At 30.9% G+C, this 144,179-nt stretch overlaps 2 protein-coding genes across 4 annotated transcripts; both read left to right on the top strand.

The window, feature by feature from the left end:
• Window positions 1-3,895: 3,895 nt before the first annotated feature.
• On the top strand, window positions 3,896-32,994 carry LOC118194179 (uncharacterized). 3 transcript variants are annotated; one of them, XM_035365386.2, is made up of 12 exons: window positions 3,896-4,065; window positions 4,167-4,371; window positions 8,053-8,121; window positions 10,288-10,364; window positions 10,447-10,497; window positions 16,831-16,898; window positions 16,989-17,108; window positions 19,772-19,852; window positions 20,465-20,603; window positions 26,028-26,110; window positions 26,213-26,306; window positions 31,938-32,994. In XM_035365386.2, exons 1-12 carry the CDS (start codon window positions 4,030-4,032, stop codon window positions 32,142-32,144), a joined length of 1,230 nt encoding a protein of 409 aa, XP_035221277.1. In that variant the 5' UTR covers window positions 3,896-4,029; the 3' UTR covers window positions 32,145-32,994. The 3 variants fall into 3 exon arrangements, with proteins under 3 accessions (XP_035221277.1, XP_035221276.1, XP_035221278.1); XM_035365385.2 differs by having other exon boundaries at window positions 4,164-4,371; XM_035365387.2 differs by lacking the exon at window positions 20,465-20,603 and having other exon boundaries at window positions 4,164-4,371; window positions 26,051-26,110.
• Window positions 32,995-58,613: 25,619 nt separating this feature from the next.
• Window positions 58,614-140,593, top strand: Glg1 (Golgi apparatus protein 1). The gene is made up of 23 exons (XM_035365384.2): window positions 58,614-58,945; window positions 72,662-72,700; window positions 81,731-81,817; window positions 86,819-87,034; window positions 91,165-91,410; window positions 91,565-91,745; window positions 94,881-95,107; window positions 96,760-96,881; window positions 97,775-97,876; window positions 101,063-101,225; window positions 101,376-101,513; window positions 105,224-105,373; window positions 106,485-106,604; window positions 113,247-113,335; window positions 113,712-113,826; window positions 118,054-118,146; window positions 118,317-118,484; window positions 118,689-118,889; window positions 124,014-124,154; window positions 127,096-127,188; window positions 127,264-127,384; window positions 128,733-128,845; window positions 131,286-140,593. The coding sequence occupies exons 1-23, from the start codon at window positions 58,655-58,657 to the stop codon at window positions 131,451-131,453; spliced, it is 3,384 nt and encodes a 1,127-aa protein (XP_035221275.1). The 5' UTR covers window positions 58,614-58,654; the 3' UTR covers window positions 131,454-140,593.
• Window positions 140,594-144,179: the final 3,586 nt, after the last annotated feature.

Below are 144,179 nucleotides of genomic sequence, written 5' to 3'. Positions count from 1 at the left end.
TGTTTTTATCTAATTTCTCAGTTATCACATAAACAAAAAGAACATCAGACAGATCAGAAACTTCTAGCTTAAGAGTTCTCGAAGAATGTACATATTCATTCACTACATCAACACAATGTAAAATAGCTTGAGCTGAATCAGAAACATCTGGCAAATTAAACATTTTATGGATTAATGCATTAGCTAATTCTCTTTTATTACAATAATGTTCCGGTAAAAGTTGCAATGCTATATCATAATTAGCATCAGATATTGGAATAGACTCAATAATAGACAGAGCCCTTTTTTTTTTTACAAGAAGCCTTTAAATATTGAAACTTCTGACATTTCGAAATATTTGGATTGCTATCTACACTTGCCTTAAAAATGTCATAGAAACTAATCCACTCTTCTATATTTTTCCCTGCAAAGGAAGAAAGTTCTAATTTTGGTAATCAAATGTCAGACAAATTTTTGCTACACAACTTGTTTCGATAACAGAATCACTGGAAAGTTTTTATAACTTTTTATTTATAGTTATCCATAATCCATCTAAAGTTTCTTGTACTGTTTGTTGTTCCGTAATGATTGTATCACAATCTTTTCAGGACACAACAAAAATATTTCCTCAAAGATAGAACAAAGTTCACTGTTAAACATTGTTATATTGCTTTTTAGAACCTTTTTTTTAGTTAAAACTGGTTTCAAATCAGCCATTATGAATAAAAATAAATATTATACTAACAACTTTTAGCAAAAGAAGAAGGAAAAATTGGAACGTACTCATCCCAATGCTGAGGCTTCTACACTACACCATGCCACACTCATAATCCACAAAACTGAAACTGATTTCACCACACATGTCACACGCATAATCCACTAATCGAAAGTGATTTCACTTGCTAATTTGAATAAATCACATCATATCCAAAGCTCCCTAATTCAATTCACTGGTTGCACTGACCAGAAAATGCATAAAGAATAAGTTCAAAAAAAAAACAAAGCAGACTGCATTATCACTTATTTATTTTACATAACACTTTGAAATAGGAGAAATATGCCGTCCACGTGATGACACAACATACATCACTCAAAGCACTGTAGCAGCTAAAAAAAAAAAAAGGGGGGGGGAACACATAAATCACATTTTTGAAAGTATGTTACCATAGCAACCAGTTGAATCATCAGGCAGTAGCGCCATCTATTGTTGCAAAGACACACTAGAATTCATTTGAGTAAATTGACAGCTAAATATAAAGTGTGTATCTAAATGATGTATGTAAAACATGTCCATGGTATACGCATGCGTGAGTTGGCTACCATAAATACAGCAATATTACCAAATGTTGAAGCTGGGGGTATGGATAATCAGACAGTACCCAATTTCCTTTTGTATAGAATTTAGTAATCAGAAAGAGGATAAAAAAATTAAACTATCATCACAGATTTTTAATTTGCATACTATTTTATTTTCAGCTTAGACACATTGCCATTTTTTAAATATCTCTGTTAAAATAAACTATTTTAATGGTTTAACCAAGTTTGAATAGTTTTTTTCACATAGCACATTGACCCACAACATTATCTTTTGTTTTATTTACCTAATTTTATTTTTTCAATAACTTGTGCATTTGAATCTTTACATATCAATGGTTTATTGGATACTCAATGATCTTGAAGACATGTTATAAATGTTCTTGAAATCAAAGTCTTTCACTGACGGCAGTATATGTTATAACCAATCTATTGTATCAGGCTGCACAGACAAAAATAAAAACTTGGGATATGTTCGAAAATTACTGAATCATATTGTCTGTAAGATAAACTATAAATAATACTGTCTGTAAGATAAGCTATAAATAATACTGTCTGTAAGATAAACTATAATACTGTCTGCAAGATAAATTATTTATATTACACTGTTTGTAACATAAACTGTACAAATGAGCCCATAGGAAAAATTATACTACTCATCTCAGACATGATAAATGTCAAATTTAAGAAATTAAAAAACATTTTCATAAAAAGATATCCTTCACTGTTAAAGCCTTCATAATAGAACACTTTAGTGGCATTTGAAATTTTCATGCTATATGCTTTATCATGCTTATTCATGTAAAAATGCTTTATCAACAATTAAGTTTATTAAATTTGATGATAGTATAGCATTTTGGCCAATTTAACAATAAAGCATCAAAAGAAAAAAATTCTTATTGGAGATATGTTTTTTAACTGATATAGTACTTTATGTTCATACTAAAACTATACTACATAGCTGTACTTCCAACTAAGATGCTTTTGAGAATCGCAAATGAATGTATTTGATGGTCACATTTGAACTGGTGAATGGTATTCTTACAGAATAATACATTAACATATAATAATTATCACAACTGATGCTTATTATACTCTTAGAAACACTGATCCTAATTACATCATTATTTCTATTGCAGGTGGTCATTTCACTACACTTACATACCTATTCTGATTTATCGTAAAGAAATTTTTTTAAAAACTAGTTGCCATTACTTAAACTGAAAACATATTTTCTTTTCAAAAGGATTTGAGGATTTGTTACACTTTAAACAGTTCTTTGAGGATAAATCAATATTCTTATTTTGAAAATAAAATTCATAAGTTGCATTTTCAATACTGTTCTTGTTTTATACAATCAATTTAATTTAATAACCTATATATATTTGATATAAGACATATTATATAGTACTGCATACATATATATATGTAGTTCAATGCACAAATTCTGCAGTAAAATTGAGACTAAATATAATTAAGCATATAACTGTTCTTAGGTTTTACATGTTAAGGAAAAATTAAGTTTTTCAGCTCATATTAACATTTTTGCAAAAATGCTTATGCACTATAGCATATCCAAACTGATATGGTATGACAACAATAAAACACTCCCATAACTGTATTTCTTATTCAACTTTAATAAAATGACAATCTAGGTATCTGAAATTACAATTACGTTTGTTCTTAACAACTCGTGAAAACCAGCAATTTTACTTTCTTTTTCTCAGGACTTTCATTAACTTCTATTTATGAATAGAATTAAACTATGACTTTTGTGATGATTTAAATATAATTAAAAAAATAATAATAATAAAATGCCTAATGTTACAAAACAGCAAAAAAAAATTTTTTTCAGATTAGTGTTTAACTAAAACATCCCTTCTGCTTTACATGTAAAAAATTTATGCATTTCTGCAACTGCTTAGTTGTACTACCAGGAAAAAGTTCCAATAATAAGAGGTCACAAGAATAACAGCTTTCTTTCAATGTCTACTTGCAATACGCCCCAAAATCTTCAAAAATGAAGTTCTAATATATATTTTATATAATTAAGATCAAACTAAATTGTGTGTACACGTTTTTCGCTTACTGATCTACGTGTAGGTATTACATTAGGATAAATTACGAACATATTTTACTTGAAACATCAAACGTACATAATATGGAGGTCTGCATTATAAAATTAAAGTTAACATACCGATACTTCGATGATGTTAACGCCTTTTCTGAAATTCTATACTTGTCATACAGATCTCATATACTTTAATAAAAACATCTTTTACCACGCTGACTGCAGATCAGTAAAAGGTCATGAATGTTTTCAACTGTTTTGCAGTTTCACTTGTTAGTCAGCTGCATCAGTATGCGAAAATCAATACAGTCCTTTTAAATAACATAGTGTTCGGTGCTAGACTACTTCTTCATGTAATCAATGAAGTATCACATTTTTAAAAGGAAAAGAAATCAAAATTATCATATATATATAAAAAAATAAGTTTAACATGATACCACAGATTATCCAAAAATTATTATGCTTGTAGCTACGATTTTTAAGTGATTTAAAGTTATATTCCCTAGCGGATATTTTAAGAACAAACGCCTATCGACCATTGAACAGCATATCAAAACTAGGTATAGTCTCCAACAAGCATCCACGTTTCGTAATAAAAACAAAACATATCCGAAGCAGATGTGCCGGCAAAATATTTGAAAAGAAAGAAGAGTGTTATTAATGCCATGCATCGACGGCATATAGGAAAGAGTGATCGTTCGGTGCGTGAATTCATTCCATACTCTTTATCTAAATAATTTATGATATCTAAATAAATTTTATGTTTATTTATTTGTTTCTTATTCATCATGTACTTTAGCAGCAGAAAACAAATGAATCTAATGATGAGAACGAAAAAGAAGAAATTGTCCATGAACGTGATTGCCGATGTGAAAGACTGTCTCTTTACGGACGTTTATGTGAGCGTCTTTCCTTTATGAAATATGTGATTTTGGTACTGATAATACCACCAATTCTGAATTTAGCTGCTTTAAAAAGAGAAAGTTTCGTACTTCTTCCCAAGCAAGGTATATTTCTATATAACAGTTTTATTTACAATTTTAAATTATTTCTAATCCTATTTTTGAGCTAATCGTATTTCAATATGACATTCAAAATGTGCACTCCAAGATATAAATAGAATGTTTTGGTTGGAATTTCAAACATGTCTTATAATGTGTTCTGAAAATCATATCCATTTTATATAGGCTGACAAATATTTAATTGGAAAAGTTAACTTTAGCTCTTAGTCCATTTAATTACATTTCTTGAAGAACGTCTGCATAAAAGAGATTGACTTTCATTTTCTTGTGAAAAAGCTTAAGAAATGCTGGATCATTTGGCTAAAGTGCAGAATCGCTCACTTATTTGATTGGTGTTTGTTTGGCGCTTTTTACAAGAGTAAGAAGATTTGGATTTTTGTGAATTTTTTTTGACTTTTTAAGTGAAAATAGATCAATGTGTACATGGATAAAGTCAAGGGAGTGCGCAATGCCATTTTTGTGCCATTCTGGGATGTTTTTTTAAGTGAAAATAGGTTGATGTGTACATGGATACCGAGTATGTGCGATTCTTAAAAACGTGCCAAGCAGTGGGCGATTCTGCACTTTCCCCGATCATTTTATATGGAAGGTCATGGTTTATTTTAATTAATGCAGTATGTGTAAGGCAATGTTTTAAATTAAATTTGGGATCTGATGTTAAATGTGCTAAGATTTTTTTTTTTTTTTTAAAGGAAGAGTTCTACTTATTAAATTAGAAGCATTGGGAATCAAAAGTGGGATAAGTGTAGAAGTAAAGCATGCAGTTAAATACAATGAAACCTGGATTCACATTTTTTTCCCCCACAGAAATTCATGTCAAATGAATTAATTTGTTCATGGATGATTGCTTATTTGAACTTTATTACAGTACTTTGTATGCAAGTTCATAACCAAAATGATGGAAATCATTAAACAAATTAAAAAAAAAAAAAAAAAAAAAGATATCCTCAGTATTAAACAGGTAAAACACTTAATTTAATTTTACTATATCTGTGCAAAAGAGAGTATATGAGAAGATTGTATAGGTAGAAAATGATGAGGAAGATGTTATTTCTTGGATGTGAAATTCTCTTCTACAAAATCATCAGATAAAAGTGCTTATGCTGTAGTTTTCTGCTGCCTTATCAGGCTGATATAGTTATATGAAAACATTCTTATCCTATTTTGCATAAGTTTTGCAGATCATTGCACAGGCTCTGCAGAACTTGTGTCATTTTTCTTATTCTTTTTATGAAGATTATTGTCTTTATTTCTTCTGGAGTTCATTTTTGTGGTCTTCAACTAACTACTCCACATCTTGTAGCCCATGATTCCTGTAAGACTCAGTATCGTTATAGGTAACCAACTAAAAAAGTATTGAAGACCTAAGTCACCTACAACCCAATCTGGGTAGCCCAGTCTTATAGACCTACAACCCATTCTGGCTATAATTTCTTCCAGGCTGAAATTGTAGTTCTATAAGTTACGCGGCCAAGATTTGTGAATGAGAGTTAAGCCATGGAAAATATTAAAATGGTGTTTTCAGAAGCTAGTGAGTGTTAATTACATGGCTTAAGTTACCTTAAAACACCTTTAAATATGCTTCTGATTAGAGTTATAAGTTTTACTGAGAAACAAGTTTATTTTTGAAGTACTTTCTATAAGTATAATGAACCAGTATTCATGAACAATAAAATAAAATTTCTGTATAAATTTTATTTCAGTATCAATAAATATAGAAATTCATAATGTAACCCATAATGAAACCCTAAAAATTTATTTCACAGATATATAAATTATTTTTGGTTGATCTTTACATTATGGTATCTTGGCGATTTTTTAGCTTGGCGAAAATTTGGCAACCAACTCTTCTACAGCAACCCTCTATTATTTTTTTCCCGCCGCAAAGACATGTTTCTTTTCTTTTTATCTACTGAACACTTCTTCCAACAATCTACTAGCCGAATTACACTTATGCTAGAAATTTTATCTAACAAAACTGCTTAATCATGACAAATATTCACTGCAAAATTGGGAAAAAGTGCACAATACCATACTCCTTACGCGTTTTTCAAAATAACACATACACATAAACCATGTACACGTCGACTTATTTTTACTTAAAAAAACATCCCAGAATTGCACAAAAATGGCATTGCGCACACTGTTCACTATATCCATGTACACTGCTTTTTTCTCATAAATTAGAAAAATTTCACGAAAATACATGACAATTTTTTGAATCTTTAAACCCGGTAAAAAGAACATATATAAAATTACCAGATCGCGAAAAAGTATATACCCTTTCCAAATATGAACATTTCCACGTATAAAATAAATAAAATATCCAAAAACTTTTACCTCTCAATTATCTATTATATTATAAACATCACCAATGAATTCATATCGCAAACATTACAAATACTTATTTAAATTATGTCAAATATTTAAATTATTTCCATGCACGTTTACTTCAACTAAAACGTATACCAAATTCCTACAAACATAAAATTCACAAAATAACTATCATTTAATTAAAATATCACTAAACCATGTACACGTCGACTTATTTTTACTTAAAAAAACATCCCAGAATTGCACAAAAATGGCATTGCGCACACTCTTCACTATATCCATGTACACTGCTTTTTTCTCATAAATTAGAAAAATTTCACGAAAATGCATAACAATTTTCTGAATCTTAAAACCCGGTAAAAAGAACATATGTGAAATTACCTGATCGCGAAAAAGTATATACCCTTTCCAAATATGAACATTTCCCCGTATAAAATAAATAAAATATCCAAAAACTTTTACCTCTACATTATCTATTATATTACAAACGTCACTAACTAATTCATGCCGCAAACATTACAAATGGTTACAAATACTTGGTGTCAAATATTTAAATTATTTCCATGCACGTTAACACAAATTACTTTACTTCCACCTTACATTTAGAACAATGCATAAAAATAATATCCTCAAATAATTAAAAATACTAACTTACCTAATCTTCTTCAGAATCTTGATTACGTGTCTGATAAACTTTTCTTATTTCTGTTTCAGGATCTTTAAAATCATACTTATAGTTCACAGCAAGGTACCAGATAAAATAAATAACTTAATAAAACATCTTTACTTCTATCTCGCACAACCTTAAAGAAACACTTATTACTACCCCTTTCAATCCCACTAAATACCCATTTCGAATTCACTTTAGTTAGAGCCATGGGATCCAAAAATTAACGAACACTGTTTCACACAACACAGAATAAAGCCAAATACAAAATTTCCAGATTTTTTCCCGATTTCCCCCCTTTTCCGATTAAAGAACCGTAATTCGTCCATTAATATCACATGACATATCCCATGATCTCTCATTTCCCTCACACAAAATAATGCATAATCGGAACTGAGTACTGCTCACATTATTACCAAAGTCCCAGGTAGTAACCTTTATCGCCTCCAAAATGTCGCCAAACTACCAGTTACCATATTCTAAAGATCAGCCTTATTTTTTAATGTATTTTCAAGCATGGTTTGTAGTGCAAGTTTTTAGGTAGTTTTATTTCTAGACAATTTTGGCTAAAAGTAGTAAATCTACTGGCTCTTTAATGTATAAATTATTGTCATAAATATTTTAAAGTTCCAATTTTGTTTTATTTACTTATTTATTTTCTTTAGGAGAACAAATTGATATGGGGTGGGGTCAGAAGATGTTTGTCAGCTGCTTAGGGGAAGGCCTTCCAGTAGGTAGGTTTCATGCTGTGAAACAAGTTATTATTTAGAAAACAATTTGTTTCATTTTTTTTATTCTTCCTTGTTACTTATTTGTGAGAATTGATGTGGATTATAAAATCATTTATTCTAATTTTAGCATAAAAACAACAAAAATGTATTATTATTTACACACAAGAAATTTTTAAATATAATGGGACTGGATGTTTTCAAGCTGATTTTTGCCTATCCAAAATGAAGTGATTTTTTTAAATCAGAATTTTAATTAAGAATTATGCATATGTTTGTATTTGCAATTTTTTCTAAATTTTCTGCATCTTTCGCTGCCATATTTCTTGTAAAGAAGAATAACATTTTCTGTTTATTGTATTCTATAAACATCAAGAATTCTGAGTAATGGATAAAGGCAGAAAATGAACTTTATGATCACGTTATTGGCAGGCAGAGTGAAGTTTGTAAAATGCACCAAATATGGATATAGTTGATATATATCACTATCATTCTGTATAATATATATCAGGGATGATCAAACTTTATATCAGTAAGATGTTGGAATTCGGGAAAGCTTGAAAGCTGGAACTAGATTTTCCGAAAGCCACAAGTCAATATTTACATTATTTTATAAGTAGTGAAACAGTTGTCACATAGAAAGAAACTTTTGATTCTGAAAATCATTCAATGTCAGTTTGACTTACTTTCTTTTGAACATTGAGTAGTTTTAGTTTATTGTGTTTCATACATATTTTTTATTTATATAATCAGTAAGACGCCACTCGCCACAGGCTATGCTGTGGCCACCCCTGATGTACATGTAAAGATGACTATGTCAAACCCACATAAGCCTTCCTTTGAGATAAAATCCTACAGTTATGAATGCTGAAAGAAAAAGACGTGCGTGGGGAGGTCTTTTTCTTTCAGCATTCATATGGAATAAAGATTTTAAGGAAAGAAATCGATGAAAATAAAAGCATTGAACAATAATGAACATTAAGGATTATGAGTAGTGATAAATATGGAAGGTGAACTATTGGATCACATTATTGACAGTTGCATTGCAGTTTGTAATATGTACCAGTTACAGATATAGCTGATATTCATTCCTAGCGTTCTGTATGGTATGTGTGTAAAAATGACTGTGTCAAAGCCCACACAAAAAAGCTGTCAGATAAAACTGTACAATAATGAATTTTCATATGAAAAGACTGCATAGGGTTTTCCCCACGTGGGGAAAAGGTGTTAAAGAAGGAAGTTCATGAGGATTAAAGCATACATGAAAAATCTTCCTTGCGAAAAAAATGCACAAGAAATTCATATATAATTACCAATTCTCCCAGGTTTGTGTCTCATCACCTTTTCTTCCTGTAAATCACCAAATCTCCTGATTTTTAATTTTTAGCCTTTAATAAAGTGTTTTATTTATTTATTATTGTTGTTGTGTGCATGTGTGTATAACATATTTTTAAATTACTTTCAGTACATAGGTAAAGTGCTGAAAGTAATTTAGAAATAAAAATTCAAATGCTGAATCTATTAAGCTGTTACAGAAATCTATTAAAGCCAGAACTAAGCAATATATTACTGAAAATGTATTAAAACATTTTAAATTAGCAAACTGGTTATCCATGAAGTTTTTCACATCTAGAAAAATTTTCATTTTGCTAAGCTATACAAATTCCAATCTGATGATTTTCCAGCCTTCAAACACTGTTGTAATATTTTGTTGTTTAACAAATAACTATATGTATTATTGGAGTGGCAATGCCATATTTGTATCATGTAACCATTGCTCAGCAATGTAAGAAATTGTTTAAAATTGTTAATTCTGAAAGTTTTACCAGCAGGTGTATGAAAAATTTGTAACTAAAAGAGTGTATTAAAATTATCTATCTCCGTAAACTAAAAATAAAATTTATGTTTAACTAAGAGGATCATCTGTTATTTTGTTAAATACTGCAAAATGCGTTACAGTACTTTTTCCTGCATCTTTCTTTAAAAGATGATATCATTCGTGATTTTTCCAAACTTTTGGTCTTCATTTCTTGCATTTATATGGTTGTTGCTAATTACAAAAAATAGGTTTGTTTAATTATAATTTTTCAGTTTCATTATTTGGTCCAAATTTATGATTTTGGTGCACTGTAGATAATTAAATTAATTTTCATTTTTTTTTTTTTTTTTTAGTTATTCTTGATGCACCAACTGGAGGGACATCTGATGTGTGGTATTTAGTTCAGGAAAAGCTATCCAGAGTATCAAAGGTATGTATAAATCTTAATTTTTATAATATTTTGTGAAATATAAGTTTAATTATAAATGATTTATTATTGTTGTTGTTTATAGGTTTGTGTTTATGACCGTGCTGGACTTGGATTCAGTGATTTACCATTTGTGGTATGCTAGATTGTTTTCATTATTAAGTATTCTTTTTGGTATATTTTTTTTAACAAGGCACCAATTAGTAACAAACATAAGCATTAGAGTTAAATCTAATTAGATAATGGCAGCCCTACAATACATAAAATTCCATGCTAAAAATAACTGTTTTAAGTTAATGTTATACAGAGTGATCAGTTTCCACCTATAAAAACATCAGAGAATTGTACAGATTCAGCATTGCACACATTAAGAATTGTATGTATATCTATGTATTATCAATATGCAGTGCTGTTCATGATGTGATATAAATAGGCTACTATATTTGCTGCTCTGGTACGCATTTAGTGATCGGCATCTCATTAATAAAAAAGTAGCTAACCTCTAATGGTGTCCTAAACATGATGCAATAAAACATAATTATAACAAAAAATATATAATCTCAATGAACTGCATTTTAAATCAAACAAGGAAATAACATAAGAATGGAAATACATGTTATGTAATCTACGCAATACAAAAAGGAAATATCGACTTACCTTATTTAGAAATTTCTGCTTCTTCGTTATGTGAGACACACAGAATTCCTTAACAGCATCCAAAAATTACTTAAAATTATATAAACTAAAATCTCTTTACTGCTGTTCCCACATAAATTTACAAAAGTAAAAATGAAAAAATATTTTCCGTACTGCTGGACTGTCAAGGCATTTCTTTCGAAAATCCCTTTAAATTACACCCCACATACCTTCCACGGTGTTGATATGAGCTCCAGTTTCCAAATCCTTATATCTCAGTGTAATTTACCAAGAGGTGAACAAAGCCATTTAGATCTTCAATTACACACCAGTCAATCAATGTTTTCTTTCCCAATCTTTCTAAAGTGTACAGAAACTTCAGTTTAATCATACCACCAGGAGGCATTTTACGGTAATTTTACGGTAATAAGCAACATACTTCCTAACTGACATCCAATGCAGAAATAAGCCCTTACAAATATTTTCAGATCAGTCAAATTCTCTGCAATCACGTCATAATAGGGTTTCCATAACATTCAACTACTGAGGTTACCATAAATGAAACAACAACTTGGCAATAATCCAAGGGGCACCCTAAAATATAGACTAACCAAAAATTTATCTATGAAAATTAGATAAAGAGAACTTCAATTTGGAATAGGAAAAGTGTAGCTACTGTGTCTCTGATTATCATTTGAAATGAGTTTTATTCAAAATCAATACCAAACTAACATTATATTTTTGCTTAATATTAAGTTTTACATTTCTGTGTTTTCCTCCATTAATGTTTGAAGTGGAGAAAAATTTGTATAGTACTTAATATATTCCTTTTTTCTCTGGCCATTTAAATTTCTTTATTGAAACATTCTGTAACTGTATAAATACTGCTGGTTTTAGATAAGAGCCATACAGAGAAATGATGGATTATATTAAATAAATAAATAACCATAAAGTAGATCAATTGGAACATGAATAATGGTCTGATACACAAATAAAATAAACAACATACTTCCTAACCAAAATCCAACACATAAATAAGCTCTTATAAATATTGTTGCGTTTTTCTTTTCTGACACCAGTTATTTTCTTCCTTCACGTTCATATGGGGTTCGTAGATTTGGAGTGAATAACGACGACATTGTATCGAAACACATGTTTTATTTACCAATGTTAATTAGATAGCCCAAAGTCACTCTTACAATCGTTGAACTGCTATAAACACGCTGACACGTTCAGCAACACAGCCTTCACACTGTCAGGCAATAACGGTAGAGACAGCTTCACTACAAAGCACCTGAGTACAGCTCCCAACTCTGCATGGTTGTTCTCGGAACTCCACTTACTCTCGAGACTCTCCACATGATGCACTCGACAATACACAAGAGTATAGCTCTCGACTCATCACAGTTGCCAAATGTGGCAACCCCGCCTTCCTTTGCCATTTTATGGCAACCTTAAAACTGCTTTGCGAGGAAGCTATCTTACCATGCTTGTACATTTCGTAACACTGCCCCCTCCCAAGGACTGCACATCCTGGGCAGTACAACCCTTGATCGGAAGCCAAATTCGATACAATCCAAACGGTTTAAAAACATACAGGTAACATAACTAAAGAAACGAACATTTGCATTACATACAAACTTTACATAGAAACTAGATAAGAAAACTCATGCGCAAGAATTATGGGTACCCCTAAAAATTAGAAGCAAATATTTACACTATGTACAAGTTATATACACAAATTAAACACATAACAGTTTTAAATTATACAAATTAAAGTTAAAAATGAATTTCAGTCTCAGTCTTTTCATTAAAATATACCCGCTTCAAATACCTTTCCACTGCAGTTCTCAGATATATTTATGTTTTGCATATCACAGTCTGAAGATTTAGTCCTTTCAGACTTTTCATCCACAGGGAGATGTGAAACAGTTTGTTCACCACTCTGCAGTTCATTCGTAGCATGCATACAGTTCACGTAGGTATTTTTAACAGATGCTACATGCTTATTTTCCTTCATTTCCTGGGAACCAGCTCCAAATTTTGCATCCGAGTTATGAACGGAACCCAATTCTTCGCAAACACAAGTATCCAGGTTTAGAATCAAGTCCTTGTCTGCACAATCAGCACACATAGTTTGTGTTCAGCACAGAAGCACACAAGATGCACACATAGTTTGTGAGGTGGGCGAATTTTCTTGCAATACTAGAGCACACTGCTTCAGCTGTATATCAGCTTCTTCAATCTCAGTATCACATGAACTTTCAGATGGTTCAACACTTGCTGATTGCGTTTTCATAACTTCACTATCAGTTTCGCATTTTCACTTTCTTTCACTTCCACTTCAGGCATTTGAGAATCAAAAGCTTCTTTCCTGTCTTTTATTTCTTCATGTTTTCATTCTTTTCTTTTAATCTCATTATATGTTTCATCCATTATTTCTTGATCTTTCTCAGGCAATTCATTAGCTACTTCTTTCATTTCTTCATCCTTTGTTTCTTCAACTGCCACTTTTCTCATTTTCTTATCATCTTTTATGAATCCAATATCTTCTGCAAACTGCACTTTCATCTGTTGGAGTTGCTCTTGCACCTTATCTTGGCCAACATTTGTTTCTTCTTGTCGGTTTTTTTTTTTTTTTTTTTTCTCTTCCAGTCTGGCTTTGATCTCAGCTGTCATCTCTTTATATCCAGCTTTTATCTCATCATATCCAACTTCCATCTTTTCTTGGAATTCAGCAAGCAAGCTTGCTGCAACACAGCCTTCACACTGTCAGGCAATAACGGTGGAGACAGCTTCACTGCAAAGCACCCGAGTACAGCTCCCAACTCTGCTTTGTCGTTCTCAGAACTCCACGTACTCTCGAGACTCTCCATGCGATGCACTCGACGATACACAAGAGTATAGCTCTCAACTCAGCACAGTCTAAGACAAAACTCGATGATGCACTAAAAGACTCTCTCAATGCACTCGACGACCAACTTGCCGCTAGACTTCGAGGCACTTGCTCAATGACTGACTATCAGCTCCTTAAATGAGGCACAGACACTCGCCCTCTCGATGAGGCACACACACTCAATACTAACTGACTGCGGACCAGCAGGGTTTATATAGCTTTCGACTTGTGTTCGAGAACATTCTGGGCTAAACCGGTAAGAATTCGTTCCAGAAGGTTCTCCATCTGTCCATGGTGTATCACCAAATGGGCGATTTCATGCCAAATACGACAACCCTAAAACTGCTTTGCAGGAAAGCTATCTTACCACGCCTGTACTTTTCGTAACAATATTATCCCATCAGTCAAATTCACCGCAATCATGTTATAATAGGGTTTCTATAACATTCAACTACTCTGGTTACCACAAATGAAACAACTTGGCGATATTCTAAGAGATACCCTAAAACACAGACTAATCAAAGTAGCCTCTTTCTTACCAAACAGATGAATAATAAAACCTTACTTACGCATTAACGCCACCGCAGCAGCAGATTTTAAGGGCCGACAATCTACACCTAAAATTTTTGTGACAAATCATAAAATAAAACACTTTATTTAAAATCAAAATAGTCAATCGGATTTTGGTGGAAAATGGGCCGATATAGAGTTTAACATAAATTCAAAACAGTCTCTATTTTCTTTGACCTGATGCTGTCGCCATATGAACTCTACTAAATAAGATTCTAAATGATGTCTCGCTGTCTCCCTATGTCTCTTGTTCCTCCATTTAGCACTCTTTTAGCCCCACATTCTCTCAACTGTTTGTGTGTGAACTCCTGTATCAGAATCAATATAATTGTATCTATGATTAACTTTAGCATCTAGGAATCCTTCTTTTGCTATTCTAGTTGTTTGGTAACCTTTCCAACTGTCAGAATAAATTGTGCTACCATCTGCAATGTTTTCAATAATTTTATTTAGAAGGGTAGAGCCAGTTCTAATAGGAACAGTGACAACAAACAAATCTTTTGTTTCTCTACATATACCACCAAACACCCACTGTTCAGGTAATACTCGACCACAATTATTTTTACGCTTGGTAAACAAACTTTCATCAATTTCCACAATGCGATCTGGCCCACCTACCTTCTTGTTTGGTTTATTCTCCATATCCAAGACACATAATTCGCGCATGTAATTGTTCCAATCTATAACAGTTTTATCCGATAAATCAAGTTGCTTTTCACAAAATGTCAACTCCTCGCACAAGCAGTATATGAATCTCAAAGCTGAACAAAATGGAACTCTGCTTCCTTCAAACCAGTTGTCTTTTCTAAGTCCCACTTGGTGATCACACTGTCTTAAATTCAAATGTACGTTTACCAAAATAAAGTTTCATATCGTGCAAATTGGTACATTTTTGTTTTTTTTGGTAAAATATTTCGCTTCTGAAAAAATAAAATTGCATCTTCTTCTGCTCCTGAAAAAATAAAATTGCATCTTTTTCTGCACCTGAAAAAATAAAATTGCATCTTTTTTTGCTCCCAAAAAAATAAAATTGCATCTTCTTCTGTGTTTGGCGAATCCCAAAGACGCATTTTCGTAGCACTAAAAAATGGGCGTCAAAAAACAGCAAACAACAAGGCAAAAAGGAATCCAAAAGACAACTGTGGGTGAACAACAGGATTGCTCTTTATTGGCGCATCAGCACAACTTCTGCTACGGTTACGTTAATACATAAGTACCAATAAAACTATATACTGTTATTAATTTCAAAGTATAATTGCCTATCTGTTATAGTTAATATGCTTTTTTGTTATGAGCAGTATATTAATCAATGAATGAGAGAAAAATTGTTTTGGTTAAAGAATTTAGAAAATATATCAAAGTGAAACTGTGATAAAATTAAGTATTATTATTATTAGTTAGAGATCACAGAGCACTAATTATCTAAATCTGTCAAAATCTACCCAGCTCTGATTAGCAGACAGATTATATAAGCCAAATTTGTACTGTTCAGTTTTGAATGCTTTTTTGACATTTGCCTTCTCTTACTGTATTGAAATGTGTATTTTTTTTTTTTTTTTTTTTTTAAATCTTGAAGGTATTCTTTTATATTGAGATTGATACATCACAAATTATTTTTAGGCTTTAAAGCTGTATTGGGTTAGTCTTCCTGCTTTATAATTATTAATGCATAAAAATTTCAAAATGAGGGCAGATCATTATCATAGTGGTAGTTTTCATTTTTTATGTGTACCTTGAACAGAAAAGGATTTTTTCAAATCATATCAAATCTGATATTTCTCTATATACATAATCCAGTGACTGGATTCTCTCCCCTCCTTTTTTTGAGACCAGTCTATTGATAGTAACCTAACTTATATATATTTTAGCTATCTCTTCTCAGAAAACATTGTGCAGGGATTATACTGATATTAAATCCAATTGAAGAAAGAGAAGGATAAGCATAAAAAGTCAAACTTTAAGCAGAACTTAAATATCTACCCTGGAGTTCATATTGGCAGTTAGATTCTACTTTCCAGGATTATTTGCCTCATTACTTTTATTTGTATTATAATTTAAATTTCAGTTCACTCTACAGTCCTGATATTCATTATGGAATTTTCATAATTATTAATTTCTTCCTAAATTGTTCTGATTTCTAGTTTGACCTTGAAATCAGAATGTTCATGTCATTGGCAGTTTGTCTAATTAAAATTTGATAGTCAAAATTTACTGTATTTATATTTTAGGTACTTACAGCATATCTGTGATCAATATGTTATTTTTGAGAGGTATTACGTATATATTAAAAATTTGTCTCTCTTTCATCTTCCCCATTTTTGTACTTTTAATGGAAAAAATTGATATTATTTCATGTTTTGTGTGTAGAATGATATGAACCAGAAATCAAAAGTTGAAAACAGGAAATTTGTTTCACAGGTTGCAACTTTAGAACAGTAAGTTTTCCCCTTTTTATAGTGCATAATCTCTGTTTATATAGCTTTAAAATTTATTTGCACTTTTTATTTAACACTAAGTATTTACAGGATGACATGCGACCTTCATCATCTTGTAACAAATGCAAAGCCATTGCCACGTCCTTTCATTATGGTTGGTGCTGAAACTGGGGGTCTAATTACCAGACATTATGCCATGACATATCCTGAGTATGTAATTCAATAAGCAGATTTTTTGTGTTAGCTTTTTTTTAAATTTTTATTTATTTATTTATTTATTTGGTCTGTGATAAAGGCAAACCTCTCTTAATGAGATAACTGAGCCTTCACTTAGGATGGTACAAGTGAAATAACATTAAAAAAATATTCAATGAATAATGAAATAATTATAATTCATCCCTCAATTAGTATTCATCTACGAAGGAACAATATAAGCTATGTTATCTATAAAATGAACAAAGTGTATTAAATTTTTATTTATTTTTAAGTTAGTGAAGGTAGTTTGAATATTGCTCAACTTACACATCTAATCATGCATATGCAGTAATTTTAAGTCATTTTATGATGATTCTGGCAGGTTAAAATTTCATTCCATATGAGGATCAACATCAAATAAAATTTCCTGAGCATGCTGTGCTTGAGATCCAGTTCAAGATCTTTTGCACTTAGTTTCTTATTCTGCACTATAGTTTTAAGTTTGAAAACAGATTGAAAAATTTATATGAAAATTATTTTTTGATGTAGCAGAAATAGACCTTGTGTATTGAGCATTGTTTCACTGAAATTAGTTTAAAAAAATCTTATTATTTTAAAATTTAATTTGACTTTTAATAGATGTTGAAAATTAACAATGTTTAGCACTACACTAAAACATCTTGAGTACATATATATATTATGAATTTAATTTGTCTTTTATCTCATTTTTGATTTAGAGAAAAGTTTCTCCAGTATCCAAGTGATTGATATTTTAAGATAGAACATGGATACGAGCCTGTTTCCTTTAGAATGTTCTCTATAAAAGTATCATTCACATTATGCAGATAGTCCCTGTGTGCCATATTCCAATAATCAACTAATTGATTTAAAGAAGTGTCTATTAATATATGTAATATTTGAATTATAGTCTCATGTGTACCTGTAGAATTTATGTTGTATGTAATCTGTAAGCCTACCTACTATTTTTCTTTTAAACTAATCATGATGTATGACCAGCTTTTCAGGAAGCATGTCGATATGCAATCTTATTTTGCTTATAGCCTTTGTAACTTCAGCTTGCTGGATTTTAGGCAATACCCTTGAAAAATGTACTCTCTCTCTTTTTTTTTCTTTTTTTTTTTCCCTGTTTGTTTATTACTCTTTTATGTTCTAATCTCAAGAAAGTAGTTTATTTGCTGTAATAAAAAGAATCACCGAAGAAGAAGAAATTTATAACTTTTATATCTCTACTTGTATTATACTTTTACTTTATAACTTGTATGTTCAGGTTATCTGAATTTTTTCTCAAAGTTACATGTTGAAATATTTTTGAATGAGAAATTTTATCTGCTAGTGTACTAATCACCCTGTACTAAAATATTTATATAGAGAGATTCAAGCAAAACTTGTTCATTATTTAATTTGATTAATAATTAAATTTGCTAATACTATTTTGAATTATCTTTCTTCTAAATAGAACATTAAGCTTCTGAGCAACATGACTACATTTAAAATTTATTGTGACTTAGTACCACACTTGAAATTTATTGTGACTTGGTACATGTTACCTTATTTAAAATAGTTTTATTACTTTTTTTAATAATTGAACTATCATCCTAATGAACAGAAAATTAGGAAAACAAAGAAGAAAATTATGATGCATAATTATATAAATCTGATTAGTAAATTATTTTACATATAAAATATAGCTTTTTGTGAGCAGATCCAAAATTTCATACCACTCAAAAGTTAATAATTATTTTACATAATGCAAACTTTTTTTTAAAGCCCATTGAGGCCAAAATATTTAAGCTTCATAATAAATAAAAATATTCTTTTTTTAATAAAAACAACCAGCCTAGTATTTTTTAATTTCTTATCAGCTCTTATGTTATAAGGTATTTCTCCCGTCTTCCTAGCATGCCTTCGTGGTGTAGTGGTCAGCACACTGAGCCGGTATTTCAGAAGTCCATGGTTCAATTCCTGGCGAAGGTGATTGCTAATTTTTCATCTTGCCTGCTTCTCAGAAAATCCTAATTTCTCTACAATGTATAAAATGATTAAATTAGTAATCCAAAATGTTTTATGCTTTTAAATTTTATTTTTGGTCTTTTGGCACTTTTTCATTAAAACCGTACAATTTGGTACTTTTTGAAGAAATTTAATGTCTTAGTGCCAACTTGATCTGGCCCTTTTCTTTGCAATAATTGTCTTTACAATCATTGCTCAGGTGTGTTTCCTAATTAATATTATCACCTTTTTATGCATTTGTTTTTATATTTCAATTTCAGCTTTTATTTATTTATTTATTTATTTTTTTGATAAAGCATGAAATTATTTAATTTTGTAGAATTAAATTTCAGAGGAAATTTAAAAAAAAATAAAAAAAGTTTAGTAAAAAGGGGAGAAAAAAAGTTTAGTAAAAAGGGGAGAAAAACTTAAACTAGAAAATAAAATTAAAAGTTCTTGAAGGAAAACACGTCTAGTATTAAACCAAAGGCTTGAATAAAGAAATAAATCAAAATGCACCAATACGGTGCTGGAATGGTAACAGTTTTTTCCCTTCAATTTATATAAACAGTAAATGAAAATTATTCCAAAGCAGTCTGCTAAAAATATTGCAATATTTCTGTATTTTCTTATGAACTGATATATTTAAGACTGATGTTGCTTTTCAGGGATGTAAGTGACATAGTTTTGGTTAATCCCTTGGTAGAAGATTTATTTTGGCGTCAAAAAGAAGACTGGAATAATTATTGGTAAGTAAGAAACAGAATATGTATGTGAAAACAAAATACATTTCAAAATATGCATTTAAATTTAAGTATTTCATACATTCAATTTTTAAATACTTAATTTTTGAAGCTGCTTTTTGAATACTAAATATGTTGTTCAGATTTTAAAAATTCTGTTGAATTTGAAGCTTGTAAATTGTTTTTGATACAATTAATTTAATTTAAAGGCCACCCAGTCGGTATGGTGGTCAGGGAAGCTGACTGTGATGCCGAAGGGCCTGGGTTCGAATCCTGGAAAAGGCATGGTTGTAACTGTCTGTCCCTTCATAGGAAAGGTGATGGTGGTCCACCTATTAGATGCCTCCATAATAAAGAGACCACCACATCCGGCCTTGTATAAATTAATGGACTAGGTTACATTTGTAATTGTTCACAATCTGCCATTGGAAGAAAAAAATTATTTAAAGTGTATTTTTTCTGCAGTTTTGCTTTATTTATATTCAAAAGGAGTAAATAAATCCATCTAATAGGATACATTTTAAATATAAAGTATTTCATTATTGAAATATGTTATTTTTCTAATATATATTAAAACTTTCACGAGTAAAACACAAAATTTTTGTGATCTTATTCTAGGAATCTGAATTTACTACCAATGTTGCAGTCTTTGCAATTATCAGCTTATGCAGGTATTTCTCGAATAGCTGCTCTTACGGGTTATTTAAAATCAGACATTGCAGGTCATTCCATTCCAAAGGATGTGGAACTTAGACAGGTAGCCATGCAAAATTTATATAAGTATTTTTTAAAATGCAAATGATGTTCTTATGCCAGAATTGTTTTCCTAATTCAACCATGCATCAATTCAGTTTGTTCATAATGAGGCAAATAGCCCAGGTAAAATAATAACCTTTATGTAATGAATTATCCTCAGTCAGAAAGTGTTACTTGAAAAATTACCATTACATTCAGCTTTATGTAAATTATTTGTTAACTGTAACAAATATTTGATAATATGCATGTTAGTTACGTGAATAATGTATACAATTATTGTTATTGGAAAAAATCATAAATGTCATAGATAACACTTCTGGGTTACTGAAGCCTCTGCCTTCTGCATCATTTCTCAAAATTATACAAAATTCCAGAATTGCCTTTTATATCAGTTCCAAAATTTTGGGGAAAGTATACAATCAAAATAAATGTTAGCAAGATTTCGCAGTTATGTGTGAAAATGTACTTGAGTAATTTTGTTGTCATTCATCAGACAGTTCTGCTTGTGAGACAAGAATAAAAAGAAAGCAAACTTGCTTTGTTAAGATTTAATTCTCTTACTTCCTTACCTTAGCTCGAATTTGATTCTGTGTAACATGTAAGAAAAATTTTAAAAAAATCAATTATAGCTTGATGAATTATATTGGAATAAATTACTGATTCAAGACATTTTACATTAATCTTTTTCAGCATTTTTTTTTTTTTTTTTAAGTATTTAAAACTGAAATTTTATGGAAAGCAACCAAAGTATTTCTCATGTATTTGTAATTTATCAATCAACCTTTCATTTCTGGCAAGGATATTGCCTTGCTTGTTATTGTACCATAAATTTTCAAAATCCTGGAGGGAGCTGTGAATCACTATATATACTGTCTGTAAGTAGCTCTATTTTTACTGTTCTATCTTAAGTTGCTAACATGGAAAATAGATTTTTACTTATTTATAGAACATACCAGATATTTTCAAGATTTTGATTCATCCCATTTACAATGGTCATTATCTTAATAGGACCTTTTCCAGTTGCTGGTAATGACCGTTTTCTGCAGTGATGCTATGGGGGAAGCTCAAATTTTTCAGGTCTATAAAGTAGCATCCCATTGTCAATAAACCAGTCATCAGAATTTGTTTCAGTAGAAAATATTGCCTCATCTACAGCTAGGAGTGTTATATTTGCAACAGCATTATTCTTATCTCCTTTGTTTGGTACTGCATATAGACTAGGTTTTGGTGGTTTTCTATCAGCTATCCATTTCTCACATGTTCTGACCAATGTCCTCTCTGGTGACAATAATTACACTTGCTGTTTTCCTTATTAGGGGCTGATTTCTGCTTCGATTTCAAGTTTGCTATCAATGTTTCTTGATTTAAAGTTTCTACAAAATTTGGATCTTTTTTTTAAATTTTCTTTCATGGGTATATAGTTGTGTGGTAGCTCACGCCTCTACCACACAACTGCATATTCAAGTTGGCCCTCAAGGCACATAATAAACAGTTGTGTAGTTAATTCTTCTAGAGGTCTGCTTTCATCACTAAGAAGTAGCCAACTCGATTTGAAAGTATAACTGGTAGGAAGATTACTCAGTATTTTACAAATTAACAGCATTTCTGGGAGTCTGTTCTCTTCCTTATTTTCAAGTCCACTGTTCAGTTTGTTCCATAAATTTTTCAATTTTGATAAATGAGCTGTCATATTATCATTTGACCGACTGAATTTGAATAACTGTAAACATATGTTGTAAAGTTGGTTATAAGATAAATATTCAAATATTTTGTGAAGTTCAAGTCATATTTCCCTTGTGCTGGCAAATCTCATTACCTTTTGTAAAGTATCCTCAGTCATGGAATTTGTAAGAACCATCATAGCCCAATTATTGGCTTTATCGAAAACCCTCGCGTCATTTCTGTATCTGTTTCAAATCTCTTCAACAACAGCTTGATAAGGCTGCACTGGCCTTTTTCAGTTTTTCTTCCATGACTTCTGAAGTGTACTTGTGATAACCTAATATGAACTTAATTCGATGTTCCAAAATAGGCCAATCAATTTTTCTGCATGATGGCATACCTAATATCTTTGCAGCTTCCATTTTTGGGAAATATCTGCTGACTTACATGAGCTTTAAGAACTGCTGTGTTAGGTTTATGAACTGTCCCATTAGACTTACTAACTGCCATTAACTTTTATCTCCATTTTGCTTCTAAATTTTTCTGCACAGTAAGAGCATCCTGGTTCTTTAACCTGTTAGAGTTTAACGTTACGAAAGGAAACAAAAGTAAAAATGTCATCTGTATTAGCATATATATATTAAGCACACAGAAAGAACATGATAAAAATATATATGGTAAAAGGAACTATAGCTACAATAACTGAAACTATTGCCAAGAAAAAAAGTATAAAAACTGCACTGCCATACAAGTTGCAAAAATATAATGAAAAATATAGTCACAAATATAAAAGTTATTTGCAATAGTACATACACGCTGTCTTTTATGTACTCCCACAGATAAAAATGCCAAGGGTTAAGATCTGATGACCTAGATGATTATGAGCAGGAACATGTTGTCTACCTTTTCCAATCCATCATCATGGAATTAGGTCATTCAGATACTGCTGTATCTTGTGGTGGAAGTGAGTTGGAATACTGTCTTGTATGAAGATTAAAAATCATCCTGATGTTCTTGAATGTATGAAAATAACCAGATTTGGGGCATGTCCAGATATGCAGTTCTAATCACAGTTTCCTACATTAAGTAGCAGGCCATAAATTTTGTTGACAGTAAGGCACAAAATATATTCAGCTTTTGAGTTTCTCTTTCATGTTTGATGACTATGCCACCATTTTCAGTTCCCTAAATTCTGACATTGTAGCAATTCACTTTACCAGATATATGAAAGTTGATTCATCAGGAAAAAGTTAGAAAAAAATGTCATTTTCCAAATCTTAAAATTCTAATTTTTTTTCCATGATTGCCAGGATGCAATGCCTGGAGTAATTGCAAGTTAAATGGCTTCAGATGCAGATAATGTTTAAGCACATGCTATACTGTTGGTTGTCGAATTCCAAGTTCTCTGCTTGTGGATTTCTTAGGAGTATGTTCAAAAGCAGTTTGGATATGCTCCTCATTTTCATCTGACTTGCAAGGACAACCAGTACTTTTCTCTTTGCATGTGCAATCATCTTCTACAAGTTTCTTTTATCAGTTGTAATTCTGTTTATGGTGAGGCAGCATTTTGTTGAACTTATGACAAAATGCATGCTGCATTACAACAATGGATTCACTCTTTCCATAGAAGAATTTTTCCTGGGGTGTCGCCATTTTTTCAAAAACAAACCATAGAGCTGCCATAGACACTGAATATAACTAACAAACTATAGTGCCACTGTAAGCTTAGAATGGAATTAAACCACAGTGCCCTTGTAGACACTTAATGAAACTAATAGTTGAGGTTTAAAACTTTGAACTTTCCTTTAGCCACTTATTATTAGCCACTCATTAGAAATATGTTGTTGCTCATTAGAAATAAATATTTTAAGTGTGCTCTTCCTTTTGAATAACCCTGTTTTTTAAGAGTAGGTAACTGTGGAAGTAAAACCAATTTCATTTTGTAAAATGCAATCCTCAAGTTAAAATTCCTAAGATGGTAGATTATAGTTTTCAAGGTGTGTCATTGTCTCATATTTTGTTAAAAATCTTAGGTAAGTAGGTATTGAAATGCAAATAACTTTTACATAGACTATTCAGAAAGTAACTTTCATTTTAGAATTAAAAAAAAAAAAAATGAAAGTAAACATTTTTATTACTCAAATTTGAAAAACACACTATTCAGCTATTTTTCTATATAATCTCCATATAAATTAAGACACTTATAATAACAATACATGAGCTTGTTAATTCCATCATCACAAAATGTTGGTGTCTGAGACTTCAACCATACATGAATGCCTGCATGCAATTCCTCATTATCGTTGAAACGCTGTATTCCAAACCAGGTCTTCATGTGAAAAAACAAGTGGGAATCACTAGGAGCAAGGTCTGAACTGTACGATGGATGACCAAATAACTCCCATCCAAGAGCCATCGAGTTAGAACGGCTCTGTGGGGGCATGCAATATCATGAATGGAAAAACCTTGGAACTCAACTTTCCTCGCCGCTTGTTTTGTATCGCTCTTTGTAATTTCTTTACTGTTTCACAATATTTCTCACTATTTATTGTTTTACCATGTTCAAGGTAATTCATCAGAAGCACACCTTCTCTTGTCTCAGAAAACAGTTGCCGTGTTCTTTCTTAATGACAATGTTTAGAAACACTTCCTTGATTTTCTGGGAGAACTTTTGTGACCCACTCCATAGATTGTTTTATTTCACAAGTCACGAACTTTATTTAAGTCTCTTCTCCTGCTATGATACGATCGAGAAGTGATTCACCATGTTCGTGGTACGCCTTGAGAAATGTCAAAACTGCTGCCATGCGCTGCTTGTGGTCATCTGACAAGAGTTCCGTTACCCATCTGGCACAAAACTTGTAGTCACAACACCAAACAACAAAGTTCATGAAATTTGAGGAAACTCTAGTGAGAACTCCAAAATTGTAAAGTAGTGGTTTTCGCAAATCTTTTTCTTGATTTTCTCTACCAGTTCAGCATTAACAATGCTCAGCCAGCCACTTCACACTTCCTCGTGAACATTAGTGCGGCCATTTTTAAACATGATGCATCATTTTCTCACTCCGACTTCACTCATTATGTCATTTCCATACACCCTACAAAGTTCCCAATAAATTTCAGCTTTTTTGCGACCAAACATCTAATCACTGATCACACTTCACAACTGGCAGAATTTTCTATTCACGCACACATTTTAAACATTCACAGTGAACGAAGTAGAGATGATACTTACCATGAACGATTACAGCCGAATGCATAAAGCTTCAGTAGATGCTGCAACATCAGGATGGGGATGCTAGCGCCATGTCTCGCCATGTAACGGAGAAATATAAGTTACTTTCTGAATAGCCCTCATATCTAACAGAAAAATGCAAAATAAAGCAAGAGTTTAAAATAATCAAATAAATAGAATTTTTCACCCCCTCAAATAAATGATGGCAAAATAAGTTCAGTTCATGTAATCAGCATATTTTTTAAACATTTTGTAAAAGGGGCATAATAAAGTGAGTGATATTGTAATCAAGGTGACAACTTGAAGAGGTGTATTTTCATTCTCTTACCATATTAAGTTTTTACTAAAAATAATGCAAATTGAATGTTCAATGCTTTTTTCTTTTTGGAAGGGAGAGGATGTGTTATCCTTGCTATTTTATCCTTTTATTTTGATGTTGTTACACCTGTTTCTTGTATTATAAAATATTATATCCATACATTTGTAATTTTATGTTAAGTTTTTTGAATATATACATTTACTTTATAGATTTATCATTTATGTAATCCTAGTCACATGAGTGCAGTTTTTCAAGAGCATCTTAATCTCAACACCAGCTTTTCTCAAATGAAGTAAATATTGTAGTTTTACTTTATTGTATAAATTGTTTTATTTTTAATCATTCATTAAAATTCATGGAGATGACAGAATGTTCAGACAAATTTTATTTTTAGTGAAGTGTGGCAAACAAAGCCTTTTCCTAAGAATATATCTGTGACTGTGGTAAACAGCGAAAAGTTTGAGAAATTTCCTCCTTTTCTTCAAAAGGTAAGAGTATAAGTTTATTGTTATATATTATTATTGAGTATGGTGTATTATTAATCCACATTTTAATATTTAAGCAGAATGAAGATATATAATTTTTTTTTTTATATTTACTCTTTCAAAATGAAAAGGAATTTTCGTTTACTCTTGTCTCAAATTATCAAATTTTTCAGAATTTTCTAATATAATAAAAATTTTTTATTAGTGTAAATATTGCTATTTACTTAACAATCATGTGTACTTCGGTAATGATTACTGAAAGTTCTCCATTTTTAAAGATTGTGTGAATTTTCTAAAAAAAATTTAAGATGATGATACTTATCATCAAACCTGAGTACTAAACTTAAAGTACAGGCATGTATTGCATTTTGTTGTCATTATGGTGCTCAATTTCATGATTATAAATTTAGAAATGTGCCTTCACTTTATATTAAGATTTGTATGAAAACTTATGATCTGTATGCATTTTAAATTACTTATTTAATCACATTTAATCCTTTGAGCTATTTCTTATTATTGTATAGCAAACTTCCTAGTTGTATGCTTAGCCCTTTCTAACTCTGGTGTTCAGCATATATAATATTTGCTGAATAGTAAATACTTAGTAAGAGACCATGAATAGTTGTAAGATGGCAAGAATAAGAGGTTAATTAGTTGTAAAAAGTTGAATGTAAAGAAGTAAGTTGTAAGAGGCCAAGAATTTTAAATGTTTCCAAAAGTATATTGTTTTTGCTGTTGTTAGGAAAAAGAAAAAAAAAACCATTTTGCTGTTTTTTACTTTACCCTGTAATTATTGTCTTCTGAGTGTATGTGCCAATTTGGGGATCTACAAAATCATTTTTACGATTAACTTTCAAGTGCTAATCCAACTTTTCTAACTCTTCTTCAGTATGATTTCCAAGAAATTCAGTATTTAGTGTTTCGGTTTTCTTCCCTACTGTATGGAAATGAGTTCTTTACCAAAGAATATATAAATCTGAAAACTGTTAAAAAAGGAAGAAAGAAAATAGAAGAAAAAAAAAAAAGTGTACCAAGAAGATTTATTATCTCTCTTCATCAATAATTTTTTTTTAATTTTATTTATTATTTTTTACAATATACCTACACATGACCTTCTTATTTATATTCTTATAGAATGTTAAACGTTTTATTAATGTTTTGATAAATTTGAAAATTTAGCGACTTTTTAATTATCGCCAATATGATAGCAATTAAGGCATAAACAGCCTCTTATGTCACATCTGGTTATTAAATAAGCATTTTTAAATGTTCTAATCTTTTACTGCAATATAATATATTAATTTAAGAATTATTTTTCAGTTTTTCATGTTTTGGGACATAAGCTTACTTGCATTAATGTATCTTGTTATTGAATTGTGTATTTTGTTCCTTGCTAGCCTTAACATGCTATTCTAAAGTTCTCTCTTTTCTTTCTTTCTTTCTTTCTTTTTTTTTTTTTTTTATTAAAAAAAAAAAAAAAACAGAATCAAGTCTTATTGCCTATCACTGAGCTCAAATGTTGCTGTCATTTATTTCTGAGTTTAAGGGATTAGTAATAATACTCATTGGTTTAAAGCTATTACAAAAACATAAGACATTAATTTGTAAAGGTTTTTGTATATAATTGTTGTAAGCCTTTCTTGAATTACTAAAGTATAACTGCATGCAGTATTAGAAACTTAAATATTGAGTTGGCAAAAAAGTAATTTCAGTTTGCACAAATTCATTTCCCTACATTGTGTTTATTTTGTTAATCCTTTTTTTTTATGTGTGTGTGTGTTTACAGAAACAAATTATGCATATTTTTGTTCACAGCTGTTAGTTTATGGCCAATTTTAACATGGGGCACAAAAATAAACTTTTTTGATATATTTTACTTTCCCTCCCCCCATAAAGACAAAAAAGTGACTGTGGCTGACAAAGAAATATGTGAAGTTTATGGTGTTGATTGCTTAATGGAACACATGTGTCAGAATTGTTTAAAAAAAATTTCATTCTTGAGGTTTTTAACTTGAAAAAGAACAATATTTTGAGCCTCCTGAAATTGATGATGCCAAATTATGTAATTGAATTGAATCATCATATAACTGTGTGAGAGATTGCAAAAAGGTTACATGTATGACACACAAGAACTGAAATCACATAACATGTCTTGGACTTCGTAAGAAGCTTGATATTTGGGTTCTGCATGATTTGAAAGAAATTTACTTAACGCAACGAATCAGTATTTGTGATATGCATTTCAAATGTAATTCAGTTGGCCCTTTTTTTAAATGAATTATCACTAATGACAAAAAATGAATCATCTACAATAACATCGGTCAAAAAAGGCCATGATCCAAGCACGATGAATCAGTACAAATCATATCAAAAGCTAAATTGGAAAAAGATCATGCTGTCACTTTGGTGGAATTACAAAAGTGTTGTGTATTTTGAGCTGCTTCCAAGCAACCAAACAATCAACTCAGATGTTAGAGAAAGCAATCAAAGAGAAAAAATTGCAAGGGAATTGTGTTCCACCCTGACAGTGTGAGGTCTCGCACATCTTTAACAACAAGTACAAAATTATTGAAGCTTGGTTGATAAGTGATGTCCCTTCCGATATATAATCTCAACCTTGCATCATCGAAGTATCATTTATATCAATGGTAAAAATTTCAGTGGTAAAAATGAATGGTAAAAATTTCAGTTATAACGATGACCTTAACCCTTTTGCGCCTAATGGGACACATACGTCCCAAACAAATTTTTAAAAATGCTTTTGGGATAGAAACGCTTCTCTGTCTAATGGGAGACTTTCCCACCAGTCCTGCCAATTTTTTTGAAGGTATTTTCATTTACAGAACATAGATGGCACTACCGTACGTAATGCAATTCCCACGTTTTGAAGTGTTGTAGTAGCTCATTCCATACTCTACGAACGTAAATAGTTTAGTTTTGGAAAATACTGCCTATTTTCGATTAAATTTTGATTTATCCATAAATCTAAGGCCAGATAAGTTACTCATGAAGCGGATTACCTCTAATAAACTGGTAAGTGGCAAAGTTTTACTTCCATTTTTATTATCGGGACATATGTGTCCCTCTTGTCTTGGATAGTAGGAACACATTGTCCCAACAGTCCAATGTGATCATTTCTCTAGATATTATATTTTTTGGTTACTTTTGAAATAGTTGTTTATTATTTTTAATTTAAGCACAAATTAATTCAATCTAAAATGACTTGACGCCGGGGACTTACTAATGAAAAAATCAAAAAAATTTTAGAAGAGTCAGATGACAAAGATATTGATTTGGATGATAAAATAGATGATCCCAATTTTCAAGATCCAACGCACAATTTGCAGTACTCATCTGATTCAGACGAGTGTGAAATGGATATCTATCATGATACCATTCCCCAAAATATAAAGAACAGCAATGCTTTGAGTGATACTGATACGGCATCACTTTCATCAGTTGATGAGATACCATCAGCTAATGCTTCAGGCTGCAAACCAATCTTATGGTTTCATGTTGATTCAACTTTCCAATCTCGAATGACAATTCCAGCAGAGTCATCGCCTAGTTTGTTATTCAACTTAAATCGTTCAGCAACCGAATTGGATGTATTTCTCAAAATATTTCCAAAAAGTCTTATGATTTGGATCTCTCAGTGCACAAACCAATGACTCGAATAGTTAGGACAAACAATTCACCCTACAGACCCCTCTGAAATTATGCTTGTCCTTGGATGCATGCTTGTCATGTCTTACAAGAGGGTGCCGAAATTCTCTCATTATTGGTCATTCTTTGGGAAACGTATCAATAAAAAATGCTATTTCAGGAGACAGATGTAAAACGTTGCTGTCGAAACTATATTTTGCTGAAACAGAAAAGCCAGAAAATACAAGTAAAACATATTATATTGACAAGGTTGTTTCATGCTGAAACAAACCTTCAAACAGTGCTGAAGCGAAAGCTCATATCAATCTATTGATGAATCAATGGCGAAATTCAAGGGACATTCATCCCTCAAACAATATATGCTGATGAAACCTGTGAAAAGAGGGATAAAAATTTGCCAGCGATGTGATTCAAAAACAGGATATGTATATGACATGAACATTTATTCCGGAAAAGAAACGGGTGAAGTTCAAGGCCACTCGGGGAACATGTAATATTAAAGCTAACGGAGACAATCCGAGGTAAAGACGTGATGCTTGCGTTTGACCGATTTTTTACAAGCGTGCACCTGAGGGAAACCCTGAAATTTCCTGCTGTTGGTATGTGCATAAATTCACGCAAAGATGTTCCTAATTTTGCAACAAAACTAAGCAAAAGGAATGAGGCTGAATTTCTCGTAACTAAAAATGGAACATTGTGTGAGAGATGGCTTGATTCAGAGGAAGTGATGATGCTAAGTAATTGCCACAAAGCTAAATACGCAAATGTAAATCGCACCATAAAAGATGGAAGCAAAGAAGAATTTGAGTGCCCTGTGGCAATCCAATTCTACAACAAAATCATGGGAAGTGCCTTGCAGATCAAATGGCAAATGTCTATGAATTAGATCGAAAATCTTGCAAGTAGTGGAAAAAAATATTTTTTCGCCTATTGATGAGTGCAGTGGTCAACTCATGGATTGCGTTCTGCGAACTCAAACATTGAAAAACCCCACTTCTTGATTTCATTGTACCTCTTGCAGAAGCCTTGATGGTGTCTGGAAAGCTCAACGCACAGCATCAACGCCATAGAGGAACTGGACACCCATCCAAAACATCATGAAGCTTACTCAATGTTGGTGACCATCTGCCAGTGACAACAAAAATACGACGGCGGTGCCGTAAATGTGCACCACAAAAGAAGGAATCATGCACTAAAATAATGTACACGATGTGTAATGTCTCATTGTGCATTGATTGTTTCAAATCATACCATTCATAATTAAATTTTTATGACTAGAAAATCATTGGTTTTCTTTACAAAATTACTCATTGAAGACTACTGGGACACATATGTCCAAGTGGTCAGGACTGATGGGACATATATGTCCTGGTCTTAAATCAGTGTTCAAAATTTTTCTAAAAATATAACATCTTAGTTTTTAGCATTCTAGTGTGCCCTACTCATAGTTTATGTTATCAAAATTGTTCTGTTGTTTAAAAAAAAAAATATTGCAAAAGGGCTAAATCGTATTTGTTTGAATTTTTGTTGATAAAGACCTTCTTGCTGATAAAATTCTGTGAGCACTGAATCGAGGAGCAAAATGTTATCAAACAGAATGGAATATATTTGGCTCATAAAAGTTTGTGTGTAGAAAAAATTTGAGTCACTGAAAAAAAACAAAATTACTTTCTTCCAACCCACTACGTAATAAAATTTGATGTTTGTAAATTTTAAAATTTGTATATTTTAATTTTGTCAGAGGAAAATTAATACATGGCACATGGCAGTTTGTTAATCAAAACATTACATTTTGGATATTTCTCTGAATTGCAACTATAATGCTATTAGTGTTATGTGATTTGTCGCATTTTATATTCCATTTTGAATTTTTTTCCCAGAAATTTGATTGTTTTCTTTTCTTATGTGTTTGATGATTTTATACAGTATGATTTCTTGAGAAATATTTCTAATATATTATTTTTCTAGGCATGGCAGCAGTCTCAACTTTATTTACGTCAAAGCCTCCATCCAACAAGTAAACATTATGTATTCGATGGTTCCACTGAAGAACTCCTTAATCATCCTGAAATTGTTGTCAGTAGAATACAACAACTTATTTACAGATGGCGAGTTAATTTTAACATTTTTCCCACCGTTCATACTTTCCGAGAGCAAGAATCATTATCAGCCTAATTTATTTCATATAAATAGTGTGTGATTATTTTTTCCCATAATAATAATAAATTCAATTTTTCCATATACAATGAAACTTTATTATATCATCATTATTTAGTAAAACTATGAAATTTAAATTTTGATAAAATATTTGTGATATTTAGTCTTAATATTTTTTCATCCTTTCCTGCATTATGATTTTGCAGAAATATGATGGCTACTATGTAATAACTACAATTTGTAACAGCTAATATGAATTATAAATTCCAGTAATATACCCCTGCTTTCAACAGTCTTCGAAACTATATATAATACTTATTACAAATTCAGTTATAATGTATAGCTCCCATTAATAAATATAAGCTATTTGTAATGTGTATGCACCACTTTGAACATTTTCATTTTTATTCTGAGAAACCCTAATAAATAAAAATTTTCCACAATAAAGTTTTGCAATTTATCAAGCTATGGAAGTGCTATTGAAATTGAAGAATGTTGAACTTCTATAGCAGTGTAGGCCAAATCTCGTGTCAGTAAGAGCCGCACGTTTGAATTCAGGAATGTTCGAGGGTCACATCTAGATTTTCTAAAAGCACAAGTTTATATTTACATCATTATAGAAGTAGTGAAGGAGGATTCAAACAGAAAGAATGGAAAAAGAGTCTAAACTAATTAATTACTTCCTCTTGGACACTAAATAGTTTTAGTTTACCATATTTCATACATGTATTTTATATGCATAATGAGTGGCACAAATTGCCTATGAGAAGCGTATCAGGCTCGCAAGCCGCAGTTTGGCCACCCCTGCTCTATGGAGTAAATAGATATTTATATATGATTTAAAAAGAATAAAATTATTTTTAATCAACTTGTAAATGATTTAACAAATTTTCTCTTTCATAATGAATCAGTGAAATAAGAGTTTTAAATCATCAATGGTAATATTTATTTTTTAAAAGTATCTTGAAATTCACACTGTGGGAATTTTTTTTTTTTTTTTTTTTTTTTTTTTTTTTTTTTTTTTTTTATGTAAAAATTTAAAAGAAGTAGGATTACATTAGTCTTTCAGTTGATATTCTAATTTCATTAGAATTCATTAGATCAATTAATTAGACCATTTTAATTTTATGAAAGGGAACTTAATTGTGAATAAAAATTTATTTAAATTTTTCCTTTGACATATGAAATTTAATTCAAAAAATAATTCATTATGATGTTTAATGCAGCAACCAACTTATGTATCTTCAAGGGCTAGTTAAAATTCTGTCTTTGGACAGTGGATCTCGTAGTATATAATGTTTAGCAAATATTTAGAAATTTATCATGGAGTAATAAATGCTGATTGTTAATATTCTTATGGTATTAGTTTCAAATAATCTTTGTTTGAAAGTAGTTCTAAAGTGATCTGAAATGGAAAAATGTGTGCAAAATGATAAATTTTGTTATCTTGTAGAGGACTGCAGTGAAGGATCTCATGGTTTACATGTGATCATTTTTATGGTCATTATTATGCTAAGTAAACCAGACTGCCTAATTTGTTGTTATGTATAAGTATATCAAATTTTCTGCACAGTTTATCATGAAAGTTTTTTTTTTTTTTTTTTTTTTTTTTTTTGTGTGTGTGTGTGTGTGTGTAATATGTAAGTAAATATAGTTTGTATGGTTTTGAAATAGGAATAATTCCATGTCATATAATATTCCATTGGGGAGAGGAGGGAAAACAAATTCTTTTCTGAAAGAAGTTTTAGCCAGTTAACAAAATGTAAAATAATTGTAAATTAATATTAAATGGTTATTTTTTGACTATATGAGGGCAGTTTGCAAAAAAAATTGCATACCAAAGAAAATTTTATCAACTATATGAACTATGACTGATCAAATTGCATATATACCCCCCCCCCCCGAAAAAAAAGTATTTGGCCAATCATTATAAAGAATTTTGCCGATGGGTTTTTTGCATCATTTTTAATGAAAGTTTCAATTTTTAATGTCTGAAATTGAAAGTATTAACTAAATTTTGGTTTGTAGATGGATGAATTTATTTTGTATTTATTGTATGAAATACATAACATCAGGAAAGTTAATCATTGGCTTTTTTGGAAGAAATTATTTGTTATGTCAAATATTGTATTCTCCAAAATTCATATAATATTTAAAGAAGATTTTGAAATTTTGATTTTTTTGCCGAAGGGGATGTTAACAATTTCTTGATCAATAATTTTACATTATTTGTTTGGAGAATGATTTTGAAATGTGTATAAATGTATAATAAAAGGTAAGATTAGCTTCAAAATTGTTGAAATAATTTTATAATTACATGATAAATAGGATTGCTAGTATATATAAACATAATAAATGAGGTTAACATTTATCATAAAAAAATCGCTTGTGTGGTCTTAAATTGATATTTTCCCTTTTTGTATTCTAAATCTAGTGCTTTTTTTATTTTTTAGGAATTTTTTTTTAAATGGATTTCTTGGATTGTTATAAATTTAAATATCTGTCAAAAAGTTATGTGGCATCCCTTTTTAGAATTATATTCCAAATAATTGTTAAAAAAAATTGCTGTATATTAGCATCCTTGCATTGATAAAAATAGAACTTAATAGGTGAATTTGAAGCATCTGTAATGAAACCCTCAATTTTAACCATGAATTTTTATAGCCTTTTCACATATCACATACCATCATCATCCAGCTATCAGCTATTTGAATGGTGAGTATATCTATGTTATAGGTTTGTTTAACTGAGTGTTTTTTATATTCTTAAGATATACTTCAAAGAAGTCTAAAAGTTTTAGGTACATCTGCTGATTCTGAATGCATGTTTTTTCTGCTGCTTGCTCTAAATGAAAACTGAATTATTAATGATAATTTCAGTCTAACTAAAGTTTAATTATCAATCTAAATTTGAATAATTTTAACACTATATATTAAAATAGCAACTAATTAAAAAAATAATTTAAACAGGGTTCGTACGGTCCTTAAGAGTACTTAAAAGTCCTTAAGTTTTTTGGAATTGATTTTTGGTCCTTAGTTTCGTCCAAAATCGGCAGAAGGTCTTTAATTTTAATCATGTGAAATTTCTGTCTGTTTTTACTACATTTTGAGTGTGAATTAGCATTTTGGAGGTATATTTTTGGCAATTCACTGATAAATATGGTTACCTTTTGAAGGGGTTATAATTTGTTCCTATTTCTAATATAAATGGTGGGATACTCGAGTTTCTGAGCAAGAAGTGAAACATAAGAATTTCGAAATTATTTCACTTTTTCTAATGAGAAGCTCTTAAACAACTTTTCGCTTTTGGAGATGTGAATTCTTTTATTGAACGGCTGTAAATTTGGTGACTTATCAACATTTTCGCGGTTTTTTAAGACCAGTTTCTATAGTGAATTTTTAATTCTAAGATCTGAGAATTTTTTGAGGATTTTTTTAAAACATTGTAACATTGATAAATTTCATTTAAATAATGGTAATATATTGAAATTATATTTAAAAAATAACATTAAAATATAACATTTTTATTTTTCTGAAAAATCTGAAAATAAACAAGGTATAATGCTATAAAGCACAATTTACGAAACAGTTCTTAGCAAAACTAAAATAGCTATTTTAATTAAAAATATCTTCTTTTTAATTTATTCATGATAAGAGTTTCCACATGTAATTGTCTCAGAATATTCAGAATTCTCAGAATATGCATCAGTTTTCTCTATAAAATTAATTTTACACTTTTTCCTCTGATTCTTCCCCCCCCTCCAAAAAATATTTCTGGCTGTTTGCTGTTACAAAATAGGTAGGGGTAATTTTTCTTTTGGACTTTAAACATTACATATTGAAGAAGGATGTAACTTGGAAAGTTTAAAAGGATTTGAAGGCAAGATTTATAGACCCACGATTCTAGAAGATTCTAGAAAAATGTGACAAAATGAAAAATGTCTCTATGGCATTAACACATAATGGATGTATTTTACAGAAAGTTTGCAATAAATTTCTTCTTTTTGGAGAACATCTGGAAGAACAATGAAAACATAATATTTGAATGTTTTACTTCTGATACTAGAATCTTTTTCTTAACAGGTTTATCTTCCCTCTATTTTCTCTACTTTTCACTAGACACAAGCATGGAAAATATTAAAGATGCTTCTAATCTTATTACATTGGCAGGCATTATAGAAAGGAATTTTTTTATTAATAAAGAAATTGAAAACTGGCAATTTAAAAGATTCATCTAATATGTCTTAATGCATTATACACAGGTCTGATGCTAGGCATTTTCCCACCTGGTGCAATCACGCGGAATATTAAACTTATCTCTGTAGATCCTAAATTTTGCTGACTGCTGCCTTTCTAAATTCTGCTTTCAGTGCCTACTCTAAATTCTAAAAGTTTTGCCATTTCTCGATTTTGTTGCTCGGTGTGTCACTAAATTCTAAAAATTTTGCCACACCAGCTCTGTAACCGGCGCTTACCATATATATTTCCTATTTCTCCTGAATGTTCATATTACTAAAGAAATAAAATTAGCAGCTTTTTCTATACATTCTAAATGCATTTAATTTTTTATAGAATAACAGAAATCTTTTCATTAAACCCAAAAATTTTGAAATGAAAAGGAAGTGCCTTGAAGAAAGAAACCGAATATATACAGAGAAGAAAAGTTATTTTTCAAATATATATACAGTTATTATTATGAAAATTACCCAGTTGTTTATAATTTCAGCCTTTACTATAATTTCCCGTTTCTATTTCCTCTCCAGAACGCAAATCACTTAGACAGTTTTTAAACTGAGGTGTTTGGTGTGTAAGACAGTGTGTTTTTAATCTTTGCTTGCTCGCTGCATTAGTTCCTGCCAGCTCTGATAATTTGCAATTTTTGTCTGCATTATCGCTGCCGACATTTGAATTTGTTATGACGCTAGAGTTACCGAGCCAGCTTAAATTGAAATTAAATTGTATAGTTTTGCCCGCTAGTCCACATTTTTTGTTTGAGTTTGACTGTTTTGGTTTAATTACATCATCATAAGCTGCAATTGATTTGGTTAGCATAAGAACATGCCTTTAAGTTCTTTTTAAATAAGAGGCTTATTTAAACCTTTGTAGTTACTTTCAGACATAGCGATAATTTGCTTCACGTCTGTCGGAGGGTTTTGGACTATTTAACTTTTACCAGATCAAGAAAACCTCATAGGTACACTGTGGAGAGTTTGACAAGTTAGGAGATAAAGCACGCAGAAACTAGTGAGAACATTGGTTTGCATATTGAGAGAAATTTCTAATTCTTAGAAAAGATGCTTAAAGAGAAGGAAATCGAAATAAATTAGCCAAAATATCTGGGCAGGCTTCAAATTAAAAAGACTCATAAATATTTTTTTGAGTGTTGTTGCTGCAAAATATAAATGTTTTGTAGCTTTTGTTGTTTAATTGTCTTAATATTGTCTAAGAATCAATGACATAAATTGCATGTATTTTAAACTGTGGAATTTTATTAGATTGTGATTTTAATAGGGCTTTTTAACAAATTTTGTTAAAAAATAAGTAAAATTTAATAGTAGTCATGTAAATTCATAATGACTAAGGTTATCTAACTACCTAATTTAATTATTTATAACTAACTGCTTACCCTTAAAAATTATCTCTGCATAATAAAGCGAGTTATTGCCTTTCATTAATCCTTACCGTGGTACAAGATAAAAACACAGAAATATAAAAATTTATGTAAAACTTATTCTTTGTATCTAATGAGACCTAAAATAATACAAAGCAACTTATTACACCTCTGGTACTTTGGTGGCTTATTGGAACCTTAAAGTATATAACTGGGTTACAACCCCTGGAACTCTACACGAAGCTACGACACTAACTGCATCAGACGGAGCCCACCTAACTTTCAAAATTTGCGAGCTGTACCCACATCAGGCCTTTCAGTTTAGTTCTGATTAGCACATCTCTCTCTAAGCAAGGAGCAGTGGTGACAACAGCCAGTCTTAAAATCAAAAAATAAATCATTCTAATAATGATTTTACTTCTCATTTTAACCTATGCCACTTTACATAAAATCCACCAAATCTCTAGATTGAACAAGTATGTGACAAAATGAGACAAAAAAAAAAAAAAAAAATCAACATGAAACTATTAGTAAAACGTAAAAAAATTTGCCTTATCTTCTTTCAGATATGCTGAACTATTATAAGCGTAAAATATTTAATGCTATTTGATAAATTTCATAAAGTATATTTTATTCTCAAATTTATTAATAATTATGATAATTAGTGTAATAATAATGCATCCTACTTACGGATCTTTTTTGGATGGTATTGTAAAAGTGAAGTTCAGGCATAGATGATATTTTTAATTGAATTTATTAATTTGCTATTTGCTCATAGGTCCTTAATTTATTTTTCATTAATGGTCCTTAAAAGTACTTAATTTCTATGTGCAGAAATGTGTACGAACCCTGTTAAAATTTTCATTTTATTGATGAAATAAAACTTAAATTAGATGAACTAAGCTTTTTATTAATGTGGGGAAATAATTACTCTTATTTTTCAAAATTAATAGATTTTATTATTCAAAATTATGTATAATTGATGATAAAATTAAATGTATTATAACACTTTTTATTACTAAGAAATTACTTTGTTAAAATCAAAAATTTTAAATTATTGTAGCATTCTAAAATTAGAATTGTATTATATAGTTGTTATGAATTAAAAGTGTTATATTTTTTCTAACGTGTGTGTTTTAATGAATATATAAAATTTTAGTATTTTTTAAATACTTCTATTTAAGTAATTTCCTTTAATATTCATAAATTTATGTTATTATCTATGCCATGTAAATATATGAAGAGTTAAACTGAAAGAAAATTCCCGACTATACATATGTATCAGAATATGTAATTGAAAACTGTTTGTTGTTATAATGTTTTTTTCCCCCATGACTAGCAAATATACAATAGTAATTGCAAGTTCTGTAAAGAGAACTGATTTATGGTGGTTATAGAATACCATTGAAATTGTGTTAATCTTCTATAAAATTGTATGTATGTTGTGTGGGTAAAACATAACTTGAAATTTTAGTAGTGAAAAAATTAGCAAAGCAACAACACTGACAATGATGTTATAAAAAATTAGCAAAGCAACAACACTGACAATGATGTTATAAAAAATTAGCAAAGCAACAACACTGACAATGATGTTATAAAAAATTAGCAAAGCAACAACACTGATTGAGATTTTCACTAAATCTGTGCCAAACACAAGGTTTTTGCTTTGCTAATTTTATGTTTTCACTTTGGTGTGTTCCTCTTCCATTTTGAATGAATGTTATATATTTATTGGATTTTGGATCTAGTCATTATTATGTACTTATTGCTTGTTTTACGTTTATATTACTCATTTTTGTCATAGTGTTTGTTCATATGTCGTACAAGTTGTAGTATCTTTCTACTACAAGTCTGTTGTTAGAAAGTATTTAAGTTTTTAAAGCAATTCCTTTGGGAGGAATTGCTTTAAAAACTTAAATACTTTTTTTTTTGTTGCACTGTTGGTATTCATGCACTATTATGGGCTTTCATTTATCTATTGTGGTGTTTTAGATATTAGGTAGATTTTCTTGAATAACATCATTATTTCAATTTTTAAAAAATTCTGAATGGCAAATAAAAAGTTCCTGAAACGCTTTCAATTTGTTCTCTTTTTGCTCTGTGATAGTTTATATATATATATATTAGCATTGCATAAAGTGAATCATCAAGAATTTTATGAATAATAAATCAGCTAAGAATTCAATTTAATGTTGACCAATATTAATATTAAGCATTATTCTGAACAGGAGTTCTCAGTTTCTCATCATTTTAGTCTACTGCAGACTTCTTCAAGAGACTACTGAAAATCTTCAAGAGATATCATCTTGTCTCTCACACTTTTCAGTCTTTATTCCTAGATTTTGCCCTAATATGTTTTCACCAAGTTTTTTAATTTGATCATGCAATATCATTTGAGATTTCGTTACTTTATTTCTGTAATGTGTCATTAATATACATTGATATTAAATGCCATAGATCAGTTGAAAAGTTTGCAACTACACTGGTAGGCAATGAAGCTACAAACATCTTCTTCATCGCTGGAACTTCTACACTGGTGCTATAAAGTTTTCGAGAAATATTGTTTTGCTGCTACAGCTTGTATGTTGCACATGTATAATAATAATATATAATATAGCTTATCCAACAAGAAAACATTGGAAGTGCTATTGAAATTAATGTAATTATTCTACTATATTATATTGAAAGTGGGGAAGCTACTCTAATCACTGTCACATTTTCAGTGTTTTATTTCTGGTCTATTGTATGTGTTTTCCCCCATCATTTGACACAGTTATTCTATTAATTTTTTATTTTATTTAATATTAATGCATCAACAATTTTTATCAGTTAAATGCTTATAATTGGACTCGATATGGTTTCCTTTTCAATGAATAAATGCGTGTTATGCATGTTCAATGAATAAATGTGTCTCTTGGTATTATACAGAATAAATATCATCTATCTTAATAAAGCAAACAACAATTTATCATCACAAAATTTTTCAGTGAATGGAGGCAGGTGGGAACTCCAGATAAAACTCAAAAAAGGAGTGCAAACTTTTGATAAATAGTGATGAAAACCATATCATGTAAATTTTAAAGTATTCCAAATTTAATGCAACTGTTCTGAGTATATCCAGAATTAAAAGTACCTATTTGAAAAAACTATTTATATGTATAATATTTTTTTGGTTGTTTCATGGTTTAAAATATGTCCAATTAAAGTATCAGCTGCCATCTTGATCAGCGCGATATGATATTGCTCAATGTTGGCAAAAAGTGGGGTCAGCAGAAGCACTGATAAATAAATGCAGACGTTAGGGATGCTCCAAATATAAAACTGCTCCACAGTAGTAGTCTCAAATTACATGCAAATCATATGTACGATTTGAAAGCAGTTGAGGGGCCAAAAAAGATCTACAATTATAAATAACGAGAGATTAAAAGATCTGCAATTGTAAGTAACAGAAAAACTCCGAAATGTAAGAAAAGTAGCCACAAATTATATTAAATACAAAATAAACCCTAAAATTTCTATTCTAAAGCAACAAATAAACAAAAAATATAGCCCCCAAAGATTTAATGTTTACAACTATATGTATATGTATATTCTTTTGAATATTTTATGTATTTATTATTCTTTTTTTAAATTATTGCAAAAATTAACTAGCGCTCTTTATTGTAAGGATAGTTTGAACATATGAACAGCCAGCCTAACTCATTTCTTAAATCACATTATCTTCTTTTGGCTTAAAATTATGGTAACTTCGTATGTAAACTAACGGAAATGCATTATTAAACTAACGAAAATGCATTATGAATTACCGAGGTAAATAGCATGTATTCTGTTTAGTTACAATTATGGGACAAGATGATCAGCCCTGTGAATCATAAAATCACATGCATCACCCAAGTACAAGACTACCTTGCATTTTTGAATGTATTTTACTGGAGAAAAGGAGCACACATACAAGATAGTACCGTGTATTTTAATTTGATAGGTTGAAAATTAAAGGCGACAAGGAACATATTAAAAAAAAAGTAAAAGTAAGAGATTTTTCAAATCTGCGAAATTTGTCTGTAAAATTGTTTTTTTACAAGAAAAATCACACGACTGACTGACCTCAGCTCAAAAGAGTTCATTAGGCAATGGTTGGAAACGGAAAACCATTTGTATACTTCAAACTCGACGGTTGTTCGATACTTAAGACAGTCTTGAATTGTAGTATCCAAGTTATAGCATTAATTTCAACCTCTGAATAGCATTAACAAGAACCTTGGCCAAGGCCATCCAAGAGTCACGAGTGCTGCAGAGAATTGGTTCTTGGGATTAAACGCACAAGACCATAAAGATGACGGCTAGAGAATACTTTCAGACCTCAATTCTGTGTCTGGGATAACAATTCCCAAGCAGTCTATATGAAGACACATAGCAGAACAGGTTCTTTGCGCCTGGCGAGCAATGTATGTGTTTTCAACAGATCGCAGAAGAGAACTTTCTTTTGCGAAGCCGGGCGCATTATTCTTGGACACATCACACATCTACTCATCCTGTTTCCTCAGTGATGAGTAGAAATTCAGTACACAGAGTAATTCTGGACTATTCTTTAACCGAAGAGAGCGCCTGGGGCCTTTTATTGTCCTTCTCAAATAGCGAAAATCGGTCACTTTATTAGAAGTCCTTGTACGAAAAGAAATCCTTTTGAACGGCCATACCTACATGTGACCGCATAGCATTATAGGGATGAGGTTCTTGAACCTTATGTAAGTCTTTTCTGAGTAGTCGCTGCTCATTTCTTATTCGCCATATGAAATGAGCAGCGAAGTCTGAGGACCTAAATTCCTACACAGCATGTTTGAGATGTTCTAGCGAGAGCCATTGTACGACATTAACATCTTTCTAGGATCTGTCAGGCATTGAAATTCTAGTTTTTAGAAGAATGAAATTTGTTGCCACAATTTATGATCAACAGCTTCGTAAGGGAAGTGGAGCATGTGACGCTGTGCGGAGTGGCCTTATTCTTCTTTAGCCAGAGACCGTTCTGAAATTATGAGATATATTTTCAGATTATTATCGTTATGATTCTTTTGTTATTGGCTGCTTCATAATATTGGACATCTGTGTACAATATTTCATTACAGTAACGAATTGTTTTTCAAGATATCACATATTTTATGTTTGTAACCTTCAGGCCCGGATCGAATAGGTGCGGGGCCCGATTAGATTTTTTTTTTTTTTTTCGGCGCCCTCTCTATATATTAAATATTTAAATAAAATTCAAGTTCAATAATAATGTATAAACATATTAAATGTCATGAATCATCAGACAGGTAAACTTCTACATAAATTAAAAAATAAAAATGTTCAAAATACAAAAACATTTATTGAATATAAATTTACATCACCGGACATGAATGCACGAATTTACATATTTCGAAGTTTTTGTTCTGTAAATTCTTCTAAAATTGTTTGAAATATTAGTTGCTAATTTCCTTGCGTCTTCACTTTCAATCGACATAATTGCTAAACTATTTAATCTATCCTGATTCATTGTCGATCTCAGATAGTTTTTTTATTAATTTTAGCCTGGAAAATGATCACTCTCCAGAAGCAACTCTTACTGGAATTGTTAAGCATTTTCGGAGAGCAATAAACAAGTTTGGAAATGCCGTTGTTCTATCATTATCCGATAAAAATTTGAACATTTTAAACGGATTTTCAAAAAATTCTAAAGGAAAAATAGATTTAAAAGCTTCCATTTCTACTAGCTATACATCCATCACTGGCTGGTACGGTTGCGCAAATAGTTGCGCGTGTGTATACCTTCATAGTAGTTTTCGTACGTAAGGCAGTTCACGTACGTAGTGCAAAATCTCTCTAATATAGGACTATCCCGATTAAATTCATAATACATTTGACATGAACCTTTTACGGGTGTCAGTTTTCTATATTATAAAGTATATTATATAATAATAAGCGCATTAATAAATTTCATTCAGCAATGCGAACTTAAAATAAGTACATTTTTAATTATTTGAATAATTCATAATTTAGCCATTATCGTCAAAAGCAATTTGCTTTAAAATTATTATTATTATTATTATATTATTTTATTTATTTTTTTATGGTAACCCGGGGCCCCAATCGCCCTTTATCCGGCCCTGGTAACCTTAATTTTGAACGCGAATGTATATCATGCCTTGAAATAAAACTAAGAAAAGTCAAAGTATAAATAATAAATTATCTTTTTGAAATGCTCGCTTGCACCTCGAAAACAGGTAATGGTGGTTTTCTAACGGAATTTTTAAGGGGGAAAACATTGTCATACATTTAGATCCTTACAACAATTATAAATCTGCGTTTTTACGCTTGGTGTATGGTAATTTAATCGTTGTCTTCTATGTACTCATACAACAGACAATCTCACACGCACATTCTCATGTGTGTGAGCGTGGCTGTATTACATCATCTGGATATATTACTAAAATGTCACCACTAAAATAATTAAAGCATTGGTTAAAATCATTTAGCCGTTAAATATGTAATAGATTAATTGTATTTTCTTTCTAGAAATACCTAATATAATTCAAGTAGAGGCAATTAAGCAGTCATAAGGAAGGTCGTTTCATAAAATACTTTGCTAATGAAAATCTAAAACTAACCAGTCGTTTGTCGTTCACTAACTAAAGAGACTTCGCGTATTATTCACCAAAGCCAACCATTCAATCATGAACTGTCAATACTGTTTGTTCTTTATTTCAGAAAACTCATCATATTGAAAAGCTTTTGTAACTCTATTGATTGATTTTGATAAGCCAAGTCCATTTATCTGATAATTAAATTTCCTTTCGCGCTCAGTGTTCGAAGTATTATACTCAGTATTTATTAGTTGCTGTTTAGAACGAATTGTTATTCATGCATTCGTGGGAAGTAAACTATGAATAATTTTGGATTGTATCTCTATCTCACTGGATAAATTTACCAATTCATATAACCATTTAAGTATTCTGATGAAAGCGGAATAAAATGAACAGTGCAGCATGGAGGAGGGGCGCCGTGGGGCCTAACTTTCCTCGACATCGCCGAAAAAGAATTCGACGCTGCATCACAACTTCTGATGTCCATTTCTTGAAATACATTATCCGAGCATTTTATTCTGTACTAGTCATCCTGCCCAATTCTAGACATGAGACAATGTGCCATCGACTACTGGCCTTTGCTGTGGATGGAATGATTACTGTATGCTTGATCTATTTAACATGCAACGACGTTTACAATATGTATTTTGATATCGCACATGCGCCTGTGGGTGTTATCATTTCTGCCTTTCTCGGTGATATGTGCAGCTTATGTATTCGTTTGACACTAATGCTCAAAAGGAATGATATTGTTTCTGCTTTGCATCAAGTTTTGCATGTGGGCAATAAACTACATTATAACCCGCAGCTTTACCGTAAGACTGCATTTTTGTTCTTTGCGTTCTGTTGTTGTTGGATTATTCCTGGCATTGCGTGTACACGATTTTGGAAATATGCTTTATCAGAAAGATGGTATAAGATAGCACAAATGAATTTTTTTTTCGGATGTTATTCGTCTGGGAATTGGGCTAAGGGTTTAGTTGTATTGATAAACTTGCTGGCAGGGCAACAAATCTATGCTTTACCGAGTTATTTAATCATCATTTGTTGTTATACATTCACGGAGTTAAACCAAATTGTCTCTCAAATCAGTGACTATTTAAGTACGCAAAATGAACTTATCGTTATGTTCGATAGATACTTGTTTCTTTCGCAGCAGATTGAAAAGTGTGTACAGAAAGTGGAAAAAGCTTGGTCATTAATGTTAGTTTTTATTTATTATTATCTTATGTCTTGCATTTTTATTGTTCTTACTACCTTGATAAGGAACATATTAGAGTTAGATATTGAATTAGATATTATTACTTTAATCTTTATGATAATCGCATTTTATGCTCTCAGTACCCAAGCTGTCAAAGTTCATGCAGCAGCGGTTCGAGTTAAAAGAATTATCATTAAATTTTGCTCTGAAATTCCATTTCCTACGGAAAATAACGAAGAAGATTTATATTTCTTGCTTTCGGCAATGGCAAGTAAGTTTCCAGAAAAAACTGTCATAAGCGTATGGCAGTTTTTTCCGTTAAATGAAAATTTTATTCTGAAGACGACAGGTGCTATGATATCGTATGGCATTTTAATTGCTCAGCTGGGAACTGTTTCACAAACTCGTGAGACATGATGTATGATAAAGTGTACTAAAAATAATGGGAAGTTATACTAATATTCTTAAAAACTATTTCTATTAAAGTATAATTTAAAAAATTTTCATGTGATGCTAAGCTGGGCTGTGGAGTCGGTAGGGGAAAATGACCAACTCCGACTCCTGGAATTTTAATGACTTCAACTTCGACTCCTTCATACATATGTAAACATATACACATGTATGCGGCTTATTTTTTTAATATAAAAGAAGTAATAGATGCTACAGAAAAAATTGATGCATAGCAAGTTTTTTATAATAATTAGCATTTATTATGAAATGGAGAAACTGATTAGTAATTTCTAAGAAACAGTAAAACTTCAAGATCCTCTTTGTTAGAGGACCATAGATCCGATTTTATAAACTTCAGATCTGAGAAGGGTCTTTCCACACTGACTTGAGTAGGAAGAAGAGCTGTTACTGTTAGGGCTACTTCCTTTAACTTTTCAGGATAGATTTTTGTAAGTTCTAAAAGAAGTGTCTTGCAAGAGCAATCATATTTATCTATTTCTTCAAAGGCCATGTATAAATCTTGTTTGTATTTTTTTTTTTTTTTTTTTTCATTTTTATATCTAAAGGTTCTTGGTTATTAATTTTCATTCGCTTTGCCGTAGCCTTTTTAATATTATCCAAATATTTTTCCAAAATCTAATTCATCAGTGGAAGACGATGATAGAGACTCAGTTACAATATCTGCAGTTTGACTGTCCTGATTTGAATACTCCAGTTGTTCTCATAATAATTTCATTCTTAATGAAAGTTCATAGGCGGCTTTCTTTGCCTTTTTAATTTGTTTGTCATCCAACAAAATTCTGCGATTTGGATCTACATATATTGAACCCAGCACAATCTAGCAAACTAGTTTCTCTTTTCTTCTTGAAGAAATGATTTCCTCTGCAATAAGCCCTCCATTTCACAAAGAACAAACATCCCATTCTTCCAGTCTTGTCTCTTGTTAATTCTTCAGATTGTAGCTTTTTAGTGGCTATATACGATATAGAAAGAAGAGTTTTCAATTCTGCAAGATCATTCCACAGTCTTTCCGTTAGTGAAACATTAGGGTTATCTACATCTTCTAACATTCTCGTCTCCTGTTAATTCTTCAGATTGTAGCTTTTTTATGACTATATACGGTGTTGAAAGAAGGGTTTCCAGTTCTGCAAGATCACTCCACAGTTTTCTGTTAGTGAAATATTAGGGTTATTTACATTTTCTGAAAAAGTTCTTTATCCTATCAACCACTAGGCCCACCAGCGGCCGAGCGGTAAAGTCGCTGAACATTGGTAGTTCGGTCCGAGGTTCGAATCCCGCGAACGGGCTGGCTGCATGTGCGTTTCCGTGGTTTTCCCCATGTGTAACGTGTATACGAGCCAGTTTCCCTTAGAAAGTCCTCCACGAAGGCATCCCTCCCCTTAGGCAGATAGCCCTAGTGTGCTTTGCCATAATTAAATACGCCAACACCTAACAACCACTTTATATCATCAAATATGTACTTCTCCATCGCGTTGCTCCTTTTCCTGCTCGCTTCCTAAGAATGGCATCCATTTTGGGCACCATTTAATAATTCCAAACATCACGTCCATCTTGCTCCCTTATATTTATTTACTAATATGTCAATAAAATAGAAAATAACTACGAGTATTTATTAATGTATATAGTCCATAAACAAAAATATTAACTCAGTTTCTCTTTTTTTTTTTTTTTTTTTTTTTTTTTTTTTTTTTTTTCAAATTCACTTTAATTTTATTTCAAATTCAAACTGTTCAATAAAAATTGGAGTCGGAGTCGACGTGTTTTTTAGTGACTCCGACTCCTTTTACTTAAAAATCTACCCGACTCTATGACTCCGACTCCACAGCCCTGATGCTAAGTTTAGTTAAGTTTGTAAGAATTATCTCATTCGGAAAGGAAGAAAAATATGCTGTGAAAAGATACTTTCTCGGAACTGCAACTGAATTTTCATAACAGGATATTCAAGGAAATATTTTTTATTTGGCTGAGAGTTGTCACTGGTTTTGATTTTTTAATACAGTATAAAAATTATCTTTTGTTAATAAAAATTGCTGTTCTCTTTTTAATTAATATTCTTCTAATTATTTATTAGTGTTAGTAGATATTGTTTTTTCCTTCTAATGGCAAACACTTGCCTATTCAACACTAGCAACTCTTGAAGTTTTTTTGTGGGGGCATCCAACAGGCGACCACCGTTGTCTCTTATGAAAGGGTATAGGACGGACAGTTGCAATCATGCCTTCTCTGAAATTCGAACTCGGGCACTTTGGTATCGCAGTCGGCTACCCTAACAGTGCTTAAATTGTGCCGGAGCTCACCGGAGCCTGGCTCCGGTACTTCTCAGTTTTTAAGATAAATTACAATTTTAGCCGGAGCTCTAAATAAGATGAGCTCCTGTACTTCTTTTTATAAAACTGAACTACAATTTAAAGGGAAAAAAATTTAGAATTCCTAACGTTTTAGTTTAACAATAAGCAGACTTTGCAATATTCTATTTCCTTAGAAATACGAACTCATGAGAACATGAGGCGTTCATGTAAAGTCCTCTCACTCACATGCGGAAACCTTTCCCCTTTAAAAAGGGCAATAAATTGGAGTTTGTTTAGGAACGCGTAAATTTCTCGCCATGCCATCGTATTTAGTGTTATCGATGCTTACAGTTAGCTATCCTCGCAGGAAGGAAAATTTGTGTTCTTAAATGTGCGTTAAATGACAGCGAGTACAATAAGAGTGAAATACTGAGATAAACTGCTCAAGCACGTCCTATACATCGTCTTCCCACAGTATCCACTTATCGGCGTAACCAGCAAACTTTATATTCATCCTTAGGAGTCAGATTCAGGACTCATTTTACCCTGACATACATCTGGATGTCTATAATTATATCAGCAGAGAGCCTCGGTCAAAGAGAACATTCTCTCTCACCAAGATTCCCCTCATTTTTTGTTTCCACCCACTCATACCCTCATTCTGTCGCCCTGGAATTTTCATCAGTTGTACTTTAAGTATATTTAATTTTTTTGATGATAAAAGAACTCCCTACGATCAGAGCTTAAATTTGGCCGGAGCGCATCGGGTATCGGTTCCGGTGCTTCTTAGTTTTTGTAATAAATCATAATTCTAGCCGGAACGCACTGGAGCCCTGAATAAGAAGGCTGCGGCACTTCTTTTATGTAATTGAATAACAATTTCAGTAGAAATTTGATCTCGAAAGTTTTATTTTAACAATAAAATTATATTAAAAATCCCTTATTAAATTTCAATTTATCTCTTTACATTTTATTTAATTTTAATTATTTAATTACTTCAATCTTCAATTATTTCAATAAATAATAATTAATTATGTAGTAATTATCAATTAAATTGCAATTAATTAATTATATAATAATTATTGATTAAATAACAATTTAAAAACATTAATTAAATAGCTATTACTTAATTTGATAATAATTAACTATTTAATTTTAAAATTATTAATGAGTTTAATAGTCATTTTATTTATTTATTTACTCTTGTTCCTCTTTGCTGACGGTCTTCCATAGGGTTCCGGCACTTCTAATCTTAGAAATTAAGCCCTGTACCCTAACCATTGCACCGTCTAATCGGCAGTAATAGTAGTAGAAGAAATATGCAAACCAGTTTTTTAAGAAAATCACTAAGCTTTCTTTAAAAAATAATTCATTATTTAAATAAGAAAATAGTGTGTTGAATTTTTCTTTTCATTTTCTTTTCTCTCTCTGTCTTTCCTTTTAAGCTTAAAACCTTTTATAACTCCGTTTCTTGCTATCCTAATATTGATTCAACAACTTATTTTAAAGATGATTAATATCTTAAAAACATTATTTTGAATTTAATTCTGAATCGAATAAATTTTACAAACATTTAGAGTTAAATAAAGCTGTTAATAGATGTTATGGTTATAATTGCTATGTTATTGTTATGGTTTATACTAATCAGAGATGTTTCCATTGCACTATAAATTTTTGTCTGAAGGAAATTGCGTCTTGTCTTATGGAGTTATCACATCAAACGACGCGTCAGGCAAAGAGAAACTTTAGCTACGCAGGACATCGTTCCAGCGATGTGGGATCGATGCACATCTACTACGCTGACAGCTACGTGGGAGATTTTGCAGTTGAGATGAAAATGTTTCTCTTAAAGCTCTGTCCCTCGTACGTTTTCCTCCACTGCTTTTTACATGCGAATCAACCAACCAGATATCCCGAAAGCGAGAATTTTCAGAAATGTTTCTTTCGATGCCCTGTAGAGAGTAAGTAGTGCATACGATACCGGTTTTAATTAGAAGCTGTTGCCATTCTACGGCGGAGACGACGGTTGTGATGCCACCTGGGTAATGTAATTAGGATTGAAAAGGCTAAATGAAGTAGTTAACAAAAATCAACAATGCTTTAAAGCAATTTTTAATAACTCAACTGAACACACCTTATTAATATTTATCGCTAGTGTGAATTTTTCTTGGAGAATTCGCAGTTTAAGTCACTGTTAATTTTGCAGTGTAATAAAGCTTTTACGGTTAATTGAGCTCTTTTACTTCTCTCTTCAGACCGTATGATATTCATTATGGTAAAACTCATACTGATTGGTACTTAAGTGCCTGTCTTGTTGGAAATGTATTACATAATTTGAGCAAGATTAATCAGTGAAATATTTTTATTTCTTTGAAATGACCGAGACGTTGTATGGACTTTTTTCACAATTTGTATTTTTCCAGTTTCGTAGCTAATAAAAAAACTTTTGCAGTCACTTTGTAGTGTTTCCCGCTCTTTGTCCAAGATGAACGTCGAGGAACTTAGTGAACTACGTAGCGATTTATCGCTGAGTTCAAACAACTAAGGCAAGAAGGCAAACACGCGCAAGGACTCCTAGCATTCTCTACCGAAGTTAGTTGAACCTTCCTTAAATACTTCTTCTAACTCATTTGCATTCAACGCGATTCTAAAAACTCATTCTGGTAGGGAGTTGTAAGTGGAAACAAGAATTGAAAGGGTTTCAAAATTAAAATAACTTTTATAAAATTAATTTAACAAATATTCTCTCTTCGTAAAAAGCAAATTTAAAGTTAATTTAAATTAAATTTAATGCAAACAAATAAATGATTAATGTTGTTGCGAACTAATCTACAATATCATTTAAATTCTGAGAGCATATGCAAATCAAGTGCAAGTATCAAATTCATGAATACATATAAAATTCTAAAAATTATTTAAATTAACCTTAAATTTGCTTTTTACGAATAGAATGTTTGTTAAATTCAAATTCTATTCCTTGCAGCAATGGCGCAAGAGAATTATTTAAAATTAAATTTAACTTTACTTTATTCTTTTGAAGCAATTTTATAAAATTAAAATATATCTTACAACTTCTTCATCAAAATTTGATCATCAAAAAGTTGGTAATATTTGCAGCAATTTCATATTTATTATTATTTAATTTTTCATTCTAAAGCTTCAGTTTGAGATCATGTTAATTCACTGATGTTTATCCAAGTAAAATTTCTGCTCCACCGAAACTATTTTTTATAACTCAGTGTAAGAAAGACTTGTGACATAAAATGCTGGAAACAATTGTAGAATTGTATTGATATTAATACTTCCATTATTTTCTAATATTTTAACACTATTTTTTTGAGGGGGGCGCTTCTTGGCATAAATTTACTATCACGCCATTCTTCAAGTTTGTTTCAATTTCCTAAGTTAACTGACTATATCAGTTGCACTTGCTTTTGTACTTTCTATAATAAGGTAGCTTTCTGAAAAAAATTTAATTGCTCTTGCCCAAACCCCAAGTACATTTCATTACAGTCATTATGAAAAAATTCTTTTATCATCACTGGACAATATTCTTGTTAAATGAAATAGGGTTTCAGTCCTTCCTAGATTTCAAGTATTCTGTCAGTAGCTGGAAATACAGAAAGAAACCGGATGTTGCTATGTTGAAAAACCTTTTTATACCTTTCATTTGCAAATTCACAGAACTGTTTATGTTGAATGATTCGAACAGTATAAATGTAGAAAGATAAATTTTGACCCTTAAGGATTCAATAGGTAGAACATCCAACTGCAGTAGTTGTGTACGATGAGATCACCGTAGCCAATGCTGACAATATTTCCTTCTGCCGCCGACACGGTGCAGTGGTTACAAAGGCCTATTGCGCTACCGAGGGCGATATCAGCAGACGATATCTTGCTGTTCTTGCCACGATGAATTTCGTGGACTTGTTCTGATGTTACTGTCACACAAGTGATGTAAGTCACAACAAGGCAGCAGCATATTCCCTTCTCCAGTCTACTACAAATATTGTTTTCTTCTTTCTTTACGCACCAAAATTAATACTGCAAATATCTCCACAAAATTAATTCTTTTTTGCTAAATTATGGGTTTTTATCACTGAAATTAAATGATTTGTGAGTATTGCTGTAGTTTCTTCCGGAACTAATTGAAATTCTATAAGTTTAACATTTATGCCACAGTCTGGTACAAAATACCGCACAACAGTTGATGTTTGACACAGTTTTAATTTCTTTCCTGTTGGAAGAATCCGTCACGAAATTTATTTTATTTAAATCTACGTATAGTTATTGAAACAGTAGTGTCTCAATCATGTTAACTGTGACGGCTAACATTTTGTTCTGGCTAGTCTAAACTAGAGCTTCAAAAGCAATATAGATAAGTGATTTTTAATGTCGGAACGCCCACTATGAACTACTGAAAATTCTGAAAAATAAAATCGATATTTTTTTAGTCAATACTATCACATATATTTTCCAAAACATATTAATCCTTTTTTAATTCTTCAATAAACGTAGAGTTTCTTTTTAGTATTTTGGAAATTAAATTAATTAAATGTACAAGGTCCGTAGAAGAAGTAGTCCTTCTACCGACCTTTTTTTAATGTATGTACAGTATAAAGTAATCGCAAATTTAAAGTCACAATGTGAATTCAAGTAAAATAGAATATGCGCATTTGTCAGCCGTAGTTGAACTAGTGTTGCCAACTCTAACTGAAACAAAATACCGAAAAAATGAAATAAAAATGTCTGCATCTCATAGGTTACATAAATTCTATGAAAATATTTGGATGAAAAAACAAAAACATCTAAATCCATTAGGCAATGACAAATTGGCCGAGATTTGCAAGGACCACATCACCTGAATGCATAAGTCCCGGTCAAATCGGTAAGTCTGGTAAACTATTCATAAGGAACAAAACTGTATTTTTCATTAATTAAACATGCATTTTTTTAATGCCTGAAATCCGAATTTATTATTCTCATTTTATGAAGTCGCTTCTTGAAAGTTGTTGCGAAGAGTTATCGCATAAAGATTTTTTTTTTTTTTTTCTCATTTACAGTGATCTAGACTAGTGAAAGAAAGCATTAGATTTCTTTTCTAATGCTTTCTTTCACGAAGGCAAAACCTCTCCTTTTCAATAAAATATTTTTTCTACTTCTACATTTTCAAAAAGAGAAATGAAAGTAAAAGTAAATAAATAACCTGTAACATTTAACTTATAGAGGACCAACATACAGAGCTAACAACAATGATTTTGCAACGCAGGTTTTATAGATGAAGAAAATATTTAAAAAATAAAACCACTATAATATACCACTTAAATATACAGAGGAAAGAAGAAAACTCAGACCATAACATTCCGAATCACGAAGAAGCTTTACAAGTCGTACATACCATTCTTTTGATTTCTCCAGTTTCGATATGTTACAGAAAGAGCGTTGAAGCACAGAGCCATCGATGATGTAATCCTGCTACGAATATGGGCATGTGGAAGAACAAATAGAAATTTGGATTTTGTTTTTAATCAATTTCATATTAATTTCAATTTCATATAAATTAAAAGCGAGCAATGGCAACACACTACGGGGGGGGGAGAATTCTTTTATCTCCAGCGCACAGAACTGTGTATCAGAAATTCTAAAGATATGCTCATTTTTAAATTATTTTGCGACATTGCTATTGAATTGAATTTTATGGTTTAAGTGCAAACATAATATTTAATAAATAAAGGTAACACGGGTTGAAGTTAGATTATCATGAATGGAAAACAGATACAAATGATTATCGAGGAATTTTCTGTATTTTTTTAACTTTATTATAAACAAATTTAAAGGTATCTATTTATTGCAAGAAATATCGGTTCATTATGTAAACTAACATACAGAAAAGTGTAATACTCATCGCCTAAGGTAAGAAATAGGCCCGCGAGCGGTTAGGGCCGCTGAACGCTGGTAGTTCGGTCCGGGGCTCGAGTCCCGGCGAAGGGGCAGGCCGCATGGGCGTTTTCGTGATTTTCCCCGTGTGTAACGTGGATACGAGCCAGTTTTCCTTAATAAGACCTCCACGGGGCATCCCTCCCTTTCCTTGTAGTGCCCAAGGGCGGAGCACGTAATAAGTGCAAAAAAAGTTATGTAAGAAGAAATAATTAGAAATTTAACTTTTTGTTCTCAGAAATCTAAATGAAATTGCAAAAAGCTTAACTTATTTTAATTTGTCTTCTAATTAGATCTACCTTATTAACTGATATTAACTATTTTGACTTAACGAAGCTCACTATATTTTCAATATTATCAAAGTGCATTGCTCATAAACGTAACAAAGTGAATGATTATTATCAAATTATATTTCAATATTATCAAAGTGCATTGCTCGTAAACGTAACAAAGTGAAAGCTTTAACGAATGTGTACTTTTTAATAACATTTTGCAAATAAAGTTATTATTGTTTATAGAATTGTGCGTCTCTAATACCGTATAAAACATATTTTAATTGATATAAATATTATCTTGAGTGCAAACACTATCATGGGCACTATCTTCTATATCAATAAAAGAATAAAATCTTGGGTTTCAGATTTCAATCGACATATCCATTTTAACCATTCCCGTTTCCATTTTGACTATTTTGGGCGGGGCTGATGTCTGTACGTACAGATAGAATAAAGGACTCTTTGTTCCAAAACGGATTGTAATATTGATTCAAGATGGATTTCTTTTCGTGACGTCTGTGCATACGTATGCGTCTCGCATAACTCAAAAACGATTAGCCACAGAACATTGACATTTTGTACATGCAATTGCTATAACGTCTACTTGTGCACTTCTCTTTTTTGCATACCAACTCCAAGGAACAGAAATTCACTTTAAAACCATGAATTAGGAAAAGAAAAACATTTTTAGTCAGTATTTTAATTAGCATTTGAAATTAGTATTTTATAGACATCCTTTGCTTTAAAAACATAAAAATCTTCAAATAAAAATCTTAAGCGCAAAAATACCAAAATAAACAGTAAAAATTTTAAGTATAGGAAAAATAGCTACTGTCATTGATTGCACATTAATCAACTTACCAAGAGGAATAAACCAATCTACCATCAATTAACAACAACTAAACTAAGAGAGTGTGTTTCGTCTTACTTCCAAAGTAGGCATCGAATTTTTTGCTATATCCTAATTACTTTCTAGTTTGATCTTTAAATTTCTAATTAACTCATTGTTTTAAACTTTAATTTTAAGGATTATATTATGTTTGATCTTCTTAAGATTTTGAATTACTTTTTAATGTTTTAAACGTATGCTTTTGTTTTTATTTGTGTATTTGAGTTTGAAAATGAGTGTGTCGAGGATATATCTTCTAAAGTGATGTTCTTAATGAGCAACTTTAAAGATTATTTGTTATTTATTTTAACAGGATTTTTTCAGCTTAAATGAACTAATGTCTTTATTTTGATTGAGTGTTATTTTGTGACTTATGATTAGGATGTAGCAAAATATTTGATGCTTACTTGGAAAAGTAAGACGAAACACTCGCTCTTAATTTAGTTGTTATTACTTGATAGTAAATTAGTTTATTCCCAATGATAAATCGATTAATCTGTGATCAATGACAATAGCTACTTTTATTATACTTAAAATTTTTACTTTTGATTTTGGTATTTTTTGCGATTAAAGATTTTTCTTTGAAGACTTTTATGTTTTTAAAGCAAAGGAGGTCTAGAAAATACTAATTAAAATACTGACTTCTTTTCCTAATTCATAGATTTAAATTGAATTATTACTCTGCAGTTTTAGCGCAAGTTAGAGGCCTTTTAATTCACTTTTAATTACTTATATTTAGAATATATATATATATATAGGATATTTAATTTCAAGAGCCCATCAGTGTCCGAACGGTAAAGTCCCTGAACACTGGTAGTTCAGTCTAAGGTTAGAATCCCGCTAGCGTACTGTCTACCTGGGCGTTTTCGTGGTTTTCCCCATGCGATATGAGCCTTAGAGATTTTCATGACGGCATCTCTTCTGTTAGACAGATAGCCCCCGAGTGCTTTGCCATACTCAAATAAACCTAAAATAACCTTAAAAAATTAATTTCAAAATTTGCAATTTTTGATGTCATTTTCAACTTGGCTTGAGACATAGGTTAATTAAGTTAGAATAATTCGAGGAAATAAGTTTAAATGAACTGTAGCTAAATTGTGTATAATTTAATAGGTATTACTAGAAAGTCATGCGGTGTCCACGTCAGATTTTTATTTACTGATTTTTACATTGATAATTAAGGATTACTGCATTGTGGAAAAGCACGCGATGACTGTCCATGAGGAAGAGGATGCATACGGGGAGTTTAAAAAAAAAAAAAAAAAAAAAAAACTCCAAGTTCCTCTTTTGCCGTGATTATCAAGCAAAATGCAAGTTTTGTTCCGGCTGTCATCAAGTGATTGCACAAAGTGCGCAGAATGTAGACTGAGTCCTAACCATAGATCTAAGAGGGCATGAGCTGGTGGTGAAAGGGGCGTGACAGCTTGTCACATGAGCTGTAAGCAGACATGGCATTAGTTGCGGGATTCCCAGGGAAATTCAAAAAGAAACTCGGTGGGTTTTGCCTTATAAATGGGAAAACTTATAAAAATTCCAATAAGGCCTTTCCAAGGACTTGAGCTGAACATAGTATTCAGAGGTCTTATCTCTCAGCCTCCTGTGTATATTATTTCCATTCAGAGAAAGCGTCCAGAGATAAACACTTGAAATTTTTAAACCGAAATGTTATTTGGATTGAATTTTGTTTTTGTTTATCCGACTAAGTTCTAATCGTCAATTTTGATAAAATTTTTGAAAAAACAGTTATTACTTTATTTTAAAGCTTCTCAAAACTACTTTTAATTTGTCTCTTTGGTCTTTAGAAGCAGTATTATGGCTGTTTTTGTTCTACGCCGTGAACCGGAAGTTTCTGTTTAAGAACCTGGAAGAAGATGTCTAACAGTACACAGAGTATTCTAGAAATAACTTTAAAATTAGAATTTTTCACTTGAATACTTTTACTGGTGTTCAAAATACTTGTATTGGCTTGGGGTATGTGACTCTCCCTTATGTCCTGTGTGCGGACAACATCAAATTTTTTATGCTACTCATCTTGATTCTGCACTTGTGTTTTTAAACTGTAAAGTTCAGAAATATTGTAAAGCTAGAGATCTAATGGCGTCATAGCCAATATTCTGGGCATTTGTAATGAATAAATTGATTTGTAATGAATAAATCACAGTGCTTTAAATCCTTCTTTTGTTCTCTAAGACTAGTTCTGTACTCTAAGACTGGAGCGAGAAGTCTATAGGCAGAAGAACTATTAATAAATTGCATAAAATGTTAAACTTGGGAGAAAAAGGTAGTTTTGCACATAAATAAAGGAAATGTAAATGGCATCTATCTTACATATGCAAATTTGGTGTCGTTTGAATCAAATGATTATAAGTTGCGTTCTGTTCAGAAACATATTCACAACAATCAAAAGCAATACTAAACACACTTTTACCACACTTACCTTAGTGAAATGGGATTTTCAGCAGTTTTGCACATCAAAATAGAAGCCAGGAATTGTTTAAATGAATCTGATAATTTACGCGTGGCTGTTTTAAAAAAAGAGCCTCGTTTTAATAGAATTTTTATGAATAAACAATAATAACCTAGCCATTAAAATCTAAATATTGCTTTTTATGTTATATACTCGTAGTAGTAAGATATAGTGTAAATAATGCAGCATTTGTTTATGCATTAAATGTTTTTTCTTAAATAAAAATTATGCATACATATTTTAAGGAACAGGAGAGCTTATTTTCAGATTCAATGAGGTTCTGAAAAGGCTAAGAACCGCTGCTTTTCCCTACTGAGAGATTTTTCGTAGTAGCAAATCGGGCAGCTTGTTCACAAAATATCATCACCTTAGCTGTTTATTTATTAATATTTGCTTATCTGTTGGCATAATAAAATGTCGAAAATATTCTTAAAAGGAGCTAAATTGTCGCCACCATAATTGTTCCCCTAACTTTACCCCAAATTTAAATCGTTCTACGTCAGCTTTTTTTATTTTGTTTTTAAATAAGAAATATGTGTAATAAATAATATGTGACAGTATTTTTAAGCGATATTTCTGCAAAATTACTCCTGTCTATTCTAGTTTTTCTTCTTAGAATTCTGAAATTTATTAATTGCTTCTTCAAATTACAGTCAACGGCGCATGTTCAAACGGTACCATATGTTTTTATATGCATGAGAGAAACGTATGCCGGTGTTCCTCATATTAAACTAGGAGACTCTTAGACGTCTCAACGCTACTTATTCAGGATGGATGACAAACTAATGAGGAGTGTGAAATTAAATGTCATGTTTTATATTGGACTTTTTACATTGTTCTCAACTGTATTCTCGTTAGAATCTTCTGTTCCTGTAAAAAATATATTGCCTAGGGATGTAAAATTGCCAAATATAAAGCCTCGCTTCAAAGCATCTACAACTCAGACACCAAGGATTAAATTAGCGGAGACTCCGGAATGTACAGACGATATTAGACGAATTTGTCCCGCTAGTATTTTAAATAATAATTTTGCTGTTCTTGATTGTTTGCAGAATGATAAGGTAATAGTTTATGTGTTGAGTCTTGTATTTCATATCATTCTTCATAAGCGATGTAATTTTTTTATACGTTTTCTGTTAGAGGGGTGGTATGCATCGCATCTAAACAAAATTGTAAATTTGATTCTCTGTACATAAATGAATTGTTTGTAAAATATCTGAGTTTTTAGATTATATTTAAACCAGGATTTTATTGCTACTTTTTAGGTTGTCAGTTGATGAAATTGCTTGAACATTAAAATAGTATACGTGTTCATTCCGCATTTCCTGCTTCTTATCACTAAAGGCATTCTTTCCCCCCTTTTTTGCTGAAACAAATTAATAAGAGATATTACCCTATGCTAACTTGTTAATGATAATTACTGGCACGTTCTTTAGATTACGCAGCGACCGGCAGAATGTTGGCAAGTTGTCAACTCAATGTAGTGTTATGGTTGCTGTTGTGTAAAAATTATACGTAATTTAAAAATTGATTAATACTACTGTAGTGTTATCAGTACAAAAACTTGTTATAACAGAATATATACAAATAGAATAGTTATATTCCGTTAAATAGACAAAATATGTTATATTCTGTTATAATTTTGTACTGATAACAGAATGATGTAACATAATATGTTATATTCTGTTATAATTTTGTACTGATACGAGAAAATAATTAAAGTCTGTGTATTTTAAATATGCAGAACTGTAAACATTTCTCATATGTGCGCATGTGATAACTGCACTGCTGGTTACCATATATTCCGGGGTATAATGCATACTTTTAATACAAAAAAATAAGATTGAAATCTATGGGTGTGAGTTATATGCTGGGTATAAAAATGATACATTTAAAAATAACGAAATGAAGAGCATATAGGTATTAGATTTCTGCATATACTTAAATGCTGTTTGTTTGAAAGAAATTACACAACTTATGAACTTAAAAATGTTCACTACCAGATAATTTTTAATTATCAGATAATTTCCTTTACGTAAAGCATTTCTTGCTTTCATTCATTCAGAGAACATATCTGACTATCAATTTTGCGAATTCATTCGCGTCGGAAGTGCATTCTCATCCGAAATTGTCTCTCTTTTCTCGAAACCCCAGAATAACATTCTTGTGCACACCTACATTGAATATCATCCACCACCTGTGCAGAATTATTCACTACCTCAAGCAATTTCCCCACACACATATTGTTCCGCTTATGGCTTTCAATTTAGTATAGCGTTGTTCCTGGGAAAGTCTGGGAAAAATTGTCGAGTAAATGACTTTAAAAGATAAGAGCATCACACATGTATCTCTCTTTTTTATTAAAAAAAAAGTATGTAATCATAAGGTGAATATATATGAAAATTTTAAAATGTAATTTGAAATTATAGGTGTGTGTTATACTAGCATCCTTTCGAACTTAACTCAAGGCCTCGGCTCGCAGTTCGCAACATCACTGTAGTAGGGATACTTTCGTCTCCGCTAACTTTAAGGATGCATGTATTTCCTTCTTAAATATCCAATTAATAGGCTTATAAATAAATTTAACTTAAATTTCAATATTTATTTCTCATTGTTTATGGAAAATACCTTGTTTTATTAGAATATGAATAGCCAAGATTTTTAGTTCTAGACTGTTTTTGATATGAATAAATACTGTAACTATGTGCTGTCCAGACAGGAAAGTGATTAATGACTCTTACTGCTGTGCTGAAGGGCATGGGTTCGAATCCCGGAGAAGGTATGGATGTAGTTCATAGGAGGCAATGGTAGTCACCTATTAGGTGCCTGCATAATAAAGAAGCCATTGCTTCTGGCCTTAGTCATGGATAATGCGTATAAATGGCTAGAGCCTGCTTTTGAACAAAAATACTGGGTTGATCTTTACAATATGGTAACTGGTAGTTTGTCGACATTTTGGAGGCGATAAAGGTTACTACCTGGGACTTTGGTAATAATGTGAGCAGTACTCAGTTCCGATTACGCATTATTTTGTGTAAGGGAAATGAGAGATATGGGATATGTCATGTGATATTAATGGATGAATTACGGTTCTTTAATCGGAAAAGAGGGGAAATCAGGAAAAAATCTGGAAATTTTATATTTGGGTTTATTCTGTGTTGTGTGAAACAGTGTTCGTGAATTTTTGGATCCCATGGCCGTAACTAAAGTGAATTCGAAATGGGTATTTATGTATGTATTAATTTAATGTATGTGCTCATTTATATTTTAAGTAGTGTTTTTGAATTTAATTATATTTTAATTAAATGATAGTTATTTTGTGAATTTTATGTTTGTAGGAATTTGGTATACGTTTTAGTTGAAGTAAACGTGCATGGAAATAATTTAAATATCTGACACTAAGTATTTGTAATGGTTGCGGTATGAATTCGTTGGTGATGTGTATAATGTAATAGATGATTTAGAGGTAAAAGTTATTGGATATTTTATTTATTTTATATGTGGAAATGTTCATATTTGGAAAGGGTAAATACTTTTTCGCGATCAGGTAATTTCATATATGTTCTTTTTACCAGGTTTAAAGATTGAGAAAATTGTCATGTATTTTCGTGAAATTTTTCTAATTTATGAGAAAAAAGCAGTGTACATGGATATAGTGAAGAGTGTGCGCAATGCCAATTTTTGTGCAATTCTGGGATGTTTTTTTAAGTAAAAATAAGTCGACGTGTACATGGTTTAGTGATTATTTTAATTGAATTATAGTTATTTTGTGAATTTTATGTTTGTAGGAATTTGGTACACGTTTAAGTTGAAGTAAACGTGCATGGAAATAATTTAAATATTTTATACTAAGTATTTGTAATGCTTGTGGTATGAATTCGTTGGTGACGTGTATAATGTAATAGATGATTTAGAGGTAAAAGTTTTTGGATATTTTATTTATTTTATATGTGGAAATGTTCATATTTGGAAAGGGTAAATACTTTTTCGCGATCAGGTAATTTCATATGTGTTCTTTTTACCGGGTTTAAAGATTGAGAAAATTGTCATGTATTTTAGTGAAATTTTTCTAATTTATGAGAAAAAAGCAGTGTACATGGATATAGTGAAGAGTGTGTGCAATGCCATTTTTGTGCAATTCTGGGATGTTTTTTTAAGTAAAAATAAGTCGACGTGTACATGGTTTAGTGATTATTTTAATTAAATTATAGTTATTTTGTGAATTTTATGTTTGTAGGAATTTGGTATACGTTTTAGTTGAAGTAAACATGCATGGAAATAATTTAAATATCTGACACTAAGTATTTGTAATGGTTGCGGTATGAATTCGTTGGTGACGTATATAATGTAATAGATGATTTAGAGGTAAAAGTTTTTGGATATTTTATTTATTTTATATGTGGAAATGTTCATATTTGGAAAGGGTAAATACTTTTTCGCGATCAGGTAATTTCATATATGTTCTTTTTACCGGGTTTAAAGATTCCGAAAATTGTCATGTATTTTCGTGAAATGTTTCTAATTTATGAGAAAAAAGTAGTGTACATGGATATAGTGAAGAGTGTGCGAATCCCGGAGAAGGTATGGATGTAGTTCATAGGAGGCAATGGTAGTCACCTATTAGGTGCCTGCATAATAAAGAAGCCATTGCTTCTGGCCTTAGTCATGGATAATGCGCAATGCCATTTTTGTGCAATTCTGGGATGTTTTTTTAAGTAAAAATAAGTCGGCGTGTACATGGTTTATATGTATGTGTTATTTTGAAAAACGCGTAAGGAGTATGGTATTGTGCACTTTTTCCCAATTTTGCAGTGAATATTTGTCATGATTAAACAGTTTTGTTTGATAAAATTTCTAGCATAAGTGTAATTCGGCTAGTAGATTGTTGGAAGAAGTGTTCAGTAGATAAAAAGAAAAGAAACATGTCTTTACTTTGTGAAGACAAAATGGCGGCGGGAAAAAAAAATAGAGGGTTGCTGTAGGAGAGTTGGTCGCCAAATTTTCGCCAAAAAACGCCAAGTTACCATAATGTAAAGATCAACCAAATACTGTAACTGTCATGGTAATTTTCATAAAATCTCTTATCTTAATATCATATATATATATTATTAAGGATACTTTATAGGTTAATTCATTCATACAATATTAGCATCCAAAAACTTCTTTAAATTATCTGAACTAGAATCCGTATATGAGCGTTGTCACGTAAATTCACAAAAATAAGAGTGAAAAATATCCTCAGATGTTCAACCATACGCATTTCCTTCCTACAAACAGGACATTATAATGGCTACTAAGTAAACCTTCATTTACACACCTGTCGATTAATGCACTTTTCCCCTTTCATTTCAAATCATACAGAAATTCAAATCAATCTTACAGCATTCAACCATTCTACCACTTAAACCACAAAACAAGCAATGTACTTCTTGGTTTGATCCTAGCAGAGCTCACATCCTTGGAACCAATGATTTTAGTTATGGCGCTTATCGACGTGTATGTGGACAAAGTCAAGGGAGTGTGCAATGTCCAGTTTGTGCAAATCTCTGATGTTTTTTAAGTGGAAATAGGTTGATGAAACATGGATACCGAATTTGTGCAATTCTTTGACTTGTTATTTTCAAGTTGGGATTTTTAGAAACGTGTGAAGCAGTGTGCACTTTCCCAGTTTGTCGACAGGGTATGCGCTCTCCTAGGATTTTTACCTTACTTCCTAAACAACACGCACCACAAGCCCTTACAAATCTATTTCCCGCCATTCAAAATTTATGGCAACACGCGATCGATTACGTCATAATAGGGTTTCCACATCATTCAGCTACTCAGGTTACCATAAATAAAACAACAACTTTGCGATAATACAAGGGGCACCCTTCAATCTACTTTAACCGTATTTCTCAATGCAATTCATTTTAATTTGCAAATGTTTAAACTTATTGTAAAATTATTTGGTTGATCTTTGGATTATGGTAACCAGGCGATTTTTTTGGCGAAAATTTGGCAACCAACTCTGCTACAGCAACCCTCTATTTTTTTTTTTCGCCGCCATTTTGTCTTCATGAAGTAAAGACATTTTTCTTTTTATTTACTGAATACTTTTTCCAACAATCTACTAGCCGAATTACGCTTATGCTAGAAATTTTATGTAACAAAACTGCTTAATCATGACAAATATTAACTGCAAAATTGAGAAAAAGTGCACAATTGCAAATTCCTTGCGCGTTTTTCAGAATAGCACATACACATAAACCATTTACACATCGACTTATTTTTACTTAAAAAAAATCCCAGAATTGCACAAAAATGGCATTGCACACACTCTTAACTTTATCCATCTACACTGCTATTTTCTCATAAATTACAAAAATTTGCACGAAAATGCAAAAAAATTCTGTGAATCTTTAAACTTGGTAAAAAGCACATATATGAAATTACCTGATCGCGAAAAAGTATATACCCTTTCCAAGAATGAACATTTCCACATATAAAATAAATAAAATATCTAAAAACTTTTACCTCTAAATTATCTATTATATTATAAACATCACCTACGAATTCATACCGCAAACATTACAAATGGTTACAAATACTTAGTGTCAAATATTTAAATTATTTCCATACACATTTACCTCAACTTAAACGTATACCAAATTCCTACAAACATTAAATTCACAAAATAACTATCATTTCATTAAAATATCACTAAACCATGTACACGTCGACTTATTTTTACTTAAAAAAACATCCCAGAATTGCACAAAAATGGCATAGCGCACACTCTTCACTATATCCATGTACACTGCTTTTTTCTCATAAATTAGAAAAATTTCACGAAAATGCATGAAAATACTTAACGTATTCTACTGAAACGTATTCCAAAATAATACAAACATATAACTCACAAAATCACGATCATTAAATTAAAATATAATTAAATTAAAAAACACTACTTAAAATATAAATAAGCACATACATTAAATTAATAAAAATTAGATTACAATCCTTTACTTTAAACTAAATCATTGCTAATAACAATTTTCCAATAATATCATATTAATTTATTTACTCCTTACATTTAGAACAATGCATAAAAATAATATCCTCAAATGAGTAAAAATACTAACTTACCTAATCTTCAGAATCTTCATTACATGGCACGCACACTTCCACTATTTCACACAACACACAATGAAGCTTAATATAAAATAATATAGTACTACAGTTTTCCAAATTCCCCCCCTTTTCCGATTAAAGAACTGTAATTCGTCCATTAATGTCACATGACATATCTCGTGATCTCATTTCCCTCACACAAAATAATGTGTAATCGGAACTGAGTACTTCTCACATTATTACCAAAGTCCTAGGTAGTAACCTTTATCGCTTCCAAAATGTCGCCAAACTACCAGTTACCATATTCCAATGATCAGCCAATTATTTTTATTACTTTCAAAAATAATGTCCTGGCGAGAATTTATTTACTTAAATTGCATAATTTTCCCATCAAAGTGCTTTAAAAGTGCAACAAACTAAATTAAAAAATATTATAATTTAATTAAGTACCAAGATATAACCTGCTCTGATGTGATCCCATAATATAAATAAAAAAGATTATAAAAATAGATTGAGTAAACTAGAATAACCGCAGGGGAAATCGAAAGCAATTAGCTGAAATATTCATTCTCAAATGAGAAACTTTTTAAAAATTTTGTCTTACAATACAGTCAAAAGTCGTTAATCCGGACTCGTCGGGACTTCGGTGATTCCGGATTATCGATTTTTCCGGATTATAAATCATCAGTTTAAATCTGGTAAGATGGCATGCAGAAATTCTAAAATTAAAAATATGAAAACATAATTTATGAAATAAAGAACAATTATGATCTAAAGGGTATTGAAATTTACAAAAGAAAAAGCTTAATATTTATTTATTTACTTTATTTTTCTTGTTTAGTTAGTTCCGCTGTTCAAGTCCTATAATTGCTGTTTTGAGAATACTGACTAATTTGTCAATCGAAATTTTTTTGTTTTCAATAACTTTGTGTCACTTTCCTCACTATCGGAAGTGAATTATAATGAGGAGGAATTTCATTTAAATCATATCAAAGACGAAATACATCGAGATGAAATACTACATTTAGTAAGGAATTATAAGCGAAATAAAATGAAAACATCTGCACTGAAGATAAGGATAGTGCTGACAGATCAACTTCCAATTTATTATGCGCAACGGCATCCCCCCCCCCCGCAGAGCAGCGGGAAATTGATAAACAGATTTCGGAATGGTTAGAGAAACAAACGATATGCCTTTATCCATTTTTGGCAGCAATTCCACTTTTTGTTTGATGGACATCAAAACATACTTTCACTTTGTAGATCCTTTGGGAGCTCCAGCATCGGAAATTCTGTTTGACATAATTAAAAGTTCAAGCTTACTTTTATAAAATTGCTCTAACAGTCAGCAAAAAATAATAAGCTGGATCCAATTCGAAGATTAAGGAACAACACAATCTGCAACATTAACTGAATTAGATAATTTTAGCTTAGGTTATACCGTCCGTTATACATTAAACGCGCATGCGTAAACACATTATGCGCATGTGCACGCGCATATTTGCAGCCGTAAAATTCTTACGCGCATGCGTCAATGAGATGCATGCGCAGAAAGTTTCTAGCTTTGAGGTCTGGATTATAGATCATTCCGGATTATGGGTGTCCAAATTAACGACTTTTGACTGTAATTATAGAAAAATTAAAAAAATTACTTTGTTGCACTTTGATTAATTAAGTTGCTTTAATTGACATTTTAATTTTTTATTTTGATTTGCTTCCATTATTAATTATCTAGTTATAATTAAGAAATGTGGCTGTGTTAAAAATTCTCTGGCTGCTTCTTGTAAAAGGCAAAAAAATTTTCAACAATTTATTTTTTTACCCCCAAGCATGCGTGCCAAAATTACGAACACAAGAAGGCACGCTGGGTATGTCATACCCGAAAGCAATTAACAGGTTTTAAATTACATTAATATAATGGGGGACCGGAAAGTAATGCCGCTTTCTTACATTAAATTCAAACGAATAAATGTGTAACATATTTTTAATTACCCTCGTTATCAGCAACCTTTTGCCATCTAGTATGCCGATTTCATTCCCAGACCGATAAAAATCAATTTATTTTTGAGTAAAATATCTGGAGATGGCATTTTGGACATCATCCAAATTTTCAAATTTTTTGTCACTAAGAAACTGTTGTAGGGATCGGAATAAATGGAAATCCGAGGGTGCGATATCAGGCGAATATGGTGGGTGAGGCAGTACTTCCCACCCCAATTCATTATGTTTTTCCAGTGTCCGTCTTGCACAGTGCAATCATGCATTGTCGTGTTGCAGAAGGACGCCTTTTCCGTTGATAATCGCCAGATATTTTTCGATTAAAGATTGGTTCACTAGATCCAAATGTTCACAATAAAGGTCTATATTAACAGTTTTTTCAGGTTTCAGCAATTCAAAATGAACAATTCGGCGAATACTCCATCAAACACCCAGAAGCGCCTTTTCGGGATGTAAACCCTTCGTAACCCCTTATTAAAACTGCTTTTTGAAAATTACTTATTAAAACTGCCTCATATAGGACTTATTTTTTTGTCTCCACTAATCAAACGATCAAAAAATGGTTCTGTATGGTGCTGTTGAAGCAATACGTTGCATGTGATGGTGGATAGGTTGGCTTTGTTCTTTTCGGACAGATTGTGGGGGACTTAAACACCTGCTTTGCCTATTTTTCCATTCTGCTTTAAATGTTCTTGGATGGTGAACCGAGGTTGGTTAAGAGTGTTTGACATGGATTTGCTTCCACTTCTGCCCTTAGTTGTCGACATGCGCAGAAATGATATTACTTTCCAGTCCCCGTATTAAATATGAGTATAAATGTGGATTAACATAAAAAACGATGAACTTTGGAATATTTTAAAAAATATAATAAATGAAGTACTCAACATACAATTATTTTGCACATCTCTGGCAAACAGAACACATGTGCTCTATACAAATACTGATATTACATTTCTCGCACAGAAACCGTATCTTTCTGTTGTTGTTTTTAGGGCATTCAGCGCATCTTCTGTAAAAGTTTTTCATCTTTTTAGATGGTGGTTGCATGTTGTAATCTCCTTTTTAGATGGTGGTTCCATGTTGTAATCTCCTGAATTTTTTTCTTTTAGTTTCAAAGTGAGTATGATTTGCTGCCGCAGTTGATTTTTCGAATAACCAGTATTTCCTAGAATTTTAAAGATAATGCTTTTAGAACTAGTCCTAACATTCGTTCGGAATTTGTTTTTCTTCCATACCAAGCCATTTTTATCAACATAATTTTCATCATTTCATTGATTTTCTAATTCATGTCTGTATCACTGTCTGTTGATGAATTATAATTGTTGTTGTGTCATTCATCTATTAATTTTTCCTCCTCTTTTCTAAATGTTTTGTCATCTCTTGAAATGGTTTCTAGCATATTTCTCAACCTTTTCCATTTCTTTATCATAACTTAGATGCCGCGCCATGCTGATTAAGAAAGTGAGGGTGAAAATCTGAAAGACGCAAGAAGGTACGTGGGTGTCGCATACCCAAACTGTACAATTCCTAGAAAAGTATTTGAAGAATCACTCACCCAGCTTCATGAATGTGACCTTGAATTCAGCTACAAAAGATTTTGTCCATTTCCAAGAAAGGGGTATTGAGATAAGGAAGAAAGAATATGCCCCCCCCCCCCCGGATATGAGATACCAGGCGCGCACACGGGGATTAAAATATTTTATATCAGTTTTATTAATTTTATTGAATTGTTTTTTTATTTCAATTTTGAAATGTTTTTGTTTGAATTTTGATATGTATGTTTCCTTTTGCGAAGTTCCTGCCCTTTCATGATCTAATTTCGATTTAATTATTATCTCTCGATTATTTAATTAATTTCATAACATACTGCATGGCTTTAATAATTATATATATGATCTTAATTTGAAATTTGTCAACTTTTTTTTCATGTATGTAATAATTCTGTAGATTACTTGAGGATTAGATAAACAGATGCATAGATACTTAAGATGACGGTAACAAAAAACTTTAGTAGAGGTGACATTAATTTAAACACAGTTTTATTTCATAATTAACATGGGTTCACATATAATCATTATAGCTCGCACCCCGCAGTTTTGTAGAGGTTACATCTGTTTAGACAGTGGTGATAAACGGATGCATATTGGCAAGCAAAGTAGAGAAAAAAGGTCTGCATAATACTGAAGCAGTATTTATAGTAAAAAGTTTCTTTGATTGGACGAGATCCATCAGATTGCAGTGAGATTACATAAGAAACATGAAAAGAATTAATTTAGAAAGAAACAGTTAAAAAAATAATTATAAACAATTTAAAACAGAAAGAAGAGGTAGCCAAATTAAAATGAGGAATTAAAAGTACTAGTCTTATATAAAACTTGGTAGTTTTTCTTTCATACTTTTATATCTTACATATTCTCCAACCTCTCCTTCAAAGAGAAAAAGGCCTGGTGATAAGACTTTATTAGAAGAAAGCATTAAAGGGTTAGCAAAAGAAATATAATTTTGTGAAAAAAATCATAAAATTATCTAAATTTTAAATATAACACTTCCGGTCAATAAATGCAAATTTTAGAGTTCTGTTGAAATTTTCAGTCTAATTTTAAAAGTCTACAAGTTCATTTTCTCTGAAAATATTGTTAAGTGTATACGAGTTTGTAGTGGATTGAATGCACACAGAACTGATAACAGCTTGATAAAATTTATTTTCCCCCAAAAGAAACACTTAACAGTTCTAGAACTTTCCACAGATGTACTCATGCAGCTCTTTCCAGGATGATAGAGCATAATCAGTAGTTACCATTTCAAACTGAGAACGTTAAACACAATGCAATGCATATAAAGAGTAAAGCTTGCACGGAGATTTTTCAATACTCTGAAATGCTGAAATGAAAACTTATAGCCAATGCTCTTTTCTGGTCTTATATAGTTTCCCCCAGCCGTCGAAGAATTTCCATTACCTTCCATTTCTCGAAATTACTCGAAGGCATTTACATTTGAAGTTACATAGAAGGGTCAGATACTGTTGTATATAGGGATCAGTTGTAGTACCAACTACAGTTATACATGGACCAAACCAAAATGTTGCCAAATGGTTAGCAAGTTTGGTGACTTTTAGCAATTTCTTGCGAAATTTGGCTACAAAATGTAGTCACCGAAACCATTACAAGCTTGGCGATATTTCACTAATTTAGCGAGATAGACATTTACTTCATTATTAAGTGGACTTTCCCGTGTAATCTTATTTTTCTGGCAAAGCATCACTTTTCTTGAGTCTGTTCACCATCTGATTATCCACATCCTCCACGAAAACATTAGCAATTTGTTACCGACGTTGTACAGAAATGTTTGTTTCGGTATTGTATTTTTACTTTTGCAACTAGGACTACATGTTTTTAATATTCTTTTCTCCTATGTAAGAAATGCACACTTCTCTTCTCTCTCTCTCTCTTTTTTTTTTTTTTTTTTTCCACTGTGATTCTCCTTGCGAATATCTTTTTGCTGAAACAAACTAAGAATTGCCCTAACTTGGCACCACATACAACCTCCATACCCAAATATTAAAAGGAGAAGGAAGAAGGGAAAATTCGCACATTGATATGATGCCATTAAGTTAGCCTCACTGTACTAAAGGTGTGCAAAAAGTTGAGCCTGAGGTTTTGCCTAAGATGTCAAGTATTTATGCAGCAATCCAGGTGTGTGCATATCGCAGGTATACTTGAGTGCATTCCAAATTCATTGCTTGTTTTTCTGTTTCTTTTTGGACTGAGTATGTTTATTTTTAGTTGTAATAAATCGTAATGGGACTGTAGAGTTTGCTGTGTTATATTTTCATTATATGAGAGAGTGTATATTGGAAGTTTCAGCTGTTCTTTGGCCATTGTGGCTGATGTACAGTTCCAAATTTGTGCAACTCTTTTTTTTTTTTTTTTATTGAAAACTGATTGCTGTGTATATTTATCCAGGGCTCTTTAGTTATCAGTGTTACTTTCAAGCTGATTAACCAAATGATACAAATAAAAAGCATTTCCATGTTGCCTTTTTTGTGTGCCTCTCATGAAGGAGATTTATCGGTGCAAGAGCAGTTTTAGCTCATTCTAAGTATACTGAAAAGTATTAAGTGTAATATGCTAAAGCACTACAGCATTCTCAAAGAGTTTTGTATGTAATGTAATAAATATTTATATATGTAATCCTGAATAATAAAATGTTCTTAAAAAACTCGTGTAAATTTTATTTTAAAAATATATCAGAGTTAGTAGAAAGGTATCAATTCATAAAAACTTGGTAATAATTTTCTATCTATGTGCTATACATCTAAAATAAATTCCTTTAACACCTAAAAAACTTTTTCTTCATTTGTAACCAAGTTACTGTGGCATTTAACCTTAAGCACACACGCTTATGAATGAACATGTGAGTGGTAAATACTTGCTGCTAGCATGTTCACAAATAAGCATGTCTGCTTCAGGAATAAAGCTTCAGACTGCTCATTATGTTTGTAATGCATGTGTGTATCATTTAAAAAAGGTATAAAGCTTCTTATAATAAAAAGGAAATTTTAGATTTTTAGAATTTTCTTATATCTATACATTTAAAATACAGTCAAAAGTCTTTAATCCGGACTCGTCGGGACTTCGGCGATTCCGGATTATCGATTTTTCCGCATTATAGATCATCAGTTTAAATCTGGTAAGATGGCATGCAGAAATTATAAAATTAAAAATATGAAACCGTAATTTATAAAATAATGAGCAATTATGATCTAAAGGGTATCAAAATTTACAAAAAAAGAAGCTTAATGTTTATTTGCTTACTTTACTAAACATTTCTTTCAACACGCGCATGCGTAAAGCATACATTACGCATAGCCGAAATTAGAAAATTGCAACCAGAAAACTATTTGATTTGTATTCGTGATATTTATAATGACGAGGAATTTGATTTAAATCATATCAAAGACGGAGTACATCGAGATGAAATACTACATTTAGTAAGGAATTATAAGCGGAATAAAATAAAAACATCTGCCCTGAAGATAAGGATAGTGCTGACAGATCAACTTCCAGTTAATTGTGCGCCGCGACGTCCCTACCCGCGCAGAGCAGCGTGAAATTGATAAACAGATTTCAGAACGGTTAGATGCCTTTATCCATTTTTTGTAGAAATTCCACTTTTTGTTTGATGGACATCGAAACATACTTTCGTTTTCTAGATCCTTTGGGAGCTCCAGCATCGGAAATTCTATTTGACATAATTGAAAGTTCAAGTTTACTTTTATAAAATTGCTCTTACAGTCTGCAAAAAATAATAAGCCAGATCCAATTTGAAGATTAAGGAAACATTAACTGAAATAGCTAATTAGATAATTTTAGCTTATGCCGTCTGTTATACATTAAACGCGCACGCGAAAACGTATTCTGCGCTTGCGCAGACACATATGCTCAGTCGTAAAGGTCTTGTACGCACGCGTAAATGCCTATGCGCGTGCGTCAACGCGGCGCATGCACAGAAAGATTTTAGCTTTGAGGTCCGGATTATAGATCATTCCGGATAATGGGTGTCCGAATTAACGACTTTTGACTGTATCCTATTGCCCCTGTTTTTAACATTTTTCATAAAATACTTTGATTTTATTTTACATTGTAGTATTTTTACTTCTCTTTCAGAGGAGAGAAGATGCAGAGCTAACACCTCAGTGTCACCATGTAAGTATTTGATTCTTATAAATTCACTTTGCGGAGTAAAGCTATATTTTATTGAAATTATTTCTATTGAACAGTAAAGAAAAAACATATGGCTGTTCCTTCCCCCAAAGTTATAAAATTTAGTTTTTCTTTTGTCTATAATAATCAATCTTATTTAGAAATCCTCAAGTAAACAATTTAAAAAATAGTAGAAGTAAATGTTTATCAGATTTTGTAATGTAATAGATTATAATTTTGAGTGATAATTTTTATCTGGATATAAAATATTTCTAAGCTTGCATATTGATATGAGTAAGATTTAAAAACTGCCAAAATAGTAACTCTATCATAAACATATGCAAAGCAGAAAAGCTTAAAATATTATATTGCGCTATAGTAATTTGGAGTAATTATATGCATGGTTAAAAAAAGGGAAGGGGAAAATTGTGGCATGTAATTTGATTGTTGAAGTGAATGAAAGCTACTGCACATTAAAAGCTAATCTACTCCTACTTTGTGCAGCAGTAAGTATTCACTGCTATTTTCAAAAAGCCTAATAAGTTCTTTTTTACCCATCTCCTATGCTTCATTAATTGTTCAAATGAAATTTGTACTATGCAGTTAGAAACAGGTTTATTTGAGCTTTCAGAGTTAATCATATCCTTTCATAGATTAAGGAATTATCCACTGAACAATATATAGCGTCCCTGTTTCTTACACTGCTGTCACACCAACGCGGTCACATGTTCTTGCTTAAAGCGTTAACCAATCAGAAGCGAGTTCAGAGGTGGCGTTTGCCGTATGGCCAAAGACCATGTTAGTTGACTTAACTTCAACTTGCTTTCTGACGCTTGACGAATCAGTTTCAGGCATATTGTTTCAAATGTCCAGTTTATACCATGATTTTTAAATGATTGCACTTTAAAAAATTCTTCTTGATGAAAAAAAAAAGTCAAATAGACTAATCTTAATAAAAATGTCAGATAATAATAAAAAAAGCATATACTGATAGAATAAATAGCTTTATAAATTATTTAAAAGAAAATTCTCAAGTTTATTAGCAGTAATAAGCCTTAATAATCAACCATAAATTATACATGGTTGATAAGTTTTACAGAATAATCTAAAGCAATAGATTGTTGCGAGAAAATATTGATGATTTTGAATTTTTCTTAAAATATATCTACATCAATTTAAGGTTGCTCTTGTTGCCTAGTGGATAAAACATTGGCTTCTTGAGTTAAAGATTTTGGATTCAAGGGTCACCAGCAGTGGTGTCATAATAGAGTTGGTATTTTTAATAAAATATTTACAGAAAATATTGCGAGTTTCAGAGTAGCCCAGATGTTTCTTCAGTTTCCTGAAGGTGAAGTGTGAAAACCATGTTTACCCACAAGATACCTTAGCGCAGAGTTAACACGCTCAAGTAGGTAACTTAGCTTTTACTAGGGACTTTTATTGCGGGTTTGGGCCTTGCTTTTTCTACCTCTGATGATGGTACGAATACACCAAATTTTGTTTTTATCTACCACGACTTTTTAATTTGGGGGGGGGGACATAAGAATTGCATTTATTTTTAATTTCATTTATCATTCATGTAAACTTAATTTTCGCTCCGTATTGTGTGCATTATCCTTCTTTTGACAACGAGTCTTTGATATAATTCATAAGATCTGACTACAATGATCTGATTTTATTTCGGTGGACATGAGACTAGCAAAAGTGATACTGGTATTAATATAAAGTTGCTGTTTCGGTTGATCTTTACATTATGGTAACTTGGCGATTTTTTGGCGAAAATTTGGCGACAACTCTCCTACAGCAACCCTCTATTTTTTTTTTTTTTCCCGCCGCCTAAAGACATGTTTCTTTTCATTTTATCTACTGAACCAACAATCTACTAGCCGAATTACACTTATGCTAGAAATTTTATCTAACAAAACTGCTTAATCATAACAAATATTCACTGCAAAACTGGGAAAAAGTGCACAATACCATACTTCTTACGCGTTTTTCAAAATAACACATACACATAAACCATGTACACGTCGACTTATTTTTACTTAAAAAAAATCCCAGAATTACACAAAAATGGCATTGCGCGCACTCTTCACTATACCCATGTACACTGCTTTTTTCTCATAAATTAGAAAAATTTCACGAAAATACATGACAATTTTCTGAATCTTTAAACCCGGTAAAAAGAACATATATGAAATTACCTGATCGCGAAAAAGTATATACCCTTTCCAAATATGAACATTTCCACATATAAAATAAATAAAATATCCAAAAACTTTTACCTCTAAATTATCTATTATATTATAAACGTCACCAACGAATTCATACCGCAAACATTACAAATACTTAGTGTCAAATATTTAAATTATTTCCATGCACGTTTACTTCAACTAAAACGTATACCAAATTCCTACAAACATAAAATTCACAAAATAACTATCATTTAATTAAAATATAATTAAATTCAAAAACACTACTTATAATATATAAATAAGCACATACATTAAATTAATAAAAATTAGCTTACAATCCTAATTACTTTAAAGTAAATCATTGCTAATAACAATTTTCCCAATAATACCAAATTACTTTACTTCCACCTTACATTTAGAACAATGCATAAAAATAATATCCTCAAATAATTAAAAATACTAACTTACCTAATCTTCTTCAGAATCTTGATTACGTGTCCGATAAACTTTTCTTATTTCTGTTTCAGGATCTTTAAAATCATACTTATAGTTCACAGCAAGGTACCAAGTAAAATAAATAACTTAATAAAACATCTTTACTTCTATCTCGCACAACCTTAAAGAAACACTTATTACTACCCCTTTCAATCCCACTAAATACCCATTTCGAATTCACTTTAGTTAGGGCCATGGGATCCAAAAATTTACGAACACTGTTTTACACAACACGGTATAAAGCCAAATACAAAATTTCCAGATTTTTTCCCGATTTCCCCCCTTTTCCGATTAAAGAACCGTAATTCGTCCATTAATATCACGACATATCCCATGATCTCTCATTTCCCTCACACAAAATAATGCGTAATCGGAACTGAGTACTGCTCACATTATTACCAAAGTCCCAGGTAGTAACCTTTATCGCCTCCAAAATGTCGCCAGACTACCAGTTACCATATTCTAAAGATCAGCCGCTGTTTCATCTAGTTAAAAAATTTAGTGAGTTCTGAATTTTAAACAAGTGGTGAGAAGTAAACCATTTGTTTAAAAAAAATTAAGAAAACTGTTATTTATACAGAAAAGAAGCTTGCTAGTATGTAGCTGATTTTTTGTACGCATTTTAATGGGTTCATGTTTGTTTTTCTTAACATGCATGGCCACTTTTCGAAAGGTTTAATCTTGATGATAATTTTTTATTAATTTAAAGAATTTTTGCATGAGCATTAGCAAATTTGCCAATTGGAATTGAATTTTTAACACAAAAAAAGAAGTATTATATAAAATGCCATTACTTTAGTGAGTTTTTGATAAAAGTGACCTTATAAAATAAACCTTTTGATAGTGGCTGTTCATTAATATATGAATGACTTATATGAAGTAGTTACTGTTACATTTAAAGTAAAAAATATGTACATAAGGCAGAAACTAAAACATTTTTTTAAAAATTGCTATTGTTCATTAACTAAAAAATAACTGCTTTTTTTAAGTATCATATTTAATTTAGTAATGCTGTAAATCCTGCATATATTTAAACAAAATATACTTTTTTATTGCATTATTTAAATCAATTAAGGGAAGTTGGTTTAAGGAAGTATTTAAGGGAAGTTCATACATCATGCAAAAACAAAACACTTATGGTATTCTACCCCATGAAAAATTTACTCTCCAAAATAGAATCATGCAATTAGGATTTTTTAATTATCATTCAACAAAATTCATAAATAAATTAAATTAGATATATACAGCGTTATATATGTACAACAATCCTTTTCTGGAATAGCCTATTCCTATCTTCCAAACGTTTCTTTTCTGCGATATTCTGACAAAAATTAGTGTTCTACCTGTGAATAAATAGTTCAATGAGGGCTAGAAATTCATTGAATTGATGAGGTGTCATGCGAAAGTAATTAAAAGAAATTTCGTTTCATTCAAGCTCATTTCTTCAATTAAGTTATTTGTATCTTCTTGCTGCAGTCTTCTCTCACATATTAATATAAATCACTGCATTCTGCTTCCTTTACACAATGCAAGAAATAAAATAAGTTTAATTTGAGCAGAAATTAAATCCATTTTAATTGAAAAATGTAATCTTAAAAAGTCAAAATACCACACAAAAATTTTGTGTTTGCCCCCCAAATTTCCGATATGAAGCGCCATCTAGTGTGAGCATATGACAACTTTCGAAGCGAAAGTTGCTGCGCTGGTGTGAACTGAACATATGCGGAAAGCGTTTTTTTCTGCATTGCCGCTCAACGGACCAGTGCAGCTTTAGTTGGATAAGAGCTTTGTGTCTAGTAATTTATTGCTTCTAAGTGTAATAAAATCGTTTTGTAGATGGCTAATAGAAAAGTACATTTTATGTTATGAAGAATTTTACATTTTACTGATTATTTTTCATAAAAATAGTCACATTTAAAATGTTGATATATTCATATTTAAACTTTGAACCAGTATTTGAGTGTAGGGAATTTTGAAGCATTGAGTTTTGCCTGAAGTGTGACTGGGCATAATCTGGCTGTGTGAAAATTATTGTAATTGCTGTACATGAGAAAAAGCATCCTTAAAGTAATCTACAAGGTCATTATTATTTCATAGAAAAAAACTTTCATTTGCTATAAACTAAATATGTGTATTTTTACTCAAAAATTAGTAAACTGGTAGTTGGAGACTCTTCTGATGATTTGCTTACAGCAGGAAATATATGATGTACTTAATTACAAATATATTACCTGCCACTTTAAGCATGCTTTTTTGTTACACATTAGTCCCACCAGCGCCCGAGCGATTAAGACCACTGAATGCTGGGAATTCGACTAGTTTCTATACCAGGCAAATGGGCTAGCTGCATGATTGGTTTTCATAGTTTTTCCCACATGCAATGTGAATACAAGCCAGATGTTGAAGGTTGTGCAGTTTATTTCTTTTCTATCTAGAAGTAAATTACTGGTTATAAGCAAACATTAAAGTAGAATGAGTCTCTTCTCTTATTAATGGATATCTGCCCTGCGATGTATAAGAAACACAGAAAGTAGAAACATATTTATTGCCTATAGGAAAGGAAAAAAAATATCTAGTGATGGTACAAACATTATTAGCTGTCCATAGAAGAATGCATAGATTCAGAAAGTTTCTTTTGGATCAAGTCTGCTTTCAGTTGAGGAGGTGAAGGAAAGTAATGTCAGATGAGCAGCTTAATTGCTTCCATTTTCAATGGTGATTCTTCACCAGTTCCTGTTGGAAAGTCTTCCACGAATGCATCTTTCAAGGAGATAGCCATTGTGTGCTGCTGTATTCAAATAACCTAACTTCTTATTGCATTACAGTAAACACTCTTCTGCTGCCTAATGATAGATCAATTCTATTACTTACTGTAACATTGATGATGAAGTATGCAGTGCAATTTTCTTCTTTTAAGCTGTTTCCTCCAATCGTACGAAGTTATCATTCCAGCACAAGACCTTTTTGCATAATGCCATTGCACTTTGTATGTATCAGAACTTACCCTGTACCACTTTGTACAGCAGAACTTAATTTCAGCTCTGCAGCCACATTCAGGCATCTGAGGGAAAATGCTATATAGTACAAAGTTCTAAATCCAGACATCCAAAATCTGGAATGATATAAAGTCTGAACCTCCAGATCACCAGTAACTGTTTAAAAAAAATGTATGCTTTATGTTTGCACTTTTGATATTTTTTTATAAAATGTGAAATTTCCCCATTCTTAAATCTCACTTCAACACTAAATAAAATGCCATATATTGAGGGGGGTATTCATTTATTAGCTTGAATCTGTATTATCAATAATTTGTCTCTGTAATCTTCCTTTGCTTGGCATACATTTGAAACTGGTAGCATTTTACATAAAAATATCGTTGGTTTTACACCTGCTGAATAATTTATATTCCTGATGTCAGCTTGGCGAATCAATCCTGATTATCATATCAGCACACAGCAGCTTAGAAATGACTCTGGCAGTAATGCATAAATAACTCTAAAAAAAAAAAAAAATGTTGGTAATTGAATACCAAAAAGCATGGTAACCTTTTATGTTGACATTATGCTTGGCATTCAATATGGACTTCAGATACCTTTGCTGCAAAGTGTTAAATGGGTTAATGAGGAGAAATTCCATAGAAATTTCTTTCCAGATAGAAAAAAAAAAGGGAGGGGGAAGAAAAGATTTTGTTAATGACACTCATAGGCAAAAGTTTACTTAAGTGCTGTTTGAATTGAAAATAATTGATTTGTGATTCAGATAAACCCAGAACTGGTGAGGCAGCACTAGGTAGCAAAATTTAGGAAACGCAAAGTTTTTAGGATGTTTAAGAGCAAGCAAGAAAGTTAAGGGATGGCAAAATCTATAGAATTTAGCAAGGACCAAAAATGTAGGAACAGCAAAATTTTTTAGATTTAGGAAAGGGCTTAGCAGCAGAATTTCAGACTCGGAGAGATAGCACTGGGCTACAAAATGTATAGCACTTTCCCTGGATAAACTTTAAGTGGGAATTTATTCGTTTGAGACTCAGATAAACCTGAGCATACACACGAAGAATAGACGTAAGTATAAAGACAACTAAACTAGTATAATTCAGCCTTAATTTCACCAGCATAATTTCGGAAGAAATGGAGTGAAGTGACAATAAATGAAGATGATATAATAAAAGTTTTTCATTGCAATGACAATGCCCCAATCATCTATCAACTAACATATGGCAAAATCTGTTCTAAATCCAGAAAATATTGTTACTGATATTGTGACAGAGAAGTTGTGAGAATGAAAAAATTTTGACTGGCAATTTAATGGGAATTCTTGACATGGCAGTTAAAGAACTTGAACAACTTGATAACTGAACAAAATATTATGTCTTATTAGAATTAAAGAGAAAGTACTATTAGCACAAAAAATGGGACAACTTCAATTGACATTGAATGAAATATTTAATAAAGCAAACAAACAAATATTGTGCTGTTTTTTTGTAAATTTCATAAATGCTTCATTATTTCATATTTTTAATTCTATAGTTTTTACTTGTTATCCTGCTAAATTTAAACTGATGTCTAATATCCGGAAAAATCCAAAATTTGGTATCATAGAAGTTCTGATCTAGTAATGATCTGATTTGTAATGTAATGATTTGCTCAAGTATTCAGCATTTTTATAAATAGTTTGCTGTTTGAATAATGGAATTGGTACTCAATTGGACAATGATAGATTGCAGCATTATTGCAACATTTAGTGCATTCATTTCATAAATTATTTAGAAATTTTGTATTCCTAACCTTAGATGTGTGCTTATATTAATATTGCAGTAAATTTGTAAACTTGTAGTAATTCTCTGCCAAAATCATTAGTTTGAACTGTTGTTTGTATATGTATTTATAAGGCTTCATGTTCCTGGTCATTATACTCGTACATAAAATGAACTTGGAAACAGTGTTTCAATTCACATGATTAAAAGTGTTTTATTTATGTTCACATGAGAGTATTTTTCTTTAATTTTGTATGTGTAAAGTAACTAGCATGCATGTTCACTTAAACCGTTTTTTCCTTTAGCTTGAAAAGACATTAGGTTTTTTGATACTGGAGACATGAAAAACGATCAGTGCCTTCACTGGGACTTGAACCTGGACCTCTCGAATATGTGCCGAGTGTGTTACCCGTTACACCACAAAGGCATGCTGAAAGGAGGGAGAAAATACCTTATATATTACTCCTTTTAAAGAGCGACTAGAGAGTAGGAGACTCAGTCGCTATAATCATTAGGCGATCAATCATTAGTCAATCAACAGATGGCACCCAAATTAAAAGGTGATGAATTACCATCCACCACCTTTTAGTTTGAGTGCCATTTGTAAAATCATTAGGTTTTTTAATGCAGAATACGTGAAAAATGAGCAATGCCCTGGCCAGGACCTCTCAAATGTGCTATCATTACACCACAGAGGTATGCGGGAAGGAGGGAATAACTACTTTGTAAGCTAACCAATTAAATTTGTTTCTACGTACACTTTTAGGAAGAGGTAGCTTCTTTTATAGTGCTGTGATTTTCTTCCAGAATTGTGTTTACCATAGATATCATATTTTCTTATTACATAAATACCTGTTTTGTTATCTTTTTGTTTTAAACCTAAGCAATATTATAATTGGATATTTTTTTTTTTTTTTTTTTTTTAAATGTGACCTGTGTCAAATCAAATGTTAGAATGCATAAGACATTTAATTATGAACAGAAACCACTTTAAGGATGAAGTTTGCCTTCCTTTGAAGTTGATAGTTTTCATTTATATTTCTTTTGTTTTTAATATTTCAGTAATGTTAATAGGTAATTTAAGAAATTATTTCTTATAAATGAATGGAAAAATTAGTGACTCATTTTTTTCCAGCAGAGTCAGATTCTTGGCATTATTAGAAGTCAGTAGGAACAGAGAGTCAGATTCTTGACATTATTAGAATTCAATTATTAAATCATCATGTTGTAGATAGGGTGGGCACAGCATCCAGGGAGTGCTAAATTGATGTCATGAAATTTTAGAATGAAATGTTTCCCGTTCTTGGAACACAGAAAGAGGCACAAAATCTTCAGTTGTTCCCAGGTGCTGAAACCCTAGTATGACTCTGGAAAATCAATAAAGAATTTCAAATGGAATTTACTTAGAATGAATTTTAAAAATGCATTATTTATTATATTTTGCTGTTAGCAGCGATCTAGATTGCTTTCTTTTTGATGAACGCATAAGTATTTAGTATTCTGTAAGATTAATATGTATTGTTAACATTGACATGCCCATATAACTTTTTAAAAAATTTTTAACTTAAGGAATTTTTTTCTATATTTTAGCTCATATGGAATTTCAAGAGAAATTTGACTATTGATAACAGGTTTGTCACTACAGCAAAACACATGTGTCGGAAATTTTTAGAAAGTGTAAGTACTTCTTTAAAAAGCTATGATTCTAATATCAGTTTGTAAATCATTCTTAATTTTTTAAAAGTAACATTTTGTGTTATGTTAATGAATTTAATAGGTGGTTTTTTTATTAACTGTCCTCCCTCCAGTGTTTTTAAATAGGACTAAGGTTATCAATAAATTAGCTGCATATATTGGCAACTGAGAACAAATGGCCAAAAATCGTAACTACAACAAATCTTCCCAAACGCAGTGGTTACATTCTGTGTATGCCAAATTCGCATTCTGCAAATTTAACTTCCTGTGGAAAACATGCATTACGTATAACTGAGAATAAGAAAGTATGTATAATAATAATAATAATAATAATAATAATAATAATAATAATAATAATAATAAAAAACGCTAAACATTATTGTAAAGAACAAAACAAAACACATGTTAATTCGAAGGATTAATCATCATGAAGCTTACCTTGCATTACTATCATCATGAGTATTCCCTTGCAGAGTTCATATGGTAGAAATTCATGAGACACAAAAAGGCTTTTGATGCTATATTAAAAGCAGCCACAAAAATAAGGCAACTAGAAACTGTATACAGTGAATAAAAATGAACTTGAGTGATAATTTTTTGTCATTTAAATAACGGGGTCTAAAGCACCAATAAGGAAGTACCATTTAATGTACCATATTTGTTCGAAAATAAGAGCCTTTTTTTGCTGTACTTTTGTTTTGAAATTTGATAGAATCTTATAATTAGGCATTTTAATAAATGGAATAGCAGAATAAGAGGAGAAAATTTAATTATCATATTGTATAGAATAATTACACTGTTAGAATAAACTGCATAGTATATATAAACTGTATGTTATGAATTTGGCATTTAAATAATTAACGTTCGTTGAATTGTAAATTAAATGGTTTTATTTCCCGCGCAGTACAGCACGTGACGAATATTAAAAGAAAGCTAAGCCGGAAAATTGAAAATACAAGAGCGCGTGCATGTAACATTTAATAAATATCTCTTTTTGATTTCGAGAAAGTACTAGAAAATTCTCGCTCACAATTTTAAAATCTTATAAAAGGAGGAAAACCTCTCAGTTCATGGTAGTTAGTTACTTAGTTTGTTGTTGTTTAGAAAACTGCTCTTGTTGATTGTAGCGAATTTGTGGATTAGCTTTCTTTAGCTGTTTTGGAATTAAGTTCTATTGAATGTTTGAGTAGTTAAAAGATAACTACTGTGAGATATTGTAATACTGCACGATAATTTGAGGAAATTTAAGCATACTTCTTGTGATAATAATAATTTTTTGTTCATTTTTCATTGAACTTGTGCATTAATTTCAAACGAACCCGTATGCACGGAACATGTATAACTATCGTTAATTAAAATAGCAGCATGTTGTTCAGTGATTTCAATTTAAGTCTGTATCCTTTACAATGGTCACTGGAGAGTCTAACGTATCATTAATTTTCCCGATACTATTCTGTTTTGAGGATCGTAAAAAAATTGCAGCGAAAATGTATGTGCAAAAGCGCCAAATCTAGCAAATGTGCCCATTTAACAGTGTGCCAAATCTAGCGTACGCTCTGATTTCAGATTGCGTAAGTTTATATAGTTCTATATTTCTTAAGACGCCACTGAAATACTAGTTTAATTTTTAAATCCTTTTTTGATTTTAAATCCTTTTTTAAATATCCTATGGATTTAACAATTTGGGAATTGCCCAAGATGAAAAGTCGGCAATAGAATTTTGGGTAAAGTGCAGAATCACCCACTGTTTGATGCGTTTTTAAGAATTGCGCATACTCGGTATCTATGTGCACATCGACCTATTTTCACTTTAAAAAAAAAATCCCAGAATTGCACAAAAATAGCACTGCGCACATGCTTGGTTTATCTATGTACGCATCGTCCTATTTTCACTTAAAAAGTAAAAGAAAATTGACAAAAATCCCTTGTAAACCCTTGTAAAAAACAGCAAATAAATAAGTGAGCGATTCTGCACTTATTTTCAAAGAAAAAGCATCATTCATTATAGAAAATTACGTTTGAACAACCAACGAGATGAAATTATGCTTTAGTGATAAGTCAGTAGCGAAACAGCAATGCAGGCATTCATTCAGTTATGTTAAGCAATTTTTATATAAATTATAATAATGATCTGAAATAGTTATTTACTATTATGCTTCCATTCAGTCACGTTTAGCCTTTTTCATATAAATTATAATAATAAAAAGGTATTATGTGAAATTAACCTTTAATCTAGATTAACACATTGAGCACCACGTCAGCCATCTGTGGCTGACACTAGACTTTCCGTTTAGGCCGCGTCAGCCATCTGTGGCCGACACTAGACTTTCCATTTAGGCCGCATCACCATCTGTGGCCGACACTAGATTTTCCGTTTAGGCCGCGTCAGCCATCTGTGGCCGACACTCGACTTTCCGTTTAGGCTGCGTCGACCGCTGCTGGCTGACAGCGTGTATCATGATATATAACTATAAAATTTACACTGTTTTATGAAATTACAGAAAATTTATTTAAAATTTACTTAATTTTGATTCATTACAGGACTAATGGATTTCATTGAAACACGGTAAATATAAAAACGGTTCTCCATTACTGCTATTATAAAATGTGACAATTCTCTTAGTCTTTTTTCTGGCTATTACTCCTGACCCTTCAATACCAGCGCTTTTATGTGGCGTGCATGGCCTAAACGGGATTGCCTAATAAATACGCATGGCGCTCAACGTGTTAAAATATCAATCTTAGATAGTTATTAACTATTAGACTTCCTTTCTTTCGTTAGGGTTGCCGCAGTTATTTTTGGCAGCATTGGCATCAACAATAGTTTGGCGATTTTTTACGGCCCTCGAAACTGAATAGTTCCATTTTTCCTTATTTTTATTTCTATGCATTGTAAAATATTGTATTTAATTTGGTAATTTGCCTTTCATTCTAATTGGAAACAAATGAATTCTAATCAGAATAATGCTATCATCAAATATTCATTTGCATTTTTATTTCTTAAAATTTATCCTAAAGTATGAGGTGGAGGGTACTATTTTTGAATAAATGTGATATGTACTTTTAAATTTAGATAATTTTTGCTAAGTAAATGTATTAAATATTTTGGAAAAAATTGGTTTACAATAATTGTATTTTTTTGTGTTATGTGTGAATGAAAGGATAGATTAAAAATCATGTAAATTGGAAACAAATGAATTCTAATCAGAATCATGCTTCTATCAAATATTCATTTACTTTTTTATTTCTAAAAATTTATCCAAAAATATAATGAGGGTATTGTTTTTGAATAAATAAGGTAACATATACTTTCAAATTTAGATGATTTTTGCCAAGTAAATGTATTAAATATTGTGGAAAAAAATTAGTTCACAATAACTGTATTTTTTGTGTTATATGTGAATGAAAGGATAGATTAAAAAGTAGTTTTAGTATATTGATTAAAAATCATGTGATGTACTACAGTTATATTATCCTCTTCCATATGAATGTATTAGTGAGTACAGATTCATTGGCCTGACAGCAACAGATAGCAACTGCAGATAGTACTATTTTGTGTTGCTACTGTTGCTACTACAAAATAAACATAAAAAATGAAGATATGACAACAGAAAGGAGAAAAGGTAGAACAGGACACCATTAGAGTTTAGCTAGATAGATTTCCCGACCATCTGGAAAAACTTGGATAAAATTATATAAACTGCATAGTTTTAACTATGGGATTTAAATCTTCATTTTTCAGTTCACCATTTATACCATGTTGTATTAATCAATATTCTTGAAAATATATAATTAGATCCTTAAAGAAACATTTTGAGAATCTGTCTGTACCGATAGCAAGTTGTGACTTTGTGTACTACTAATTTGGATTAGTGTCAGCTGTCATCTCTGGATGTTAAAGGGATTTGGAAAATGGTATTGATTGACAGTATGTACTGCAGGGAGAAGATGGAAATGTTGAATTGAGTGTATGAACTTTGAAAACAAACTTTTTTATTATTATTATAGTTTTCATTTTTATTGCTGATTGGGAGGGAGGGAGTAAAACTACTTACAGAGAGTTTTTATGTTTATGAACTGCTTTGTTTACAGCTGTCCTGATTGATATGGTGATTAGCACATGCTGGGCTCCAAACTGACAGGCTCAGGTCTAAATCTTATATAAGATATATATCTTTGTGATGTAGTGTGTTTGTAGGTTTGGGTTACTTAAAATTCATTAGCTTGTAAGTCTTTTTCTGAAAGCATAATTTTAATTCTCAGAGTTTTTTTTTTTTAAATCGGAATTCATGTGGAGTTCAAGCAGACAAACCTTCTGTGCTTTTCCATAATTGAATAATCCAGTGCAATCTCCTTATTAGTTAGTGTTCATCAAAGCTTGATGGTAAGGAGTGAAGAGTATTAGGATCTGAGGTTTCAATCCAGGGGAATCTAAATTGTGATGAAGCTCCATCAAGTTTCTAGGGGCTTTGTTGTAACTAAATAATCTATTCCATTTATTGATAATTAATATTGTAATAATTTGTCTTAAATACTGTGAGTATCGTATAATCAGTGATTTCATACTACTATACTACCATAAAATGTTCATAAAAAGGGAAATTTTAAAAAGTCCATTAAAAGGAAAATGTTTCATACTACCATATAATGTGTGCATAAAAAGTAAGTGCTGAAATTCTTGATGGTAATGAGAGGTCTTTTGAAAGTTATTTGTTGCAGAACTTCAATACTTAGAACTCTTTAAGTTCCTCCTCCTCCTTTGTAATATGAAATGATTTGCTTTTGAGTAATATTGCATCTTTTTGTCAGCCAAACTAAAATAGTTTTTAAAATATTTATTTTAATTCAGATGTAGCCTCTTTTGCATGTTAACACACAGTATGGAAAAGTATTCCCTCTGGACATTTATTGCACTTTTTTCTGTATTACTTTTGGATTGTTTCTTGTATTTATTGTGTATATGTAAAAATCTTTCTTTTTCAGCAAAAGGAATGTATACCATCAGAAGATAAACGAGGCCATTTGTTATCATGCCTGATGGAGTTTGCTGAAAATGCTACAGAACCAGAATGTCGGTCATTCCTGAAGAAAATGGAAGCAATAATATTCAGTGATTATCGCCTGATTTACAAATTCACTGAAGAATGTGGTTCTGACATTGATCAGTTTCAGTGTGGTCGTCTTGATATGGATTCTGAGGTATGATACATTATCTGCTTAAATAAACAAAGCAAATTTATTGTTCTCTCTGAAGGCTTTCATTTCCCCCCATTCACGTAGAAAACATTGTATACAAAGAAATAATCTTAATCACTCATATATTGTTCGAAACTATACTTATATACGCCCTCGGTTGGCGAGAAACTCCACGGCGCTAGATTACTATCTAAATTTTTTGTCTACATTTCGAACTTTAAACCTAAAATGTCTGCAAAAATTCGGGTTTCGCATGCGCAAACACCTCATTTTTAACACGCAGTTTGCGCCAAAAATCCGAAACAAAAATAAAAAATTTAAATAGTAAAAACTTAAAATTTCTGACCAAAAATATTTGATACTAGAATCTATGTACACAGCGATTTGTTTTAACTTTAAAAAAAATCAAAGAATTGCACAATCTATGCAGCGTAGGAATCTAAGAATTACACACACCTCGCTAAAGTAAACTAACATAACAACAAAAAATTTCAAACAGTACCACATACACAGCGTTCTGTTTTAACTTGGAAAAAAATCAGCAAATTGCACAATCTTGGTGTCGTGCAGAAATCAACAAAATAAACTAAAATATCTAAAATAAATTACAAATAATTCAAAAAACAATAATAATGACAGAAATTCATAGCAGAAAAACAATGAACATAGCATTCTATAAAATAAGAACGACAATAAAATAAAAGTCACTTACCATTATTATCCAAACAGCAGAAATATCAATTTCAAACATCAGCAAAACTCATCAATTTCCACCACTTTATCCTTCCCCCATATCTTCTGAGACAGAGAGTATGCAAAGTCTAGCATACATTTGTGAATAAAATTTCGCCAGTCACACATCGTCTGTGAGCAAAAGTGCCACAATTTTTCTATATTGCACATCTTTCTGCAATTAAAAATTTCAAAAGTAACGATAAAATCTTCCTCCAAAGTTACCTTACTACACGAAAACCACAATCCCAATCTTAAACTTCACTGACAGCCATAAGCAATTTCAAAACGCCCAACAAACCAACCAGCAAACAAAACCACTGCAGCAAAATCAAGTTTCAACATCAAAAGGATTGCCATACAAACAACATCGAGCCAAAAACCATGGCAGAACACACAATTGTGCCAAAAACCAGCGCAAAGTGCATATCACCACATTTGGCGACCTGAGGGCATATATAAGAGTTCATTATAACCATTTGCCATCAATATTTGTGTATGAGCCCCATTAAAATTTGAAACATTGTCTGTAATAACATTTTCCATCTTCTTGCATAAAATGTTTAAGAGCTGCAGTAAAAACTTCAAACATTAAGTCTGTTACTATCTCCAAATGTATTGCTATTGTGGATAAATGTATAATTATAGCAATGTAAATTTTAGCATGTGCATTGACCCTTGATTGGACATGGAATAGTGTGGAGAAATTAATGCCATAATTAATACAGGGTGAAGTCAGAGTTACATGCTCAGTGGGAAAATTACCCATGACATGACTTGCTGCAATTTCCTTGTTTTTAAAGCAAACAGCAGAAGCATGCATTATTTTATGAGTCAAGCCTTTGCCATGAATGAGAAATATTTCAAACGCACTTGATGAAGTAAACCTTGTGCTCCAATATGTAGATACTTCGTATAAACATATTCAAAAATCAGTATGGTAATTCTATGACTTGGAGGCAAATTTAACTGTTGTTTACAATCAAAAATAATCTTGAGTTTTTAATTTTCCTCTGTCTCTTAAACAAACAAACAAACAAAAAAAAAAAAAAAAAAAAAAAAAAAAAAAAATGCTGGAATAGGTTTATCTTGTCGAAAAGCTGCAATTTCCAAATTAAAGGCAGTGATTTCTAGATCCTGTATAAGAAACTCCTTAGCTCTTTGCATTTCATCTAGAGTTAAATATCAATGCATGTTATTCTGCAGTTACAATTTAAGATAAACCTGAAAATAAAACTGAGAATAATGGTGAGTTTATGAAAGGTATTGTAAAGTTTCAGGTAAGTGTCTATGAAATGTTCATTCATTATCAGTCAGAACTGGATTAGATAATTGTTTTAGTTCTTTCTCGTACTCTTCATTTAAGGAATAATAAATGCCTTCTGGCAATGGAAGTTGTTGATTGAGGAACTCAGGACCTGACCTCCACAAGGAATTAGCTAAAAGTTCACTAGTGTCTGCTCCTTCAGATATTATATCTACTGCATTTTTAGTCCAAAGGGGCTTTGTCCCTGAAGGACTTTTGTTTTCGTTTTGCGATTTTCCGTTGGTTCAATTCTAAAGATATGCTCATTTTAAAACTATTTTGCGATATTGCTGTTGAACTGAATTTTATGGTTTAAGTGTGAAGAACATGATATTTTATAAATAAATGTAACACAAAAAGTTAAAAAAAAAATATCCCTTTAGACGTAATTTAAAATATGAAACCTTTCAGTTTTCTTTTTTTTTTTTTTTTTTTTTTTTTTGAGCAACGTGACTTCACCTGAATTGGTTATTCAAAGTTTAAATTTCGTCACGAAAATTTTGAACTTGTTCGCAAGAGTGTTTTATGCATCCTAAAACAATAATAAAATTGCATCCAGGGCCGCTGCAGGGTGCACCAGGTTACATCCAGCGATTTTAATTATTAATTTGTTTTGTAAAATTCTCTAATATATTTGCAAAAATATTCTAAACAATTCAGTATCTATGTATCAATTGTATACATAACTTATCGTATATCATGGTCATTGATTAACAGAGTTGCAATGAGAAAAAATATCAAAACAAAGTTCTGTTTCTCTTTTTTTAAAATTTTATTTAGCAACATGTTGTCTTGATGACTAAATGCATTACAAAATTACAAATGAAAAAACTTTGTTATTCATTGTATATGCTGTTGAATGAAACAAAACCAATTTTTATTTCTTAATCCTTTTTTTGTCCCTAATAAAAGGAGGAGAGATTGAGTGGTGATCTGCTAATTTTAAAAGTTTTAAGATATGAAAAAAGTATTGCTGATGTTATTAATTGATATTTCAGTACATTTTGGATTACTTTCAATATGTAAATTTTAGGTATTTGTGTATTTAGATCAATTAATTGTTTTAACTGCATTAAAAAATGAAGGTATATTGGTATGCAGAGTGAGGCAATCAAGAATGCGAGTTATTAGAGGCATATACAATATTAGTGCTATTTGAATTTAAATCTTTCAAAATCAAATTATGGAGAATTCATTAATATTAATTATCAAATAGTTATTATATATAACGAGCTATTATATTATTTATATTTAATATTAAATTATATATATGTAATGAAAATAATATATATAAAATGTGCAAGACAAGGTTGTGCATAGTGCCAAATTTGTGCAATTTCTTTGCAAGACAAGGCTGTGCATAGTGCCAAATTTGTGCAATTTCTTTGAAGATTTTTAAGTAAAAATAATTCATTATGTACATGGGAAGAATGGAATTGTTGTTCTTCTTACGTATACAGTAATCTATTTTTGTTTAAAAATATTCGCCATTGCACCAACTAAACCGTATATACTATATTACCATTGCAAAGCTTTCATTTATGTGATACGGTGCTTTGGCACACATTTAGTGACTAATGCCCCATTAATAGAAAAGTACCTTTTAATCTTTTAGAATTTAACTGTTCATTAACGTTTTGACTAAATTTTGACTATTCCTTATTTACTAACAGCTTTAAATTAAATTCTATCCTTTTCTTCTTGGCTTATTAAAGTATTTGCTCAAACTGAAAAATTTATGGAAATTACTTTGCATAGTTTTAAATTAGGACATTAATCTTAACTGGGAATCGAACGCTATTACTTCTGCGATGTCAAAAAACTAAATTGCAAGTTACCATCCCTGATGCTGTTGAAACTCAAGTGTAAAATCAATGCAGAACTTCATTTAAGCCACTGCTGGTGGGGTTTAAAACATTTTTAAAATGATATTTTCTCTTCCCAAGTGTAAAATTAATGTACATAAAAAAGTTATGAAACAACAACTTTTTTAACATAGTTTATTAAAAAAAGTGTTGAAGAAACTTCATTTCTTTCTTTCTTTATAGTGTATAAAAGTATTAAAGAAATTTTATTTCTTTCTTTATTTTTATAGGATCCTCATTCTCAGGGAGCAACAATCGAGTGTTTGTCAAAACAAACGGAGAAGTTAACACCACAGTGTAGACATGAGATACTACGTATAGCAGAACTGCAGGGTGATGATTTTCACTTAGATCGGCCACTGTTTTTTGCTTGCCGGGAAGATCGAGAGAGATTCTGTGAAAAAGTTGAAGCCGGTGAAGGAAGGGTATATCGTTGTTTGATGAGACATAAGATGGAAAGAGATATGAGTCAAGAGGTAATGAAAGCACAGTTGGCATTGGTTATTTACTTTTTAATAAAAACATAAAAAAATTAATTTAAAATTATTTTTTAAAATTTACGAAAAAATTATACATTTTTTGTAGATAATTTAAGAACTGTATTTCATTCTAAAAAACTTCTTTTTTTAGTGTCGAGAAAAGTTATTTCAAAGAGAGCGACTTGTTGTACATGACTACAAAGTGAATCGTGGGCTGGCAAAAGCATGCAGAGAAAATATAAAGATCTATCATTGTAGGGATGAAACTTCTGATAGAAGAGAAATAAGACTTGCTCAGATATTACTGTGTCTTGAAAATGCATTGCATAAAGGTAAACTTTGTTTTTACTGTATTTTGCGTTTTCACCGATTTAAATAATTTTCTTTTGTAAAGTGGGTACTTTGGCTCTAGCCAACACTCGCCGATGCATTACCAGTAATACAACTCTATATGTCTGTCTGCTCTACTACAAATTTCATGGCAGCCCTAGAAGCTGTTCCAGATTCTTCTGGAAAGATGCAGTTTTTTTTTTTTTTTTTTTTTTTTTTTTTCATTTTTCCTCTTCTTCCTGCCTTTTTTTAATTATTTATTTATTTTGAAGGAAGGTTAAGAGAAGGGAGATCTTTTATTTCAACATCAGTTTCAGAACAGTTAAAGTAAACACATCTTTTAATAACCCTATTCCTTTTTAAAGTTCTCGGAACAATGCTTTCCTTTCGTTTATGAATTTTTAATGTATTGACTAGATTTTTTGAGAAATGAAGTAGTTCATTATTTCTAGGCATGTAATATTTTACCAAAAAATATCAAATTTTTACAAATGAAACTGCACATAAAGGAATATGTACAGTGGGAGTATGCAACTGATGACAAAGAGTGAAGAATAACAACTGGGAATTGGTTAAAGGGATGTCATTTACCTTATTATTTAAAACTGTCAGTGCTGGTCATGTTGTTAATATGTTATTATGTTGATAATTATTGCCCTGACATTGAAGTAGATAGTACCCATATGCTTAATTTACTTCTTATAAGAAATATGATTTAAAACAAGGTAATAAAAGATGATTATGTGTATTGCACTAATTGAGAAGAATAGAATTTATGACTACATGCCAGTGCGTGATTGGTGCTAGAAGTAAAATTATTTTCCCAGTGCCACATTATGCGCAGGCACATGGCATTTAAAAACTAATTAAAACAAGAAAAAAATAAGTAATAATATGCATTATTTTCGCTAATTGTGTCTGCTTCAGAACAGTTACATTTTTGACACTGTTGCGATAGGAAGAAAAGCTGCACACCAGAATCTTAACAAGAGAGTTAGAAGCAAAAGTGCACAGGTATCCAATATGGCTGCTCACCAAGAGAAAGGTTTCAGGTCTCAAAAGTTTGAGTTCAAGTTTCGAATTAGCTACATCAGCAGCATTATGCAAGTCATATGATATAGATTGATTTAGAATGCTGCAGTAACGAAAAAGGCATTATTATTTTTAGAATAGAAAGGGGGATGTATAAAAATTTAAAGAGCTGTTGTTATTAGAGATTTATTTTCTTATTTTATATTTTACACACACACACACACACACATATATATATATATATAAACCTTTATATATATTACAAATGAATTTATTGTTAGTTACAATCATATTATTGCAAACTAGGTATGTCACAGTGTGATTCGTGTATTATCTTTGCACGATATAAATATTAGCCAGATGATCCTTCACAAATTTTGGTGATATAGATAGTATCTGTGAAAGCAATTTGTACTGCAGCATAGTACCATTTTCTTCTTGCAGTTGAGTACATAATCTGATTCAGATAGACCATGTGCAGGAGCACAAGGATCAGATGGCTGTTTCAATAAACCTCTTATGATAAAGAAAATTCATAAAGTAACATATTTCCATTGTAATATTTATGATAGTTAAAGTGGGAATTTACCATCATTATTTGTAAAATATTTGGGTAGGCCACTTAATGGTTTTCCTTTCATATGGATAGCAGGCAAGTATTTGACCTTGCTTATTAATGCCCACTATAAATTCATTATATTGATCAAGAAGTGGTTTTCATTTCATTTTGCCTTTTTTGTCATTTCTACACTATTTTTAGATTCATTAAAAATGTAAGTGACACGTCTTTTATCATTCTGCTTAGCAATTATTACACCATTAGTTTACTTTGCTACAAATGCATACTCGCATAAATGTGGCTGAATTTTATTCTTCAGTGCATGCGTGCTTGTCGGCCTGTTGGTATAAACCTTTGACTTCAAATAACCCCATAAGCAGAAATCTAATGGTGTTAAATCAAACGATCTAAGGAACCGATTTTCATCACCGAAACGAGAGAGTATATGGCCAGGAAATGTCTCATGCAGTAATTGAATTGTTTCACGGGCAATATTGCATGTGGCACCGTCTTGTTGAAACCACATGTCATCCACATCAATATCATCCAATTCAAGCAGAAAGAAATGTGTTATTGTGTTGCTATATCGAGCACCAGTAACTTCATTGCTTGACTAGCTTTATGGTCCAATGATACCTCTAGCCCAAAATCTGCATCCAACAGTGACATATTAAGGATACATTTGTTTTTCGACAATCACATGTGGGTTCTCTGAACCCCAAATGCAGCAGTATTGACAATTAACAAAGCCATCAGGGTGAAAATGGGCTTCATCGAAATTTACGAACTGTGGCCGCCAGACTTTCATTGTTTTTGAGATATTTTTCAACAATGAAAACACGTTTTTTGTACTATCATGTAATGCTTCTTTTCTACTAACCTTAAACTATCAGCTGTCAAATGGTTTTTTTAATAGGGTTGCCAAAACTTTACTGCATGAACAGTGGCAAATTCAAATCTTGCATTAATTTTGGGACACCCTTTATTATATCATCCAAAATCAAAATTATATAGTAAAATGTTGTACTTTAAATACATTTTGCTATCCAGTTTGGAGCATAAATCTATCCAAGTTTGTTTTATTGTTTGAAAAATATTAATGCCAAGATTTTTGTTCTCTTGGAAGCATACGCAAGGAAGAAGAGCAAGCATTTGTTTGATTTTGGGGTAGGTAAAGGGAGAAATCAACATATATATGCATTGGAAGATGAAGAGACAATTTAGTGGTATCTGTGTACTGCTGCAGTAAAGATAAGTCTCTAGGAAGGCACTTACCTAGTGAGGCATTCAGTATAGGCACTAGGATAAGAGAGGAAGCATCAGTCGTAGAGCAGTTAACTGAAGGAAATTGTTTTTAAGGAATTTAGATTTTGCCAAAGTCATCAGCATTAACTGTAGTTGGGATTTGGGGGGATGCAAAATATTTTCAATCCTTTTTAATTCTTTGTATGCATATGTATGCAAATAAATAAAAAAGGGATAAAAACTCATTTTGAAGTCGCAACTAGCAGAAAAGCAAATGAGCACTTATATTTGTTTTTTTCAGGCTACCCAGTTGCTGGGGAATGTCAAGCAGAAATGTTAGAACACCGCCAGACACTAATGGAAAATTATCAGCTGACACCTGAATTAGCTGCAGCTTGTGAAAAGGACGTGCAACACTTTTGTGGGAGGAGATTAGAACTTGGAGGCAAAACTCTTCATTGTCTCATGGACCATGCAAAGCCATCACGGCTAGACGGAGGCCGCATTAGTGACACTTGTCGTAGAGAAGTAATTACATTAAAATTGATTTTTCCATTTCTTTGCTTATTTTTTTGTTTGGAGAGTTATTATAAGGTAATTCTTTAGCTTAAAGTTCTCCTGAAATTTATTTAAATCACTGGATATTATTATTATTATTATTATTTTTTTACTTAGAAACCTGTGACATATTCTTACACCAGATGATGATTTGTATTCTTTGAATTTTACAATTTGTAAATTCATATCAGATAGATTTTGATTAACATTGATTTCATGTAGATAATTGTGTGTTCTTCATAAAATTCATAAATTAAATAACTATTTGAAAGAATGTTTAAGGAAATTAAAATAATATTAAAGAAATTGCTGTCAAAATGAAATTAGTATGCAAATTACTTTATAAGAGGAGTTAAGAAAAATGCTCAGATACATGAAGCAGTTTTAAGAGATGGAAGAGCATTGAAGTGTGTATCAAGAGACTCTTAAGTATTAAGTAGCAGCTGACTAGGAATACTTTTATTTTTTGTTCAAAGTTGATTGCCATTAACTACAACCAGAGGATGTTTCCATTAAGCACTTCTTTATATTATAGATTAAAATAATCATGAATATGGTCGCACCATTATTAATGGTGGAGTTTGTTTGGATTACGCAGATTACTGTAATCAAATGTTAGTAGTAATGACAAAAGACACACATGCTCACAATGAAAGTTTGGGTAGATAAAAAATTATAAACATGCCTAATGCATTGTCCTTCTTGAGTTATTTTTAGCATAACAGTGCTCGTCCACACCCTGCTCACATATTCCAGGACTGCCTACAATCTGTCTACCATAAGAAAGCTCTCGCCGGTTAATCTGCAGCTGTCTGTTGCTGGAGAAATGAGACTTGACCCATTTTCCAAAGGGGTGTCTTGAAGATTTACTTTTCATATGGTGCATTTAAAGATGAATTGCCAACCCTTGGTTCGACCCTATTTGAAATATACTAGCCGTGTTGCTATAGCGACCACCACCCGCCAGATACTGTGGCAGGGCTGCTCTTCTCGTAGACAGATAGTACATCATTTTAATACCCTCCTTTGGGCAATAAAATCCCCATATCTTTTCTAAATTGAACTGTATGCTAACTTCTGATGTGCACCACCATGAAATATCAGGGACCTAGGCAATAGCTGCAGAATATTTAGCAGAATGGTATTGCAGCATTATATGCTTCTGTGTTATGTCATGGATTTATGAACATTGCTACTAAAAGAGACTTTACATTTGAAAAATTTAATAACTTTTATGAAGCAGGTGTACAACAATAAAAAGTTTTTATATTATGTATTGTAATAACTTATTTATTTCTTCATGTATTGTATATCATGCATTGAACAGTTGTTCATCTTACATTACATAATTCAGTTCTTCATCTTACATTGGTCATACATTACAGAAATAAAAATAGAAATTAATAAATTAATTTTCAAAATTTTCAGCACAAAGTTACTTATTTTGCAGTCTTTGTACTGAAAAATAAGAAAAAAAAAAAAAAAATTATAGGTTTATGAGCCTCCATGTTTTGGGGGTGGGTAACTTCTTTGTGTATTTGTGTATGCTTTTGCATTTGATGATTACTATCCAAAGGAACATAGCTGAATATTATGTTAATTAATATTTCTCCTTACTCTAGCTTGAAAACTTGCTTAAACAAAGTGATGTCGGAGAAGATTGGCGAGTTGACCCAGTTTTACAAGAGGCTTGTCAATCTGTTGTGGATGCTGTTTGTTCTCAAGAAAAGCCTGGTGAAGGAAGGTAAGATACTGGTTGGACCAGTGGTAAGATACTGGTTCTGTTACTATCAGATTGAGCATTATTGGCTTCAAAAATTAAATGCATGTTAATCATTTTATGAAAAATCTTGTGTAATGTTGTAGTATCTCATCCTCATAGTTCATAATGCCAATTTGTAAATATAAGCTTAAAACAGACTGGTAATTTATTCATCCTGAGTTTTATTTTAATTTATTCACTCTGAGTCTTAAGCTCCAAAGCACACCGGTAATTTATTCACCCTGAGTAGTATTCTTAGTCTCAGAAAAAGTCCGATTTTGTTTCCAAATACCTATATTAGAACAATGCTATATATAAATCTAATACATATCCTAAGTCGCGCTTTCGAGACATGAAAAACACAAGTTGAATTTTGTCAATCGGCCCTGTATAAAGGGAGATATAGAACTGTCCACCCCTTTTTTTTATGCAGTGTACATTATTTAATATGCTTCAATAATAGTGTAATTTATATAGAATGAGGTCCTTGTGACTTGACATGGAAACCCTCTTTTGTTCTAGTCAATCTATTGATGTTAATATTATAGAAATAAGTGATAACACTGCAATGCTAATATTAACAATAACAATTTACAGCTTTAAGGGCAAATTAGTTTAGAAGATACATATTAACCTAGCCGAAAATATTTGCATCCATTTTTAGAATGAGAAATATCATACCCCTTTCCTCCACTTTATAGTTTTCACAGCATTTTGCATTTATAAATACAAATTTTATGTTGTATAAATGTTACTAGATTCACATGTGCTTTAAATTTTGAGGTTTATAGTAAGTATTTTCATTGTTTCCTGAATTCCTTCTCTCTTGCTTTCAGATGTATTAAAAATTAAAATATTAATAATGTTTCATATAGGGTTATGTCATGCCTAATGAAAAACTTTGACTCTCAGCATATGAATGAAGATTGTAAGGAAAAATTGCTCCAAATTCAGTACTTTGTTGCACGAGATTTTAAGTAAGTAACTATGATTTCTGTTACATATGTATTGTAGAAAGTAACTAAAAAGAATGTTACAAGTGAAAATTTTCTGTAGCTGTTGGAATGGGAAAAAAAATAATAAATAGATATGATGTTTTATTCTAAGGTTTAAGTTATTTGAATTGCAGTGTATTCTTTATTTAGTATAAATCTGAGATTTGGAGCTGTCATTATGTCAAAATAATCATGAAAAATTGTAGATTATTGCAATCTCATAATGTTTATAATTTTAGGTTTGATGGTTGTTATGTCTTATTCTTTATAAATTAGTTTATATTGATTTCTTGATGAAATTTTTATCAATAAAAATAAAAAAGGGTTAAAAATGCTGAACATTCATTGTTCAGCTCACTTAAATTCTGGTGAATGGAATGGGTTTCATGAAAGTTTTTTTCTTCATGTGCTACATGAATGCAAGAAAGTTTCTTTGAGAAAGCCTTCCACAAAGGCGTCCCTTCCCAGAGGCAGAATAGCCTTTGAGGATTTTGCTGTAATTTAAATAATTAAACTATTCAAATATTAATCTTTACACGAAACTGTATGTTAAATTAATCTTGTAAGAAACCAGAAGTGTATTTTTCATATTTATTTTACATAATGAGGAAGTTACGTGTAATTTGCAATAGCATTTGGCTTTGTGAGATCTATCACTAAATATTTCTGTTCTGTGATAGAATTTATTATAGTCATTGCTTCATAGGATATTAAGATAAAAGAGATAAAGGGGATCAATGTTTTTTATTGGAATTGTTCATTTTTATGTAAAATTTAGAAAAACCTTTACATGCCAGACTCATTAGTTGAATTTAAAAAAAACTACTAAAGTATTTTTTTAAAACATGTTACTTGCTAGCATTTGAAATCTTATCTTCATAATTATGTAGATCAATTAATGAGATTTTTAAATGTAATTGGTTTGATGTGCTTAGTTTTCCTTTCTTTCCCAATTGCCCATCAGCTGGTATAGTAGTTAGTAATACTGATGGGCCCAAGCTCCGAGAGAAGGCATGTATAGTGTCTGTGCAGCAAGGGAACACTCAAAATACATGATGAGCCAAAAGTCCTCTTGAGAGGTTGGTGGTAGAGAAAGAAGAGTAGGAGACCCTCAAACAACCATCTGGAGTGTTCTGTCTAAATAATAAAAATTTGTAATGCTTATAATATTATTTCAATAAGCAATACTAATGCATATGGATGCAAAAATATGATTTCTTTCAGTAAAGAATGTTAATAATGCAACCTTGTCTCTTGGTTTTATAGTAATGAACATTAAAAAAATTTAATTTCTATTTTTTAAAAATAATTAGCTGGTTGTATCAATTTAGAATAATACATCTTCTATTGAAATAGCTTCAAATTTATCCAACCAGGGGCTGAATTGCTAAAACCACAAAACTGTGATTGTGAACTCAGAGTTCTGTTTCCAGTGATTGAACAGATTGGTTGTGGGAGCTTCTGGTAGTTATTTTCATGAATAACCTGAACATGGACCATAAAAAGCTAGAAAGTCTTTCACAAAGACATTTATCCACATATAGTCCTAGTCCATAGTCAAGTAATTCAATAAAATCAATAACTGTAAATTTAACATTATAAATTTCATCTATTATTTATACATTATTTATACATTTGAAGCATAAAAACTATCCAGTCATTTCCCACAGTTTTAAAATCATGAATGAGATTTGTTTATATTAAATATTTTCATGCATTCTTCCCGATGTATCAGATCCACTCTCTTTTTTATACACATTTTTGAAGGATAAAACTTTATTACTGATCATTTTAATGAATGTACAGTATTTAAAATATAATGTACAGTACAAACACAAAGTAATACATTCTGCAAATACCCAGTCTATCTGGAAAAGAACACCTTTTAATCTTCTTCATCAAAACTTTTAATCTTCTTCGCCGTAACTTACCAACAAATTTAAGAAAGCTGAACAATAGAAATTTCACACACTTAAAAGTCATTCACAAAAATTGGAAAGTTTAAATGAACCCAGTTGTGATCGTCGATGACGGCATGTGTGCATTCACTGAACTCTACGTAACTGTGATATTCCCACACTCTGCAAAGAAACAAGAAAAAAATTACATAACTCTAAATAGAGGAAATTTCTAGAAATGCATGTAATCAAAATTGGCATATAAGATGCACCCCGTTTTTCAGACCCGTTTTTAAAAGGTAAAAAAGTGTGTCTTATATGCTGGCAAATGCAGTATATTATAAATGTGTGATTTAAATCAAAAGAATATTTTAAAAACGACGTTTTTTCTCTTCTGGTTTTAGAAGCAGTTGCGCTAATTTTTCCATCATATTTTTTCTAGGTAGTAAGCTTGTCTCGTCAGAAATTACTTGCAATTTAGTTTTTAAAATCTTCTATGTAGATAATTATCTGTTCTAGTTAATCCACTAAAAAGAAATATTCTTTTGTGTTACTTCAAAAGTCATGAAAAGCTATCTGCCTTTAAAAAAAAGGGGGGGCAATCTGATTATCTGTATCCCACAAAAAGACATGAAGAATTGATGAAGCAACGCGTCATATCGCCAAAGATATTTATCTGGTGACACTGGTATAGACAAAGTATCCTTCAGATAGCTTTTCACTTCTTCAGACATTTTTGCCAGTGTGACTACAGATTTCGTTCTTTCTGGTGGGAATTTCAGTACTTGAACATAGCAGTGGACTGCATATTGCTACAGTTTTCAATGAAATCTCAGATTTAGCTCTTTGCGCTCATAGAACATAATGCAGATTGTTTAAAGGTATCATGTGCCTCATTTTTCCCCTTATAGGATTTGGTGCCAAGTTTGTGTAACTCTCGAACATTCTTTTGTTTGAATTTGTGAAAGCTCTTCAAAGTTGGCAACAAGTTTGTAACGTTTTTTTGTAGGGATGTAGATAATCAGAGAGTACCGAAAATTTTCTTCTGTATTATAAAATTGTGCCAAGTTTGTGTAACTCTCGAACATTCTTTTGTTTGAATTTGTGAAAGCTCTTCAAAGTTGGCAACAAGTTTGTAACGTTTTTTTGTAGGGATGTAGATAATCAGAAAGTACCGAAAATTTTCTTCTGTGTTATAAAATTTTACTTTCATTTTCCAATGCTTCCTTATGTATATATTTTTTAATAATTGACCGTATTCTCTCTTTAGACTAGATCCTGTTTTATACAAGAGGTGTCGTAAAGAAGCAGAAAAATACTGTCATGCAAAAAAAGAATGGTATGATAAACCATCAAGGATGGATCCTGAAAGGGGGCCTATAGTTTTACCTTGCCTATATCGTTATGCTTATCATCCAGATAAAAATGTTCAGGTACTTTAATTAAATGATTTCATTAAAATTCAAAAGTTTATTAATTAAATTTAAAAGTTAAAATTATTTATTTTAATTGAAAACTGTGAGTTTACAACATTTGAAATTTATTTCATGTGGGTATGTTTCACTTTTGATTTGTTTTTTTAGTTATCTAGAGAGTGCCTATATGAGGTTCGCCGGGTGATGCGTCAGCGGGCTGTCAGTGTTGATTTATTACCTGAAGTTGAAGAACCTTGCTTATATGATCTTACGAAAGTCTGCAATGAAAATGTTGAAAAAGGAGAAGTAAGTTTTATTTGGAGGTTTCTTTTCCTTTATTCAGAGCTAAGTGCATAGTATTTGTATCGGTACTTTCCAATTATCTGCATACCCATCGAAAATTCACAAATTCATTGCTTACTCTGAAAAGTATTTGCTAAATCATTAATGACTAATTTTGTTTTAAGATGCATGAAAGACAAAAGCCATTTTAAAAAGTGTGGTATACTAAGAATTCCATAAAAGAGATATCAATCAATAAAAACTTTAAAAAAAATAAAAAAAAAAAAAAAAAAACTGCTACCTTTTTCAAGAAATTCTTTTGTAATTCTTTTACACTGTTTATCTTCCCATGTATACAGTGATATGTACTGTTTTGACGTAGAAAAAATCATATTATTGCATAAATTTGGTATTGTTCACCGGTAGACAATAAAAGCAAATATCTGCTGTAATCAGACCAATTTCCTACCCATATTTTAATATGTTGCTTGCCATTTTTCATACTGGTTATCAATAAAATAATTAGAAATAATTTAATAAAAAAAATAATTTGGTGTAAGAAGCACAACTTCATAGAGTGCAAATTTTTGCATTCTCTATTGCTGGGCAAATGCCATATTTCTGAAGAAATGCAGTATTTTATTTTTCTTCAGTTGGAACACTCTGCAGTCTCATTAAAATCCGTTATTAGAAATATTAATTCATTGAAAGAAGGAGCACTAATCCGAAAAAATGACTGTCACATTTCACAATCCACATTTACTTAAACAGATGTATGCTATCTGCATATCTGTTTGTTACATAAATACTTATTAATGATGTGGGTTGCCACATATCTGTTTTGGCAACATACTGCATCATGTTATGAGTGCTTTTTCTTGATCTTTTAGTAGGGGTGCAGATAATCAAAGAGTACCTTGGAATGTAAGTACAAGATGTTATTATTCATTCATAAAGGTACCAGATTCAGTAGTTGATACTTCATTTCATCAAAAGCTGCATTTATTTGTTGTTGATTTTTAACAAATGCTTTGCTAAATGTGGCAGAAGTTAAAAAAATTAACCCGTAGCTTCTGTTTAAATTTATAAAATTAGAATTGTACCAGCTGGTAGGCTTTGTATCTTGAATAATTCCATATGCTGTACATTTGTCATGCTGCTGTCAGTTATCGTTAAATAGAGTAAAAAGTAGGGTTCAAGATGTAGGAAGAACAACTGGGATTAATAGGCAATTTTCTCTCTACAAAGTACAGTTTTTTGATGGATCTCATTATCCAAATACTCAAAATTTTTTTAAATGAATATCCTTTTAATTGGACCAAACTAGCATTGATTTTAATTATTGTTTCCATTTATTGAAGAACAGTCAGAAAATTTGTAATTCATCTAAAACAAGTGTATTATTTATTAAATTTGGTTAAATAGGAATAAAGGAATGTCTAACCTGTGTAATCATATTGTCAGTATTATTGCATATCAAAAGAAAATCAACTTTCAGTGAATTATAAAAGAAAAAAATTAATCACAATTATATGAGAGTTAACTGCATATACATAACTCTCATATGATTGTGTCTTTTCGTCACTTTTCTGTCACATGCTATGTTTTGCTGGAGTTAATACACTTGCTACATTAGCACGTGGTATGTTTTGAACTTGCTATGTTATATTGGTGGGGCAAGGGGGGGAACATCTGTCTCCAGGCGAAGCATCCAGGCGGCACCAAATTGATGCTACAAAATTTTTAATGAAATGCTTTCCATTCTTGGCACATAGACAGGGGCGCAAATTCTCCAGTTGTCCTCGGGCGCTGGAATCCTAGCTACGCCACTGTATATTAGTATTCTAAATTAAAGGATAATTAAAGGATATTTAAATTTAAAATGCCTATTTTTTGTCATATGGCATATTGCAGTAATGCCAACAATATGAAAATCAGCCTGGATGGTATCAAATTATATTATTGAAAAGAAGGATAAGAACAGGTATTTGGGAATTTGTTAGTATTTCGTGTTCTAAATATAAATAAAATGATTTAAATTAGCTATACAGAAAAACTTTAATGCACTTTTTCTCAACAAGGATTCCCACTGACCTTGAAAAACCTTGTATATGATTTTTGTATGCATTTTCATTAAAAATGTTTGTGATAAATATGCTTGTCATGTTGCTTTCAAAGAGTCAAAGTACTTCAGGTATACAAATAACTGTGTGTTATAATCTATAAATGAGTAAATTAAACATATTTTTCAATACAGTATAAATCTTTGCTCTTTAGTTTTATTTTGTAATATTTGTTAGGAATCGTGTACTATTTAAGTTTCTTTTGTCATATGACAGACATGTGACATTCTACAGGATGAAATTTTTTTCGTCATTTGGTCATTATTATGGCTCAGTTAATTAAATGTCACCAAGATTATTGGCAAGTTTATGTTCACTTTTTATATATGATTTGTGATTGTCATGTTTCCATATTTGTTTTTGATTTGGCATCATAAACACTTGTAGTTCAAGGATTTCTGCAATGATCTCTGCTAAGTGAGCCTCAAGACTCCATGAGGCTCAAGTGAGCTGGACCTCATTCTTTTTTGTTCCAACATTTAACATTAACCAAAATGCTGAAAGCCTGTAAGTTGATTGGTAAATATCTTGGTACACTGCTGTTAAAAGACAATTGCAGGTTAATTGAAATAGGTTGCCTACTTTACATTACCATGCCTCATTTTGAAACGAGTTCCATAGCTAATTTTTCAATGAAATATCTTGTAATTAAATATTTGATTTTGTTTAAAACTGATGAAAGTATCTATATTTTCTCCAAATCTGTTTTGTGGCATTTTATTTTTTGTGTTTTTTATCATTTTTTAATTTATGAAAGTAAATGTGAATAAATAATATTTTTTTTCTTTATTATTTCATAATGTAGAATTAAATAAAGTAATGAGTCCAATTTTCTTTATCCTTTGTATGGAGAGGAGTAGTACTGCGAGATCTAGTATGCTTTGCTATCATGAAATGGTAACTAGACCTACGTATGGTTGTACCTTACGAATTCTTGCATGGGCATGAAGATGAACACAACAGAGACAGGATGTAAAAGCCCTTTTTATTTATCGCAAACCAGTTAACGAATGGCATGTGCTTCCAACATGAAACACTGTTCACTTGTGGTGAGAACTTAAAATGATAATTAAATAATAAACTTAAAGCTGTAGTGCTAGACTGCACAATTCAATTTAATCTAACAGGCAACTCGGAAACATACAATGGCGATACACTACCTAGACGGCCGGAATGCGTAGCTGCTACTAAACATCTGGAGAACAAAATGACAAAAGTGTGCTGTCGCTAGTAAAATCTCGCTGTGTCTGATCTTTTCGTTCCAACAGTTTAAATACTCATTTTCACCTACTTCATTTTCGTTCTGGCGAGGAAATGTGATGGGAAGTAAGAGAATTCGGGAAAGGCTCACAAATTAAAATAACTATTAGTAAAACTAAATAGAACCTTACAGTACATTTTTTAAATTTATATGCTAAGGTGAAAACTAAAATATTGGATTTGCTATTCTAAAAAAGGAAGAGAAGTACTAAGTTGATAATTTCTTTTCGTGTCTTAGTTTTTCATTAGCTTTTAAGTCACAATGTTTTTTAATGAATGTAGTATTATTTATATCCACGTTTTCAGACTTTTAAAACTTCGTATCATATAATAATGCTTATTGCTTTGTAGGAAATGCTTTGCCTTCAGAAGAATTTAAAAGATTTGTCACCTGAATGTCAGAAAGTTGTTTCAAATTACACTGAAGAAGAATCTGAACACCTAGAGCTGAATTATCCTCTGTTTTTTTCATGCAGTAGTATATTACATAAGCACTGCAATGTAAGTTTTGGGGTTTTTTTTTCCCTATCTTTTTATTTGCTTGTAGTGTGGCTACTGTGAGAGGTTTCCAATTCTAAGAAACATGCTTTTTACATAAAAATATTTCTTATAAATGTTATGAATATACAGTATAGTGTGTTTTATTTAATTATATTATTTTATAATTATATTTTAACATTCTTTGTTTTAAGTCTCTTACTAAACCAAGTATAATATGCTTAAGAAATTGTCTTATTCTTCTGTTTTGAGACAGGATTCAGAAGTGTATGTGTGCATGTTTGTATGTATTTATGTTGATATATGTATGTGTAATACATGCATACATGAACACATCCATACATGCATGAATACATACATTTCTGAATCCAGTTGCGATAACAGAAGAGTACCAGATAGTGAATGTACTGCCATAAAAACACATGTGTTGCTTATTGAAAAAGTCATTGTTTGAATTGTTTTCTTATTTTTCTTTTCTTTCTCTCTCTCTCTCTCTCTCTTTTTTTTTAATGTTTGCACTTAATGATGGTTAGTAGATGGTTATAGCACTTATCGCAGGATCTGATTTCAAATCCCACACAAAGCAGGAACCTTAGTATGTCTGTAGAATGATGGTTCTTAAAAAACATATATATATTATTCCAAAGGTCTGTTTTGAGATATTGATGATAAAGAAAGAGAGTTTTGAGATTTACTTCTCAAAATTCTCAGTCAAAATTGGAATTAATCTTCATATGTTGCCTAATTAAATAATCCTTAGCTCTTCGAGAAATTTACTACTTTTTTAAATATTACTGAAGAATTTTTAAATGCTGGATTTAACAGTTTATGGAATATGGTCTATTGGTACAAAAGTTTTGTTTTTTTGGAGAAAGAAAATCATTAAGTAATTATTATTGTTAAATTCAAATAAGACTGTATTTGTGTAAAATCTAGATTTTAAAAATGCATAATATTATAATGTTACAGTTTTCATGCATGTAATCTATGTTTTTATTTAAGGAATATATTAAAAAATAATCGAAGATTACAAGTTTTTTACAAAGTTTAGTTTTATACAGTTTTTTGCTTTTAAAACTGTCTGTGAAATATAAAGCATTTTTTAATTTTGCAGGATTTGCTTGCTAAAGATGTAGATCAAGGTGACTTGATACAATGTTTAATTCTTCATAAAAATGAACCAGAAATGAAAATGAATCTTAAATGTAGAATATCTGTGGAACACTTTCAACTAGTAAGTTTTTATATTTTACTGTAATAAAATTATCCGTCATGAAGTCAAAAAAGATTTTTTTTTTTTTTTTTTTAAATTTATAATCTTCTTTTCAGTATATATGTCTTTAATATTCTCTAGAGTAGTATTCAGAATTATTTTAAAATTAATGGGAATTGTTCATATGATAAATTAAAATGTAATTGTAAAGGGCTTGCTGCAAGAAGGGCCCAGATCTACATTTTGAAATTTTTGGAAGGGGTTGGGGGAAATCAAAAATTAATTTTTTTTACTTATATTCTTAATGTTTGTCCTCATTAAAAGTGCCAGTGAAAATAATTTTTTGTGGCTATTCCAATAGCTTTTTACTCCAGTGCAAAAAAACTTTTTTTTTTTAAACAACAAAGACCATGAACATAAAATCTATCAAAGTAGAGCTGGTTTTTTTTTTTTTTTTTTTTTTTTTTTTTTTTTTTTTTTTTTTTTTTTTTTTCTGCAAGCCCTTCAGTTATTAATATATTATAAAATTTTAATATTTATACACATATAGAGTGGCTAAGCATCTAAAATTGCAAAATATTTTTAATTTGCTCTCAAGTTCTGTTCCTTACTATTGTGAATGGACTGGTTACGTAGGGTATTTTTGTGTCCTCCATATGTGACACAAATATGCACAGGCCAGTTTCTATTAAAAGAATCCTTCACAAAAGCAGTATTTCCCCTTAGGGCAGATACTATTTGTATGCATTGTAGTTAAATAATTCAATCTAATTTCCATTTTGCAAACTCTTTTTCTTGCCTATATATCTCTTTAAACATGTGCAGATATTAAAATTTTTATTATAAGAGGCATTTATAATGTAAATGTATTATTGATATTCTACTTTTATTTGGTCAATGACTTTTATTTTTTGTTTTTCTGTAAAATTAGATGGTTTTGTAATTTATATTAGTTATGCCATAATATAAAAAAAATCCAGTTTTTGAAATTTACATGCTTTTTAAAGTAGATTTAATATAATTTCGATGTGTGTCTGGTAAAAACATCATGCATGCTTCAGAGAAAGGCAACGTGAGGGGAAAGCATTATTATGTAAAACACTGAAGTAAAAAAAAAAAAAAAAAAAAAAAAAAAATATGCTAGGAGAAAAGATTTCAGTTATCAAATATTGCAGGAAAAATATCATGATGGAAAATGTTTACAGTTTACAGTTTTCAGGTGTATGTTTGCTGTTTCAGTGTATGATAATATATAAGTGTGAGAAATTTTATCCATATCTTTTTAACTACTTAATAATGTTTAACTGAAAAATCGAAAAAAGAAAGGGAGGTAGGTATTCAAAATCTGAAATTAAATAGAAATTGCAAATATATGTAGTAGTAGTTAGTAGAATTTCAAACTTATATAGTTACTTAGCTATTGAGAGACAGTATTTAATTATTTTTGTAAAAATACATTGGTAGTTTTAATGAAAAAATATCACATGAAAAAGTGTAAGGAAAGGAAGATAAATTGTGTAATTTATTCCTCTTTCTAACATGTAATTTTGTTAATTTTTTCATGCAGTTAATTTTTTTGTATTTTAGTTACAATATTGTTAAAGAAAAAAGATTTTTGTTTACATCAGACATTTAGAAAACTAAAATTTAAAATTTCTAGAAAGTTGAATGAAGTTTTCAGGCATAAAATAATTAAACTTTCACATTCAGGTATTTCTTATCAGAATACTTTTTTATATTATTTAATTTCCTCAAAGATGTTTTATTTGAAGAATGTGTTATACATGGTGATCTTTTTTAAAGTGACAGTGTTTGGAGCACCCTGTAGTACGATCTAATAGCCGAAATGGCACCAAACTTGGTATTTAGACTAATCAAAACATGGGATATCAAGACATACAATCATACAGTTAAATTATTAATGTTTATTTACTACATTAACTTCCCTGGTGAGGAATTAGACCACATTCAATGTGAGCACCGTTCTCAGAAATAACACCGTGCATTCTGTGCACGAGGTTCTCCATAGCCATATGTAACATATCACGAGGAATATTCCACAATGTCTTTGTTATGTTGTCCTTTAGAATAGACAAATTTGATACTCCACCAACATAAACTTGAGATTTTAAATAACCCCAGAGCCAAAAATCGCATGGTGTGAGGTCAAGGGAACGAGGCAGCCATGCAACTGGAAATCTGCGACTTATGACTCTATCATCAGTGAAGTTTTAGCGCAACAGCTGCTTTTACCTTATTGCTAATGTGTGGCGGAGCACCATCCTGCATAAAGATTGTCTGTTGGAAACAGTTTCTTTGCTGAAGTTGTGGAATAACAAACATTTGCAGCATTTCGTGGTACCTTTCTGCATTTACGGTTCACGTTTGGGGTCCTGTCGGAGTGATGGTCTCAAAAAAGAATGACCCAATTACAAATTCGGCTGTGAAACCACACCAAACAGTGACTTTTGGGGAATTTAATGGGATTTCGTGCACAGTGTGGGGCTGCTCAGAAGCCCAAATTCGGCTATTTTGTGTGTTTACGGACCTATTGAGATAAAAATGGCACTCATCTCCTCACAGAATGTGCCATGGGAAAGCATCATCAATTTCTACCCTGGCAAGAAATGATAGAACTAATGTCACTCCTTTATCATATTCACCTGGTTTCAGGTCGTGCAAGCAGCTGATTTTCTAGGGGTAAAATTCAATAATGCGCCGCAAAACTCTCCATACCATGGAATAATTCACGTCCAATTGTCAAGCTACACCCCGGGTGCTGCTAGTACCAGCCAACGACTTCATATAACAGGTAGACGGCTCACCTACAGAGAATTCGTCTGCTAGGGTGTCTCCAACATATACCACGTGACTAATGCTCTTGGCGCTCTTGGGGAATGATAGCTTAGGCTGTTCATCGCCAGTTTGGCCCGCTTTTGATATGGCAGGTAGTACTTTTTATTTCCGTCTGCTAGCAGTCAGCAGACAACGGCCTCGAATTAGGTTGTTCGATTTTTTACAATTATATTTAGATATAACTTAACCCCTTTTTTCCTGAATATTTTATCTATATTTTTAATAATTGCTTTAAATTATTTGCACCATTGTTTAAGATGTTTAGGTTAAATAATTTTAGGAAGAAAATCTAAAATAAATAATAAAAAATTGGGATGGAAACTTTAATTTTGAATAACGTTAAAAAATTAATTGCACTACTGTTATAATATTTGAGAAGGTAAAAAAAATCTCGTTTAATTTTAATGCATTGCATCCTAAAGAGAAAAAGAAAATCACATTGTATTATATGTATTTATGCCATTGATTTTCTTTTCTTGAGATTATATTACTGGAACAAAATAATACAATCTTAATTACTGATTTCCACACTCATGTGTATGTCATGGGGAGATCAATACATCTTATTAACTATAAAAATTATTTTATATTGAATATGTATCAAACGGTAACAAACTTCAACTCAGTATTTATTATTAGGATCGAAACGATATTACAGTTAAAAATTATTCTCTCACTCTCCTTTTTTTTTTTTTTTTTAAATACTATTTAAAATATGGTAAGTTTTTCACATCGCATTTTTTCAATTACAATAAATTTCTAACAGCATCGTAGATGAGACAGAATTATAATCCAGATTATTTTTATTTTAATTGATTTTATAGAAAATAATGATAAAGCATTGAGCTTTATAAAAGTAATCTGATTTTTAAAATAATGCTGTTTAACTGTTTATGTTCAATGTTGCATGAATCAAGATCTTTAGCTTTTTTTTTAACAAAGTAAACATATCGCACAGTCTTTTCTCAATAATTTAATGCTAATAATAGCGTTTTTCTTTTTTTATCGCAGGCAGTAATTGTTTATGAAATCAAAAGGCGTACGACTTGGCGAAAAAAGGTTAACGCCAATTGGCGCAGCTTTCTATTTCAACGGAATACACGGAAAAAGACATATAAAATTCAATTATTTGTAAAGGGTGATTCCAGTAAATAGTGTCACAGTATTTAATACATTTTGATGCTAATAATACATGCTGAAAATGTCATATACGGCGGCAATTTTCTTATACAATATGGCTGAAACTTTCCAACCAATTCAACAGAGATAGTAAAATGACAAAAATACTGAAAATAAAATAATAAATCATGCAGTTTTAACTTACCTATGAAAGGTTACAAGTCCTCCTTTCACGAAACTTTCTTTACATCCGTAGGCGGTGCAGCGAATAACCATTTTTACTTAAATTTTATGTGACCAAGCAGAGCAGCAGTCTTTTGTCCCATAGAAAGCAATGTAAAGTATTTCCCGACTTTCGGAATTCGCGCAGCAGTCACGTGACACTAATGTTGGAACCGGTTGAAGGTTGCAATACGCTCTCTACCAGTATATTATCTCGTTGGTACCAGCAATGGTTCCCTGCGATCCTTCGACAATTGCAGTTGCCACATCAGTTATTACATCTTCTGATACTAGTTTACGTTCTCTTCCAGCGAGAATGGTCAGTGATCCCCGTTTCCTCGAACTTCTTAATCATTTTCTTAAGACCATTCAACGATAAAGGCCCCTTTCATAATTTTTTTCTGGTTCGAAATTCCCGAAGAACTGTGGATGCATTACATTTTGATTCATGTAATACAGTTTCACCAGTAACGCACCTTCTGGTAACATGAGAGGCATGTCCACTGGAGCTCATTTACTTCAGCTGAGATTATTTGTCGGAGCTGTCTACTACTTGCTTTTATAGCCCCTTTTACTGACACTGTCATTGCATGAGATATGTATTTTTTTATACCCGTGTTTTATGCTAATTCTCATTATTGTAAGCTACAGCAGTGCCTCAAATGTCCTAGCAGCGATTTTTGAAACTAAATTTGTTTTCACGGAATCCTTTTCCCCCATGTCTTGATTAGTCTAAATAACAAGTTTATTGCTATTTCGGCTATTAGATCCCGCTACAGGGCGCTCCAAACACTGTCACTTTAAAAAAGATCACCCTGTATATATATATAAACATACATATATAATAAGAAGACTTGGAGTAAGCTGCAACAGATTGACGATAGTTCTTTGCATTATATTCTGGGGAGACTCTACTGCGTATTTTAAAAGATGTCACTCGAAGGAAAGACATGGCCAAATTGAATATAAATTTTATTGGTGGATACAAACTAGTTATTAAAAATATATTCTTTATCACACATGATCATGAGTACAATACGCACCCCACAATTTTATATACAGTATCACAATTTAGATAACAGCATAGTTGGGAGTACAATAAGGCAAACGGAGCAGCTCACCAAGAGAAGGTTTTGGTTTAGATTAGAAAGGTTTTATTTCTCAAAATTTTGAGTTCAGTTTCTTAGTTAGCTACCTCATCAATGTTATACAAACTATGCAAGATGGATTGATCTAGAAATGATGCAGTTCATAAAAGCTATTAATACAATTTTTGGGGAATTAAGGGGTTACCGCTAGTTTAATTATAATGTTGATTTATATTATATTTTATCTTGCATGTGTGTATGAGGAAAGATTATATAATAATTTTATGAAGCTGTGAAATACTTTTTCCTCATATACTAGTGACATCTTTACACTCCCCAGTGGACAACTGGATAAAGCTATGGAATGGCTGATAGTTTAATCAGTTTTGAATCCCTAGTGAACAAGCTGTCTACATGGGTATTTTTATGATTTCCTTTATGTGTAACAATAAATATAAGCCGATTTCCTTTAAAATATCCCCCAAAAAGCATCCATCCGAAGCTTATGAGCCTTGAGTGGTTTGCTTTAATTTAAATTATCAACCAACCATTAAAAATAATAGATGAGTTTTTTTTTTTTTTTTTTTTTTTTTTTTGGGCCTTTGCAATAAAGTAAATATTAGCTTACTTTTTTGGAATTTTTTCCTCCTGTGTTTTTCTATGGAAAACTACAGATAAAAAAAGATTTTTATAAAAGTAATTAATTAAATAATAGCTAATTACACAAATTTAAAATTATATTAACTGCTGCTGTATATAATTGCAATTTATAATCATTTTCAGATTTTGAAAAACATAATATAGGTAGAAACATTTGCGATTTCTTCTTGCTGTTACAAATAATTATGTTTTGCAACAGCAAACATGCATTGGAAATTTTTAAGTCTGAAAATAATATCTGGAAAGGTATCTTCATGTGAAGTTTTATAGTTATTTTACTTTTAATCTTTATGTTTTGTACTACGATATTTTAAAACTTTGAAGTTTTGTTCTGGGTAATTTTCTGCCAGGATGTTTTCTGTTGTAGTGTTTTGTATGAACAGTGCTTTCCCTTAATGTTGTTTTCTGTACAAAGTTTTCATTGGTGAAACCGTTTTCATGTCAGTATAATAGGATTGCAGTGTAATGAGAGTGAGTTTCTGAAATGTCATAGTTTATCAGAATTATTTTAAGTAGAAGATTTTTTAAAAATGGGCACTTACATGATGGAAATACACTGGAAATGTCTGATTTTCTCTTTGAAAGTTATTTTAATTAAATGCTGTGGTATGGTATCCATTTTTATAAAATAATTTTTTAATTTTCAATTTGTCATAAAGTAATTAAAAAGATGGTCAGTAGCAGTTTTTCAGATACAAATTTTTCTCTTAATTTTCAGCTTTCTTTAAAGAATTATAGGTTTAGCTACAAATTTAAAGAAGCATGCAAAAAGGATGTGCTCCATTTGTGCAAAAGTGTTAAGACAAAGTAAGTTATTAAAAAAATGAGGTTTCTGTGAATAAATTACATTTAATTTACTACTTTATTTACCCATAATTATTTTATTTTTATTTAATTATTTCATTTACCTATAAAATTAACTTACATTTGAAGATGTCTCACCAAAATAATTAGAGCTTAATCTATCTCTCTGTTAACAAATATTATTGCTTCAGAATACAAAATTATAAAATTTGACTCATAATTATTTTTCTATATTCTTAAAATTATGATTTTTATTATTCTGGACAATATTATAGATGGGAGTAATAAATTTTGCTGTTGTAATTTGGTAAATGATATACATGATATAATTTATTTAATTTTTTTGAAAATCTAATAATTTTGTTCCAATATATTTTAGACCTGAAGTGATAAGCTGTTTAAGTGGCTATGTAACTAATGATACGATTTTTGAAAAACCACATCGTGTTTCAAGAGATTGTAGACAGCAATTAAAGTTTGAACTTTTTGAAAGGGTGAGTGATTAATATTTTTATTTGTTGCTTTATTTTGTTTAATGAAATCATTTGCTGTTAATGAAATGGTTCAGTCAGTGATGAATGTGTGGTGAATATATTACTTCTGATGTATGGCTTTTAAAATTATAAAAATGAGTTTTGATTTGGTTATCAAAACAAAATGAAAATTTCTCTCTATGGAAATAGAAAACTAATTATGTTGTAATTTCTATAAATGAAAGTTCTAAAAATTTTGAAAATTAAAGAAATAAATTGTTCATAAAATATGAATCAAATAGGAAGGGATATTCAGTAATATTAATGCACAAATCTGAATGCATGAGCACAAATCTGAATGTACATTTCAGATATTGCTTCATTGCTTAATGTATTGATGGAAAAGCATTGTTATATCATGTTTTTTAACTCATTGATCAATTTTATGAAAATCGCCCAAATAATCTAAATGTTGCATCTTTTTAAACCCAAACCATTGGGGTGTAAGACCATTTACAGTAGCATAAGAACCACTAAAACTTGATTTTTATAACAGCGGGATACGATACTCTTCACTCATGAGAGTTGAAGTGACTGTCTTACTGGTGGGATCTGAAGATATTTAGAGTTATAAGTGATTCTGCATATTAGCTGATCTAGAAAGAATATGGAGAATGATTTCATCGGGCAATTTTGGTATGGAAGAGCAGGTGTTATGGTTTGAAGTGGCATAATGTTCAATGATGTTCTGAGCTTCATTTTTTTGGGGGGGGTTAAATATCCCTAATGGCAGACTCTTACTACAACGAGGTGATACTTTCCCTTGTGTCTTCTCTGAGGTGCCATTTGTTCTGTTCCTTTTATATGGACACACTGTACCAAGCTGTATATAAATTTCATATATCTTGGCATGCAAAGTCTGAAGATCTCAATCCTGTAATATTTTGAGATATCTCATAGTGTCCATCTAGCAGTATGCTCAAATTCAGTAAAAAATGTTTATCAACTGAAAAGAGCACTTACAAAGGAGTGGGCAGTGTTGACCATCTTCTGTGAAACATGGTTAAATGCTTCAGAGCAATCATTGAAATTAAGAGACATCATATTTCCTCTAAACATCGTCTTATGCTTTTATTCCATCTATGGAATGGACACATCTGTATAATGGTCAGTCATGCTTTAGTTTGCCATATTAAACATTCTATTGTAATCTTCATTGGGCTTGTGTTTGAATTCCAGAGATAGCTTGGATGTTTGTGTCTTTATGACATGAAAGGACTTAAAATACATGGCGAGATGAAAGTCCTCTCGTCCGTTTGGTGATATGAAAAGGTATGTGAGAGACCTTTGCATCTATCTCCCGCAGAATTCTTCTTTAAAATTGAGACAGAGCTGGGGAGAGTTACACTGTAACATAAAAGTCCCAAGACTCCAAACCTATGAAAGGTGCAATCTTGCATTCCTTGGCTCATAAAAATTCATGGATTTGTTCTGATTGTATTGTCAGGCAAGTATGAAAAGTCACAACATCAGTGTAATTTTATAATTATTATTTTATGTAAGGTATTTCAAAGTCATCTGTAATTTATTCGTCTGAAAAATCTTTGTACGGTTTGTTTTACTTCTTATTTTGAGACAAAATTTATTAATTTTGTTTTAATGTTTGGTTTTGGGGAAAGGGTGAAAGTTTGTATATTAGAATATTCTTTTTTAAGCTTATCTTTTTTAAGCTTATTATAAGCTTTATAAGTTCTCATTGAATTTCATTCTAAATAACTGTTTCAAAATATGATTGTTTGATAACTGAGTATTGGCATTTTTGTATTTAATGCATAGGAAATTTAAAAAAAAAGTTAGCCATTGTTCTGTGCACATTACATTAATTAAAATGCATATTTACTTAAAAATAAGCTCCCCCTTATTTTGGCTGTAATCTAAAATTTAATGAACAGATATTTTGATAAATGGGAGGAAAGAGTTTATCATACTAGATAGAGTAATTACACAGTTTAAATTTTAAGTAAATGGCATAAGTTATTTACTACATATATGAACAGCATAATGCTTGCTCATTATAATAGCTGATTTTTATTTCAAGTTTCCATTATACTGGTCACTGGAATGCCCAAAGACAGGTATTGGGTATTTCGGAAAGTAATTTTGTTTGTCGCATGATGAAAAAACAATTTTATAATGTATGAATATTTTATTTAATTATATAATTACTATTTTGGTCCAGTACCTTTTACTATCTTTCTTGGTAGAAGCATGATTCCATGCTCAAGTTCTGAGCTTTGTTTACAAAGAATTGATCCAAGGGATTTTTGAATTCTCATTTGAAGTAAATGTTTTACTGTTTAAAAAATTTTGTAAAGCTAAAACAGTTAATAATCTGATGATTTCAGATCTAGCGAATTTGGTGGGTGTGCTAGAACATCCCAACCTGGCATTATTATGGTGAAACACTACATCTTTTCCTTAGCTCAATTGTGACCATTTCTGTTTAATGGTATCATTCAGTTTGTTTGACTTGATGACAGCATGCATTTGAATCAGTTGTAAAATTGTCTGGTAAAAATTTAAAACAAAATTTAAATCTCATCAAACAGAGAGCATCACTTTTTTTTTAAATGGATCTCAGCATTTTAAGTGCTTTGAGCTAGCTCATCTCTTCTGTACCTTGGCCACTTGCATTTGCCATTGTTATAAACATTCCATTTCTTGTCACCAGTTATGTTTCAATTCAAAAATGATTTCATTTTCTTGATGTTTGAGAAACAAAATACAGCTGTAAATGCAATGGAACAAATCTGTTTTAAGAGAATTTGTAACTCATGCATCGAGTTTTGAAATTAAACTAAGTTGTTTCAAGTGATCATAAACAGTTAAATTCAACAGATTTAATCTTTTAGCAGTTTCTTGTTCAGTCTTTCATTGCTTCAGTCGATATCTTTATTTTGTCTTCATTGGCTTCACATGGCTTTTCCAAACAAAGTGCATCTTTAACATCAAAATTGTTGGAAAAAAATTTTTTGAACCAATTTTGGGACCAACATTCTGAAAAAAATCCTCTCCACACATACAGGTTACACAATTTCTTTTTTGTTTAAACACAACTTTTACCTTTTTAGTAATAAGAAAAAACAAAATATGTCTTATTGATTTTTGTTGGATATCTGATCTTTTCCATTCAAACATACAAACAAAAACTCTGAATCAAACAAAGTTTTTTTACGAAAGAGTCTTGAAATATAAGCTGTCAAAATATACAATGACAATATGATTTAGCATGAAGTTGGCAGGTAATCTCTTTGGCAGCCAAAAAATTAAATTGTTTTCCAGCAACCAAATAAGTAACAGTGTATAGCTAACAATGTCTCTAGTGATATTATTTCAAGGAAAAGGGGAAATACTGTTCTCTTCCAGAATCACTGCAAGGGAAAATAATTGACCTACATTTTTTATTTCTGAAGATTTATTCTAAAATATAAGGGGGTATTTTGGTATTTTTATATTCCAGGAGTTCTAATTTTCTAGTAAAAATTTTACTAACCAAACTGGAATAAAAACTTGCCAAAGTAAATTTTAAATCAACCAAAAATGCAACTTTAGTATGGCATAGATTTTGAATTAAATGCTCTTTTTTGAGGGCCATCAAACACAGGCCCCTCTCCTTCAACAGAAAGAGGGAAAAAAAATTATCCCCTCCTCCCTAAGAAGAGGGACTTGTGTCAAATCTTCCTCAAAATACATATAAAAATATCCCAAAGCAAGAAGTTTTTTGTTTTCTTTTTTGGGGAGGAGGGTTAATTTTAAATTTTACTAAATTTTCGAGTGGCTCAACCTTTTTTTAATCATAAGTTTATGTGCCTTTGTATTTATTGTTTTTTTTTTTTTTTTTTTTTTTTTTTAATCTTTTGTTCTGTTGTTTTCCTTAATGGTTTAGAAATCATTCTTATAATTTATAGAATAAATTACAAATTGAAAAGTAAAATATATAAAAGAAGCTAATAATGAAAAATATAGCTCTTTCTGAATATTATGAGAGATAGACTGTGTAGTATTATTGTAGTACTATAGAATAAGCTACTTATAATTTAGTAAGCAATTTTATCTCATGTTTGTGATTTTTTATTTTGGTTTGTTTATATTAATTTGTTCTGAATTCAGCTGTGTATTAAAAATTTAATTGACGATGGATACATGAAGTATAATATAAAATATTTCTTTGTTATGACTAAATTTCAGGATGAAAATATAAAACTTGATCCAAAATTAAATTTAGATTGCGCTGAAGACCAGAAAAAATTCTGCAGCAATGTCAGACCTGAAGAGGCACAGGTTTGTAATTTTTTAGCTTTCATTTAAGAACGGACATTTTTCTTGATATTTTTCATAGTTTTTTTGTGTGCTACAATTAATGTTTTCAAAATGAATGCTTTATTTTAAAAAATGTAATTAATGTTGTAGGGTTCTGAAAATTTTAATGCATAATGTAACTGTTTATGCAGATGCTGGAATGTTTGAAAACTCATCAAAAGGAATTGTCATCAGACTGTCACAAAACAATATTTAACCGGGAAAAAGAAGAAATGATAGATAATTCAATTGACTATGCCTTAATATCAACTTGTAAGCCGATGATTAAGAAGTATTGTGCTGATACAGATATGTCTCAGGTATCCTGAAAATTTTATATTTTAATAAATTCTAAAGTGTTCCTATCAAAAATTACTATTAATAATAGTAAGTTAGATGTGCATGATAATTTTGTATTTGTTTTTGAACTTCTCTTTGTTAAATATTTTAAAACTAATATTTCTCTTTATTATAAAAATGAGTATTAATTTTAGCAAAAATATTAAAATACTTGCATTTTATAGATTTTGGATTGCCTTAAAGAGAAACGAGATGACAATGGCATGGAACGTAATTGCAGAAAAATTATCATAAAAAGAATGGTGGAGCAGAATTCAGATTACAGGCTGAATCCACGACTGAAACATGCTTGTATTAGAGATATCCCAAAATTTTGTTCCATGGTGATTGCAGAGAATAAAGATGCTGAGGAGTTTGAAGGAAAGGTATGTAGGTTCCAAGTATTATTGTAGTCAAATCCAGATTACACTGATCATACGGTAGCCTGTAATAATGTATCATACATTATCATATATATATATATATATACACAAGGGTGAGTCCAAAAATAAGTTTCCCCAAGGAAATCAAACAGCAGTGAGGGTAATAAGACGGCAGTTGGAACACGAAAGGCACCCTACACCATTGGGTATTGTTCGATCACGATCAAACAGATGGTGCTGTCACAGTGCCTGCACAGAGTGGAGACGGCCTCTCCTCTCAGTCTGATCCTGGTAGGTAGGGAGAGAAGGTGCATTTTGAATTTGTAATCAAAGGAGGAAGTGAGAGTGGTTGTCTGCTGTGAATGGGTGCATGGAATATCGAGAGCAGAAATTCAAAACTGTGTTCTGGAAGTCTATGGCCAGATGTGATGTTGAAACAAATGGGGTGGAGATGGTGCTGCGAATTCAGCGAAGGACGTAAGCAAGTGCTGGGCAGACGTGCACAGCCACCACAGACAAAAATGTTTGTATAATAGATACTATGATTGAAACAAACCGTCATATAACCATCGGTGAAGTAGTGGGAAAACTTGGAATCGGACATGCGCGAGCTCACAAGGTCATGCATGACGTTCTTTGATACCAGAAAGTGTCTGCATGATGGATGTCCCAACAACCAACCCCAAACCACATGGAACAATGCATGGCAGTCAGCCTGTGTCTTGTTACCATTGTGATGGCAATGAATTTCTGTCTCAGGTTGTGATGGGGGATGAAACGTGGGTCTACCATTTCACATGTGAATCAAAAGCTGTATCTATAGAGTGAAACCATATGTCATCACCTGTCTGAGAGAAATTAAAAACAACTTCCATGTGCAGGTAAAGTGTACCCCATGTACAGCTTTTTTGGGTCGTTCAAGGAGTTCTGTTGCTGGACTTTTTTTTTTAGATTGGAACCATCAATGTTATGCAGTACTGTCACACCCTGTCGAAATTGAAGGAGGTTATTAGGAAAACATGGCCTGGCCTTCTCAGATGTGGCATTCTGTTGTTGGGAGTATGTGAGACCACACTCGGTGATAGCAACAAAAAACCATATTGAAACTTGGTTCCATACAGTCCTGATCTCACATTTAGTAAGTTCCAACTATTCCCAGCTCTGAAGAAGAATCTGAACGGAAGGCGCTTTGGAAGCAATGCTTAAGTCACACAAGCTGTTCTTTTCTTCCTTATGCAGAGCCCTGATTTTTATTTTGAAGCTTATCAAGCAATGTGACAAATGTCTCAATGTACTTGATAATTATGTAGAAAAATAAAGTTAAGTTTTATCTCTAATGTCTCCATACACATTTCTGTTCAGTCACCTGGAAAAAACTAATTCTTGGACTCTCCCCTGTGTATAAAAGGAGGGGGGGATTTTAAGGTGCAAAATTATAAACAAAAATAAAGGGGAGAAGATTCTAAAAATGTTTATAAAAAAGTGCTGATAAAAGGCTTTTATTCAGTTGTTAAACTGTTATATTAGTATTTATTCACTCTTGAATGAATAATGTAGGAAATTTAAGAAACAAACATGCTATCTATTGGGTTTTAAAAACTTGTAAAAAATAATTATTTATGTGTTTTTGTTTATTTCTGTGTTTTATAAATTGCTGATGTTTTGAGTCCAGAAGATTCTTATGTTTGGAGAAACTGCTTAACATCAACAGAAGTACATATTTTAAGAATACCCCGTATATCAAGGTGTTAATTTTTTTATCCAGATGCCTTCTTGTAGACCAATAAATATAGCAATCATAAATATTAACCCCTTAACTGCCACGGGCATATATGTACGTCTTGCTCCCCCAATGCTTTAACTGCCCCAGGCATATATATATATGCCCTTCCAAAATACTATCATTTGCTTTGCGCTGCTACCCATAAATTATTCGCAAAGTTTTGGAATGCAACACCGCAATGACCTTGACAAAGTATGCGAAGGAGGATACTATTTCAGAGAAGTGTGGGGGATGAACGTAATGACTGCGCGGTACTGGCTGGTGTTGTTTGAGTAAAACATATTTTTTTTATTATTCTGTGTCCTCCGTTTTCGTTTACTTTTTGTAGTAGGTTCCAGGAATAAAGAAAGATATAACAGATGTTTCAAACACATTTATCTTTTTTATGAACTGCTCGTGCTTCATATTGTTACTGAGACTAACTGTTTTGTAGATGAGTATATGAACCAACACCTTGCAAACGAAAAATCAAGACCAAAATCGTGGCATTCAACCAGTTCAGAAGAAATATATGTTTTTTTAGGCATACTGATTTCACATGGTATAACACTGAAACCTGATATTACACTTTACTGGTCTAAAAATGAATTGATCAAAATTCCATTTTAAGGAATCTTTTTTATTATAAAAACATCATTTTCATTATACTTGCATCTTTTTATTATACTTTTACTCAAAACATTAAATTTTGTGCATTCATTTTTTTCTTTTATTCTTTATTTTGTGAAAGTAAACAGTTTTTAGAAAGCAAAACTTGCACTTATTTTCCCTCTAGTAAACGCATAATTACATGCGCCTGTGTGAAAAACCGTGGCACTGGGAAATGAATCTTGTATATTTTCCACGGCAGTTAAGGGGTTAAGCAGAGTGGTACCTCATCAGATAATTAAAATTCATTGGTTTTCCTGATGGATGTGTAGGACAATAGTGAAAGCTCGCAGAACTAATTTGGTACAGGATGTTTTGCAAAAATTCTTGTCCAGTAGAGAGTGTAAAATCAGCAATAAAAACAACATGAAAGCACATTGGATTGGAAGAAGTAGGCAAGATATCTCAAATGTTTCCTGCAAAATCCTTAGTATGCTTAGCTTTAACAAATTCATGTATCAGCCTTTTGTGTAAAACAAACCATAAAGGCTGCTATTTTGTTCTTTAATATTTTTTCGCTTAGAAATCAGCTTTCTCATTTCCTGGAGCAATGGCTAGAAGTCTATTGGAAAGTACAGTACTTGACTGAAGGTTTTCAGACATTTTGTTTGGAAGCTTTATTTATTGTTTGAAAGACAAGAGTCCAATTTTCAAAAACAAGTGTAATGTTCTCAGTTTCTTTATTACGATTTATGTCATTTAAGTTCACAGCATAGGACTCTTCAATGTATTTCTTACAAAAATGTCCGTCACTGGCATATCTATTATCTCTAGCTAGATCATCAATGTAAATATGAAGCTAATTTAAACTTCTTTAAAAAGTGAAGATGCTTTCTTAGAGTTCATTTGTAAAACTTTTGGAATGGCTTAGTGTTTGTTTTCAGATGCACCAGTTCTAAGGTTATATGATATGGAAATTAATGCTTAGGAAGAGAAAAATTATTAAGAATGAGTGGCTAAGAAAGTAGGTTATAAAAGTTTGAAAACTTTATTTTGAACCATATCAACATTTTAAAACCCTGTCGATGGTTAATAATGCTGAAGTAGTGATAATTAGTTTACTTTCTTAATCCAAAATAAATCTGACATGGGTTTTAGTATTTGACAAGTAGGGCACACAAATCTTGGCTTGTACTACATAATTTAGCCTTAGTTTTAAAAGCCTTAGTTTATTGATACTTTAATCAACCATCTCCTCGGTTAATATTGACAGGAAAGTTTACTAATGAGGATGACGCTAAAGCAACAGTAGAAGTCAACTTCTTTTAAAATTTGAGAATTACATTTGATATATATTTGATGAACTTGATGGAGAGAAAGAAGAGCTTTTAGGCAGTTCTATCTAGATTTACAGTCATAAAGTTTTCATTGCATCATATTTATAAAATCTTTAAGGCTTCATTCAGTTTTTTATTTAAAAATATCTTCACTAGTAGTTTAGCTTCACAAGTAATCTTGTAAGACATTGAAAGGGAATTTAGTTGAAGTTGTAAATGCTTCTGCATTTGGATTGTTTCTCGAATTTAATCCAAATTTGTTTGTGGCAGATTCAGTGAAGTTTTCCCTTAATTGTTTGTCAGCTTCATTTCTTACTCCTTCCCCATACCTTTTTTTTCCAAACTGTGAAGGCAATAATGGTTTTCCTAAAAAAGATGGTTGTTTCCACAGCAAGCAATATTAGATAACAGTAAATCCCACAGAACTCTCCAAGTAATACTACTGTAATAGTAAACAGTATTACTCAAGTAACACTAAATGCACTATCAAAATAACACTCTTGGTGGCTGGATGGATGGGTGGGGGAGGCATATGCAATATAATGTGTGATTTGATATAATTAAAATCCAGATATATATATATTTAAAAAAATCTTTATGAAAACAGTTATATATTTTAAAATCCTTTCTCAGATTTTTGTCATATATTAATGGTTGTAAAATCATATCACATCGTCATTAAGAACTTGTGCTGCAGTGCCGGGTTGTATTAAGTTATCAGTTCATTTTAGCAGATGATGGTAAATATTGATAATCATTTCCTAAAGTTGTGTTTAGTCATGTTTACTTTATTGATAGAATTACTAAAAGGAATTTCATATGTTGATCTATTCTGTTTGTCATATATTTATTCTAAATTTTTATCGTGTCCCTCTTTGATTGTATGGGTTATTTGTATCGAATTTGCATTATTCTTAATTATTTTTTAGTATTTTTGAACTTGGTGTATTAGTGTATGTTAAAATAAATACAGTACAAAGTCTGTAATCGAGACGCCCATTATCCGGAATGATCTATAATCCGGACCTAAAAGCCACAAACTTTTTTTTTGTATGCTTTACGCATGCACATAAAAAAATATGTGCGCATATATTACATGCATTATGCATGCGTACATTGAGAGAAATGTTTAATAAAGTAAACAAATAAATATTAAGCTTTTTTTTTTGTAAAATTTGATACCCTTTAGATCATAATTGCTCTTTATTTCATAAATTATGGTTTCATATTTTTAATTGCCTAATTTCTGCATGCTATCTTACCAGATTTAAATTGATGATCTATAATCCGGAATCGCCGAAGTCCTGATGAGTCCGGATTGCGGACTTTGTACTGTATAACTAAAAATTTGCTCACAAAGTGGTGTTAAAAATTTAATAAGTTTTTTAAGTACGATAAAAGGTCTTTCCCACCTTCTAGGTAATTGGTTGTTTGAAGCAACAATACCGTAAGAACAAGAAGCTGTCCAGATTGTGCGAAAATGAAATAGTGCATCTAATGCGAGACGCCGCACAAGACTATAATTTAGATCCTCAACTAGCCCACGCATGCTCTACAGAGGTACAGTTTTTTTACCTTTTTTTGCATGGGTTTGAAAAAGTTATTCTGTGTTTGAATATTTTTAAAGATTCTTAAAATAAATAAATAAAATTGTATCGTTACAATTTTTTTTAAAAATTGTATTTCTTTACCATCTTAGGAATGAGATTTATACATTTATAAAAAAGCATCTTTTAACTTTTTAACTCCTCTTAAATAGAATTGTTTTTCAGGAATACTCATAACGTATTATTTTTTATAGCTATCACTTACTGTAATGTAATATTTTCTTAATTTTTATTTCCCTAATTCATGTAATTTCACTTGTTGAAATAAAATTTTTATCGTGTGAGAATTATTTTCTCTCTCTGTTCAGGTTAACCTTGATAGTTAATTGCTCTTAACTTTGATATTAATATGAGAAATTAAGGTTTTGTTTCGCATGTTTGTGATATTGCCATTGATGTAAAGGTACATTTCCATTAAAGCTATGCACACATTTTTCAGTGATTTGTTGGGGCACTTTGGCTTATTTCTTTCTGCACGCCTTTGGCTTGATACTAGACAGAACAAAATGATCAAGAACAGTAACTTGGAACATTGTGTAGTTTCATAACAAAATACTTCAAAACATTATTGTGGAGTAAAAACTTGTTCTATATTATTTTCCTCTTTTTGTAAATGAGTTTTCTTTTTATGTTGATCGATTTCAATGTTAGAGCAAAGGAAATGTCATATACCTCTTTTGTGTAACCATTCCAGTCAATCATTATATTATGATTTATTTGAAGCAAGCTTAGAATTCGGTAAGATGCAACTTCTTACACTATAGTGAATGAATCATTCGGCAGCAATGAAAGGGACGAATGATCCGAGAAACCATGTTTGTATTTCGAACATCTTTTCCTACCGTATAAGTAAAGGCTGCATAGGCATTTTGTCTCTTGAGTTACATTTTCATTTCATTAGATGATTTCAGAATACAATCTTTCTTTGTGAATAACATCTAATTTTTTTAATAAAACTGGATAGATTATAAAGGCAGGTATTGCCAAAAAAAAAAAAAAAAAAAAAAAAAAAAAGGCCAAACCTAACTTGCAATATCTGATGCACATCCTATACAAATTCCTAGTTTTTTCCGATTATAAAAATTAGATGGCAGCATCAACTTGTATATAACTTGTATATTGACCGTAATTTATTTTTATACATATAGTAAGATATTGACAGTATTGAAAAATTTAATGTATTTCTATAATCAGCTTATTTTTTGTGCTAAATTTACACATCACATTTAGTAAAGCCTCCTTAACTGAAATAATAAAAGTAAGCAATTATCAGACTGATAAATTCCAAAATCATTTATTTCTAATCTTTTAAATCAACATTTCCCTTTTTATATTACTCAGAAGCAAATAAATGTTCATAAATTTGTAAGCAGACGTAATTTGCCATAAAAGCTTTCTTCTTTTTTCATAAAAGCTCTTTCTTAGAGCTTTGTTGCTCTTTCTTTAAAAGCTCTTCTTTCATAATATTTTAAAGATTCTGTGTTTATGAATGGGTTATAGCGATTAGAATTTTCACTCTTTAGTAAAGGTTTCTCCAGAAATGATAAAATTTAATAAAACAAAAGCATGAAAAGTTTTAGCAGATTAAAACAAGGTTTTAAATATAGAGGGTCGAGGAAAACAAAGCCTAGGGAATTTCTGCCATCCTAAAATAGAAAGATGGCACTTTATTTTCCTTAAATCCTAGATAGTATATGCCACGTACCTGAGTCCATTAAAGTTTTATTATAACATATTTTATTATATATATTTTGTATTTAAAGATGCTGATTGGTTTCTTGTATGATTTTAAAGAAAAAATGCTATATTTAATTGTGAATTTCTGCCTTAGCGTACTTTACCACCTAGCATTTTTAATATGTGGCTTATGAATTATTTTTGTAATTTTTAACTTTTCTTAAATTTGGGAAGTGGACTTCTTTACAAGAATAGCCAGTTTCTGGAATTTCTTGGGTTGCTTTGTGCCTGTATTTCAAAATCTAAGACACGGCCGATCATTCTCGCCAACTTACGGAAACAAAGAGAGAAATGAAGCAACACAGATTATAAGATACCACTTCTGAAAATTACTTCCTAGTAGATATTAATGAGCAGAAGAGAACATATCTTTAAACTTCAAAGCATTTGTTTTAAGTTCATTATTATCAGTTTGTTTCTGTAATCCAAAAGATAAGTTACTTTAGAATAGGCACATCAGTTCTTTAATTTCCGTGCCTTTTTTCATAACCTCAGTAACATCTGCTTTGGTGGATAAAACGAGTTTATTATTAATTCCTTTCCCTCCTCTTTATTTCCAATTTCTGTATTCCAAGAGAAAAGTTAAAATGTTGTTTTGACATGTAACTAGTAAATTGGTAAGTAAACAACATCACAGAATGTGGGAGGGCAAATATTCAAGCAATAACATGAATATTAGTATGTCTAATCATGCAAGTTTGCCCTTTAATTCTCTCCTGAGAGATGGTATACATTGCAGAATTTATTAAAATTAGATATAAAAAGATGAAAACTACAGCAATTTTTTTTATTCTAAAAATGTAAAAATAATATTGAAAATGATTCGTGTAAAGAATGAGTTTTCTGTTTTTTATAAAAACAAATCTTAAAGCATTTGCTCTATGAAAAAATATGTTATCTGTAACTGTTTTGTTTCATAAAGTAAACAGTGCTCTTCGGTATTTCTTTTATAAATTTAATGGCTTCTAATTTTCTTTGGTTGTAACTTTGATTGGTTTCAATATTTTTGATAAAAAAAACTTTCTTTTTGATGGTTATCACGAATGTTGAGCAATATATAAAGGAATAACATATGCTTTTAGAATGATGCTTCATGTTTGTGTGTTAATTTGGGGAAAAAATGATTTTCTTAATGAATGAATATATATATATTACAGATACAACAAAAGTGTTCTGAGGAGCCTAATATAGAAGAATGTTTGAAAATAAAATTTCAAAAGAAAGAACTGGAGAGTTCAGAATGTCGAAGAGTAAGTATTTTAAAAGTTGGTATTATGTAGTTTTCATTCACTGTCAATTTTACTCATAGAAGTGTCTCTTTTTAGGAAATAGCTAGGCTAATATTTGAAGGCAAAGCTGATATACAATCTGATCCTCTTTTATACAGACTGTGTGTCACAGATATAAAACATTTTTGCAGTGATATACCACCTGGTCATGGAAGACGTATGTATTATGCTGTTGTATTTTGTTTTCAGAAGTGTTAAATGTAAATTAGGCTATACTGTATTTGCAGAAGTTTAAATCAAAGTGTTTTCATCTATGAAATAAATTAAATTAGTACCATGATTTCGATTGATGCTTTGTTTTTGATTCACTGGAAGATAAAAAAAATTGTAAATTTATGTGTTTGTATATATTTTAATCGTATGTTATGAGAATATTTGTTTCAAATTTTTCCATAATACCATTTCACCATCATTTTACATGATTTTAAATTTATTGTGACTTCAAAACATGGAAACATTCTATATTTTCTGTCAATCTAATTAAAAAGTAAAAATATAATATTCTTAAAAACTCCATCTATTGCTTTTAAATAAATAGCTTAGTTTTTTAATCAATGACAGAGAAATCAAATTTGAACCATCTTACATTTTATGAATAGCAACAGACTCAAATGAAAAGTGAATCAACACATTTATAATGAAGGAATGCAAAATCATATTTTTAGACTCGTAATTCTTTTGGACTAAAAACAGGTGACCATGGAATTTATTAAGAGGAGGAGTGAACAACTCCATGTTGACAACACTTGGTAGATGAGACTCAGGTTATTGATTTAGTTTGCGACTAATTTTATAATTTGATGGTCTTTTGTCTTCATATTGTAGTGGATTATCATTGCTGTTATACTTCCAGACTTAGTTTCTTTTCTTAGCTTCTTTAATGGATACTTTTAAACTGCATCCAGAATATATTTGTTTTAAAATCTACAACCTTTTGGTATCCTCATTTTTTTTTTTTTTTTTTTTTTTTTTGCATTCCATTGTTCATTTTTTTTTGGGGGGGGGGGTGATCCATTTTCAAAGTTATTTTATTTTTTGAACTCCTTATTACATTTTGAAAATTAAGATTATTTTATACAGCTTATTATTATCATCGTTTTTGTTAAATCTCTTCTATAACTTAGGCTTCTTCTGTCAGCCACGTTAGAATTTAATTTAAATGGAATTAGGTTTAACTTTACAATTCAAGAAGTGATTTCCTAAAGATCTGTTGTTATTCTTCTGTGGCTAGACCAGCTTTTTGTATGATACAAGACAATGCACAAATAAAGCTCAATACATATAATTAGAATTTCAATTCAAATTATTAAATGCACTAACAAAACATATAGGATAAAAACAATTTTTGAACATATTAGTAAGGTGTGTTTGTAATGAATTATCAGTAAAAGTGTATAAAGAATTGCAGAAATGGGAAAACTTTTAATAATAATATAATGTCAGACTTATTAATTTTATTCAGTCTAATTTATTGCATTTTTTAAATATATGCTTTACTTTTTCAGAGTTGTCTTGCTTATTAACAATTCTGGAAGGTGATTCACGTACTGGTTCTTTATCAGAGGAATGTAAAACTATGCTTTCAAAGAGAGTAGAAATGTTTGAATATGCAGCACAGGTAATATTATTTACTTTTTTCAAGAAAGGATTATGTAATTAAATGTTAATGCAAAATATATTAACCATTTTTTAATTTGTTTTCAGATTTTTTAATAGCATTTTGCTTATTTTACCTTCTGATGCTTTGGTTTAAAACATTAGTCAACAACATTAAAATATTAGTCTCCCCATTTTAATTTTTTTATATATGGTTTTTATGATGTTCCCATTGGGGAATTTTAGTATTAAGTAATTAGTAATGGTTAAGCTCAGTATGCTGGAATTAAAAATGGGATATGATGGACTAAAGAATGAATAAATTATGAAGGATTTATTTTTAAATATAAATACAGGTATGAATTCAAGTGAAAGTTTGTAAATTTAAATAAAAATCTTAAAAAATTACATTAAATTTATGTTTACATTCTGTGTTTTAAGGATTTTTTTTTTTTTTTTTTGCTTTCTTTACATTCACATCATGCATTTGCTCTACCTTGTGCACGTGTAGTTGTTACTATGATCATCATATAAATATTTTGTCTGTAATATGTGCTTGCTTAAATAATTAGTACAGCAAAAAGGCCCAAAAATACTTCATAAATTTTTAAACTGATCTTACTACTACAATTTTACTACAGTTACAAAATGTTTAACAAAAGCACTCAGTCTTTTGAGCAAATAGCTGTTGTGTACTTTGCTGTAAATAACTAATCCAATTTGCAATTACATTTTTTCCCCTTCTCTGTACAATAGTAATGCCCTTTTAAAGTGCAAGGCTTAATTTTGTATTTTTTCCCCCTTTGATGTATGTGTGTGAAATGATTCATAGAAACATGGGGTTGCATCTGAGGTACTGAGGCAAAACATCAGTATACTTATGTGATTCAAATTATGAATGTGATTAAACATTCATAATTTGAATCACATAATAATCTATATAATATTGATTTAATAATCTATTGATTTTTACCAGAGCGTTCCTGAGGTAATGGAATTTTGTTTGGCAAAGGAAAAAAAAAAAGTAGTTTAAAAATTTGTGGATAGATGGTGCTGTCAGTTTACATTGCTGTTGTGGATCTATAGCCGAAAGGAAACAGTATACTCTAAGGGTTTACGACAATTTTATTAGCAAAAAGACAAGAATATGTATTTACAGAGAAAACAGTGATAGTGACAAGACAAGCTTCCCGAAACAAACACCTTATGGATGATTATCGCTTAAGTTGTTTGATATGCTCTCCTCCTTATTATGCTGCTAATTAATTGGAAGGGAAAAACAAAACTGCATGTTCCACAACAGATTGAAGGGTATCTGTGCTGATGCTGTGGTGTGTGATGCTTGTCTTCAAGTCGGCCAGATTTGCAATCCACCCACTGTAAACAACTTCTTCAGATATCTCCAAGCCAAAATTCACACAGGTTTAAGTTGGCAGATCAGGGCGACCACGCTGTTGAAAAATGGCGGTTTATGATTCTATCATCACTGAAATGAGCAATCAGCAGCTGCTTCACATGAGAGCAATGTACAGAGAAGTGCCATCATACATGAATATTGTGCAATGCATGCATTGACATTGCTGAAGCGCAGGAAGGACATGGTTACGCAAAAGTGGTTTATACCACTTGCTAGTAATGGCGCAGGTAACGGGACCGCAGATGTGATCTCCTATAAGATAAACCGAACAATGAGAAACGCTGCCGTTATTCTGCACCACACGGTGACCTTTTCAGAGTGAAGAGATAATGGCTGTAGTGGGAATGGATTCTTGGTCACCCATATCCTGCAATTATGCATATTTACCAAACCTTGCAAATGAAAATGAGCTTTTCCAGACCACAGAATGTTCATTATCCACTTCCATCCGAGCAAGATTCACGCGTTTCCAGGTCAGCAAGTAGCAACTGCTGCACATGAGTTATGCCGCTGCCAAAACGGTTTTTGTGCTCTACCTTATTTTATGTCAAATGAACCGGTCTCTTTGAATTTATCTATCATTTTCCACAGGCCATATGTGGTCATTAAATCGGATTTTATGCCTTGTAATGTCCGGAACTTCCTGATGGCTGTTAACGCACAGTCACCATTTTGATAGAAAATCTTCACAAAAGAGCATGATCCTTCTTCGTCAGAGTCATGATGAGGCACTCGGGAAAAATTTTATAAGTGTATTGTTAGTGTTTTGCATTTTTATCTTAACCATAGCTGTAGTGCACATATTATGTCTTAGAAATTTGCATACAGCAATGTGAGATAGCAGCATTTATCAGCATATTTTGAAACTGTTTTTTCCCTTCTCCAAAGAAAATTACATTGCCTCATGATTGTTTTAGTAAAATATCAAGTCATTCTGACTCTTAGTTTTAGAGCGTTTTGAAATCACAACTTTTAATTATAATCACACTCTACTTATTGTTAACTGTATTCTTTTAATTATATGTGTATATTTGTAACAATACAGGTTGCTCCTGCTGAAACTGTGGAAGAACTTATAAGGCAAGTAGCAAGTTCACCATCTAGAAATTACTTCATTGTTGTTACTCTGGGATGTCTCACAGGCATCTTTATTGGTGGTCTGTTTTGTGGAAGAGTGACAAAAAGAGTGCCCATGTCTATGAAAAACAAGTGAAAACTTTAGTATGTTTTTAAAGGACACCTTTCCAAGCTGTACTGTACAGGTATAACACAAGGAAGTGCTAGTGAAAAAGACTGCATCATAATTCCTCTCCTTATCCCCATTGAATTGTAATTCAATGAACAAAAATATTATTATTTTTTTTTAATGCAACATAACCACTGAACTGCCATGACAGGTTCTTGTATATATACATATATATATACATATAATACTTACATATTTGTTGATATTGTGTGCCTGTGGTGATATATGGTTTCATAAAAACACTTTAACTGCATTTCATTCAATTTTCTGAATGAGGTACCAAAGAAGAAATATCCTTTTTTACTCATGTTTTTATATTTAGGCACAATTTATTTTTATGCTTAATTTCCTGTTATAAAATCAAATACAGTCTGCTAATTTGTTGTTTCTTGTACAGATAATCATTTATGAAGTAATTTTTCTTCAACGTGGGTTTCTTTTTGCCCCAACATTATTAAATAAGTTTCTGTTATTTTGTATCTGATATTTATGTTCCTATTAAAAAACTTAAAAAAAATTACTTTGTCAAAAATTATTAGTCATCATCTTCGATTTGGATTTAAATTTCTTTGCTGTATATTCTGATGTGCATAATTTGTAACAGGACTTTTTATCACTAGTGTTCTCTTAGCAGCAGTAAACAAGACAAAGAATTTAAATTGGATATAACAATGAAAACGTGATTAAATAAAAAATTTCATGTCCTAAGTTCAGTGGAGTATGGAAATTCATGAAATGTAGTATTTTTTTTAGTAGTTACCGAAAACCATTGCCTCTCAATGCCTAATATTAAAAAAGCTAATTCATGCTATTTTTTCATTAACTTCTATGTTTGAAACCAAAGTACTGGCTTCTGAAAATTTATAGTATATTATATCCTGTTCATATACATTTTCTAAACAAGGTTACGATTTCACTTAAATTTTTTTAATCGTTGCTTCTATGCTGTAAAATATCATAAATCATTTTGTGTTTTCTTCGTATGTCTAAGAATCATTTTTAAAATGCACTCAGGCCAAAGATTCATTAGTATAATCTTATCCAAATGAAATTTGGCAGATTTTTTTTATATATTTATTTTGTAACTTCTGGTAGCCCCTATCTGTTAAGCTAGCAAAATTTATTATTATTTTGCTATTAAACAAACTATTTTTTTGGAGATTTGTTTTGAAAATTAATTTTACAAAGTATTCAGAATTTACTAAGTACAGGCAAAAGTTTTTTCATTATCATTACTTCTTTCCTTTCCTCCTTTTCTTGTGTGTATAACAAATTATAGGATTTGGAAACTTCTAAATTTTCAGTGCAGTAAAATAAAATTATTAGGTATTTTAAAAACAGTGTTTCATGCATATTATTTCTCGTTGAACTGTATGATTGTTGTTATTTATAAGACTACAAATATTAGAAACAATATAAGAAATATTTAATATAAAAAGGGGCTATTATACCAATTGAAATATATTTTTTTCGTAGTGCATGTTATGATTTGTTACTTCTGCTGTAAATATTGTAAAATGGTAGTAACTCGACATTTCAATGAATACCGAAAAAATGTCAAAGTAACAACTTTCTGTTGATCTGTAGGTATATGATTGGTGTTGCAAAATCCAGATATTTAGAATAAAAAAAAACCTTGATTAAATCAATGGAGTTAAAATTGAAAATGATAATTGTATAAGAGTAATCCTAAATGTTTTGACATTAAAAAGAGTTAAAAGTTTTTGTCTGAATTTTCAAGACAAAACAGAGATTTGAAAAACGGGTGAGAGAGAACTGTTTTTGTGAATTACTGTTGTACAGAAAACCTTTTTTGGGGAAAGACACAATGTGCTTAATTATAATTATCATTAACAGCATTATAACTATAGCTCATAACATAATCTGAGTAACTACCATCAGGCATAATATAAGCATGCATTTACACATATGATCATACATGCATGGTCATCTTTGAAGAAAGGACTATCAGTGATTTCAGTATCATTATTTAATTATGTTCTTAGTTATAGCATGTCTTTCAGAGAAGATCTTAATGGGTGGTGTTTCAGTATATATGTCAGGTGTGATGTCTGAAGGGAAAGAAAAAAAAAATTTCTATAGTGTGCTGCTGTTTTATTTAGAAAAAATTTTTTTTTGGGGGGGGGAGGTTATGATGTTTTTGAGAAGGAACAAATACAGTCTCTTAGCAATGTAAAATGCTGCGCTAATGATGAATTTTTGTCATAGTTTAAAATTTTTAAAAGTAAAAGTTAAGCAATTACAGAGAGAAAGTTTGCTTTGCTGAATATTTATTTTACTTTCTCAGTTCTTTTTGCAATTTATAAAGCTTGATTTGGTTATTTAATACTTTTAGAATTAATGAACTGTATTAAAGAGACAAATTTTGTATCAATTCATTCATTGTAAAATTAGCTGTTTTAATATAGAAGAGTTCCTTGCAAATATATTTGTCAAATAAAATTCTTAATCTCTGAATTTGTTACATAATGTATTAATCTGTTTATTTATTACTCTTTATATTTATTAGCCTTTTATTTGCAACTCTTTAAATAATGTTTACTTGCCTGATGATCAGAGTTTCTGAACTTTTTCCTTTTATGAAGAATAATTCTCGTAATTCATATAGATGTCAAATTTTGAGAGATTCAAGATCACAAGTATGTAAGATCATTTTATGTTGAAGTTAGTAGGATAAGTTACCACACAATTATTTTTTAGCCAAATTACTTATATGATTTTAGGAACATTTTATTCATTACATTAATAGCGTTTATAAAAATTATCAGTTAGATATGTAATATTAGTAAATTGCCATTTTAAAATGTTTTATTAGCTTTACTAAGTTATGAATACTTCAGAATTTTAATAATATGAGTAAGTTGCGGAATGTTTTTAACAGTTCTGCTCACTGGTGTGCAGTATATTGCTGATAATATATTGTGGTATATAATGCATGTAATTATAAGACCTGGTATTACTCCCTGCAGCATAAGATTTTTATCTTCCAAATAAGATGAACTGAAGGTATGTTACATGAAATGGCTGTAATTGTTATTGTTATTATCAGCAATTCTTAATGCAATGTGGCATGTATGTATATACCCCCCCCCCCAAAAAAGTGTGAAAGCTAGACTTTGGATGTTTCTAAAGGGGAAAAATATTGTTATACATTTCCTGATTTGGAACAACTTTTCTGTCTGAGTTAGTATTAAGAGAAAGAAGCAGGTTTGATCCTTCTACCCCTCTCTTATTCTTCCCCAAGAAAAGATGCTGCAGATGTTTGTCTTTCAATTTAGTCATTTCTCAGCATTGAAATCTTTCTGCAGTTAATATGGAATAATTTACATGGTAACCCAGGAGTGGTTGACTGTTACGCACTGTGAGAACGAAAACTGCACCAAAGAACTTTTCATCCTAAATCTCTTTATGTGTGATATCAGCTTTATCTATCCATCTCCTGTTGTTTCTTTAAGATTCTATATTTACAGTCTTGGATTTGTCACTTTTGCAATTTTATTTTCTTCAAGTCAGCAAATATTCTAGGAAATTGCTTTATTTTATATTATGACTATTACCGTACACTGGAAATAATATTTAAAAAAAAAAATAATAAATAAAATTTGAAAAAAGACAACTCTTTTTGGTCTTAAAATTTTATTTGAATTAAAATGTAAATTTAGTACGTGAATTGTAGGTCTGCATGTTACATTTCATTTATGTGACTATTGTAAATTTTGTAATTATTTTAATGCTGCGCCTGAACTCTCTGTATTTTATATTTTTTCATTTTAAATTAAGTAGTTCGGCAATGTTGTTGGTTATATTTTTATTTTAAAATCCCAATTTTTATAATAAAATTTGAATCATCTCCAGTGTTCGGCTAATATTGAATTTAAGATGCATGTACTTTATTTTTTTCTTTGAATATTCTATCTCTATTTCAATGTACATATTCTGTTATATTTTTTAAAGTTAGGTTCTTTTTAATATTTCAATATGGAAGGAAAAACATGAGCAATTGCTTTGATAGGTTATTGCAAGAGAAGTAAATCTATATCGAAACTGATTTAACTATGAATTTTTGCTACTTATTAATTTAACAGTAAGTATGTACCCATTACAAAAATAAATATTTATTTACTTCTTAGTTATGACATTGCTGGCCACATTAAACATGCAAAATATTTAACTTTTGTCTGTCTGAAAATTGCTTAAATATGCTGGTATCATATTTAATTATAACTGAAATGCATCCATACAATTCCTTTTGTATGAAATCATATTTTTTTGGGTTAAAAAACTATTAAATGTTAAAATATTTGGAAATTTTTTGCATGTTTGCTCCAAATATGATTGCCATTATTATTTTTATGTTTACTATCTATTATCCTTATTTAAAATTGTATGTAATGGAAAAGCAGTTACTGTTATTTAAAATTATATGGATTAACTGATCATGCCATTTTCAACTATTGCGAAATCAGCTTTTTAAAATTTTACATTTTTAAAGCTGTCTGCATTTGTTTTAAATATGTATTTTATCTTCATGGTTTAAATTAAAGATTTCATTGCCATGATCTCAGTTATAGCTGTGGAATTGATAACGTTATTTTATGTTATTGAGTTTCGTCATGTAAAACATTGTCATTTTTTGTGCCAAAATCTCATCTGGATGCAACTTTGATGAAATTAAAGTACTTGATTGGTTACTTATTAGGTTGCATGCATCTATTTTTATTAAGAGTCATTTTGATATTGACTTTTTATCACAGTTTTAAATGTTTAAAACAACTTGTAAAGTATTTTGACATTGGTCGTATTTTATGTAATGATATTCATTCTATACTGTCTTTTAATTTTTAATAATACATATATTTTAAATTGTATATAATGCTGTGGAATTTGTGATTAATTTAATGTACTGATTTGCTTAAAATTTTGCTGCATGTGTAAATATGTTTTGTCTACCATACTTATACATAATGTACTCTCAATTATCCGGGTGCAGATTATCTAGTTTGCGGAGGCAGTGCCCACTCGTTCACATTCAACACTATGTGTGAAAGTGTGTAAAAAACAATAGCTCCAAGTCTGAGCATGGAGAAATATTCTTTTAAACATAGAAGAAGTCGAAGCAATAACTGAAGTTATATGCGAACAAACTGAAAGTGTAGAAAATGTTGGTTGGAAAAACATTGAGGAATGGTTCGATGGCAGTTTGAATAAGTTGGGTTTTTTTAGTACTTGTATGTTGCGAGTATTGTTCCAGATGTTGCAAGAACAGAAGAGGCAGAGAGTAATGCTTCTTCGCCTGTATACACAGGCAAAGATACTGAATACTACATTAGTCCCAAGACAGCAATGACTTCTGTTAAAACTATTGGACTTTGTCTACCAAAATGAATTTCATTTCAGTATTTAAACATTCTCAAAGTAAAATAAATAATTTTTTTAAAGAAATGAATATCCCCGGCATTAGCATTAGAATGGATTATCCGTCATTAGCATGGATAATCGAGATTACACTATATATATTTTCTTTTATAAATTAGAAATTGACTATATAAGGAAAAATAATTTATATTTGTTTCCAATTTTAGTATTATTTGGTGGCAGATATTCTGCGAAATCAAGCCTTTTTTTAATTTAGTTTAATAGAAACATTTTAGTGAGTTATGAATTTAATGTTGCATTTTCTTCAATTTTTACTTTTAGCTTTTATAAAACATACACAGTAAATTGCTGCTATTGAAAATATCCTAAAGGTAATATCGGAGAAAGTCATTCAACTCATTTATTACTTTTCTGAATTCTTAAGGAAATTTGATAATAACACCTTCTTTACTTTTATTCTATAAAAGGTAAAATAATCTCCGAAGTGTGTTAATTTGTTAGTTAATCATATTACTCGGTTATCTTGAACCACTGAATATCATAGGTTTTCAGAATGATTTTTTATATTGTGCTCTTCTTCTGTTTGCCTCACTCTCAAATATGCAGCCTACATATAAAAAAAAATTATTTAAAAAGCTAATTAACATAAATAGAGAATAGGGAAAATTTTTATCTTTTGTATTAACACATGCTTTCTTTACAAGGAAAAAATATTATTATTGTAAATTTATTAAAATTATTTTAAGACTTTCATGTTTTTATTATCCCTTTTATATGCTTATATCCATTATGTCTTAAGATTCAAACCATGCCCATGTTTTGTTTGTTTGTAAGAAGTTAACTCTTTGGTATTGGAATCTGCTAAATGCAAAGAAAGTAACTATGTTGCACACAAAGGTATTTATGAAACCCATAAATACATTTTTGATATAATGATTTCTACTTTTCTCTCATTTCTATTATTTAAACTGTCCAATCATTACATCACCTTTCTCTTGGAATTACGTTATATGATTGTAAGAACTTAAAATGTTTCTTCATAGCCTGATACTCGACCACTGCAGATTTGACTTAATGTGGCTGTCATATTTGTCAGTTTGATTTTTGATACAATAATAATTCATAATAGAATGAAGTTAGAATAAAATTTATTTGAAAACTATTAAACTTTTAACTTTATATTACCAAGTAAATTGGATATTGCTTTGTGTTGAATTTCAGAAGTAAACTCTTTTTTTGGCTTAAACAGATAAAATTTCAAGAAGGTATAAAATGTACATAGCAAATGATAAAAGATTATATCAAATTTTGTTTAGTGACAAATATGATAAACTTTATCAAGTCCAGTTTTTTCTTATAAATTTTATTGTAGAGATACATTCTAGCAATTTAACTTCTGACGACAAAGAATTAATTTCTCCCATCTACTTTTTTAATAGTAAATATGTATTAAATTCTGGTATATACCAGCACATTGGTGCTACTATATGAATAAATTACTTGCACTTAGCCATTAATACTGCTAATATTGCAAATAAAATCATAAAAAATTAATTGTAAAAGACAGTATTGTTAAGTCAATATTGTGTATGTATAATCTCACATTAAATTTAATAACCAAAGCATTAATTTGATTATAGTAATCCTCAAAGATTTGTTTACGTATATTTGCTACAGACTACTTGTTATATATAACTAAATCTTGTTCTCACCACCACTTCGACAAAACTAAGGAAGAGGTAAATTATCGTCTACTATAATAATCTTATTAAGGTACTCTGCAATCAAAGTTTTGGTTGACTGAAAAAGGGCAAGTGTTTCCTTGGAGATTGTTCTTTAGTATATAGATTTTAATATTTTTGAAATTGGTAGATTATTTTGAAAAATAAAGTTTGGAGAAAATGTGTTCAGTTGTTTGCTATATTAAGTTCTAAATTTGTTATGTGTCAACAACAGATAAAGATTAGAAGTAAGGAAGCCACAAAAATTTCAGAGCATGCATTTTTCTAAAGAAGGCAAGTAATAAGTTATTCATGAATGATTTCTTTTCATAGTTATAATGAATATTCAGTTTGATGCTTGAAAATGAATTTGTTCAGTAAAATTTAAAACTAAAAAATTACTTCTACTATATTACAACCGTGTAAATGTATTTGAAAGCAGCAAAGACTGCTATAGCTAATTTAAATTCTGTTGTAATATTTTTAGGCTGAAGTATGCAGATCTGGCATTCAGTAACAATTATTATAAATAAGCTTAACTGTATGAATATAGAAACAATAACTAAATTTTTAAATGTAAGTTAAATAGCACTGTAAGTCTCTTCCGTTTTTAGCTATTTAATTTGATGCTCCTGCCAAAATGATGGCAGGTATATATTATTTAATATGGTAATGTTGAAAATTTATTAACTGTTTAAAAATTTTTGTGAATGTTTTAATATTTTAAATTTGTTCTGAATGTAATTTACTCCTGAATATGAATTAATCTTTCCTACTTTTTATATTTTTTGGTAGCTGTGATACTCTTATGTAAAATTTTCAACTTAACATGCATTCTTATTTATTTTCATGTGAAATTTGTCATTAATCTGAATTGTACAATATAGAAATAAATTTCTATTAAGGTTTACTCCCCTACCCGTAAGCTTTCTGTCAATAAATTGTGTCATAATTTTGAGTTTCAATCTGAGGATTGGGAGCAGAATTATAACGCCAGAAATTTTTAAGCATTTAACAAGTAAAACGTTTTGTCCTTTGTTAATCCAAAAAATAATATATTATTTAGTATTTTAGATTATATCTTAAAAGAGGGAAGTGATATTGTGTGACCATTTTTTAATTCCTTTACATAGTTTATAATTTTAATGCACACAATTGTTTTTATTTTGAAATATTTGTTTAGAAAAAGCTATAATAAAGTTTTCAGTAGTTTTAAAGTAGGTTTTAGAGAAAATTAGTGAAAAATTATTTTCAAAGATATCACAGCTCTGTGGATATATGTTGAAAATATTTTTTATGAAATATATTGGCGAAATATTACTCAAGCATTGCAGCATTAGTGATTTACAAAAACTCATATATAGTTATGAATCTAAAGTTTTTAATACTTTTCAAAGATCTATTCCTAAAATTGCAAGTTTGTGCATTAAAAAGAAATAAAAAATGTTTTTAATTTGTCAAGGAAATATTTTCTTAATATTTAATTATTTATAATAATATGCATAAATATAAATAATATTACATGGTTTGAATAAATTCAAATATACATTTTGTTGGCTTAGTTAAATATAAATTGAGCTGCTGCTTGCATTTAATTAGTTTATCCTAGATATATACTTACAGTACAAGGAAAGAATATATAATTTTCTCTAGCATTTAAGTTATCTAAAATAGAAACTTCATTAAAATGTGTTAAAATACTTAAGATATAAATTTTCATGATTCAAATTTAGGTGACATTGCTCCTAATCCTTAGTTATAAAAATTTTGTTTATTAAATGTAACTGAAAAGTTATCCTGGTTGAATGATACCTATTTACAAGTAGGTGATTCCTATTTGTTAATGCGTTTTTTCTTATCTTGTATATTGATCTGAGTTCTCTTCCTTTTTTGAGTTACTTTGTACAAAATGTATAAAACAGTAAATCTTGAGAAAACACAGTGTGTTAAACAAAGTTTTGTCATTTATAATAAAAATATTGAAATTATTGTCTCTTTCTCTCTCTCTCTTTTTTTTTTTTTTTTTTTTTTTTTTTTTTTTGTATTTTGAATCAAAAGTCAAGAACCTTGAGTTACTAAATGAGAGTAAACCAAAGCTAGTGGAAGGTACGGAAACAACAAGGAAGATTCTTACATTCTAAAGATGATACTAGTTAGAAAAGAATAACTTATACATTGTTCTTACATGTTGAGCACTAATATTTAGGAAATATTTCCAGTGGCAACTTGATAAAATGAGTAACAAACACAAAAAAGTCATTGTTTCATTGCACTTCTTGCCTCCCTGTACCGCTCAACCAAGGTAGCCTCACGAAGAGCTTTGCATTAAGAAATATGCTGGCCATCCATTACCGTAAAGGGTACCTAAGGATATGGAAGGACACCAATTTTAAAGAGGTGTCCAAGCCAAGCAGTCATGCTGAAAGAGTCTAAAAATTGAAACTGCCTCATGGTGGGGTCAGTCGGGTATGTTTATTTGGTCTCGAAACCTCAAACCTGTGGAAGCAGTTCCTCATGATGTTGGCAAGAAAAAGATTTCTTGAAAAAAATGGGTAAATTCAATGGAAAAAATGTACGAAATTGGACACACGAGTTGTAATAGGCCAGCACCGTCCTTCTTCAGCATGTCAACCTGTTATATTTAGGAAATGAGTAGTTTATAGTAGTCTTTATAAATTAACTATTGAAATTTATCTATGTTTTAAAGAGGTTACTTTTATTGAAAGTTTTACTATTTAAAAGTTACAGATCCTATTCTGTTATGCACTAAGGTAAAGAACCATTGTTCCATTTAGAAAAAGACTATGAATGGGTTCTTTGATTCGTTTTGAGTGGTCGGAGATGCCTACTCACCAGAGCTCAAATGTGCTTCATTGCGGAGAGATCTAACGATCGTGCCGATCAGAGGTTTGTGAAAGGAAGGGCAACACTTCGAGGCGTAGAATATCATCGACAAATCGCTATGCTGTGAGGTTGTCATGGATGTCAACCAAAGATATCCAGCTATCAACTAAAATGGCATTCTATGCCATAACTTCTGGTTCTCGGGCCTTCTGGCAGACGACTGTAAAGTGATTATCCCACTGCTGTCCTGTAAGTCACAGTCCAGATATACTTTCTGTAGTCCAGGCTCATCTTCGTTGATTACTGGGGCTCGGTTCAATGCGAGACTCATCACTGAAAACAATTTTACTTCAGTCCGTGAGATCCCTGAATGAATGTGCTTAGTACCACTACCAACATGGCTGACGCCATGCAGTGGTAAGGGGCTGTTGATGCAATGGCCTCCGTGACATCAGTTCCCTGAGTTACCCGTCAGTGGTAATTGCTGTCACTGGTGTTCTGTTTACACCTCAGATCGTTGATGAAGACGCATTAGGATATGTGAGTGCTGATCAGACTTCACTCTGTCATGGCTTTCAGTCAACCACTTTTTTTGCATGGCCATGGTTCACCCATTCCTGCCAACATCGCCAAATGGTACTATCACTACAACCAAAGTCACTGCTTCCTTTAGCCCAATTGCATGTTCTCTCTCAAATGGTGACACCTGCTCGTACTGTTCCCGAACTCATTTGCAAGGCATTCACCAATGCAGAGTCTACATGGGTCAACTGACCACATTCGCTTTGAAGTTATGCCTTACCATTATAATGTCCTCTGTTTCATACACTATCCGGATGTTCGGTTCAGCTAGTCAGTCACGGGCCACCAAAAATTAATCATTTCCTTATTCTGTTGTAAGATATGGGCATTTGGATAATTCCTTTTTAGTATGCATTTTTTATAATGTAAAGTGTATTTTTTTACATAGAGCATTTGTGAGCGCTCTTGTGCTTAACGTATTTCAAAGTGTTAGGCAGTTGGATAAACCCATCATTATTATTTTTACAATTAATAATATCAGTAACACCTTTACATTTAGTTTTAGAATTTGACCAATCGCTGGGTCTGGTTCCGCTAGACAGTAAGATAAATTGTGCATTCATGGGGGTGCGTAATGTGCTCTCTAGATGAACTGATCTCTTGAAGACTTTCAATTTGGTTTCTAACATTGTTTGCACTATCAAAATATCCAAAGGGACTCCTTAAGAATTACGAGCATTAGGATCAGGATCACTAGAGATGCAAAGATCCATCTGTTCAGTGTTCTTGCAGACAGGTGGATTATCTTCAGTTTTTGCAGTTATACTGATTTCCCATCAATTGCTTATATTATAATTTGCTTCAATTCACAAAGAACTTTCAAGCTGATGGACACATGTGTTTTCGGGCTGTATGATAATATTTTTATCTGTTTTTAAAAAAAGTTAGTTTTTCTTTATACATACATACCAAATTAACATGAAATATATTTTAAGATCAATGCTGTCTGTGTTTTTTTTTTTTTTATTTATTTTTTTTTTTTTGTTAGAAAATAAAATTTCTGCGAGTAATTTTCATGTCTTTTTATACTTCCTTGGATGACGTAAAGGCAGTATTGCAATCATGAAAAATTCCGGGTATCAAACTTCAACAAAAATATCCATTTTGATCGCTATCGAATGCAATTTAATGATGTTTTTGCATGACATCTGTACATAAGGACAGAATAAAGGACTCTTTCCCCAAATTAATTATAAAACTGATTAAAAATGGATTTAGAAGAGATGTTTTCATGGTGTCTGTACATATGTATGTATCTTACATAACTCAAAAACAAGTAGTTGTGCACCTTCCTTTTTGGTTGCAATCGGCCACACAAAAAGTATATAAACATATAATTTATTTTTTAAAGAAATATTGATTATATTATCTCCTAATATAAATTTAGTAGAATGCAGAAACCTAAAAATATGAAATTTAATTTTGAATTTTTTTTTTAAGTTTTAATTTATTTATTCATTGTTATTTTTTAAAGTATAAATTATTATTAATTTACTTTCCAGCTATTGCGCAAGTATCAGAACAACTTGTTTTCGATTTCAATGAATTTTATTTCATTCAACATCATATATACACACCTGCTTTATTGCTCGGCTAGGTGAGCTCAGTTTTTTTTATTCTTATATGTTGGTAAATTGGGCATTTTTTGCTTAAATATGGTTGATTTATGTTGCTCCAATCTTTCGGTTAAGGTTTTTACACCTTTAGTTAATCTGCATGCAATAGTTGTAGAATTTTCAACAATTTCAACACTTCCCTTAAAAATATTTTGGAAAAAATTTGCAAAAATCATCACATTTTTTTATTTTATTATTAAATACAACGAAACGAAACACATCAAAATATGTAGGTTTTAAGTTGAATTTTAAATTTTTTGAAGGTGTAAAAGCATTTAGTTTTAATATTAGTTTACTATTCCCGAGTTATCTCGAGCAAACAAAAAAAGTTAAATATTAGTCTTTGTATAATAGTTTTTGAAACAAGGGACAACACAAAGTGATACCTGACATTCTACATTGGTATCTGGTCTCTTTTCTAACTGGCTTACCGCTGGAATCTCTTTCTCGGGAGCACAGAGTACACTGTCTTGTTAGATATTTTTTTTTCCCCATCTTTTCATAATCACTATCTGAAAAATCATCGCTTTCGC

Source organism: Stegodyphus dumicola, chromosome 7, assembly GCF_044657685.1.
Source record: "Stegodyphus dumicola isolate Sdum_Otavi_A_Nest chromosome 7, ASM4465768v1".
In the NCBI taxonomy this organism is placed as follows: domain Eukaryota; kingdom Metazoa; phylum Arthropoda; class Arachnida; order Araneae; family Eresidae; genus Stegodyphus; species Stegodyphus dumicola.
Note: the sequence above shows the minus strand (reverse complement) of the source record. Positions and strands in the feature narration are given on the sequence as shown.

What these genes read in the sequence shown, in the direction of transcription:
- LOC118194179 (XM_035365385.2), top strand. Translation starts at nt 4,030, where the DNA reads ATGCATCGACGGCATATAGGAAAGAGTGATCGTTCG. An exon ending in CGTACTTCTTCCCAAGCAAG is followed by an intron (nt 4,372 to 8,052) that starts GTATATTTCTAT and finishes TATTTTCTTTAG; the next exon opens with GAGAACAAATTGATATGGGG. An exon ending in AGCTATCCAGAGTATCAAAG is followed by an intron (nt 10,365 to 10,446) that starts GTATGTATAAAT and finishes TGTTGTTTATAG; the next exon opens with GTTTGTGTTTATGACCGTGC.
- Glg1 (XM_035365384.2), top strand. Translation starts at nt 58,655, where the DNA reads ATGGATGACAAACTAATGAGGAGTGTGAAATTAAATGTCATGTTTTAT. An exon ending in ATTGTTTGCAGAATGATAAG is followed by an intron (nt 58,946 to 72,661) that starts GTAATAGTTTAT and finishes CTTCTCTTTCAG; the next exon opens with AGGAGAGAAGATGCAGAGCT. An exon ending in CCCACGCATGCTCTACAGAG is followed by an intron (nt 124,155 to 127,095) that starts GTACAGTTTTTT and finishes TATATATTACAG; the next exon opens with ATACAACAAAAGTGTTCTGA.